The sequence below is a fragment of the Ylistrum balloti genome, unplaced genomic scaffold, assembly GCF_031769215.1.
Source record: "Ylistrum balloti isolate Yb309-2 unplaced genomic scaffold, AGI_CSIRO_Ybal_v1 Utg369964, whole genome shotgun sequence".
Classification (NCBI taxonomy): Eukaryota; Metazoa; Mollusca; class Bivalvia; order Pectinida; family Pectinidae; genus Ylistrum; species Ylistrum balloti.
The window spans coordinates 235,870-380,048 of record NW_026782060.1 but is presented as its reverse complement, the minus strand read 5'-3'; the positions used below and the strand labels follow the sequence as shown (position 1 = coordinate 380,048).

General features: G+C 34.4%; 12 protein-coding genes and 1 pseudogene across 14 annotated transcripts; 6 read left to right on the top strand and 7 right to left on the bottom strand.

The window, feature by feature from the left end:
* Positions 1–2,932: 2,932 nt before the first annotated feature.
* Positions 2,933–3,451, bottom strand: LOC132547622 (potassium voltage-gated channel protein Shaw-like). The gene has a single exon (XM_060211403.1). The coding sequence runs from the start codon at positions 3,449–3,451 to the stop codon at positions 2,933–2,935; it is 519 nt and encodes a 172-aa protein (XP_060067386.1).
* A 31,270-nt stretch (positions 3,452–34,721) lies between these two features.
* Positions 34,722–48,802, bottom strand: LOC132547601 (zinc finger CCHC domain-containing protein 8-like). Its single transcript, XM_060211383.1, has 15 exons — positions 48,466–48,802; positions 46,672–46,714; positions 46,031–46,093; positions 45,514–45,607; positions 45,078–45,158; positions 44,710–44,813; positions 43,791–43,859; positions 43,226–43,354; positions 42,626–42,700; positions 40,842–40,990; positions 40,586–40,648; positions 40,296–40,366; positions 39,848–39,925; positions 39,086–39,182; positions 34,722–38,442 (listed from the first exon to the last, which is right to left on the bottom strand). The coding sequence occupies exons 1-15, from the start codon at positions 48,800–48,802 to the stop codon at positions 37,691–37,693; spliced, it is 2,205 nt and encodes a 734-aa protein (XP_060067366.1). The 3' UTR covers positions 34,722–37,690.
* Positions 48,803–49,023: 221 nt separating this feature from the next.
* Positions 49,024–54,499, top strand: LOC132547612 (uncharacterized). The gene is made up of 4 exons (XM_060211396.1): positions 49,024–49,152; positions 51,294–51,420; positions 51,830–51,954; positions 52,811–54,499. The coding sequence occupies exons 1-4, from the start codon at positions 49,024–49,026 to the stop codon at positions 54,344–54,346; spliced, it is 1,917 nt and encodes a 638-aa protein (XP_060067379.1). The 3' UTR covers positions 54,347–54,499.
* A 1,077-nt stretch (positions 54,500–55,576) lies between these two features.
* On the bottom strand, positions 55,577–74,050 carry LOC132547587 (splicing factor, suppressor of white-apricot homolog). 3 transcript variants are annotated; one of them, XM_060211365.1, is made up of 16 exons: positions 73,866–74,050; positions 71,313–71,479; positions 70,575–70,688; positions 70,012–70,076; positions 68,972–69,200; positions 67,915–68,089; positions 67,240–67,479; positions 66,667–66,877; positions 66,188–66,329; positions 65,708–65,911; positions 63,907–64,098; positions 63,432–63,669; positions 62,339–62,569; positions 61,229–61,399; positions 60,640–60,787; positions 55,577–60,095 (listed from the first exon to the last, which is right to left on the bottom strand). In XM_060211365.1, the coding sequence occupies exons 1-16, from the start codon at positions 74,048–74,050 to the stop codon at positions 60,015–60,017; spliced, it is 2,793 nt and encodes a 930-aa protein (XP_060067348.1). In that variant the 3' UTR covers positions 55,577–60,014. The 3 variants fall into 3 exon arrangements, with proteins under 3 accessions (XP_060067348.1, XP_060067349.1, XP_060067350.1); XM_060211366.1 differs by having other exon boundaries at positions 73,420–73,930; XM_060211367.1 differs by having other exon boundaries at positions 73,829–73,930.
* Positions 74,051–74,343: 293 nt separating this feature from the next.
* LOC132547606 (transmembrane protein 199-like) lies at positions 74,344–80,261 on the top strand. Its single transcript, XM_060211390.1, has 6 exons — positions 74,344–74,515; positions 74,998–75,074; positions 76,453–76,542; positions 77,066–77,105; positions 78,890–79,014; positions 79,317–80,261. Exons 1-6 carry the CDS (start codon positions 74,344–74,346, stop codon positions 79,398–79,400), a joined length of 588 nt encoding a protein of 195 aa, XP_060067373.1. The 3' UTR covers positions 79,401–80,261.
* Positions 80,262–83,722: 3,461 nt separating this feature from the next.
* Positions 83,723–86,340, top strand: LOC132547621 (F-box only protein 39-like; annotated as a pseudogene).
* Positions 86,341–87,035: 695 nt separating this feature from the next.
* LOC132547614 (centromere protein V-like) lies at positions 87,036–89,904 on the top strand. The gene is made up of 5 exons (XM_060211398.1): positions 87,036–87,067; positions 88,372–88,479; positions 88,717–88,786; positions 89,407–89,521; positions 89,733–89,904. The coding sequence occupies exons 2-5, from the start codon at positions 88,385–88,387 to the stop codon at positions 89,870–89,872; spliced, it is 420 nt and encodes a 139-aa protein (XP_060067381.1). The 5' UTR covers positions 87,036–87,067; positions 88,372–88,384; the 3' UTR covers positions 89,873–89,904.
* Positions 89,905–96,044: 6,140 nt separating this feature from the next.
* LOC132547594 (Golgi SNAP receptor complex member 1-like) lies at positions 96,045–105,029 on the bottom strand. The gene is made up of 6 exons (XM_060211374.1): positions 104,935–105,029; positions 99,453–99,537; positions 98,854–99,053; positions 98,026–98,097; positions 97,609–97,721; positions 96,045–97,264 (listed from the first exon to the last, which is right to left on the bottom strand). Exons 2-6 carry the CDS (start codon positions 99,495–99,497, stop codon positions 97,140–97,142), a joined length of 555 nt encoding a protein of 184 aa, XP_060067357.1. The 5' UTR covers positions 99,498–99,537; positions 104,935–105,029; the 3' UTR covers positions 96,045–97,139.
* Positions 105,030–110,859: 5,830 nt separating this feature from the next.
* LOC132547620 (kelch repeat and BTB domain-containing protein 4-like) lies at positions 110,860–112,845 on the top strand. Its single transcript, XM_060211402.1, is given in 3 exon segments — positions 110,860–111,438; positions 111,683–111,719; positions 111,722–112,845. Coding segments are annotated over 3 exon segments (1,740 nt in total).
* Positions 112,846–113,083: 238 nt separating this feature from the next.
* LOC132547597 (putative universal stress protein SAUSA300_1656) lies at positions 113,084–122,037 on the bottom strand. The gene is made up of 5 exons (XM_060211377.1): positions 122,025–122,037; positions 117,420–117,623; positions 115,823–115,918; positions 114,480–114,577; positions 113,084–114,303 (listed from the first exon to the last, which is right to left on the bottom strand). Exons 2-5 carry the CDS (start codon positions 117,484–117,486, stop codon positions 114,076–114,078), a joined length of 489 nt encoding a protein of 162 aa, XP_060067360.1. The 5' UTR covers positions 117,487–117,623; positions 122,025–122,037; the 3' UTR covers positions 113,084–114,075.
* On the bottom strand, positions 119,613–124,848 carry LOC132547596 (uncharacterized). The gene is made up of 4 exons (XM_060211376.1): positions 124,513–124,848; positions 122,958–123,059; positions 120,911–121,020; positions 119,613–120,762 (listed from the first exon to the last, which is right to left on the bottom strand). The coding sequence occupies exons 1-4, from the start codon at positions 124,589–124,591 to the stop codon at positions 120,538–120,540; spliced, it is 516 nt and encodes a 171-aa protein (XP_060067359.1). The 5' UTR covers positions 124,592–124,848; the 3' UTR covers positions 119,613–120,537.
* A 1,815-nt stretch (positions 124,849–126,663) lies between these two features.
* LOC132547598 (uncharacterized) lies at positions 126,664–133,113 on the bottom strand. Its single transcript, XM_060211378.1, has 4 exons — positions 133,035–133,113; positions 129,353–129,448; positions 127,760–127,866; positions 126,664–126,858 (listed from the first exon to the last, which is right to left on the bottom strand). Exons 1-4 carry the CDS (start codon positions 133,111–133,113, stop codon positions 126,664–126,666), a joined length of 477 nt encoding a protein of 158 aa, XP_060067361.1.
* A 2,362-nt stretch (positions 133,114–135,475) lies between these two features.
* On the top strand, positions 135,476–141,102 carry LOC132547604 (uncharacterized). Its single transcript, XM_060211388.1, has 4 exons — positions 135,476–135,772; positions 137,688–137,902; positions 138,444–138,560; positions 138,971–141,102. Exons 1-4 carry the CDS (start codon positions 135,524–135,526, stop codon positions 139,089–139,091), a joined length of 702 nt encoding a protein of 233 aa, XP_060067371.1. The 5' UTR covers positions 135,476–135,523; the 3' UTR covers positions 139,092–141,102.
* Positions 141,103–144,179: the final 3,077 nt, after the last annotated feature.

Sequence of the window (144,179 nt, the reverse complement as noted above, 5' to 3'; positions counted from 1 at the left end):
AAACGAGTATATAGGAAAGCTTGCGCTTCCCAGTGTATTTGTCAAAGGAAATGGTAAAATAGTCCATATATAGGGCAATCCATACTCCGATACATGACAGGATTTCGGAAATGTTCAGAAAACTCAGAAAAAATTGTCTCCTTTTTGGACAAGAGGCTATTCTCAGAGCCAGTTCTAATGTAAGGATCAAATTCGTGACTGCGTTTGTAATGCCCAGCCACGCTTTAGGTCGACTACCCCTAATGATTGTAGGGACTGCTGTGTAGTTCTCCTGATCCGTTCCTGTCGAATTTACATATATAATGTTAAGTGGAAAAAGATCCCGGACGCTGACTTCACTCTCTAACAGAAAACTCATTAGTGACGCCAAAACTGTCACAATTATCATCACCTTCCACGCCTGATAAAAAAGGAATAATTGAATAATAACATATACGACTTAAGACTACATATGTTTAACAATTAGGACTGTTATTATATAAAGTATTAGCTCAAGTTGGTGTCTACGGCATATCGTGCAGCAAATATCATGATAAAGAAGCAGAAAGTTGTGGAAGGCCAATCAATAAGATGGATATTTCACAACATAAAGAGAGTTAGGGAGTAAACATGTTTGCATTGTGAATCGCAGGTTTAGAATAAAGCAAAATAACTGTCATATTCAACAGCATTGAGCATGATGTTTCTTGTTACGATCAATGTTGCACGATCAATAATTTCATATACCCGCTGCTTATTTCATCGTTCAGAGTTTCAATTGTTCACGCCTTCGTTCATTAAGGCAAAAAATCTATGACAGCGAAATTCTATAAAGTGTGTGTCAGATTTACAAATGCCAATGATCTAACGTACAAAACAGGGTCAAATTATTCAATGCCCGATTACTTTATCGAGTCAGTAACACAATTCAATTCAAAATTTTATACTCGACAAAAATTTTTAAGTCCTTCATGTTTACGTATGATATGCAATTTACTAATATGTGATATTCTTGTGTTTTAATTTTGCTGTCTTCATTTTGTCCTAATTCAAAATATTTTATTCTCGTTTATTTGACATCAGTTTAATCATGAATGTGAATAACCCAAACATCGATATGTTAAAATAAAAATTCTGTGAAGATATTCTGAAAATAGATGCCAGTCTATTTTAGTCTAGTTTATTTTTTACCTGTAAATCAAGCTATCAAGTAATCAGAAGTAATACAGTAAATGTACATATTTTTCAAAAGTGTGTAGTATGTTATTTGTGTAAGGCAGATAGGTAGTGTTTACTATGACTTAAGGTCATAGTGTGTTCGGCATCATTTATTCGGCTTTTATAAATCAATTCGAAACATACACCAAAAGGTATATAATTTCTCCTTGGTCTCTGTGGTCAACAATGCAAACAATATGGAAGGTTATATTTTGTTGTATCAATTTCTATTCACAAGTAAATTTCTAAAGTAATGTCTTGATAAACAGATCAATTATTTATTGGCCTTGGTATGAATGTCAATATCGACGGTGGACTCTCAATATTTTTAAGCATTATTTTGCATGAGCCATGATTTATAGGTTTGGAGGCAAACAGTAGAAAAAAGAAATCATCTGACCCTTTTATGGTCGTACGGAAATGTGCCATTCACACCGCAAAAATAATCTATGTTGAATAATATTCAGCGACACAAATAATGAGTACATCATTAGGGTATTTTATGTTTGTTCTCTCGGGTATTAGACAATGAAACAAATCGCATGATCGAACACATGACAATGAAACTATATAACAGACTTCTCGCACCAAAGGTAACAACAATTAACAGACATGTCTGGAAATTTAGAAATTTTGCTATTAAGAACTGTACGGTGATTAAAATCAAATATCAGAGAATTTGTCATTGTGCTAATGTGGCTATTGATTGAGTTCGGTGCGCAAAATGTATTTTGTCAACAGTCACCATGGCATGTATTTTGTACAATGAAAATCATATCGTGGATAGAAATCCTTTCTCTGCGTTAAGTTTTTCACCGTATTTTGTTAATGCTGTATTGCTTTCTATAAACATATTTGCATTATAGTTTATCCTAATGCCCTGAAATGCTTGAAATTATTTTTAATATTCTGAAATTGAAGTGGAGTAAACGTTGTCTCCTTGACAACCGACTAAGAATACCATTTCAGATCTCAAAAACATTTATATTTGTTTATAAATGGTTGAAGAAAAGACCTTGACTCACAACACTTACAAATAGTTAAAACCTAGGAAAATTGAAATAGGCATACATATGCTTCACTCGGGATACAGAGATATCAAAAATGAGCCGGTGAATCCCAAGTAATGAGGATATACATATTCAGAGTAGCCATTGTAACCATTATCCTTACGCATTGATAATGCTGGTGTTTCCAATAATATATGCTAAGATTTGCGAGTAACGCTATAGAATCACGCACGCGGCTTAGAATTCAAGCATTACATTTTAATCACATTTTGTGAAAATATCAAGGCTTTATGTGACGAGATCACGATAAGAATAAGATAAATGCTTGCGTTGTGTGTCCCTTAAGTTCGTTGTTTGTGTTGTTGCTATGGGATCAGACAGGCCATGAGTATACGAGAAATAATATAAAGAAAGATAAAATTGTAAAATTGAGGAAAGTGTAGTTTTGGTCATTTTTTTAAAACAATTCTGTCTTGTTACCATAACGTTTTTCCTGTGAATTTATATATACATGTAAACACTAGGAAAAATTGTATCTTTGGAAGGAAGAAAGCAATGCATGAACATAATAACGATGGATAGAATTCATTTTTAATTTCCTTATCGAGCAATCGAGTTTTCATACTAAACATTTGTATGGGATGATTGTTTTGTGTGTCTGTGCTGTTTGTTTTGTAATACTGAAGTTGAATAACTAAAATATGACAAATAGTAATGAAATAATATCAACTATGTAAAAGAAATACCTTTGCACCCCGAGAAAATGTCCAGTCATGAAGAAATCGCCACAACGCTGCCCGACAATCTCCACATGCAGATCTCTTGAGCCCTGATTGTGAACTTGTAGAATCCGTTTCAAGCGGAAGATAAGTGAGCAATTTGTCAAGCACGTCCATTTCATCGTCGACTTTATAAAAAGCTTTCCAGCAACATTGTTGAATACTATCTTGTGGCACTCCCCAGAAGGCGATCTCCTCTCGACTGCTCTGGGAGCAGACATTCTCTGGGAGATGAAGGTGACCTGTCTTGCAGTAGTCCAGTATCTCGTGAAAGATCCGTGGATTTCTATCAAAAAAATATTCATTGTTGTTTGGATCATAAGTGCCCCTCTTATCCTCCGCAATGGATACTGGTAGGCGACTTAAAGTTGACTTGGTTGTCGCGAATCTCGTTCCTCTCAAATTTATGTTAATGATTTCTTTCGTTTGGTCACAAGTCTTTTCTCCGACTAATTCTACTTCCATGGCTGGTCACTGATGGTACTTTGAAATAAATACCGCATCACTTTTCTGAAAAGTTATCACAAGACAGTATCGACATCATATATCAATTATAAATGTAACCGCTGTTGGTTGCGTTTGAATACAAAAGAGATGGAATCGATCAGTGTTCAGGCCTGTTATAATGTCGCTGGGTCCTCCGGTTTCTGGTATACATTTTATATATCACTCTATACATGGTAGAGGTAGCAAGCCACAGAGCTTGTCGCGACAGCCTTTACTTCATTACAGTATAATGAACAAGACAAACATTCGAAATTAGATACATTATATGCCATAAAGGGATTTAAACAGTATAATAGACCTGTTCCATCTTTCTGGGACCGCCGGCGCTATGCATGTATACACCAAACAAACATATCATGAAACAATATGATAGAGGAAAGGATTCATTAAACAATTTTCCAACTATGTACACTGTCATACCTCATTTCAAACTGAAGGGACGTCTTGGTTCTCTGTTTTGAGAACGTTCTTTTCAAAGAAAGATGGGAGAGGCAGTCGGTTCAATTATATATGTAAATGAACTATAGCGAAGCCAATTTCATAAACATTTTAAATGATAGGATTTCTGGTAGACATTATCTTTGTTGAGTTTGGCGGTAAGATCTTCTTAAAATCTATAAGAATAACTATGGTAACAAACTGTAATGCGCTTACAATTGGCTTGTTTTTAGTTTTCACTCGAGACTGAATTCATCGAAGATCTTATCAGAACAGGACATCAAGGCCTTGCAAAGTGCTTCTTTCAGATTATTAATATCATGTTCATCGTATATATCCACCGGAATTGGTTGTCATGGACAAGACAGATTCATGCACATCTGCCGCTTAACTCGATCTTTTCCTATAACTAAATCAACAACGACAGCTCTTGACCAAACTGTATGGGTCGATTTCAATTTCCTATTTTAAATTTTCCATTTCTTGAATGCAATACCTCTGCATCCCTAACGCATGATATGTACTGTTTAAATTTCTCGGTTAATTCGTTATTTGAGGTTTTTCTCTCAATATTACGATTGTCGAGCAAGATGTCGGCAACTGACTGAACACTTGACGCTACAGAGATTCGAGAGATACATGTTTTGATCGCAATGATGAGGAACAGATTTGGCCATCATTTAAATCATATTAGAATATGTCCCCTTACCTTGTGCGATATAAAGCTGGACATGTTTGATGCTCGATAGTATACCTGTTGAATTCCGTTGTTGTTTTAACTTGTTCTCATTTCAGAACGTGACATCAATTACTTGGATTGAACAATATTTACATGGCGGGTGTCGTCGATGAAGTAGAAGACATATTGTGCATGTAAATAAAGATACACTTAATGTTTTCTTTGTGTATACTTCCGTTTTATGTCATCTCTGTTTGACGATTATTGATTGGTTATTAGATATTTAATATTTTACATCCATTGGTGTGTTACATATACATTGTCATACAAATAGTCAACCAAGCGCGATAAAAAGCTAATCGATATACATGTGGGTTTAATATTCATAGTCATTTTCATGTTGAATTTCTAACGAAGTTGGAATAGAACTTATTCTTCATTTGTGTTTGGATCAACGGACAATAAATGCAATTTTTTTTTTTTGTTTTTTCGTGAAATTCCTGGTCATTGTCATGGCTACTGACAACAAATAGAGTTTTAGAAAGCACTTTCCACATAGACATTTAAGCACTCGTTTTATTATTATTATATAAGATCCTACACAGGTTGCCATTTGATACGTGAATATATCAAACGAGTCTAAGATTATTTTTTTTAATTTAGCAAATCGTTTGAAAGTCTGGAAAAGCAGATGAACTCGGTGAGGGTCTAGAAGAGGAGAGTAGAGTGTGTGAGGGAGGAGTTCATTGCCAAACTCGCCCATGGCTTCCAACAACACTCGGCCTGTGTATATTGGACTGGGCAGGTTTTTTTCCGTGAAGTTTCTCAGTAATAGTAATTGATTATTGCATCTGCTTAAGTAAGATAGCGTACAAATCTCTCTTAACAAAGATCGACCCTTCTGTTACGTCATTCTTTCCATAGCCCGGTCATATCCGGTTTTGTAGTCTACATTTCACCTTGGCGTTTTTGAGAGTAATTGCTAGTCACAAGACGAAGCCTAGGAATACGGATGGGAAATGTAAACGAAGTATATTTCATTAAATAAATTGAATAAGGGTAGAAACCACGATGATCGCTAGGCAGAGGTATAAACACGTCTATTGGCATTATTGACTGTCTACCACTTCTAGCATCATTGACGCAAAAGTTTCGGACGCATTAAGAATCATTTCTCGATAGCTACGCTATGTCGATGATTCGTCACCATACAAATAAATAAATTCAAATGTGTTCATACTATCAGATTATTTTTAATCTGATCGGTGAAACACCAGTATTTTTCTTTTAAAAAATATCCACAGATCCGATCTCAAATTCGCTCACCTGAAATGACCGACATGTGCACTTCCGTTTCTTATGACATCGCTTACTCATTCAGATGCTTGAGTCAGCTTACAGTAACCAAGAAGTACACATGTATTACATAAAATCATCATTTGAACATAAATGATACTTTGATGAAAACAAAAATAAAAACATGCTTATGATGCGAAAGTGGTGAATAACTGTGTTTTGTGTGCACCTTTTCTAAATGATTAGATTCAAATTGGTATTGTTTGGTCATTTTTGTTGTCAAATCAGCAATATTTCTTTTTTTATAACACTAACTTTTTAAATAAAGTTATTTTTCTATCTCGGTCTACTACTCGCTAGTTAAGTAAAATTTTAAAAAAATGAGTTGTCAAAAGTGATAATTCCAAAATTATCATTTTTTTTCAATAAAAGACGTCTATGCTTTGACTTCCGTAGCCAGAAAATTGCGCGAAGGCGTAGCTTATTATTCATGATCGATTTTAACACTAATGTCAGACGACAACAAAACACTGACATCCGAGGATAGATTGATCGGTTTGTTGGTAAAACTGTACGGAAATTTCCCCATAGATAACGAAGCATAGATAATACAGTATCAGATAAGATGGCAATCGGAGGCTTCTACATTTGGCACATGACAGATGATTGAAATTTTATTTTATCCTTTTTAGTGTTCGACTGGATCTCATTATTATTCAATTATTGTATTTGGGGAATAATTGTCCAAGGATTTATTACGTGCCGTCCGGTTTCTGAACTCGTCTACTCAACATCGAATTGTTCTTCAAACTGATTTTCCTTTTGTTATCAGCGAATGATATTGAAACTAGTCCAGGTCCACATGAATTGTGTATGGTTCACTTAATTGTCAGAAGTTTTAGAAATAAGATTGAGTCCATAGTGTACAAAGCTGATGAGTATGGCATATTTTTGTCTAAACGAATGACTAACAGAAACTCACTCAGACGATCATGATTCTGGAGAATCTTTATACGCTGAAGGGTAACATGAACCTTTTCGTTTAAACAGAACATTTACTTGGGATGGGATTCTTGTTTATTTTAATGACCCATGTAAGTTAAAAGTCACGAGTCTTCATGACCTTAAAAACAGAGGCGATGAAGTCATATTGTTTCGGAATGATTTCCGCAGATAATCATTAATCGTATGTACTATTTATAGTTTATAAACTATAATTAGAACTGGAATACTCCTCGAGTATTTATAGACACCAAACGTGATAGTCACAGGTGACGTCAATGTTGATTTGTAAACTATATCTCTTAAGCACATATTATCCGCACTAATAAATACTTACGGACTTGGAAATTTAATCAACGATCCCAAACGCTTTGGTCCTACCAGATCCAGCCTTCTGGATCCCATCCTTACAACTGATACTGCGTTTTGTAACGGAAGTGATGTCATTGGTACAGACAATATAATTGTTGACTATGAAGCATGTATCGCCTCAATTAAAATTAGCCGTTGACAACAAACCTGTCATCTGACTTCAATAACGTTAATAATTTAATATTGTAGTTCGATTGGGGAAATACGTTTGCAACCTGTGCTACTGTAGATAAAGCTTGTGATTTTTGTACTTTGGTCTTTTTAAGAATTCACCGAACAGTGTATGCCTTCAAAAGGAGTTACAATTCTGCCAAACGTTAAACCCTGGATGTCATCTGAATTTAGAAAGAATGTGAGACATAATTTATAAAAAACCAGTGGTAAACTTTGCGATATTGACAAATTTAAGTCACAACGCAATGAAGTTAATGATATGAAGAAACATGCTCGTTTTATGAAAATGTCATATGCTACGTCATAAGTTTTACAGTAGACTTATCAAAAGACATTCTAAATCCAATATCTTATGAAATTGAATTGGTAAAGGAAAATTTGTTAAACGACTTCTTGTGTTCCATATCAAACATTGATGATGCTTCTGTTTAGTTACCTGTAATTCAGAACTGGATTAAACAATATAAATTCCTTAAGCGTTAGCTCCAAAAGCTGAAAAGACCCTATTGTTTTTGTTATGGTTCTTTTCCCGAATTTGTGAGTTCGTAATCTTTTAAACGGCAATGGATATGCACGCAACCTATATACTAAACAAAAAAAGAAAGGTAACACTACTTTATTCTGTGATTAATTAATTAACCCCTTCATAAATCCTTACCAATCATGTACGAATAAAGTAATTGATCAATTCTGATAAAACTGCAGTCATGGTTCATTATAAAACTTTGCGTTCAGTTGATTTTATTTGACTGTAAAGGACGTTGGGGTCAATTTCAAAGGTAACACCATTAGTAACGGGTATGGCCACCGTTTGCGAAGTAAACAGCATTGCAGCGTCGTCGCATGGAACTCGTAAACCGGCGGATAATTCGAGGAGAGATGTTGTTCCTTTCAGCGATCAAGGCTTGGGCCAGCTCCTGCAAGTTTGACGGCTGATTTTGACGTTCTCGCACGCGTCGCCCAAGAACGTCCCAGACATGCTCAATCGGTGACAAATCAGGTTATTTAAATGGCCAATCTAACACCTGTACGTTATTCTGCTGCAAGAAAGTTCTGCTGACGCGACTGGTGTGCGCTGGTGCGTTATCCTGTTGAAAAATGGCGCCAACGCCATGGCGTCTTAAGAATGGCAGAACCAATGGTCTTAAAATTTCGTCCCGATATCGAATGCCGGTTAAATTGCCATTTAACACAACAAGCCTGGTACGAGTCCCCCCACAAATACCACCCCAAACCATTACACTTCCGCCGCCAAAGCGGTCCCGTTCTGCGACGCGGCAGTTCGCAAAACGCTTCCCTCGTCGCCTCCACACTCTGCGCCTTCCGTCACCGTGTTGCAGACAAAACCTGGTCTCATCTGAAAACAGAACATTGTTCCATTGTCGTAAGGCCCAACGACGGTGAACACGGGTCCAGTTACGCCGATTATTACAGTGACGTCGCAACAAATTGGGTCCAGTGTAGGGACGCCGCGCTTTCAATGGGTAGGCCCTCAACCTGTTGCGGACTGTTTGGGGAGACACACGACGCCCAAACAATGTCCTTGTGGTCTCTACTGCAGTTACGAATCGATTGCGCAAGTGTACCAATCGTATACGACGGTCATCCCTGGCGGTCGTTTTACGGGGTCGGCCGCTTCGAGGACGATCGGATGTTGACCCAGTTTGGTTTAATCGACTTACCAACTGGCAAATTGTCTTAACACTGCAACCAAAATGCCGTGCAACTCGACGGCGAGACTACCCAGCCTGGATCATGCCTACAGCCCTTTCTCTCTGTACTTGTGACAGCCGGGGCATAATGATAAAGTTGATAGATAGCAAGATTCGGTGATTTCTAAGTCCTAAGGATCTAAGGAACAGTTGTCAGTTTGCATGTTTATGAAATTCAAGCGAAGATATTGAGTATATAGTATATTATGGAAGAACATTTGAACTTAGTGCCGCATTTTTTAGTAGATCAAAAATCCAATATGGCCGCCATGACACAATTACTAGAAATTGTAAAAACTATTTGTCCTACAAATTTGCTACAATTATATTTTATGTAGAGGAAGGCCATATCTAACTTTTCGTTTTCATGCATGTTAATAGGTTTTATAAAAGTAGGAGTGCTTCATGGTTCTATTTCAGGAGGATCTTTATTCCTAGTTCATATCAATAATATATTTGATGTACTGCTTTCCATCTCGAAGTTTTTCGCACCAGATCTTCTTCGCTTGTCGTCTTCCTGTCATAAATTAGAAAGTACCCTCATCACAAATATTGATTCATTAAGTTATTGGGCAAACACTTGAGTAGTCGATTTCAATGCTAGTAAAACTAATGTTTTATTTGTAACTGACGCTGTAAATCTTGATGGGAGTTTTGAATTATATTTCAATGAATACCTCTTAATTTTAGTGACAGCCATATACATTTGGTAGTAGTTCTCAACGCAGAAGATAAATGGGGAGGTCACATAGCATCTATTCATACATCTGTCACGAAGAAAATCAATGTACCTAGGCGTCTGTAAAAAATATGTCACTTTGTTTTGCCGATTTCTGATTACAGTAATGAATTATGGGACGGATTTACAGTTACTGTATGCGAAATTTTAGATGAACGCCAACGTGAGACATCTCGCATCATCACCGGCCCCCCATCCTATGCTCCTAACGACTCTTTTTATTTCGAATCAGGATAGGAAAGACTATCTTAGAGAAGAAAAGAAGGAAACTTCAAATACTGTATAAAATGAAAAACGGCCTTTTCCCATATTTTCCTTAAGAAATGTTAACGATTACATCTTTCCAAATTTCAGACTTTCGTCTGCTTGTTAATCCTTTCTTCCTTCTACTCTTCGTTCTTGGATTAATCTCGATGTTGCTGTCAAGAACATACAGTTGATTTAGAAACTCTATATTGTGAAATTAAAATACTTCTCCAAGTTACTTTGGATATGATGAAGGCAAACTAAACATTTTAATTAAGTTGTAATTATACGTCGATTAATTATGATATATTTAGACTGAGGTGAACACACTCAAATCCAACTTAATATAACTGCCATATCATTGAAAAATAAAAAAAAAAAAAAATGAGATACACGCGCTCAAATCAGAATCAGTTTATAGCAACGAAAGTTAAGATATATCAAAATAAGGTATTTGCTAAAGCTTGAAACGGTCACAATAAGTAATGCTAATTGTAACATAATATCTCACGTCAGCGAAATTATGTTAGCAAATACAGTGGCAATACCTTAACAGCTTAGTTAGGGACATAAAAATCACCTCACTTTAACGAAATTCTGTTAACAAACACAATGTAGTAACACCAAACCAGCCTAGCGAGTTACATGAAAATTACCTCACTTTAACGAAATTCTATCCACATGCAGTGTGGTAACACCACAGCGGTCTAGTGACGTACACAAAAGTTACCTGACTTTAGCGAAATTCAGTTATTACACAGTGTGAAAGTTACCTGAGCGGTGCGTGCTAGGTCACCATCTTGAATATCGCGGAGTCGACATACTGTGTGCAACACTATGCCGCTTTCCCCGGAAGACATCGTCACGCAATACAATGATGCAACATTCGATACAGGACCACGTGCACTGTAGCCTAGAGAGTTGTTTGACTGATTTTCAATGTTTTTGGAACAACGCGTTCGCTAGATATTGCAAACAATATCAGCCTGTGTTTCTTCATCCCTTGAGTATATCATCATCAAACATTTACCATACTTAAATAGATAAGATTTCCCAGTCGTAACATAACAAGTAAGATATGTTCCATATTCTCGCACTGTGTTTACATCCTCGGGACAACCCTGTCCGATACAGATGTTAATTCTGATACAGAGGAAGCACTAATTACATTTTCACAAACAGAAACCTCAGAGGAAAGTAAAATTAAAGTTCAGTGGAACATCTTTCCTGCTTTCGTTCATGTCATAAACTCAAGAAACGGTATTATACTACGATAATAAATTTTTAAAAAAATGATAATCGTTGTCATATAAAACTTCCGGATCCGGGCACTTGCAGTGCTTGTCCCATGCTATACCATTCATCAAAGTAATAAGCGTTTTGATGACAAAGAGTATCCGTTCGTGATGAAAACAAAGTACAAGGATTCACGGATTTAAACAGGAATAACGTTATATTTTAGGATTGTTGTGAAAAGTAAGATCTCGACTAGCAGGGAGGATACAACTCAGCAATCCAAAGTAATTCTGTCAAAGATGAAAATTGAAAAGAAATTGATTCCAACATTGGTTTGATTATCCCCTTATCGTTGTCAATAATAGATACTGAAGTTCTGTTCTGGTGGTACCGACCGGATGTTCATGTGTGTTTCTTTTTTTTTCTTCTTGCATTATCAAATAAACGTCATATATCACAACATCAATATCAGTATGAATTGATAAAACGTCATTGTTAATACGAAAGGACAGTCTGGTTTCCCATCAGTGTAAAACAGGAAAACAGTCTGGTATCTCATCAGTGTGTCACGAAATCAATTTGTGATATTTTCACGGCACAGCATTTTTCAAAGGACTGTTCTTATCGACTAGCCAGTGCAGATCCATTGTAATATTACTATAGACTTATTTATTTTATTGATATTAATGTCTCGTTGTCATGACAACAGTGACATTCTTTATCGATATCCCGTTGATAAGTCAACCATGCAATGTCACTCACGTGCCAAGTTTACTTTAAGCAATACATATTTCTTTTCAATAATCAACAATACAACACATACATATGATACTTATGGGATGGGAAAACAAACTTCGAGCTTATGTTAATTCTGTGTCCTATTTCAGTTTCAACTGGTGAAGCCTCGTTATTGAGTGTTTACTGCCATTTGATATCCATCGTATTACTAGTCCCCTGTTGATTCTGTACACGGAGAGCTGATTCCCCTTAATCATCTGCTTTTGAAAAATATTCGAGACATTCTCAGAGATATTCCCAGAGACTGCGAAGACCGGGATCTAGCATAAGGACGTTGCTTATCCCTCATATCAAAACTAACTTTATCAATCTTTGTTGTCGTGGTGTACATCGTATCACAGTTGGAGATTCTTTTCCCTATATCCCTGCCACGCTATCGATGTGTATCAATATTGTCTAATGTTAAATTATTGACTATCAAAATTATGCTCTATTTACATGTGTTAGAAAAGGACTGGAAACAGTTATACATTGTATTTCAATGACTATAAGGTCACCTTTACCTTATAACACAGCCAGTAAAAGATTAGAGTGTGACGTTTCGATGGCTACAAGGTCACCTTCATCTTATAACACAGCCAGTAGAAGATAAAAGTGTGACGTTTCGATGGCTACAAGGTCACCTTCATCCTATGACACAGCTAGATGAAGTTTAAAATGTGACGTTTCGATGGCTACAAAGTCACCTTCATCTTATAACAGTCAATACCAGATTAGAGTGTGACGTACATAGTGTGCGAGATGGTAAGGAATGAAAAACTTTTTCGGCTGTTCTATATAATCCTGTGTCCAATAAAGGAGAAAATAGTGTGACGAGATGGTAAAATATCAAAAATATATATATAAGATGGTAACAGTGTGCTGTAGTTGATACGAATATGTTTCAATACTTGGTCATTAACACCAATCCGTCATGTGACCGATATTGTCATGAGGAATTTGCAGCTTCAAATACTTCTTCCAATGGTGTTGGCTAAACAAATACAGATGAACTCCTTTATTGAAAGTTGTAATAAAGGTTGTAGGGTAATTTAACGCCAACTGCTGTTGTTAACAAACTGGCCTTGCAGCAATCGCATTACATGTTAAATGACTATATAAAAATGTGACATGTCATTATGTCCTGAACATGATTGGTTACAGATCGTTATAACAATATGTCCAGGTTGAATTGAGACATGCCTAGTATTTCATGTCGCTTGTGATGTTGCCAATAACAAATAGGGTTTACTGTCTTATACCACGGACTACAAGTGTCTGTCTGACTGCAAAGAAAAACATTGAGAAAACATTAATAGTTCTGACACAATGTCAGGTTTACCTAAATATGGTCCTAAAAAACCATCTTGTTCAGAATGTAATCGAATGACAAGGCTAGGCTTTGAAGGTGGAAAGTGGTGTGTTTGGAAAGGGTAAATTCTTTTTTCAATATGTTATTATAGAATCCTAGACCCAATATCACTGTTATATTTAATACTAACATATTAAAGTGTAGTGAAGATCATAAAAGGATGGATCCAAAATTGATTCCTTGGCGACAGAATCCACATAATCTTTTGGGAAAAAAAATGCACCGTTTATAATGACTTGCTATACCTGATCTGCGAGAAAAAACGAGATGTAGTTTCGTCTGCTGTTCCGAACAGCACCTTGCTCATTGAGAAATATTTTGTGAAATCTACGATTATCAATTTTAAATGTTGCAGTAACAAGATGTTTTAACAAAATTCACTGAGGCGGAAACCACGCTGAAATATTATTTCTTATGCTACTGAACTATGTGTTCAGCACCTCGAGGTCACAGACGTGATTGCATCGAACATGATCCTTTGAAGATCAGGGTGGCATTAAGACAGCTTGAAACACAAATCAGATCTAAAAAGACCTTGCATGTATTCCCGTTTTAGGAGACAAGTAAAGGGAGACAACCCGCAAAAAACATATAGTTCAAGGGTAACGTGAAGTCGTAACTCAGCGCAGAAAACCTTCACAGTTCTCAAAAAATGGTAATAATTGTCTATTGTAGTAAGTGACCTTTACAGCCTTTTCCGTTGACCTTTAACCTCCTAACCCAATCCCACTCATTACATGTTCTAATAATAACCAATAAAACCCTGTTTCAATACAATCGGTCAACCTTATCATATGGAAGCAGCAAAGATATGATGATAAAAGACTATTTTTAGTTACAGTGACCTTCGTAGTTGACCTTTTGTTCCCAAACATTATTCCACTCTGTATTATTATCTAATAAGCTAAAAGTGAAAGTAAAAGGGGGAAAAGGGCAAGTGTAGCATTAATATGATGTAATAAAAGCCATATGACGTAACAAAATTCATGAGACGTAACATTCGTGTCGTTAAGCATGATTACGTACATGACATAACAAAAGAGGTCTAAATGTTTATAGTATATATTGCTAATGTTTCTTTAATGAGGCTGACTAAATATCTATCTTTTTAACACGACTGGGACACACAATATGGCAATATAATAGAGACCAGAAATATATCAAGGACAGATGTGACAATCTTCATGTAGTTTTATCACAAAAATACTTACTACACATTCTGATTCCTGTGTGTGCGCCGTAGTCATATTCTAGCGGTTTCCCTGATTAAAATTATAGCACCTCATTCAAATTAATGTTACGTGACCATGATAAGCAAACGAAAAGCTAGGCAATGAAAATCAAATCAAATTAATAAAAGAGAGCCGACGGAGAGAGAGAGAGAGAGAGAGAGAGAGAGAGAGAGAGAGAGAGAGAGAGAGAGAGAGAGAGAGAGAGAGAGAGAGAGAGAGAGAGAGAGAGCGAGAGAGAGAGGGGGGGAGAGAGAGGAGGATAAGACCAGATGTTATTGAAGAGTAAGCGTCTTCTTCTTAATCGACGATACCCACAGTGTTAACCGCGGTCAATCCAGGTAAATAATATCATGTTCTCAAATCAAAACAAGGTATACAACAACGGAACCAACAGGCGAACTAACGAGCATCAAATGTGTCCAGCCTCATAGCACACGAAGAAATAGAATATTTTTCAATGAGATCACTATAGCAACAATTAAACTTCCCTATAATTTTCATCAGCTTTCATCTTTTGAGCCCTTGTGTTACGAATTTGTCTATGAGTTGACAACACCTTGCATGTAAAATTGTGACAATGTAAAACAGGCCCCTACAATGATAAATCTATTGTATACAATTGCTGCGTCTGCAATAGCATTAAGAGATTTGTAAGATATTGCCCTTTGCATATGATCCAATTGTTTGAGAAAATTCACTGTCCTCGTCTTGTTACTATTCTCATACATTTTGGTGCACTCGTTGTTTTATTGATGTAGTCTCATTTTTAATATACACTGTCCTTAATCAAAGATATGATAAATGATTACGTTATTTTTAGTCAAACATTATCCAGATAAAGCTGATTACTTGGTTTTTCAATAGAGTGTAAATAGGAATAGATATGTATCTGTTTATGTTGGAAAATTAAACGTTTGCCTATTTTTGGTAATCAGATGACCTATGACCACCTGTAAATTGAAACATTAAATCCAACATTGGGTAGACAACAACAGAAGAAATTGATCAATAGGAACAATTTAATATGAAAAGGAATATCACTGTACTATTAACTGTCGTAGTCTGTGTTGCATTGTGGGTATCTATTAATAGTTTTGTTTCGTGCGCTTTTGCTCTAACCTTAATGAACCAATACCGTCCTATATGCTTTTGTATGTATGTATGCTGTTTTGTAATATTTTACATATGTTTACATTCACCTGTAAAAGCCTTTGGCGTGTGTTTATTGTTATATACGTATGTACCGATCCATAATAAAATTTACTTTACTTGGTTATACCCTCCAAGCTTCGGGTAGCCAAGTTAAAATGTTTCGAGTTACTTCCCTTCCCACACGCCTGAAAGAGAACAATTCTTCAACGTTTCAAAATTAATTAATTCCATATTTATTACTGCCAGTTACAGTTAAATAGAGCCTATGAAATTACAACTTCTGCATTGTCTTCAAGATCAGACAATCTTCAGAAATTGATATCGAATCAAATAAACACCTCGGAGTGTACGTTTTTGCCAGTATATCGCAGCACCCTCATTATATCATGATAACAATGCGCGCTTTGTGCAGTAAACATCATTCTCCTCAAATAAAAATGAGGAGTTTGCAAAGGAGTTGATGCAATAACAGATATCTCCATCTAATATATATACCCATCGTTATGGAAATGATTCGTGTAGTGGCAAAAGAAACCTCTACAAAACTTAGAATTATAATTACATCAATGGCAAAACTACCTTCTTTTGAGAAGTCCACAATCGACCTTTCTATTTTGAATAATTCTAAAATTAGCCAGTTATTCAAACAATGTCTGAAAGAAATAAAAAAAAAAAGTGGGTTTTTTTTCTAGAAACGAATTCACATCAAAATTCATATGCTACTATAATAAGTAAACAGATCATGTTTAGAGTATATTTTGAACGACATTAAAACCTTATAGGAACATAACAGTCATGGAATCAAGTGACCATTCTTCCAATTCCAAAATTTACAAAGGACTCCACTGTGTGTTTGTTTGGTAAAAGCCATCCTCGATACTCCGGAGGTTACGCTCACTATCACTTAACCACGTAAGTATCGAGGACGCTTGAAAGGTTTTCATCTCCCCGACAGATACTTATTTTAATGTACACAAGTTGATGCAACATTCTCGGAAGATATGATATTTGACTTTTCAGCGTGGTAATTAATTTGTCTGTCACTCTCTTTGGCTTTATAATACACACCATCTTTGTATTGCTTGACCCCGTTAAGAAGAGTCTGTGGACGACTTCATGATTTGTGATAAATAACGGAACATACACTTAATTAAATAGGAAGCGATTACACCCACTGAAAAAGCAGACCACAAACATGGATAGATTACATCATATTATCAATATCGGAAACCAAGCTCACGAACTTTGTCAAGAACAGAAAATAGCACGATGATTCATCTGTCACTCTTGACAGTATGCCAATACTGTCTGCTCACTAAATTAATATTAATATTTGATTCTAATCCGTCTCCGAACGCTTTCATAACGATAGTTCCATCATAAACAGACTGAGGAACCGATCTGGAGATGCTTGGATTCACATTTATCGAAAGGTTGTTCACGCAATTTCTATCTGTATCCTCCCCCGCCTCCCAAAATCGTAGCACAAAACTCCCTTTCAATTTGCACCTGAAATCAAATCCCGCTTTCGATCAAGTATTCAACTCTAACTAAGCTAACAAAGTTCAGATCTTATTCAAACATATATATATATATATGATAAGGTATACTTGTCATCAATCTTTTTCATCAAAAACTCAACAGTTGTCTCATAAGTGACGGAGCATTGTAGATCATGTCCTTACATAGAAAATATACATACCTTTTATTAAATAACAAATCCTAAAAATATATTCTTTTAGAATGAGTAGTTGTAAAAAGCTATTGAAATAAACTAATGAAGTATATATTGAGATGTTCAAGAGGGTATCGCAACAATCAGGTTACCTGGACCGTAACTACATCAGTATCTATTATTATAGAAGTCTTAACAATATTTAGAAACATCTCCTCCTTGTTCCTCTAATGTATTTCGTATGAACAATTAATTGCCATCTTAAAATAGAAGATGAATAAGCATACATAAATAGCTTACTTAATCACCGTATATTGTGTACACTGACAGCGAGCATCTCAAGGTCACACTGGTCCTATTAAACTGATCATTTAACGTAGTTTGTCGAAAGTATATTTAGTATCATTCTAAGTTATAGTACTCCATTTAACTTTATTTATCTCGCCTCGAATATTTAAAATGTAGTATATTCGTAATACCGTGCTTATCGGTATCTGGCACCTTGCCAATGGTCGTCTTTATTTCGTTTTTATTATAATGCGTCGTAAGTTTAAAAAAATAAAAGCACGAACCTTACCTCATTTAAGGTATTTTACTGTCGTCTTAATTGATATGACGAAGGGTGACGTCAAGGATATGGTTATGTAAAATGAAAACATGAGAAAGAGAAAAGCGAAGAAAGAATGAAAAAAAAAAGAGAAAAACAAACAAAAACATACAATTCGGGATTATCTCACCAGCCGTTCATTTGCATTTAATATCACTACACACTGATTTATCTAAATATGCTAATAACCAAATGCAAGGATCAATTGGCCTATCTTTTGATTGCAAAGCCAAAAGTCAATAGTTTTGACTTAACTCTGATTAAAATCCATAATACACCTGCAGAACGTATACACTACTACTACAGGTTTAGTATCTCTGTTATCGAATCTCCATTGTAAACACAGAAAGTAGTCGATCTGATAATACCGTCACAACAAACCCTTACTGTACTTTATAAATGAATAATGAGTAGTATGGCGTGAACAAGCAGTGAGCTATAAATAGTATCTAGGTTATGTCTGATATATTAAGTCACATGGCTTTGTTATGAAAATCCCAATCAGTTTGTTTATATACAACGGGCTGAGGAGTAAAGCTCATAAACACTACAGAGCATGTGAACGATCACCTCGTGTAATAGTGTATACGAGTATTACGTGCAATGGCTAAAGGCTACATGACATACTGCGATCCTATCACAACTAAACAGGTGGGAATGTTCCTCAGGCAGACAGGGGATGAACTGTACCTCGACACACTGAAAAGACGGCATCGATATGATCCAAATAACCTTAATCCACTCGTATTTACCAGGCATGGGATGAAAGCTGTACATATACTAACACAACTTTTGAAATACACAGGAGGTTAAAGGTATGTCTATATATGAACATGTCAACATAATAATAATTAAAAATTAGATTAAATAAAGCTAGGGTAAAATATTTACCGAAGAAATTAATATTTGTTTCATATATACCTTATTTCAACACTTTGTTGTTAATATCATCCTTTATATTTTTCTACGTGGAATAGAAACGTATCGCTATCATTTTCATTTTACTACTGGTATTTATGACATCTTTGATTCTTTCAGATTGCCATTGGTCCTACCAAACTACTGCAAAGTGATCTGTCTCTCAACTACTAAAGCATCCCAATGAATCATGTCATCGACATGACGACGCGAGTCATAAGATGTTAAAGGAAGCAGTCAAAAGGTGACTTACCGATACTTCCTTATCGACACTTTAGTCATTTGATATCAAGGTCAAGAGTCGCAAAAGCGCCAACCTTTCCACCTTATCAGAAAGACCAAGTTCCGTCTGTGGACATATTTGTGTATAGGACGGGAAAAGGTCTATTCACATGTCTGGAAGATGCTTGTTTAATCATTGAAGACGACTACGAATATCAAAGTGACACTGCCTCTGGTATACTGTGTATCATGTTGAACAGTCAGTGACTACTGTATATTAACTCGCTGATAAAAGCTGTACTACTGAACATCACAACTCAAATTGAAAATGAACTTTAAAGAAACATCAATGAAGAACAGATAGTGTCGCCATTCGTATGTTCAATACAGCGTAATAAAACAAAACGTGTCATGTAAATCGTGACTGTTGAATCAATACAATAGTCCAGAATATTATATTATTTCTTGATGAAAATAACGATTAAAATAGATAAATCGATCATACTATTTTGTTATATTGTTTTTTCTACATATGTTTATCGTTTGTACTATAACGATTGTCTGGAATATAGAATAGCAATAAAAACGCGCATTACTTGATGACCCATTCCACTCAGAATTGTCGTGCACCGCAGGACGACTGCAGTTAAATTGTACGATATGCCCTTATCTCCGACCATTATTAAGGAACTACGTAAACTCCACGTGAAGAGGATATCGATAACATTTAATGACAGTTTGTACAGATCATCTACAGATTTAAATATTCCAAGATACATTTAATTTAAAGCAAGAAGCCTAACGAGTCCAGAAATTTAAAATAGACGATGTGTCATCAGATATTTAACGACTGCTAATAAACCTAACACAGATGTAGACTAACACTGAGTGCTTATCTAAAGATACACTTAGAACAAGATAAAATTATAGATAAGAGAAAAATACTTTTAACGCGTACGTACATTTTCGTCTTTTGAATTTATCAAAGCTACTAACAAACTCCTTGCTAGGTCCTTGATTTCGTTTTAGTTAATCTATATCTATACTCTAAATATGAATGGAAAGGTACTATTCCTTTGTATGTCTTTTGTTCAGTCTCACAGTCACAGTCATACGAATAGTAGAATGGTTCGGAATATACATAGGTAAATGGTATTCTTTGGAACATATATTCAGTACTGCAAATAATGAGCTTAATTGATCGCTGGGATTTGTTCACTTCCTCATCTGATTTTCAAAGATTACTGATTAGGCTTTCAACATTACTGACTAGAAAAACGAATCAGCTGTTTCGTGTATTCTTTTCGATTGTATACCAACGTTTGTATTGAAACGTACTATTATATAGCTTGTCGTTTGTACAACCTTTTGATTTCCCTTTGATAAATGTTCATTTCCTGGTGCAATATCAGGACAAAGATGTTTTCAATGCTCGTTAGTATGCATGATTAGTTAGATGTTATACCTCGAATCCTCTATTTTAAAAACTTAGCATTGATTTGGTTGCCTTAAATATGTACGACGGATGTTATTTTACTAATAACCGTATCTGTAATATTTCTGTCATGTAGTCTTATTCTGTTATTGCCTGTATAGATATACTTCCACTGTGTCCAAGTATGGTTTAGTTAACACGTGAACATGGGTAATTGCATTCATCTATATCTTATTCCAATGCCACAGATATTTCATGCATTAATTGTTAAATGCTGCTTTTAAACTTTAATTTCATTAAAGCCTCATCTTTCATTATCAAATTAAATCTTGTCTGCGTATCATATTTCCTGTTCTTACACGTGATGCCGGAATGGCGTATTTAAAAAGACATTTAAAAAATACAGACGGGGGTTATCGAAATTTCATCAACAAAATGTTCACGTTTTCCCATCACTAACCCTTTAATTATAGAATTTACTGAGTGTATAGCCCTATGTTATAAACGTACAGTCATATTCACTTGGTCTCCATCGTGAAGTCTCGAACGTAAACAGTACAAAAATTGAATGGTTTATTTTTTTATTCCTCATCATCTTGAATCACAGTAGTTATAGAAGTTAGTTTGGGATAGTTTCCTCCTCATCATTCAAGTTTCAGATTTATTTCAACTTAAGACCATTGTCCTATCAGTATACAACGCATTGATATACACCCATGGTTAACTTTAAACATAAATGTCTTTTTCAGTTAATAACCTTTGATAAACGGGAAATGAACTTTTGAAAATAGAAATTTGTCTTCCACTTTACAATTCCCACGTTCTCTACGAATGTTAATATACCTTCCGTTATTTTACAGACAATGGTTATGTACAATTTCGAGTTTAACTAATACGCTGTTTCTGCGAGTTTGTGAGGTAAAATTGTAACGATTCGTTCATATCGACTGTACGAAAATATCCACACTTTTAAGTGAATTTTCTCTCCAATACGGCTCTTAAAACTTCTAATTTCTATGCATTGACAAAATTCATTGTTTTATCACATCATAAATCTATACTCAAGATTCAAGATTATGTATCAGTTCTCACCAGTTGAACCATATTTCGATTTCTCGTGCGAAATATTCGATAGCTTTGCATGACATTATTTCCAATCTCAATTCAGTATTGTTGAAGTAAAAGTCTTATTAGTTATGCAGATACACAGCAATAATATTAAAACATATATTTCAACTGGTGAACTCTAAGTAAATTGTCTTTCCAATACTGCTCTAAAAACAAAATTCGATGTTTTATCATAACATAAATCTATATACTTCAGTTCAAGATTGGTATCAGTTCTCACCAGTTAATTCATCGCTGTGATGAAAAAACATGAACGTAACAACGTAGGAATAGAAAAACAAATATCCAAAGATACAAAGATGACGTTATTGTGGAACTATCTTCTGTTGACTTCTTGTAACTGACAACCGTTCCTGCCAAATTAGAATCAGCTGGTTTGCAGTTGTCGGGCTGCCCCGTCAGTGCGTATAACATCCAATGAATGACGCGATACCGTGAAAGAAGAAAAGAAGTCTTAGAAAATGGCGAGACAATTTTTCAAAACTGTGTTCTTGAAGTTCCTTTGAAATAATTTATGATTTAAGAAACTTACAAAAATTGCATGTATTATAGGAGCAGTGAAATGTCCCGTCTAGATTTTGTCATTTCTTTCGATGAACTTCCTTTTCTAAATTTTATTGAATGATGCAATTCACTTTTATGATATTCGTACAATTCTCTGTCATGTCTGGAATTCATCAAGGCTACCAACAATCTCCTTACCAAGTCTTACTTTGAATATCGATGTCGCATTAATAGTGAACTAAAGAACAAGGACCCAATAACCTCTTCTACAGTGTTTGCTAACGTCAGTCTGTGATAATAGAATTATTAGGAACGGTTAACCATTAATATCTATGTAAAACACATATAACGATATAACACTTTAGTACGAATTTCCTTCCTTTGAATTAGCTGTCCTATCTAGTATTGCTTAGTACTATAGTTAACTTTGTTTATCAACGCTGGGGAAAAAATTTATTTATAGCCTTGGGTATTTACCGTTCTCTTTGCTTTGCAGAATTGTCACGTTAAAATTATAAATGATGTAATGAAAATAATATTCAGTATCCAAGCTTTAAACCCCTAAATAAAAATGTCAAACTTGTCTCATTACCGTGCTTTGTCTATTCCTGCAGTTGATGTCGAGATCTCAAATTATTTTTTTAAACGATATGAAATGTTTCGTGTATGTTTTACCACTACTAGCCCTTTTGTAATACGATATTACCCTGGAGTACGCTTTTATCCTTATATAAGTAAGGTCAATCACGTCTATGACCAGCACAATCTGGTTTAAATGTCCCTGATTTTTTATCCATACAACAGTCATGTTCACTTGGCCTCTACTATTTACTCTCTAACATAAACATTACAAAACGTCGTCATAATAACCCCGTCATAATAAAGTCTGATCTATTTTGAGCTAGTGATAAGGATATATATACGGGTAGTAAGGTGACAACAGCAATCATATGACATTATTGTGGAAAATTCCAATCAGGTTTTATAAAAACGCACTCAATGGATGAAAGCAGACACATCGGGTATCACTCTACGTGTATTACATACAATGGCAAAAGGCTACATAATGCATTGTGATCCTATCGTATCTAATCAAATGGGAAGGTTCCTCCAGCAGGCGGGAGACAAGATGTATTTTGATACACTTAAGAGACAAGTACATCCGGATGCCCCAAATCCTCACAAACTTCTATTGTTTGCCAAGCAAGGAATGAAACTTGTTCATGTCCTAGTCCAACTGCTTGAATACACTGGAGGTTAATAAGGTAGCTATATAGTTTGTTTAACATACGTTTGGCTAAATGCGTTTTAAAATGTGATTCATTCTCCAGCAGAAAGCTACAAATGTCAGTTAATCATTTATATATATGTGCGCTTGACTTTAAACGACATATCAGTATATATGTGTTACAATATTTTTTTTCTTTTCAGATGGTTGTCAAAATACCGGTCGCCATTTTATGTCTAGCATTTCAATGCTTAGTATCGTTGACGTGAACCACAAGACACCACAAACGAGATCGAAAAAGACACCAAAATCAGAAGAAAAAATAACACAAAAAAAACAAAGGACAGACACCAAAGAAGAAAGCAGAGTGTTTGGCATCAATTTCTTTCTAACCAGTGTTATCTTTTCACTATACCGGAGGAATGGGATTATTGTTACGCTGGAAATCAATCACTTTGTGTTTGTGAATGATCGATGGCCATCATTTCTGATGTGTATCAAAGAAACAATTTCAATAGACAGTGGTTGCCGTGTAGACCTGTACGTGCGCTTACAAATAACGGACACACACAAATTGAAAGCCAACACTATCAAGAACACGAAAATGTATTCCAATAGATCATGCTGTTTTTTAACATCGACACTGTCCCCTTGAAGAGACGCAAATAACTCGTCTATTATTTTGAAGCAAGGTATCTAATGCATTCTTGATAAACAGTACCGATATTTCAAATTAGAATAAAAATTTGTATTCTGTATAGGTTTATAATTTCTGAAATTGAAAAGAAATTAACATAAAACCAATTATAACTCTTACATCCCTTTACCACATTATCTTAATTTCCCAGACATGTTCTGCATTCCATGAAGAATTCTGAAATCCTTCCACCACATTTTCCCGTCGTTGTTCTGTAGTTACTGATGAATTTTATTATTATTATCATTATATTATGAGAAATGTTGAAATAGAACAAAATGTTGGAAACCAAGACAAAACTTCGATAATGCAGAAAACGCTTCCTCTTCAGGGACACCTGTTTTTATTTTCATTTTACTTTTTTTCATGGGTATCCGTGTAAATAGTTCTATTGCTCAGATTTTACTGAATTTGAGATAGGATTATGATTTAAACATATTTATATTTATATAGCGGTAGGATTGGGCACAAGGCTTACAACTAATATAAAGCCTTGTCCAAACATATGAATACACACACATTATATTTATATCTTCTTGTTGTTTTACAAGATATGGATGGGATCAATAAACGGAATTTACATGAAACTTTTTTGTTATCTATAAAACTATCTTAAGACACAATTTCTTGACACGCCTATTCGCCCAGTTATACTGTTCCGAGTATCTGACTCTTTGTATGCGTCTTTAATTGTATATAAGCCTGCTGACCTCATCGTGTATTGTTCAGCATGAGTAATGCAAAGGGAAATCACTCAGAAAATGATGCATACACTTAGAATATCGGATTGCTATGTATATATTAGAAATATTAAACTATGTTCCAACGAACAGAAATGTATCTTACAACTACCGATATGGAAATGATAAATTCATATTAAACTTATCAATAATATCATAATTAAAAATCATTATAAATAATTCAATGAGTATTGAAACAAACGATATTCTACTGGCAATCACACCGAAACATAAAACGACGCTGTTAATTGGACCACTAGGAAAGTAATATCTCAAATGATAAATACTGTTTAAAAAATTCATGTATTAGTGGAATAAATTGCACTCTTCAGAAATAAATTTGTTATTCATTTAGATTACGTTGTAAACTCCATCTTTATTGTCCTCCGACCAACTTAAAAATTAATTCATTCTTGTTAATTAAGTCATCACATGCAAAGTGAAAAAAAAAATGAATGAATAAAAATGTTATTCAAGGATTGAAATAAACACAGGCATAGTTATTTCTACCTGCTCGGGTTTAGAGTTTATCTCTATTATCATGATTGCTAAAGCAAAGTCCCTGTCCATTATCAACAACAAATCACCAGTATGCACATGACATACGATGAGATATATAGAATACAATCGTATATGCAGACGTACAGTGCATGGACACCTATGACACATCGGGTCTAGGCAATTGTTTCTTTGCTTTATGTTGTACACTACCGTAATCTGACTCAACAATCGGAGTAACGTCATGAATTGTTGGCTTTACTGCATCTGTTAAAACTTCCAAAATGCACGTGCGTTGATGTAAATTTACATGTAGATTCCCATAGTAAAATAATTTGTTCAAGTTTGTTTCTTCAATTCGTTAATCCAGAGCATAACTTTAAAGATATTTATAAGAAATTTCCATATTGGAATTAATTTATATTATCAATCTTTATACCCCTACCTTAATGAAGATAATCCTATAATCTATCACAACACCGATATAGTACAGGGTTGTCGACCAGGACAAGGCAACAGTCTGATTAGTGAATTATAAATATATACACATATGTGCTTCATATAAGACTGTTGTCATCATGAAATCAATATAGCCAAAACACAGGTAACAGATACATGGAGCCTTTAGATTGGGACTATGCTAAACAAGTTGGACTGGTATTTAGAGAAGCAGGGGACAAGATGTTTAACGAACAAAGTACGAAAATGGGTACTCACAAAAATTCTAAGGCTAGAGAAAATTTCCTCCGGCTCTGTCTGAAGGTGATGTGCGTTGTTGCCTTCATGAAGAACTGAACATACCATTGCCAGTTAATTAGGTAAGTAGCTACATTTAACAATACTAGAAACAATTTTAACATTGTTTAAGGCGGTAAAAGTAGTATTTTATCTTTTATACAATTATAATAGCACAATTAGTATTTAAATAAAAAAATAAAGCTCAGTTGAGCTGAATTCAAAATTATAGCAAGATCTTCATTTGTTAAGATCTTATACTAGTACAATACCCCATAATTTCAGTTAATTGACTGAAGAAACAATGAAAGAACATTTTTGTTCATCTTTGCGCCGAATGTTTGAGCATGTTACCCTTTGGTTCAATCTAGTTCATGTATGTATGTTCTGTTCATTGCAGATATTTTCTGGTGACCATGGGTGCCTGTCTCATTCACGAAACTTTTTCGGGGATCTAACCCATGCGACCTGACGTAATGATGTCCATTCTCCTCTTCAGAATCGTATATGCTGAATGTGAATCAAAATTTCCCTCGCCCTCAGATCAAATACGCGCCAAAGACAGACGAGGTTTGAGCGAAACATGTTGGATATTTTTGTGATTTTTACTAGGATAGGAATGTAACTGTATACACAACTGTACTAACAATAGAATAGGATGTGCCTACAAAGGCAGAAAAACTTGTTTTTCCCAAACAACATTCAATGAGAAATAAACAATGGTGTTAAAACAGCGACATTTCCACAATAAGGATATTATGCTGATTACTGTGTAAATAGTCCTACTTTGTACCAGTTACGATAAGAAATAAAAAGAACACATTCAATATACGTTTTTACTGTATTCATCTGTTGTAGAAATATAAACATTTTTCACATCTTTGTTGAACACACTTTGTTAAGTGGATTTAATGAAAAAATACGCCATCTATTATAAAGACAAACACAAAGGTGTCCAAAAGTATTCCGATTGATTTTTATATTCATCTCGCGCAGCACGTTGTACAATACAGTTTATCTATAATAACAACGAATTATATGATAAAACCCCACAAAAAATAGTCAATAATGTTACTAATTTTAAAAGCAAATAAAAACAAATATAAAAGTTCTTCTTTCTTCTTCCTGAATAACGTTAGCAATATTATATCAATTTGTTTCGAATCTAAATAATGCCACTTGATCAAGAGAGATTTAGTAAGGTAAGAAATGTCTGCCTCACTGACGATGTAGAATTTAGAAAGTGAATAACCTAATTTCTCTTTAGAAACTTAATCATAAAATTTGACTGAAGAAAAACAAGATAATCCAAAGCTTATTAAATAAGAATTTCCAATGAATTCATCATACAATTTCAATGTTTCACTTGTCTTACATCTAATTTGTCAAATAAGTTAACCTCATTTTGGAATTGAGAAAGCAATGCTTTACAAATACTTTAACTTAATTCTAATTATTTTAATGAACTACTCAAATAAGATATACATGTCAGGAAACCTTATCTAACTTTATTAATGAAATATTGCCAATATCCATGAGTAAAATGGGTGGGCGTATCCCAGTCTGGCTAGATCCCAAAACGACTAGCACTGATAATTATAATTGTTTATGAAGTAGTAAATACGTATGTAATAGGAATCGGGTTTATTATCTACGGTGTGAAGTGATGTGTTCTTTTTTTAACCAAAAGGAACCCTTGCGTGACGAGGATTGAATCACGATGCTGTTAGCGAGAAGTTGGAATATTCCATCTTCTGTATCAGTATATTTGATAACTAATTTTTTGTAAAAACATTACATAATATTACATATATTTCCACAGTGCTTCCTTGTACATATTGTTTGATACATAAAGATAGCAGAATGACTCATCTTATCTAATTCGTTTATAGGAGAATCCGTTGCTTGCCAATATTTAAATTTAGACAGAGAACGAGCTAGAACATTATAGAACAGGACAATATGCTGTTTTCATGTGGAAACTACTCAATTTACACATAAGGGTATGAAGTGTATGATGTAATTGATCCAACGATCACATGATTTAAATTCTGAAAAGTTTAAGGTCGTATAAGCTGTTTTATTATGACAGGTGAGGATAAATTTAGCCGGAGTGAAAAATTCACTGCGCAAACGACGTAGTGCATAATTATGTTCTGTGAGGTAAACTGATGATGATGAAGGTTTCTCGTCTCCTTGACTTTGTCCGTCGCCGGGCATTGTCAAGTCGACACAAGTGAATGTGTTTTTCCAAACCTTTACGTGTATAGGCCAGGCTTGTTATGGTCTAGTACTAGACCATTTACCCTGTGACAGATGCTGGAATAGGCTTTATGTGGGGTTTTTTTATCTATAAAAATCTGGTATGTGACCACAGGTACCCATGGGCTAAATAAACCGTGGTGATTACTTTAAACACATAAATACATTTCGCGCTGCACCGAACAAAGGATGTGCTCTGTTTGTAACCTGAGTTATACTTATTCTAAATACACAAAACCAGACTCTGATTGAAATTGAAATATGCCATTTATTAAAAATAACAAATGACGACAAAAATATGACAATTACAATTTCCATAAACAGTACAGTAATCAACTGTACTTAATGTTATCCAATCAGAGATATCCTAAAAATATACCCAGGACTACAAAGTTGGGAATCAAATTACGCCATCATATAGCCAAGCAATTCCACTAATGTTGGAATCACTTGCTAGCTATATCCCCAGATCTGGTGATTACTTTAAACATATAAATACATATAACTCACTGCTAAACAGACTAAAAATGCGAACATTTAAAATTCATTTTCGGTAGGAAATCGGAACATTTTCATATTTTGCCAATATCCATGAGTAAAATGGGTGGGCGTATCCCAGTCTGGCTAGATCCCAAAACGACTAGCACTGATAATTATAATTGTTTATGAAGTAGTAAATACATCTGTAATAGGAATCAGGTTTATTATCTACGGTGTGAAGTGATGTGTTCTTTTTTTAACCAAAAGGAACCCTTGCGTGACGAAGATTGAATCACCATGCTGTTAGCGAGTTAAAATATTCCATGTTCTGTAGACGTATATCAGATAACTAATTTTTTGTAAAAACAAACATTACATAATATTACATATATTTCCACAGTGTTATCTTGTACATATTGTTTGATCCATAAAAATAGCAGAATGACTTATCTTATTTAATTCGTTTATAGGAGAATCCGTTGCTTGCCAATATTTAAATTTAGACAGAGAACGAGCTAGAACATTATAGAACAGGACAATGTGCTGTTTTCATGTGGAAACTACTCAACTTACACATAAGGGTATGAAGTATTTGACATAATTAACAGTGACCTTCTGCCTATAATGTAAATACGCTTTATGCTATTTGCACGAATGCTCCAACGATCACAAGATTTAAATCCTGAAAAGTTTAAGGTCGTATAAGCTGTTTTATGATGACAGGTGAAGATAAATTTAGCCGGAGTGAAAAATTCACTGCGCAGACGACGTAATGCATAATTATGTTCTATGAGGTAAACTGATGATGAGGGTTTTTCGTTTTCTTGACTTTGTCCGTCGCCGGGCATTGTCAAACGACACGAGTGAACTTCCGCATATGTCTATATATGCTTATCCAAGCAGATCATCTAACGCTAAATAAAGGTTAGATAACTCTTTACTGGTTCGTCATAAGTGAATGTGTTTTTCCAAACCTTTACGTGTATAGGCCAGGCTTGTTATGGTCTAGTACTAGACCATTTACCCTGTGGTAGATGCTGGAATAGGCTTTATGTGGATTTTTGTTTATCTATAAAAATCTGGTATGTGACCACAGGAACCCATGGGCTAAATAAACCGTGATGATTACTTTCTACATGAAAATACATATACCTCACTACTAAATATGCTCAAATTGCGAACATTAAAAATTCATTTTCGGTAGGAAATCTGAACATTTTCATACATTTTCAGTTCCAATCAGGCATTTTATAAAAAAAAAACTTAATACTTACCAATTGCATTTGACTGTGAATATGAAATTTCATAAATCATAAAACTTTATTCCAATAACTGGTAGAAGTAATAATTGACACCATTTCCCGGTATATATAAATTGTTTCATTACAAGAAATATTAAGAATCACTAGACCTATTGTAAAACCACTTTCATTGAAAGATAAACTAAATGTTAATATTCTATTTTGTAACTCACCACTTAAAGCGATATCTATACTGAAGTGGTTACGATCAGTCGGGGATTGCACGGTCACACTTGATTCAACGCATACGAAGTTTACTTCACTCGACATCAAAGTATATTCTGATTCAGACTCTGTAAACAAGTCATCCCCAAATAAAAGGTCAATATATGTGTACAATGTAAGTCAGACCGTGCGAAACAACTAACAGCACCCCGAAAATCCCCCCTGAAACGTAACCCGATACATGGCACTTTTTTCTTACAAAAACTTCAATTTGGTAAAATAATTATGATAAAAAAATTGTTTTAGTAAATCCATAGACAGCTTTTCTTTATCGCCAAGAATTTCATCATGCAAGTCTGTGTACAGTTTACATAAGAAAAAATAAAGCATTGTTATTTGAATACCAGGGGTAACTTTTGAAACTGGAAACTCAACGGAAAGATAGGGGTGAAACATCGTCTACAGTATTTCGGTAAAATGAGAAACAGATGTACCCACGGGAATATCGAAATCTTTCTTTTCATTCCCCCTTTGTTCAAGCAGTTTGGCATACTTTGAAATTTTCGTTTAAAGGACCAGTAATGACTGGTCCAGTAGTTTTCTATAGAAACATTCCAGGACTGGATTATGTTGGTGATATATCTACTATGGTACAGGTACTGATAAAGTCATCATTGTTATATTACTTATACGTGAAATTAGAATCACGAAAAATAACAAACATTTCTTGTAAAATAAAAAGCTCACTGATTCTTTCTTAGTTCTACCCTAATAATGTTTAGTTTTTATATCATCAACGAAAACCCACGAGACCTTGCTCTCTCTTTTTAGTCCACTACAGGGCTGGCTGAAACTCATGTGTTTCCAACGATGTTATGAGATATGATAAACAGTGATATCTGATAGACAGTGACTCGCACAATAACCCGTAAACATGACTAAAAATATCTGCGGAACAAAATTTAAAATTAATGAAACAATCAAACGACTTTGCATTTTTTCATTCAAGAATTCATGGATTTTTGTAGCCAAATACTAACAAGTGCAATTTCGATTAAAATAAGAAATTACAGATACACATATAGTAAACATGTGGTGAGTAGCCACATTAATTAGAAATCGCGAAAATTTGACAAATTACTGATGGAAACACGAAATCCAGACACGTCAAATTTACAACCGCCATATCTCTTCAGCATTATCAATTTCGCGGAAACCAAGATTTTCTCAATTTTACGGTTACTCAAAAGATGCTTAAAACATAAACCTGTGAATTGTACAATTTATCATGTTGAGGTATTTTAAAAACACACGCAAATTTAAGTTACACAATATCGATAAACAGGTTTTTTTTCCATTCTGCACCAGAGAAAGTACAATATAAGGATACAATTAGCGAAATTATCATACCGGGTTTCCAAATTGTTACATGTGTGCTACGGTTATTTTCCACATATTGAAAACACGATTTAGAGTAAGTCGTGTGACCTTGTGGTATAATACATAATTACGTGACGTGAATCGTGACCATGAACCCGATATGTGGATATATTCGGTTACATACGAACTTTTCAATTCGTAAGTCCTTTATTGTGTTTTGTTTGATATCGCGGCCTGCGCCATGTCACTGGGTATATTAAAAATTTATCATATTGACAACCGTCAATGACATGCATAAGTCGATTTCTCAGTGAGTTTTTTTTTTCTTTTCTCTTTTTCGTCGGCCATGACCAAGTCAAAAATAAAACAACGAATACAGGGATAGACAGTCAGAGCCCCGCGGACTAATGAATTGTTTGTGATAGAAATACTTGTACAAAAGTGTAAACAGTTAGAACTCTAAATAGTTGGAATGGAATACATACATTAATAAACATCTAAGTCATCTACAATATTACGACTGTTATGACATTGTGCTGAAATGAAACTACACCCAGCGGAGCTTTCCATATATTTTAAGCCAATTTTCATGTCAAAACATAATTTTATCTCTAGCGCAGTGTGTTAGTATGTCAAGGGAAACAGGAAGGTGGCGTGTTCCGTCTATACTTGGAGCTTATGTAATAATGACCTACCTAGAGATTAAAGGAAATCTACTTTGCTTTTATTTATCATATGAACTACTGAGTCATATTTGTGCAATCGATTACTAAAAAAACGTATCAACATTGAACTTATCAGCGGTTGTCATTATCGATTCGGGGGTCCGACAACGCTGTATAAATATCCTCAGTTATATTTGTAATTAATATATTGTTTTATTTTACAAAGACCTATTAATGTATCGATCGTCGTATTGTTTAAAATCAATTACACAACATTGCGGTGTTGTCAAAATATATCTTACAGTTTTGTCGAGTCATTGGTGAGGTTAGCTATGTCACAGGTTGCTCATGTGTACCAGGAAGAGTTCGAGAATCCGACCTCTGCTTGACAGTACAGTAATCATTATTTCGTTATACTTATCCACGTAAACATTTACGAGAAAAAAAAACTCAAAACTTTTCCTGTTACTGGTAATGTAAAAATTTCCGACTTATCATATATTACGTCATTTTTTTTCTATGAAAGAATGTAACTTTTAGTAACTTAAATTAGTAAAAGAGCATCGTGTTGCAAGACAGGAATTTGCATAAAATCGCGTAAAAATAAATCTTAGCATCAAAATTAAATTTGCGTCTTATTTCAAAAAAGATTTAACTTAAATATTAATAGAATAAGGGTTATGTCAGTATATGAATATTAGAAGTATACCTTTGAAAAATTGTGGAGGGAATGCATTATGATATGCCATTAAGTGGGGTAAAAACGAAACTTTCATGCAGTTGAAACTCTTTTAGCCTCATATTTACGTTTTATTTGATGGAATTATCAGTTTAGGATTTTAATGTTAGAATATTGTTTCTTATGATTATCTGATGGTTATTAGAAATAATACAAGGCTGAAGTAGTACGGAAGGCTGAAGTAGTACGGAAAACAGTTTCATTTCATTACAAAAACAGTAACATTATATATTCGGATACGTTTAGTTTCGATTCTATCTTTGAAAATACGTGTTTCTAAAAAAACTTTTTATGTGTTGTTACTAATTATACGAAAATACCTGTATTTTGAAGAAAAGAATAAATCATTAATATGTTCTCAATCGAAAAGTGAACTTTGATACTTTCTGCTTTCTAGTTATGTAAACAATTCATGATTTTTCATTATTACTTACTATTTATTTGACATTACATAAATTTTTGTAGAATTATATCTTAATATCAATATAACATGCATATATATGAAATATGTGTTGCGGGTTGAATTGTCTTATACAAGAGCATTTGTTCTTCCCTAAAACATGGGCAACGACACTCTCGTATTGTCGTCAGATTTTATTCTCCACTTTTCATAACTTCATTTAATATGTCCGCATTTATGCATATAGTTTCGTTTCTTTAGTTTTCACAGTGCATTTTAATATCGTCCTAATTTACATTTTCATAAAAATTACATCTAGACCATTTAAATTTTTATAATTATTTAACGTGCATACTTTTCAAAAACAACATATCCCTCGAATTATCACACTCATTTTAATTATGTTACTAAGAGTTCACAAAAACACTTTCATAGCAAGTTAAAGCAATTGTCATTTCTTCATCATCCTTACAAAAACGTCATTATCGATTGTGTTTACACAGTTGGTGATATTACGGAAGTTGACGAAAAAGTCACGCGATAAATCACATCGGCGGTGTGAATGTCATTACTATTAATATATTGAAATATCCAGCTGTTTCTAATCATCTCACCGATAGAAACAAATTGTCACGTGATAAAACATACGTGTACTTTTAATACAAGGGTTGATACGACGAGCATGGTTTATCGGTAGGCAGTAAATCACACCACGCCCATGTCGACAAATATGTTTTCCGATTACACGGGGCTTCTACTTTCAGTTTCACTTTAAAATTTCTTAAGAATAATAAAAAATCAGGAATGTAAAATATGATACTCTTTATGAGTAAAGATGTTCAAGAGAAGTTCTAAATTATAGCATGTACTTACCGCCCAGGTGATTTGCTGGTATAGGTACATGTAAATATCAAATACATACTTGCTCTACACTTCATTAATACACAGTTTGATATCAAAAGTCGGAATGCAGTCAAATAAATAAATAAATAAATAAAAGCGTAAAAATCATTTCACTATTTTGTATCTTTTTAATTGTATCATTTTTGTGTTCTATATAAAAACAACATCACAATAGAGATATTCTACAATAGCAAATGTTATGTCATTCACTACATCAACGCTTTCACAGATCATGTTAACAATTTTGCCAATGAGTACATCACCTATCTTTATCTTTGAATACCTTATCATTAAAAACAAAGTAATCGTAAATTGAAGAGCAGCCAACATGATTCCGATTGAAAATTAGATTCATCCTTAACAATTGTTTCTTGTTTTCAACCAGACAGCGACAAAATAAGGTATGTTTCGAAGCCAATCTTTTTTAATAAAATAGAACCAACTTTTTTTTGCTGCACTAATATTCTAATTTTTAAATTTTATCTTCACAAAAGGACATCGTTAAAACATCCATGGCACAACAGGGGTATAAGTCTCACCTGTCAATATATATATTATGTAATTGTATTGATAGATGGGGCTAATATTTCAGTATTCACCCTCCCACATGTGTCAAGGAAGGCATCTCCCAGTCAATATCCCACTCTTGGTCGTGGGCTTTTTGGTAAAGGAAAGTGTGGTATTCTGAACTGAAAATGTCCCAACATTGGCTGTAATTTGAACATATTCTTGTGTAAATTACAATCAAATTTCTCTTTTACCAAATTATATTTATCAGTTTTTCCATTGAAGAGTAAAACAATATTCCTGAATACTAACAATTACACATGAAACTGACATCACAACATGAAAAATTTAATTATCTGGGTTGTCTATATTGGTACGTCATGACTTTTTACCGTCATTTCATTTTTGAAACCTAAAATACAAAAATGTGCCTTTTCTGGTGATGAGAATGAAGACCAATGCTTTAAAATAAGACAGTCTAACACCCACTCAGGAAATGTTTAAAATGTAACATCTATCATTGATTATAAGCTGCCATTAGTTTCAGAACATTGCATGAATAAAGTTAAAACACAAAATATGATAAAAGCTCAGCATTTTCAAAATTAATTTGTCTCTGTCAAAATTGCTGCTGTTGGTATTATTTTTTTTCTTATTTTTGTAATTTTACAAAAAAAATTGTAAGATTTAATGAAAGGTCATTCATAGGTAGTAAATATTGAAATTCTTTGGCCTCAAATTATCACCATTTAATACTGATCCCTTGAACATGTTACAGATTCTCAGATAACATAATTTGTAACTATCAGTACCCATATAACATTATAAAAAATACCATTTACTTCAACAAAACAATTGTGACATCACACTATTTTGTCTTACACTGACCTTAAACTCTGGACTCCTGAATGAATAGTCCAAATGACACAATATATTTACAGTCAATCACAATGACATTTAAATATTTCATTAATGTTAAATATATCCCTCTTTGAGACTGTCCATTCCCAAAAGACCTAACATTTGTTCCCACCTCCAAAAATATACTGAAAAAAATCTTTCTGATTTCATCCAGATTTGCAATTCTTTGATAAGGTATGTCTATCTGCACTACCAATTTGAATCAATTGAGGAGTTGATGAAAATTTTCAATGAGCATCTGATAAACCTTCACTTGAAAACATCACACCACATCATGGAACCAACACAGAAACTAGGTACATAATTGCAATCTTATTATCACACTTTCCTGCTGAAAGTGTTGCGCTAAATATAGATGCCCTAATATCAGTTTCTATCTGCTATTTATAAAGTCAGTATCATGGATATGCAAATTTATCATTCTGCAAATCTGTCATGAAGTGATAATGCACTAAAATATGAATGCACCAAATGAAGTATGTTTACAATAACTAATCATGGGAAAATTTCATGTTAATGTTTTCATCTGATCATTGCCTCTTTAAAACACCTTACTATTACTGTTACTATTACTGTTAGATGACCGATATTTAATTATGTTCTCCTCCGAGAAGCATGAAATTTTCCAGTGTTAAACTTTCATTCTGGTGATGAATTTTTAAAGCCTTGAATTTTAGAAAATGAGTTAATAGCAAAATAGCAATATGTTGCTGCACCTTGTCCAATACAGATGTCAGAATATGTGTTACAAGAAATAATTCATTTTCACTTAAGATTTTGAAATTTTTTCCTGAATAACAGACTAATGTTTTTTTTTCCGTCTTTCGTTGAAAGATAATAACGTATTACTTAATTAAATACCAGATTTTCATTTGATACAACAAGCTTAAACTGCATAGCAACCAAAAAATAACATTTTTGAAAAAATGAAAATTTTTACACTTACCATCTTCCAGTAGAGTATTTTAGAACTTAACTTCATTTTGTCCAAATTTCGGTCAACATCAGGAGAACATCCTTAATGATAAGTCTATAATTTTTGTATGATAATTCATGTGAAATGACACAGAGAGCCTATTTATCAACAAAACCAGTTTGACAGAGATAGTGGACTAGACACATAAAACCATGAAACTAGTTCAACCTGTCAGTAAAACCTAAATGATCCAGTAAAATATCCAAATATTATAACTACAGAACATGCTTCCACATAAAAATCAGTTAGTCTACAAAATCTGAGCTTTATCAGACTGAAACACCTGTTGTAGAGGAGGATCATTTTCTCCATCTAGTGAGTGACTTTTCTGAAGCAATGGATTATGGATTTGTATTCTCTACTGTATAAAGTTAAATTCCTTTGATACTAATTTCCTTAATTTTTTTCTCCTTTTATATCATTTGTCACTTCCAAGGGGATGACATAGAAATCATAAACAATAGGGATACATCTTGAAATATTTTAGAAGTTATTCTCTCATTAAATCACTCTTTCTATTTGATTGGTGATGATGACAGCTATCTATAGAGTCCGTGAAAAAGACTGGTATGGTATAGACCGAAATGTGTATGATTATCATCTGTATAATATATACCAATGTCTGTGATGGGGATGAGGAGTGTTTCATGGGTAAGGCTAGAAATATAGACATCACTAGATTGGTCAGGACTTCTTTTTCCGTAGGCTAACTTTAGTGCGTATTCTGTCAATAAGTCCACGCATTTTTTCAAAAGTACCAGTAGCTTCTGGGAGATTTTCATAAGGAATATGATCCATAATTCCTTCGCCGAATTTTTCTGCATCAGGCAGATCATTTGCCACACCCTGTCTCTTTTGTATGGGTGTACCGTAATCCCTAGATATGGATCCAGTGGCGGATTTAAAGGCAAAGTTAAGGTCAGATAAGCTACTACTAGGTCCAACCACTGGTGTACCTGGTAGTGAAGAAGTAGGGCTTCCTCTACCCAGTTCCCCAAATGAGGTTATTGAACCAGTGGAGCTCATTCCTGACATCTGGCTTTGTAACAGTTCCTGAGTGCTGGACCCAGACTCTACTGAGCTAACCTTTGAGAGTTGTTCTTTAGAAATGTTGGATTCCTCCACTACCTCATCATCTGGTCCACAGCTGTCCATCACCTGTAGCTTCCCTTCCTTATCACCATCAGCTTCACACAACTTCTCTTGCAGCAATTGATACTGTTGCTCCAGGTCCTCCAATGAAGGTGACTTCTCCCGTCCCTCAGACATCTGTCTTTCAGCTCCTTCTGGAGTTGGAGGCGGGGTTTCCTTGGGGATAGGGGGTTTGCCTGGTGGGGTATTGAGTGGCAGAGGTGGTTCACCAGGAACAGGCAATCTCTTCCGTTTTTTCGGGTCAGGTGTAACAAAGCAATCATTGTCAATCGACATGTTCTGAGCTGAAAAGGAAACAAGATAATTAGTCTTTGCTATCTGTTCAAAGAAGAATACAATTCTGAAATGATTCAGTGGAAATAACACATGTTAAAAAGTGTAGGGACAAGAATTTCTGAGTAGTGAAGAATGTGGAACAAATCTCCTTTACAGAAGACAATGTGATTCAAATACAAGACTTAAATCTGGACAGTTTAGTGACCATTTAATTATGCATGTCAATTAAACTGGATCAGAGCACGGGGAGGAAGCTAGGTTTGAAAGATGTTGAGAATGGGTTAACTTGTGGATGGGTTAACTTGTGGATGAGGTTGAGAACTGAGATCATGGGTGATGAAGATAGTGAAAGAATCTCCCTCTTATTCCATGTCTTTATATCAACAACAACAACATGTAATTTGCATTAACACTGATTAATTCTCACAGTATGCTGATCATTACAGCCACAACATACTGAGTGTACCTTAATATATATTAAATTACAAAATGAAGTAGGTGGATTGCAATCTTATAATTATTATGTTGTTTATTTTGTCTTCATGTTAACTAATTTTGTCTGAGGTGATTGATCAATGATTATAATTAGGATGTTTTTTATTTTGTCTGAGGTGATTGGTCTATGTATACAACATGTATAATATATTTTACCATCATCATTATCTGAAAGGTCCATCTCCTCCAAGCTAGCTTTCTCCCTTTTTCTCCTCTTCTTTCGAACTTCTTCTGCCTCTTCCATCTTCCTCTTCTGTTCACATACAACAGACACATTTCATATCTCTCCTATAGTTAAATGTTAATTTTTCTTCATCTTTTTGAGACTTTGTCTCCGTGGCTTTTACTCCAAAAATATTACTGATTCAACAAACTGATTAAATTTTTATTATTATTTCAATATATATATCAAAGACCTGTTAGGTAATCCCTTGATGAATATGATTATATAAAGATGATAATTACAAACTGGTAAATAGTTAACAATTTCTGGTACTTACAAGTAGTAATTGCTCTAGATTAAGATATGACTCAACATCAAATGAATAATTTAACAAAATGTATTTTACAATTCCAGGTACTTACAAACTTTGTATGTATATACTTCTGATGACTTGAAAAACGGTTTATTATAAGACATGAATCCAATTCCATGCAAATAAATAGCATTGTTTGATAAAATTGCAGAAGTTGTCAAATGTGATATTTGTCCCTTAACTTTGACTGATAACCTAATATAAGATGTAGAACTAGGAACCAGATATGCTGAGAGGTTAGCGAGACATGGCGTAGATTTTAAATAGGATGGAATACAGCACAAGATACATAGTGCATGGAAACACTATATCCCTTCTCTTTGTTTCCTCAATAAAAAGGTTAGGTAAACAGTTTGATCCCTGGATAGACAGGTATACATACCATGCCAGACAGTTGTGCAGTTAGAGTACTCTTCAGCTGGTGTTCCTGCAAGGGTGGTGCTCCCAGCTCCTCATATTCCTTCAAGACAAATCATCAACATTTTGCTTTATGATGTCATATCAAAATATCAACTGATCAGAAGATTTTACATTCTTTATCATGACTTCTGATCTTAACTCATGGACTATGACTTTAAGTCATGCAGAGAATCAAATTTAAGTAGTTTAAAAGTAACATCCCAGACAAAATACCTCTTCAGACTTCGAGTGTGAAGACAGTTTCACAATGAATTAATTAGCAGACTGTCCACTCTCTGTCTTGATTTATGGTTTTTCGTTTAATTAAATCGCCTATAAATATAAACTTATAAGACTTGATGAAAAATATTTAAAAGTCCCCTTCATTTTATGAGAGAGAATAAAATTTAAGAATGAAATTATTCACTTACATCTATGGTGTCCTGTGGTACAGGTACTGTAAATCCTGGATATGCTATAATCTTTTCTGGGTCTATCTGACCTGTAATATTCACCAAATGATGTCAAATAATAGTACATAAATCTAGGAATAACAAAACAGTGAAATGATTAAAAGACACCGGAGCTTGCGATGTTGAATTTTGATTTCCACCGATCAGTCTCTTCATTTCACGGACATAAATTCTTTAAGAGCAAGAAAACTTTTCATTAAAATTTCAACTTGGAAAGTAACTTGTAAGAAAAAATGTAAAGCTCTTACCACGATTAGGAACTGTGTCACTGACTTCACCATCCTCCATACTCTCCCCATTCACATCCACCTCTGCAGGAATAAAAATACTCATTAAAAATATTGTACCTTTTTTTAAGTTTTCCTTCGTAATTTTCTAATCTGGTTTAACTCTTCAAAATAGATCTATAAATCTACATTCTTGGTACAGTCTTGCTCTGTAGGATGTAACCATATTTCTATGTATTCTGATGTAATCAACCCCTACGAATGTATGAAGACTAACCATTTCCTTCGCCATCGAACAAAATTAGTCCCGAGCTTTGCACTTTGGCCTCTTCCAACCAGCCAGGTGGGTATCCTAAAACTCTCATCTTGTAAATATATGACGGCAAGTAACGAGATGTGATCCCTAGGGCTTTCATCAGCTCCTCACTGGAATGTAGAAAAAAGTAAATATCTTACCAGAAGGGGCATATGTACCTAGTTAATACAAAACCTTTTCAAGTCCAAGAGATGGCATAAACCTTTCAACTGATTTCTTAGTGTTTTCGCCGGCTTCATGATCAAGGGATCAATGAAAGATAATAATATGACTGTTGTAAAACATTCCAAAAGAAATAGAAGCTTTTTGTTTTCTTTCTGATGTCGATCCAGCAGTATAATATAGTAATCAGTTTTTAAATGACATGATGCATCTCTGTAAGACCAACAATAGTACCATTGTTCCTTACAATGAAACACTTTACATGAACATTTGAATGTCAGAATACCACATAAAAATCAGTCTAAATACATGATATTCCTCTTAGACTCAAAATTTTGAGAACCCATTTAATCTTGAAATATTGGAACACAAATTTTGTGTTACATATGTATATATATGTATGACTGTTCCCTACCCCACCACAACATGTGTATGACTGTTCCCTACCCCACCACAACATGTGTATGACTGTTCCCTACCCCACCACAACATGTGTATGACTGTTCCTTACCCCACCACAACATATGTGTGACTGTTCCTTACCCCACCACAACATATGTGTGACTGTTCCTTACCCCACCACAACATATTTGTGACTGTTCCTTACCCCACCACAACATATGTATGACTGTTCCCTACCCCACCACAACATGTGTGTGACTGTTCCTTACCCCACCATAACATATGTGTGACTGTTCCCTATCCCACCAAAACATATGTATGACTGTTCCCTACCCCACCACAACATATGTATGACTGTTCCTTGCCCCACCACAACATATATATGACTGTTCCCTACCCCACCACAACATGTATGACTGTTCCCTACCCCACCACAACATATGTGTGACTGTTCCTTACCCCACCACAACATATGTATGACTGTTCCTTACCCCACCACAACATATGTGTGACTGTTCCCTACCCCACCACAACATGTGTATGACTGTTCCCTACCCCACCACAACATATGTGTGACTGTTCCTTACCCCACCACAACATGTGTGTGACTGTTCCCTACCCCACCACAACATGACTGTTGACTGTTCCTTACCCCACCACAACATATGTGTGACTGTTCCCTATCCCACCAAAACATATGTATGACTGTTCCCTACCCCACCACAACATGTGTATGACTGTTCCTTACCCCACCACAACATATGTGTGACTGTTCCTTACCCCACCACAACATGTGTATGACTGTTCCTTACCCCACCACAACATATGTGTGACTGTTCCTTACCCAACCACAACATGTGTATGACTGTTCCTTACCCACCACAACACATGTGACTGTTCCCTACCCCACCAAAACATATGTGTGACTGTTCCTTACCCCACCACAACATATGTGTGACTGTTCCTTACCCCACCACAACATATGTGTGACTGTTCCCTACCCCACCACAACATATGTGTGACTGTTCCCTACCCAACCACAACATATGTGTGACTGTTCCTTACCCCATCACAACATGTGTGTGACTGTTCCTTACCCCAGAACACACAAAAAGAATACTATCCACAGCATGCAGAACTCTTACATATGTTACACAGACATGTCTGACACAACAAATTACCTTATAACACCAGGTACAAAAGTGTTGCTGTCACATTCAGACTGGAAAGATTTATCCAAGTGATATCTGGTAGACCTACAAAATGAAAACATTTTGAGTTAATTTTTCAATTAGAAAGTTGTATATTTTTACAAAATCTTATATTTAATACTCCTATACATAAGGATATTTTTACTAATGTTTACAAATGCTTTTTTCAGCTTTTCGTTTCCTATGTTAACCTGGAACACATAACTTCTTGATAAAATCCATATTTATTATAATGAGGTTATATTCAAGCTATAGCATCTAAAATTATTATGGATACTTGAACATATAAAGTGTAATCTATCAATCAGTGAGCAAACATTTTGTTACATTGAAAGAAGGAAATCCTCAATCACAGGGAGAACTTGTCACTTTAAATTACCAACTATGGTCTAAGCTCATTGCAAGATTTGTATACCAGTATATAAAGTATGTCCTGCAAATCCCAAGAAAAGGATATTTTCACTAACTGTTCATAGCTTTAGATAAGAAAGTAATCTAACATCTTTTAATTAGTGGATTGTGGTAGTAAGTAGCTTAAAAAACCATTTTTCATAAGTATATATGCATTACGCTGGCTTCTGTGCCGCACTGTCCTGACGAAATTTGTCTCTGTTCTGTCTAATTCGAGTGAAGTCTTTTGGCTCTGGACAATCAGCTATCATGTGTTCACCACAACAATTAAAACAAGTAGGCTTTTGTCTGAAAAGCAAACAGAACATTTTTCTGTCTTCAATTATGTAACTTTTTTTACAATACATTTCAAAAAAAAAAAACATTTCTGTAACTTCAAAAGTCTAAGAAATTGCGGGTCAGTATAATATAAAATTAATCCTACTAAACTAAACTCTTCTAAGTAGTTAGCACTCATTGGAATATACATAGTTTGACATGTGCAATATGCTTTCAAATGAATGCACTGTAGAGTGCTTTACAATTATGTACAAGTGATTCTCAAAATTGTGTATACATATTTGTAAACATGAGTATACACACAGGATATACATTTAACAAATTCTTTTAAAAACTTCCTTTTGAATTGAGAAATCCTCTCACACAACTCCAGTCCCTTTCACTATCTCCCCTGATTTTATGTATTTCAGGTACATCCTACATCAGGTACCTGTACAGTTCTCACCTTGGGGGTTTATCACCACTGTTCATCTCCTCTTCAATTGGGAGTGGGTCTGTATATACCTGTTCATATCTATCTGTATAGGAAACTCAAAATATCAACAGTTGTAAAACATTTTGATAGCCTGTTTTAGTCATGCCAAATCTATAACAGAAATGAGGGTTTGTTACACTCTAAGGTTTATCAATCCCATAAACAGCCAGGTACATTTTGAGGCAGTCTCCTTGTAGCAGCTGGTGGCTACCTTTCTGAATAATATACAGGCAGGAGGCTTAAAGCCACCTAACTGAACAAAATACAGGAGGTCTGTTGTGTGCCATTCAGACAGAACAATTAGGGATTAGTTTATTGTTCAAGTACACAATAAATCAGCAAAGACCAGAGAGTTTCTCTGCTTCTTGAGAAAAACCAACTGCCATAGGAACTGAGCATTGTCCCAAACATCTCATATCTTTCTCTTAGGTATTTAAGCCAGCGCTCTAACCTACTGAGATATTGATTCCCTTCTGAAGGCAATATACTTACTGATACTGAATCAATGTTAACAGTTTCTTTCAACATTACCCAGTGTATAAGATACATATATAAATATTAATTATAAAACCATATTTCAATTATCATCATCTCTTTCACATGAACCATCCTAAAATGTACAACCATAACTTAATTCACCATCAGCAACATATTGTTTGCAAAGCAAACCCTAGAATTACTAACATTTAATCCATTTGGCACCTATCAATACACTGTTTATGGAATAATATTTTTCTGACATGTACTGACTACAATATGTATACCATTTATTATTGCATATCTCTCCCCATCAAACTCAAAGTGTGGAGGAAGTTATGAATTGCAAATTTACATATAAATGGTTCTGAAAGCCTTAACACTAAAAAATTAAGCAGATAACAAAGGATACTTGGGTGCTTCCCAGCTGTCTGTGAGGGATGGATTATCAGAAACCAAAGGCCAGCCCAAGGAGTCAATCACAAAATCTCTGTGGAACTGACTGCTTCCAATGATCTTCATCGTTACAAAAAAAAAAGACAGAACATATTTTAGAAGTTGTCAACACCAATGTTAGAACAATACAGATCACAGTCGAAAAGTTGAAATCTTTATACACTTCACAAGTATTTCTATAGCGATTTAAGATATAAACCTTGAATAATATCTGCTCTTTGTCAAAAATTAAGGATTCAACAATAAAAAGACCACGTTATCAAACATCCTCATTTCCTCGCCAATTGTTTTTACTGGTAAATATGATAAACATAACTGTCATACCGCATGAGAAGTCCACATCTTCATGGTTCGTTGACTAGAAGTCAGCTTGCTGTTCAGGTCTACACAAGTCAGATTTGAGCTCTGAAACAATCATACACAGCATATGTTTATAAATTATTCAAAATTAAGCAAGTACACCAGTAAAATCTAGAGTTCACTTTGATTTGAACTTTTAATATAAAAAAAAATTGTATACAAAAAGGAATATTAAAGAAACTTCAATACACTTCCCATATGCTAGGCATGAAAATTCAAATTTGCACACTTTTCAGTTACTTCAATCATTTTCAAACCAAGAGTTCTGTCAAAATATCATTGATATATGAATACCTTTAATAATTTGAATCTAATACATTTTTTCTTAAAGCTTTATTTAATAAATAGATAATAAATTTCCTTCAAGAAATAACTGTATCTTTATACAAACAGAAACAACCTTGAGTTGTATGTCTGGCAGTCTCTCCTTCTTATTTTGCTCTTCACGTCTGATTAAATGCATTATGTATTGTTCAATTGAGGTACGATACTTCCTGTAAAATTCAAACAGAAATCATAACTCATAGTTCTGTTTTGAAAAGGAAAATTCAAAATATAGTCAATGTAATAATCCACGTTTGCTATTATTTTAAATGTTAAAACTGAAAACATCACTTATCACCAGGCATGGGTCTATCAATGGGGAAAAAAATGCATCATACACAGGCTCAAGAATTACCACGGTACTATCTGGTAAATGTATCTTAAGACTACCCCTTCCCCTCAACAACACAAAAATTAAAAATTACTTCAACTTAAATGCTTGTTAAATATACCCATTTGCACTAATTTATGAAACATGATAATTAAGCTTCCTCCTTCAAATCAGCCTTGTACTGTTCTATTACAAAAAAGAGCAGGATACATAAATGAACAGGCTTTTTCATTCAACACCGAACTGAGGCAGAATTCCTTACCTTGAGAAGTTGTTATTCTGGTATATGATCTGACAAGCTGGACTGTTGGTGTCACTTGTAAACCTGTTACAAAGTCAAAAATGCATACAGAATAACAAATGTCACCAAATATATATTTACTTATAGACTCCAAAAATTCATTGGTTTCAGAATAACCAGCAGTTGATTATATACTAATGACAGAAGAATAGAGAGTCAATCAAGGATATGAAAGCTTAACTTCTCCTTATCATTCACTTTTTGGACACTTATTTTTTATTTTTTATTCAACATCAAGGCAATTGAACGGTTATCAGCCATTGTTGAATGGTTATCATACTATCAGTCTAAACAACTAATTTTCTGTAACAACCAAGTTACAACTGTTGCTAATATCATTTCTCATGTTACAGACTACCTTTTCATTTGATGTCGATAAATGTATTACCATTTTTGCTGGTGATGTTGCAGGACAAAAAAAATATTTCCTTCACATTTCAAAAATAATAATTCCATCTACAGAACTCCATCTAAACACATACTTGTAATTACTGTTAAAGATGGGAGTAGAACTAGAAAATTGCAAAGGTGTAGACAAACTTGGACCTCACTATTCCCCTTCTTCAAAATGGTCAAAGCATAATAACTTTGAGTAAACTTACCGTGTAGAGTCAATAATCCTTGCATATCTCTCAAACTTATTTCCTGATTCTTGTTAAAGAAATATCAACAATAATTGACAAACGTTAATAAATAGTCAATAATGTTTCCACAGATCAGTCAGATCATAAGAAATGATCACAAAAAGACAAAACTGACAACATTCAACAACATATAAAAATATTATGATGCTCTTCATACAAGTTTTATTTCAAAGAATATTGGCAAGTTTTATTTTGATGTTACTCAATTAAATAGCTAAATAAAATTTGATGTTCAACACAGAATAATGTACAGACTTTCAAATTTCAATTTGATTGCTATATATGGTTTTAACAGGAATTTCAGCTATTGTTTTTTTTTTCTACAAAATTTTACAAGACCAATTAATTCAGCTAAAAGAGCAACTACCTGAATACAATCAGAAAGGACTTTCTGTGACATTATCTTACTTCGAGTGATATAATGTTAAAGGGATGATGTAGTCTGAATCATTCTCACATGCTATCAACTTTTCATATCCATCTAGAATCAATGAAGGCCACAACTACAGTCCTATAAAAAGTGAGGGGAAAAGCTGTGGCCAGCACCTGTATCAGCATTTAAATATATGGAACATCAGAATAATGCAAACTTTGAATAAAACATCTATCCTTTTCCCGACCCTTTCATTCACATCTTACGTATCATACTCTCCTTTGTTCCAACCAACAGCACTCTATTTGAAATAACCATCATAGGTTTTAATAGATCATGTGCATATCTCCATACAAAGATTTGCTATAAAAAAATCACACATTTCTGTTCAGTTTTTCTTCAAATCGAAGTGAATGGAGTCCCTGCAATCTACACAACTTATGGCTGGCAGTGGATGCAGTCCCATTATGATTATCTTTCATGGTCACACGAAACAGTTGTTGGTTATCTTACAAATTAAAATACAATCACTGTGATGGCAGTTTCTATTGCTATTAAATAAATGATCTTAATCTTTATGAAAACTAAACTTTGGAGGTGGTTGGGGGTGGGATTTCTTTATGCTCTAAGCTTGTTTTCCTATGGAAAGCCAGTACAAATGCTTTATACCAATTGCATGATGAGAGATGCTGAGTGCAAAATGTCAACTGTTTTCACCAAGAAGAAGTTTTATTGATGATAACGAAACTGGACAGGATACACAGAGTGCCCAAAGTTTGTGGATCTGCACACCTGTTAATAGTTTATTGTCATGTTTAACACCTATCATTGTTAGAATAGGTTGCATATAAGCCTAGAACAGTGACAGAACATTCAGCATCTCAAATTATTATGGCCTATTTCATAAAAAGGAATAGCATTTCACATAAAGACTTTACCATGATGCATTTTCCATATAGCATTTAGCACAATGCATTTGGAATAAAGATCTAATCATATAGTATGTCCTTAACAAAAAATATAATTTTACATAGTCAATATGACAATATAAGCCAACTAAACATTTATTACCCTTAATAAGACGTTAGGATATATTTTCTCTTGACTATAGCACATCATGAGACCTTTTACAAATTGCAATTGGATCAAACATTTTGAATGTAGATTTTCGCATTTGGCTTTTATGCAATTTCATATTTAACATGGAACAGTTTGCATAAAGCATTTACCATACCGTGCTGGCTTCGCATATATTCCTATTCCATGTGTAATATAGGCATGTGTACTATTGTACAGTATATTGATGAAATAATAATTAAACCTAAATTCGAAACAGATAATTGTGCATCTGTCTAGTAATATCTGCAGTTTTAGGATACGTTCATGTAACAGCTTAAAGTCAGTAGTCTTATCTAGGGGTTGACGATTTTTAGTACGTCTCCCCCCATTTACAATATCGCTGTCGTCTAGATCTACTTGAATTGATGCTCCTTCGTGTTCCTCTCCAGCATCATTGTTGTTTTCATTTTCACTTTCGCCGGAATCATCGTCAGATGACGATTCACTGTCCTCAGAATCGCCCATGCGAAAATGTATTTTACTTTTGTCTTCTACGCCTTCTTCATCAACCTTGTACAATATAAAGCTTCCTTTTGACTCGCGTTCTTTTTCGAATTCGTCAAAGAGTGAGGCATCGCCAAACATATCCTCCGCCATCTTCGAGCCGGATGTAGACAAAGGTAACATCGGAGTGACGTTAATAATGAAGACTGGTTGGTGTAAACAACTAAGGAAATTGGAAATATATATCTTATGAGTCCATTATCTCGTATTCGAACTTATTTTAACTTGTTTGCGAAGTTAGTGATTGCAAAAAAATAATTTATTTTTTTAACATTAAGAAAGCGGTCACGCAGTAAATCATGATTTGTTTAAACATGGCGGACATTAGACAACGGATAAATCCTAGTGTCAAGTTATCATCGATATGTCTCGGTGGTAGATCGATAAGGTTTCTCACGCTTCGAGATAAGGCATTCATCAAAGCTCCTAAATCCTTAAGTGAGGTATTTCGCTATAATGTTGCGTTATTACTAGCACTTAACTTGAAATACGGGACGTGTAAATCTTAACTTATCCTATAGGAGGCTTATAGCCATCTAAAAGTAATGCTACTGACATACTTTTTCTATCGTGTAACCTTCTAATATTATTGTTTTCTTGTGGCATACTTTTTTGTAATTTGTCGTTAGGGTACTGATTGAATCACAGTATTTGTTCGCTCGGTTTACTTACAGGCACTTATTTCAGGATAGTCAATAATCCGAGTTAAAATCCACAAATTCACTAAGAGTAAGACGTGATGTAGACAGTTGATTTTACTTGTACTGATGACAATCCAGATACGAGTTCCTATGGTTACTGTCCTATGAATAGTCTGGGTCATTTTGAGGCACTGGGTCTCCATGTAGTAGCTAGTGGCTACTATACTGAATAAGCAACAGAAGACCCGCCATATGCCGTCCAGAGCATTTAAGGTAAAGTGTCTTGCCCAAGGACACAACCTCATCAACATAGACAGATAGTAGCATCAAATAATCATGCACCTCCAGTCTTCACCTGAGGTCGATAGGCCTTCGCTCTAACCACAGGTACTTGTATCAGGAACGTAACTGTAGCATCTAGTCCATCTCTGTAAGATAGAAGTATGTTATTCAGTTCAAATATAGATCCAGCAAGAGGAACTATAAAGAGTCTGAGACTGGTCTCCAACGGGCAAGTTTCCTACCTTTTTGTTTGATGCGTAGTGGACTGGATTTTTGCCTATGATAATTACATTCAAGATACAGGTGCCTGTGCTCTAATTGAACTGAACTATCACAGCCCTAGTATCACAGGAAGCACATATTGTGTTAAACGTATTGCAATTTTACTAAAATATCAGGAATTGGGTGTTTTAAACTGCATGATATCTTAACCCCTACAAATTTCTTTCGAAACATTCATGTGATAAAAAAAACATACTAAAAGTCTTAAACAGTCAGGGTAAACTTAGCAATATAATTCTATATAATAATAGTTTGAAATACATGTTGCTAAAAAAGACTTCTTAAGAAAATACAACTTTAATCAATCACTATAAGATCATGGACATCTGATTTTTCATGAATAGAGTGTCCAATTTCTGAACCTAGGGTCAGAATCCTCACATGAATATTCTGCAATGATTAGATCATGAATCTACAAAATGTAAAAAATGATAACGAAAATGATAATGAAACTGACTGTTGTAGTACCATTTGATAGTGTTGTTTCAATTAATGACTTTTACCTACCAGTTAGTTTTTCTTCGATTGGATATGGTCATGGCTTAATATAAAGTATACTCACAAGAAAAAAAAACAAGATCTTTGACAGACCTGAAAACTGACCAATCAACAATTTTACAAATTCATTTTAAGATAAATCATTCTAAGCATTCCCTGATATTAAAAAAATCTCGCTTTACACTTCTTTACATGTTTTAATGCTTAATTTACCAGGGTATTGATTCTGATGATTCCTGTCAGTTTTTAGGTCACCTCAGACAAAGTCTCATTCTAATACCCTTCATCTGGCATTGTGCGTCCATAACAATTTAACACTTTCAACTTCTTCTCAAAATTCCCTGATCCAATTACAATGAAATTTTGCAGAAACCTTCTCTGGCCTAAGATGAACCAGAATAGTGAATTATACAGTCCCCAACCACCAGGTGCCTGAGGGGCGGGGCCAAAAGGGTTCAAATTGACTCGGGTTTTAAAAAATCTTTTTTCTCAAGACACAGATTTGATAGAATCAAATACTCTTCATGAATGGAAGCATCTTAAGGTGCTTTACCAAAATTATGGATTTCATGGCTCCAGGCCTCACATTTCCCTGTGGGGAGGGGGTAAATTTTACTATAGTTTATAAGTAAAGGTGCTTTAGTTACCAAAATGAGTCTCACATTTTTTCCTGGAGAGGAATGGTTTTTTTTTTTAATATTTTACTGTAATTTTCATAGAAAAATTCTATTGTTGAGCATAACGGTGAAAGTTTTGTCGGCAATTGACACTTGGATAAGTTTCTATAAGATGATGAAAAGTTAATTCAATTTGTATTGCTTTCTTTTTTAATGCGAAAAGTTTTTATCTTCAATATAAAATTGTATCCTTTTAACTTTCAGTCACATGGTATTCCATTGTTTTTGGCTAGTGATGTTTTGTGTGGTTGCTCCCAGTTGTCAAAAAACTTCACCAGGATCCATGCACGATATTCCAAAGATGGGATGGCAACAAAACTGTTATTGAAAGGTAAACGATGCATATCTAATTAAAGGTGGATGTTGCTAGCATAGTTTACTGTTTCAAATAATTTGAAAAACAAATAAATGACTATTAACATCAACAAGATTCATGTGTGTGGAAATATCGTTGCCCAACTGTTAATGATTAAGAACAGATGGATTATGTTATTTTTCTCTGGATGAATAACAAAATAATGAGCATCTAGTATAAAGAAACGATTCAATTTATTAGTACTTAATATCTTAATGCTTAAGAAAGAAAGAGATGAATGTTTTTTATTTGTTGTTGTTTTTATTTGTTTAAATGAAAGAATAAGCTTGACATATTAAATGATGTTTGGTTTCAGTAAGATTTAAAGTTGAAGGCAAAAGGCAGTTGATTTCAGTCAATCATTTTACATTTGTTTCATTTTTAGATTTCCGTGTACTTGGAGTAAGTCATAGTACCACTGTCTGGTTCTACAACATCCGTGGAGTGTTTCAGGTGGTGTTTGAATACCAAGAGAAAAAAGTGCAGAGAGATTGTTTATCAAAGCTTAAGGTGCTAATCTACATACTTACACACATTAAAGTTTAATAATACAGTTACCTTTATTGTGAACATTTGAAAATTATTTAACTATCTTTGTCTTAAGCTAGGTTATTACTGTGCTAACCCAACAACTTTCTCCATTACATGTGCCAATCCAGACATTCGAATTCCACATAAATCATTCATTTACTCCATTCCTATACTAGTAGATAATTAACATAACCTCATTCCTTAACTAATAGATAGTCTGATCACCCTCATTTCTAGTAGATAATCCAGTTACTCTCATTCAAATTAAATGATGCAGTCAGCCTCATTCCAAATAGATAATTACTTGAAGTTAACACTAATTTGACAAATGAAATGAACAGTATTTTGTCTTGATTAAATATAAAATGCAAATTAATGAAATTAGCAAATATTATTACATGAAATCAGTTATCACTTTGATTAATAGGTATTAGTCTAAAGAGAGCAGGTATTAATTAATAAACTTGAATTCAACAGTGAATGTTGTTCATCGAATGATATGTGTATATATAAATATGATAAAGTAATTACATTGTATCAGGTAATCATGGTTTTACCGTTAATTGAGAAGGTTTAAATCAAATCAACAACGCTGGTCGGCTTTAAAGTAAGAAAGCTGTATTTACCCCAATTCACATCCCTTCCTCTTCTCTAATATCTCACTACTCATACTTTACCCATTCTGTACCTCTCTTGTATCATCTGATAAAAAGCTGCAATATCTATTGAATAGAATAAAGTTGAATTTAGTTTTATTGATAGTATCTATATTGAATTAACAGTGCTCTTGTTGTTACTACTAACAGAGTAATTACCTTCCTTTTATATTTTTTAGGACATATGGCTTTGTAGGTATCATGATGATAATCTTCCAGAGAATCTTGGTGTAACCCTGGATTTTTCCAGTCCTGAAAGTGGTCCCACACCAATAGCACAGGAAAACCACAATCCGCATCACTTTGTGCTTAACAATGATAAACCAGATGAAGGACAGGAGTTGTTTCCCCTGAATGAAGAGGAGATTGTTATAGAACTGATTCAACAAAGCCAAACAGATTCCAAAAGTTCTGATTCCAGACATGAAAACACAATGTCAAATAATTCTACTGATTATTTCAATAATCTGAATGGTATTTCACTGCTGGATAATGATGTAAATGGCACACACACATCCAACAAAGGAGAAGAAATTGTCCCAACAGTGGTTAAGCAAGCTCTACTTGCAGCTGACAATGTTCAACCCCGTCAATCATCCCAAATGATTGATGACAATACTAAGGATTTGGGAGAACAAGATCTTAAAATTGAGGATGTCCATCTCTGTCACTCCTGTGGATCATTAAACTGTTCATCATTTCAATCAACACAGACAGATGATGGTGAAACATCTTGTGGATTATGTACTGCATCAAGGTTAGAAAAAAACTTTGTGCATAAGCCTCTCTGCTGCAATAAGGCAACACAGATAGACACAGTGCCCCGCAGTGTTACAAAGGTTTCTGTGGGTGTTCAAACTGACCAGTGTATCTCTCTAATTCATGACTGTCCAGAGATTAATTCCAAAGAGTCAATACAAAGAAATGCATCGCTACAGACTGAAATCACCATGGATACAATGGCTGTTCTTACTCCTAATTGTTTACATGCCTCAGCAGATAGAATAAAATGTCATAATTTCTCACAAACAAGCTCCAATAATAAACACCATGCAAAACAAAGTGCAAAAACAGTAGTGATAAATGAATGCATCAGTGTTCTGAAGACATTAATCAAATATCTTGCTCAAATGCAGTCTGTCCTTCAAAATCTTGAACTCTCACCAGTTCTGAAAAGGTTTCATACCATACTTCAGTTATTGATACGAGACATCTGTCTTGAAGAACATTTAGGCTTTCCATTCCAGTTGATACAAGAATATCTTGACATGTTGGTCACAGAGGGAAATACTGATACTGTTGATGACGAGTGGGGAAATTCCTCACAGAGAAACTTGTTTTTACATATTGTCTGCCATTGGCTTGGACAGGAATTCCACAAATTTGAGCCTTTAATTTCTCAAAGAGTTGAGGACTTTAAGCAAAAGCATATTAATTGTATAGACAATCTGCCTCCAGCTGAGAGGATCGTGGATCTGGTGTTCCCAAGTTTTATGAAGGAGCTTATAGTGAACTGGACCAGTAGAACTTCCTCAAGTCCATTTGGATGTATGGGAAGTGACCATGACTACAGCCCTCCTGTAAAGAGACTCTGTGTGAGTGATGATTCATCTCCAGCCTATCCTTTGGTGCAGCATATTCTGGAGTTTGCTAACCATGCCTTGGTGTCAGGAGTGGCTCATGTGGTCTATTCCAGACTCAGACATTCTGTGTAATGCTCAACTGCATTTCTGTGTACTTAAAAACTCTATACGAGAATATGAAACATCAGAAATTTTTGCTGTCTGTGAATGCCATGATATTTACCTCAAACTTCCAGTACAAATGGTGTACATGATATATTCATCATCAGTGTTAAAAGCCATTAAATTAACTCCCTAATCTATACTTGTTATTTAATTTGATTTGACATTTGTACAACATTGATTGTTTACGTTTCTTGTTGATGATGGTGGGCTATCCAGATGGCTTTGCATCCATGTCTGTCCATCCGTAAACAATTTTTATCGCCATTTCTTGAGAAGTCCCAGATGGATCTTTCTTGATTTGCATCTGTAGATTCCCCTTGTTCCTAATTGTGCCCATTTGATTTTGGGATCAACAACAAAAAAAACCAACATGGCTGACATGCAGCTATCTTGGATTTTTTCAATGAAAATTGTTATTGCTATTTCTTGAGAAATACTTAATAGATCTTTCTAAAATTTCGTATGTAGGTTCCCCCTTGGTTTCTAGTTGTCTTGTAATTTTGGAACTGATCAGAAAAACAAAATGGCCAAAAATCAGCCATCTTGGATTTTGACTTTTAAAAGCTTGTTATCACTATTTCTTAGCAAGTGCTGAATGTGCATTCTTCTTGGTCCCTAGTTGAGCCCCTCTGATTTTGGGTCTATAAAAAAAAACAAAATGGCTGATAGGCGGTCATCTTAGATTTTTACTTTTGAATGGTTATCAGTATTTCCGGACAACTACTCGAGATCTTTCTCAAATTTCATGTATGGGAGTATTCAAGTCCCAAGTGGTGCCTATTTAAGTTTGGAACTAATGAGAAAATTTTACCAAGTAAAGATTGTTATTGCTATTTCTGAAGAAGCAATAAATGGATACCTCAAATTTCATACTTATGTTCTCTTTGATCTCTCCTTGTGCTTGTTTGCTTTTGGGACTGATCAGAAGAAACAAAATGACTTCCAGGTGACGATTTTGGATTTGGCAGGTAAAGATTATTAGTTATTTCTGCAAATAATTGTTCAAATATCTTATTAGGAGCATAAAAAGAGAAGAGAATAGAAGGGATAAGATCCAACTTGAAAAGAGCATATAAAGATCAAACAATGGTGGGCGCCAAGATCCCTCTGGGATATCTTGTATTGAAGAAAACTGATTTGTTAACAATATTTTTTTGATATTCACCAAAGAGAAAATAACAAGTGGATTTTTTTTTTTTTTTATTATATAGCCTTATAAAGGTCAATATTCACAAAGCACCATTATAACATAATGCTAAAAATATGGGTTGCCCTAGATGGGGACTACAGATCCAAACACTTGATGCTCACACACGTTTAGCTGACTTCCATTCCAAATACAATTGTATGCCATAAGCTTCCCACAAGAACAATGGTGAAGATTCATCTCAATAACTTATTATATCCATCACACCTTTATATGCTCTCACTCAAAACACCTTTGGACATTTTGATAACCACCTGTACAAGAGACAAACACATGTACATAACCAACACACCAGTGATTAGATGTTTCAAAACATTGAACAATCAAAATGATCTTATTCCACAATAATAGATACTGATGGTATGATTCTCAAAAAATATTAGATTTTAACCAACCAGTATACTTTAAACATCAATTCTATAGTTTAATCCATATTGTTGTTTTAATTCAGTATACTACCATGTATACAATTAAATATTAGTCCAAACACTGACAACATCTAGATAATTGATACCCATGACGTAGTAGATAGCAGACATATAGTTACTGTCCATTATGAAAAATTTTACTAAATTTCCTACACTGCTTTACACAGCTGTGAAAACCTGAATTACATTTGACAATCCTTAATGACTATGTCAGTGAGAAAGCACTTGAGTTACTGACCCGAAGCAATAGAACATAATGAGTCAGTAAATATGATATACTGTAAATATACTTATTATGACATGATAATATTTCACACTTATTAAACACTTTTTTGCAAATAACCAAAATGATGAGTTCCTGCATTCACAATTATCGCTATATAAGCAACATACAGAACTGCATTTCGTGCAATCATATGTTAGTGCAATGATTTCAGTGTGGTAAGTGCTAAAGTAGGATTATCATGAAAATATGTATGTTTACAGTATTACAACACATTTATGACTGAAAACAATCATGACTAGCAAGGCAAATTACGAACAGACCAAGCAATACAAGGTATATGGAGCCTACACTCAACCTAAATTTCAGCAGATTTAAGTTCAACAACCAGACTTACAAAGTAACTAGCAAATTCAATTTCAACAACAAGAACTACAAAATGACTGGAAGATCGATGAATCTATTTCTTGTGTAAGGCCTTTGTAAAAATCTAAATATAGTAAGTGCCTGCAGCGTCCATATAAATATAGCTGGTGCCAGTATAAATATTGTACACCGGTGCCTATATTAGGGCACGAGTTACCCGTGTGAAAATTATATTGTGTGATCATGATAAATGTTTTTATAAACTCTCTCACTGACTAAATGTAATGTGCTAGCTTTTATTCCCCGTAACGAATCTACCAGCAAAGGTACTCATTATCATTTTTCTGTTTTACAGATTACTTCTGATAAATGATAGCACACACTGATCTGTTTCGAGGCCACTTTCTCACTTGAAAAATTATTCTGTTGTTTGCTGCAGTAAGTCTACAGCAATAAGTGTGCTGAACATCTGTAATAGCCTGTAGACACATAACAGAAAACATGAACATTACCCTGAATTACACAGACATCCATGAGAACAAAAAATATTTTTCTACAGATCGGTAAATCTTTAACTATACCAAACACATCCATAAACACATTTATCGTATATAGTGACTATATACACAAAGAACAGCATCTCCATCTTTTTTTGTCATTTTACATTCATCTTAAAATATAAACTCATTGTTACAATAACCAAGTTGTCAGGAGGTTTTAAGTGCCATTAGTTAAAGTTTAAAACTAACTTACATACCATTTGTAATTCCTTTAATGATGTGTTGCATTTGGCTTTAAGAGAGTTTTATTACAGATATGGGAAAACTAGTAAGAAAATATAATAGACCGAAAAGTGTGTTTTATAAGCTGTTTGTTCAAGAACAATCAGACTTGATAAGACCTTACAGACAGCAGGCCTGGACTAGTACAAGATTCAAGTAACAACCAGCGTCATATGTATGAACAGTCATTAATATACATACAACCAATGACCAATGACTAGAAAAGGTCTTCATTTGAACCACAGATCCATTTTATAAAAGGCAAACCTCAGCAATAGAATTACAGAACAATCTATATATAATCTTATTTCAAAACATTCTAAAGTTGTATGCAAAATTTCAAAGACGTCGATTTAGATGAAAATAACGGTACATGTACTAATATATAGATATATATGTGTGTGTGTATATATATATATTATTTATGCTGTAATAAAAACTACCACTGATCTTGAAAAATATGACAGCTCAAGTTTGTTTTATAGATCTTTACTACTGGAATGTATGTAAGTGAATGCTGTAAATAGACAGCACTCTACAGATGATGATAAACTTAATCTATTTCAAACTCTCAAAAGATGCAGAAGGGAGATATTAAAAAGGACAACATTTTAACCCAAACAAATTCTGAAAACTTCATTGCACATCAAATAAGGTGTTTTTAAGGATAAGAAGGCATAGTTGATAATCAAGGTGCCTTGACATTTAAGTACAATACAGTATCAATATTTCAGTGTATCTTGTACTGTCTGTTTCATGTATACAGTATCTAATGTGTGATATATGCAAACAGTCACTTTGAATGGAAATGACAATTATCTTGGCATTCCCAAAAAAGTACGCCATTATGCTGTTATTCTAAAGATATCTTATGTACAAACTAGATAAGAAATAAGTACATCAATGTGTTATGTATATGTTCTTCTATCTATATTAAGGTTTCTCAATTAACAAAGAAAATCATCTCCTATCTAATACTGTGAACATATATATTTCAGTGCTATCTTAATTTAGCATTTTTTCAGACTCTAGACATATTGTGAAGATAAGAATGTTTTAACTGCATTTTCTACAAAGTGTCTGAATTCATCATTGCACTTAGTTGTTCAAAATTGACACTGTGCTTAAATTTGATAGCAACAAAAATAAGTAGGTCTACAGTAAATAAATATCTCAAATTATGCTGTTACAGTGACTAAATAAGGGAAGCATGATTAGGAATGAACCAATACTGGGTAGTGCACTAGAATGACTAGTTGGTACATCCTGTGATGTAATCAAATTAATCATCAACAAACTAATATCTAAGCTGTTGTGTCAATACAGGTCACATCAAACCAATACCAGTGGATAATAACAGTTCACCCAAACGCCCAACATTGTATACATTTTAAAAAGACTGACCAATTGTCTGAAATTTCACTTATGTGCTTACACAGAAGCATCAGATATCAAAACCAGCTCCAATGGGCTATTTAGTCCGGAAAATAGAATAGATTCTAACTTCTAACTGACAGAAAGTAAATGATTATGTACTCTGTGCATTTCTATACGTATAACTTTGAATATGTTGAATATGATCAATGTTATTTAAGTAATTCCAAAGCCTTTATCTCACTTTGTAAGTGCATCTTAAATAAAAGATGTCATCTATATAATATCATTATGAAATGAAATATCTAGGTACCAATAACACAAACATCACATTCCTCTTCAGTGTACAATCTATTCAGGCTTTCTATCATGGAAAGTTTACAACCCTTTAATAGTGCTTAATTGGGTTGGAGCTTTTGTATTTACTTTGAAGTAAGTTTCTTAAATGAAAATATGATACCTTGTATTGTAAATGTCAGAATATATCGTATCACAGCATTCAGGATTTGAGAGATATTTCAGTGGTCTGTTTTGAATCAATCCTACAGTGGCACACTATGGGATTCCTATTGTGTATTCTTGATCATCAATGGCAGTAACATCTAACAATGTATTTTTGGAACATAAATTTTGGCTTTATTTAACATCACTGAAGTACTAACACTTGCAACAAATTTTTGGAAAATAAATCTTAGCTTTATCAAACACCAATGATGTATTTCTGGATCAAGTACTTCTGCTTAATCAAATACTAGCAATGTATCTTTGGATCATCAGTTCTTGTATGTGACATCATCAGTGATACATTTTTGGATCATCAAACCCTACTGAAGGTGACAAAATCTCTCATCAGTGTTTTTTTTTAGATAGATTCACCATGTATGCAACATCATCAGTGTATTTTTAGATCAAAGACTCCTACTGTATGTGACATCATCAGTGTATTTTTTTGATCATGGACTCCTACTTTATGTGACATCATCAGTGTATTTTTAGATCATAGACCCCTGCTGTATGCGACATCATCAGTGTATTTGTAGATCATGGATTACCGCTGTATGTGACATCATCAGTGTATTTTTAGATCATAGACCCCTGCTGTATGCGACATCATCAGTGTATTTTTAGATCATGGACTCCTGCTGTATGTGTCATCATCAGTGTATTTTTAGATCATGGACTCCTGCTGTATGTGTCATCATCAGTGTATTTTTAGATCATGGACTCCTGCTGTATGTGTCATATCACCAGCGTATTAATGGTCATCAAATCCTTCCTCCTGTAGAATGGCTTGTCGTGATGCCTTTATAATTGCTCGAACACGGTTCAACATGTACTGTAAACACAAGCAATATACTTAAGTAACCAGTGTGGCTTTACATCAACCTTAACTGCTATACTTGATACTGGAGACCAATATCTGGCAATGTTGATTGTATTTTCAAGAATTTCAATATTAAGGCTACAAGTACAACATATTTCAGTAGATTAGCAAAGAGGAACAATGAAATTAAACAACGAAGTAAAACATGAATGCTCTGCTTCAATGCATACAAATCTGATTATTCCAACTGATGAATTCCACCGTTGAATATTGAGTGATGGCCATCTTTATATAATACAGTGTAGAACTTGATATTATGACATATATTATGGGGGAAAATATGAGCCAAATCTGTTTGGAAATCCTGCCATAAAATGATGGCATAAGTTTTAAAATCCTATTTCATGGGCTCCAAATAAAACTTATAATTAAATCCCTTGTCTTTGTAGTCTATTGTACAAACCTGGAGTCTCAAACTGAGACAAACACCTTACATTAATAAATCAAAAAGCTCCCCAATATATTCAATTGAAGAAGATTAGTAAAACATGTTTACCTTAGACACTGCTTTTTCCTCAGACTTTGATTCACCCGGCAGACTACAGCTGTTACTGTCGGAGTCTGGGGGAAGTGGAGGTAGGGGAGGGAGAGGGGCCCTGGAGTCTGATGGTGGCTCTGGTGGTAGACAATCTGGCAGTGGTGGTCTGTAAATAGAGACACAACATATCTATTACTGTCTACTACTTACTTTACAGATAAAACAGACATCATTTTTATATACTAAGTGGCAGTCATGACAAACATAACAATGTATCAATTTAGTATATTTAAATGCTTCATAAAACTGTAATATTAAAATTTAGTTGCCTACTTATGATATTTTTTTACTACTATTTACGAAATTTACGAAAAAAAGAACTTATTCAAACAAGCCAAGATCATTATGACAGTTTTGTTGCCTACTAATGATATTTTTAATCCTATTTATGAAATTACCAAAAAAAAGGAATTATTCAAACAAGCCAAGATCGTTATGTCATTTTGACAGCATGTTTTTCTCCTTTGACCTGATTTAAAATCAAACATCAAAACTGCATACAAAAACATTTTATATTTTAATACAGCTAATGTTGAACAGTACTCACAAGTTAGAAAATTCTGTAAATGTGTATGGCTTAGCCTTGTCTATATTGTCAGTAACATCTGCAGCAGACTGGGACAGCTGTGGTTCCGGTTTGATGTTGATATCATAGCTTTGGACAGGACCAATCAGATCACCTGAGCTCCTACTGCTTGATGATTTATGATAAGGCGACCTGTTATTTATGAATATCCAAAGTCATTAAAAATGCATGTTTCCATGTTCAGGCTTAAAAACTAAACACCATATCTGAACTAATCGTTTATAAAATAGTTCTTTTAAAACAATCAGTAAATGAATACGATCAGGTTAATTTGCCAGTACTAGTATGCTTCAAACCGGTAACATGTCATTGAAATGTCACACCTAAATCTTTTACTGGTTGTGTTCTATTGACATTACCAACCTGAAGAAAAAACATTTGGAAATATTGAAGAAATGGTGTTTCGCTTTTGCTAGATTTGAGCTGTACATATACTGTACACAACATGCTGATATTAGCATAGTCAAATTTTCGCTTGAACAAAGAGAACTGTACATAAAATATGAACTATTAGAGTAGACGTGAATTAACACAGCAGGAAATCTGGAAATCCTAATTTACCAGAGCTCTATGTTCTCCAGGTAAGTCAATAGTGAAATGTATTAGGTTATTTAAAACCATATCAAATTGTTGCCGCTTTGAAATAAAAATACAGCCAATCCTGTGTATACAGGCACCAATTGCACTGATCTATTACAAAGAATATTTACATTAAAATATTGTTGTTGGTGTGGTGTTTGAGTAGTAAATTCCAGGGGACTGTTTTGTAAATTTTTAAATAAACATGCTGACCTTTGTCCTGTCATCTATTGGCTGTCTTACTAATGAAGGAGGGTGAAATAGCTTTTACTCTCGTTAGAATGTTTACACCTTTTCTATAAACAGAATAGTCTAATACTGGTGCGAAACTATTGTTATATCCACTGATGCAATCTATGTCACATTATTGCATACATATATACCAAATTTTGATTCTTAAATTTATGCTGTACATGAATAAGCACTGCACACATGGCATTTTTTTTTCATGAACATCTTCCGACACAATACTTAATAAAATGACTTATCTACCTTGAACGTGACCTCTTCTTTTTCTTTGACTTTCTGATATGTTTTGGTGACCTCCTACTGGATTTTGATGAACGTTTAGATGGTGATGGTGAACGTGACCTCTTCAGTGATTTTGACCTCCCAGGAGATAATGAAGGACTTGACCTGTATCTTGGTGACCTTGACCTATCTTTCCTACGCGGACTTTGTGGCCGTGGTATACTTCTGCGTGTTGGTGACTTTGATGATGATCTTTAAAATTAAAAAAATGTAAAATCAGCCTTTGAAAAATCAGTTCAAATTTTTAACTGGCGATACACTCAATTAACACAAACGCTTTAAATATCACCTTACACAACAAGATACTTTTCTAAAACAAATGAATTAGTTTTATCCTCCAATCACTCCGATATGCAATAGCTACAGGAGACTCAGTATTTTTACCCTCTACAGTGACTGTAATCCACAATCTATTGGATATACAGCAGATGCAGGAGACACAGAATCTTTACCTTCTAGTGACTAAAACCAAAAAACACTCAGATATATACAACAGCTACATTACATAAAGTCTTTTTACCCTTTATAGCAAGTTTAACCCTTTAGTAATCAGCAACATGCAGCAAAAACCCATTAACTTCACATTCCATCATTATTCAGACATACAACAGCTACAAGAGATCCACTGTCTTTACCCCTGACAGTAACTTTGCCAAAATTAAACATATACACCAGCCACATAAGATCCATTGACTTAAACTTTCACAGCAGTGTAGTTTGCAATTGCTCAGATAATGTATAGTTTTGAATTTTTGGGGCTAATATTTTGCAGTTGTCCTGGTTGGGGCTAGTTCACTGTGATTAAATTTTGTGCAATGCCACCTTAAAAACAGTGGTATGATGTATACAGGCAGATAATATGTACTTTCTGACAGTTGGGTTGATTTATAAAAACATTTGTAGGTTATTTAACATTTTGCACTATTTTTGATAGATTTGAGCATAGCGAATTAATGCCCCACAACTATTACCATTTATCCAGTAAACAGCAACTGCAATGCAACATTACACAAATATACAAAGGTCGTAATTACTGAACACACAGATTATTTACCTTCTACCTCTAACATAAGCACTAGGTGGAAGTGGGGAGCGTTTTCTTCTAGGTGACCTTGACCTTGATGATGGGCTTGTTGACTTGCGAGACCTTGAGGGCGGAGATGAGCCTCTGTCTCTAGACTTCTTTGACGACCTTGACGATCGGTCCGAGTAGTCACTGAGACGGTCTTCCTCCTGAGTTATGGGTGTATGTGAACGGCTGCCTATAGATGTGTCTGTGGACGCGGTCCCCCCTGTGATAAAACAACAATTTCCTCAATATGAAACAAAAGCCTTCAGAGAATGAATCTACAGCAGCCTACAAACTCATAATAGGTCGTATCAACTACCTGGCAACACAAACTTATCAGCAGTAACCAGTGCTTTAATTCATTATACATAACAAACAGCAGATATCCATTTAACTTAACAAGTATTTATCATAGATCATCTATTGAACTCAATTAAGTACTTGTTATTTTTCTGCTAACCTGACTCTTCCATATCACGCTGGTCATCTGGTGTTGAAGAGGAGGATGAGGCCGCTACATTAGTAGATTTGAGCATGTTGATAAACATGGCTGCCTTACGTTTCCTTTCAGCTTGCATCTGTTTCTCTTTGTTTGCCTGGACTAGCTTCTCACGTGCCGCAGCTGCCATTCGGTCCTTCAGACGTTCTTCAGCTAAAACATCATTTAAATCTTGAGTCTTCATTTTTTATTACAAGGTATATATATATCAGGACAAATCTAATTATCATTGTTTATAGTTTCAAGTGAGTCACCAGTAACAAATCTGTACCAAGTATATCTAGACATAATACCAATGCTGCATTACTGGAAAGGGTCCTTCACATTCTACCTAGATACCCGAAGGTACGAAGTGGATTGATTAATTAGGGTAAATTTAAATCAAGTAGAATCAATCTCAACAGGCAGGAGGCGGGTTCTTGAAGATTTTCCAGAAGAAGTCTGACAGAGTGGACAAACTTGTACATACTACCTAACAAGATCCCAGAGGGATCTTGGCGCCCACCATTGTTTGATCTTTATATGCTCTTGGAAAGTTGGATCTTTTCCCTTCTTTTCTCTTTTTTGCTCTTGATGATAAGTCATTTGAACATTCCTTTACAGAAATAGCAATAATAATCTTTACCTGCCAAATCTCAAATGGCCATCTGGAAGCCATTAAATTCTTCTGATCAATCCCAAAATCAAACAAGCACAAGGAGAGACAAAAGGGAATATACATATGAAATTTGAGAGATATCCATTCAATACTTCTAAAGAAATAGCAATAAAAATCTTTGGTAGGCAAAATCAAAGATGGCTGCCTGTCGGACATTTTGTTTTTCTGATCAGTCCTAAACTCAAACAGGCACAAGGGACAAAAGGAATATATATATGAAATTTGAGAAGGATTTACACAGTAATTCTCAAGAAATAGCAATAACATCTGCCAGGCATTTTTTCATTCTGATTAGACATAAATCAACTAGCAGAACTAGGGACGAAGGGGAACCTACATATGCAATTTGATACAGATCCATCCAGTATGTCTCAAGAAACAAAAATTGTTTATGGACGACAGACCACGGACACAGAGTGGTTTGAATAGACCACCGCCTGATGATGGTGTCTGATAGAAACTAAATGAACCTGCCTCCTGCTCATTGAGATTGATTCTACTAGATTTAAGCACACTTGCAACAATTTACACTATAATCACAAGAGATGGATTTTTTTTATTTACGATTATTTTCTCTAGCATCAACAGAAGATTTGTCTTGCGACTTACTACATGACATCAATGATGTTTTATTTTCACTGGTACCTAGACTTGATGATTCCTTTGTTATAAGATATAGCAGTAGTAAACTTCAACTGTCAAAATCTAAAATGGCTACAGGCAGCAGTCTAGAATATCAGCTCATACTTCAAATGTGGCATCCATTTCAGAACCCACAATGATTGTGTCCATGACATTTATTGCAGCAGAAATAAATCTCATTAAAAAATGTTATTGAAAAGACGAAAAGATAAAAGTACAAATGACTACACTAAAACTGAGCTTCTATTGTTCAAAAAATTGTTCAATATGTACCACTTTCTTAACTATGTCAAACCTGTCAATGCATAAATTCTTTTGAGCAAAATATATATTAATGACACAAACTTTTCAAATATTTTGATACAATTTCAATTCTGTTCAGTTCTCATGGAATTTATCAAAGCACCCTCTCTCCGTGGTTTTCAAAATATAACCAGTAGTGATCAAGAAGGAAAGACTCACCTTGTTTTCGTTCAAATTTCTCCATCAACTCTGCTCGATCCACTTTGTTCTCTGATCTCACGTACTCAGTACTCCGCGAGTGTTCTGACCTTGAATACTCTGACTTAGAACTATCTGGTCTTGTATTTTCCGTGACAATAAAATCTGAATCAACAGGTGTGGATGTCCCTGAGAGGTCAGATTTGTAAGGCTTATCCCGATCACCTGCACAAAAACATGTTGCCTTTGTAACTTAAAAACAAGTTCACATTCTAATACCTTATCCATTATTGTTGCAACTGACATTTACCCAAATGTAAACACCCATAGGAATCAAAACATGATTTTATATTCTTGAAAATGGGATTTCCTGAAGCCACCAAAATCTGTTTCCTATCCAAAGATAACTCAGAAAGAAATTTTTGCAATTCATCTTCAACAATACAATCAACATAGTTTACTGTTAATCTGATCTTTTAAAGACATTTAAGGGTTACATACCATCCTCATCACTGCTGTCATTGTCGAACACTTGGCGTTTTTCCAATGAAGTACTTTCTTGTTCCCGAGGCTTACCCTTGATGCTGAAGCTCACACCTTTAGGTCGTTCCTTTTCCAAGCGTTTTTTTTCCTTGGCAGTTTCCTGTCAAACATAGAAGAAAAATTAATGTACATTGTAAACACAATAAAAATGGCAAAACTTACCCTCTGCTTTAACAGATTTTCTCAACTGATGACCAACATATGACTGATGATTATTTTTTGGTAATAGTACTTATCATTGAATATAAAATTGAATTGCACTTTCTGTTTTCTATCTGACAAGACTATCTGATTCAATATACATTGATTTCATTATAAGTAAACTGTAATGTCAATCAATTGAACTTTATACCACTTAAAACTGGTGTGTATATATATAAGTGTATGTTGCACATATTAATCTTTAACACAGGTGTCAAAATCACTGCAATACTTACTGTGATATGAATATTCTTTTTGAAGTTGTAGTATGGAAAATGAACATGGTGGGATTCCAAAAATGCAAATCTGGGATCATTTTTACTTTTCACAACGATTTCAAATTCCACTCCATTTTTGGCAACATACATTGCCATTCTATCTATAACGGGTTGAAGGTCAGGTGGAGGCGGAACGATCTGTGGAGCACCAGGTATGCTAAAAGAATCCCTGTTAACACAATATAAAATACAACCCAGAGTGAATTTAAGAAGTCAGCTCAATCAGTGGGATATTTGTCATTAAGTTTTGACAATTTCCTTACCAAATCTTTTGTAACTGTATATTGTCAATAATGTTTCAAGCTATCATATTTATTATCAACAAGCTACTACATATATCAAGTTCAAGTTGTAATATTTCATCTAGCTTAATCTCAGAAGAAACTGAAACAAAATGGCAGGCATAGCGCTGACCTTGGGAAAATTTAAATCCAATGATTCTAATACTTGCTTGTCGATCAAAAACCAAATGACTATTTTTGACTCATTGTATGAGGAATCATTGATGCTATAGTTTGTATATGACATTACCTTGAGGAGCTGTCTTCACTGGCCGGACTGTCCCGGCTGAGGTAGAGGTTACCACCCACATCTGTCCCTGGGGGTGGGGGCTGCTGTGAGGACGGGAGAGTGACAGGTTCTAGCCCAGGAGGGAGGGGCAAACTTGAGTTGGCAGGTCCATATTCTGGTGCCGAGATATAGGGAGGCAGTGGGGGTGGTTGTATGGATGGCGTATCTTTACGAGGTTGCTGGTCTGCTCCAGTGCCACTGCTACAACAATCAGAACATCTTAAAACATCTACACATAACATGAACTTTAAAACAGACTTTGACAAAACTTACCTAAGATCACAACCATTTATTGCTTCAAATCAAAATTGGTCTCTCAAATCATTTTAAATGGCAAGTGTTTAGAGAACTTGATATTTATATACCTTGTGTGGAATTATGATATATACACGCACCATAAGTTTGATTTCATATGTTTGTTAGGTTTAATCTATTGTCCCATGAACAGCCATGGTCATTATAAGGAGAGGTCTCCTTGTTATTAACCTCACAGCTTCCTGAGAAACTTAAACTGCCACAGGTAGGGAGTGTCAGACTTAATCAACTTGAATATTCAGCTGAAGTTACATAGACCAAGGTTCTAACCGACTGAGCTATTGCAAACCTTCATAAGTTTGAACTCGAGTTTTAACTTACCTTGTCTTCTCATGCTGCTTGTTTGACTTTTTGAGTGACTTAATGAGTTGTCCATATGGAGTGTCATGGATGCTGACAGGTGGTAACTTGATAGGTTTCAGGTCAGGTGTGGGGGAGGCTCGCTGGATCATCAGACTGGGATGAAGGTAACCATCTGGGTGTTCTTCCTCATAGCCTGTAATACATCACAGCAGTTAATCACTGTTAATAATGCAACAAGATTACTTACTATCAATTCACAACCATCAAATTATTACACTCAACAGTCCAAGAATGAAAACAATCTTTTTATCACTTGCAAAGTTAAGCAGACTCATACACAATTGTTTGTATTCTTGCATTTCATGCAGAAGTCATTTTAACTTTTCATCTATATCAATTATCACAACAATGATTGTTTACAATAACATACTATTTTGAAACAAATATGCAAGAACAAGAAAACAATAATTTCCAAATAATTATTGATACAAAATATAAAGACCATACAATTATATATTGTAGTAAATCTGTACTACAAATTGTCCAAAGTGATGGAATATTTATGGAATTCTTAAGACAGAGTGATGCCGTATTAGTACTTATTTGTGTACCATATATTTCTGACAAATTTTTTAACAAGAGAAAAAGTATCAATCATTAAAAATTGACAATTATGAAGGACATTGAGACTATATCTCAGGTAGATGTATTCCCATATATCATCAGTGGAAACAATACTTACTAGCTGGACTTACAGCTTCATCATTGGAACTATATGTTTACAGAACAACACTTAATGTATACTGCATATCTCTATATCATTTCATTGATTAGTAGAGTCGAAATGTCTGTTTTAATTAATATCGAAATTTCAGACCTGAACTTTATTTTTTAAATTTTTTAAAGAGAATCTACATATATGCACAATTCATAAAAGATTTCAAAGGTTTCATAAAGACATGGTGTGAAAATTGTGTGAAAAGGTTTAGATATTACAAGAAGTGAGACACATCCTTTTCAGGAGGCGAGACTAAAATTTCACCAAGTAAGACTGAACATAAAGAAAATGACTTACTGCTATCATGGTCTTCCTGTATCTCCTCGGCTTTCGGCCGATACTTTCCCGACTTGATCATCTTCACCATGTGTTTATAATATGGGTTCAGTACGTTTTCAAAATGCATGAATTCAAACTGTGAATTATTGGACTGCTTTGTTTTGATGATGATTTCCATCTGAGCTCCGTGCTCTGCTATGAACTTAGCTGTCTTCTCTATGATAGCATTCTGTTTTTCTGTCTCAGGCTGTGGAATAAAACATAGATTTATGAGAGAAATGTTATGCTTTTAAAGTAGTCAACAAAATTAACCTTGACACTGCTACTAGGTAGTTTTTGTATTCCTTAATCATTGCACAATTTATTTATAGTGGGTACTCGGTATCCTTTTGGATCCACGGCTGTTCCCGGAAGGGATTTCCTGATTTTAATGTTTGCGGGACGTTGTGTCTCCACCCCCCCCAACCCCCAACCCCCCCATCCCCGTTGTTGAAAGGGTTTTTTATGTATAAATTCCTCCTAGACCAGATAGAAAACAGTTTATAATGTAATTAAACTAAAAACATACAATGAATAAAACATTCAATTTCCATTTGTGATGTTTTTTGTATTTAGATATTGTTGGTTAATGTCCTATTACCAGCTAGGGTCATTTAAAAAAACATGCCATGTCAGGTTAGTAGAAGATAATTGAAAGTTCCCATAGAAAATATATCAACCTGCAGCAAGTACCTGGCAACTGTTGAATTTAGACCTCAAACCCTTGACATCACCCTCCCCTCCCCTCCCCTCTCCCATCCCCGAGCAGGAAGGCTAGTGATAGACTCATCACCCTCCCCTCCCCTCCACCACCCCCTAGCAGGAAGGCTAGTGATAGACTGTCATATTTCTATTACAAAATCAGGAAGAAAAACATATCTATATTTTTCTATTCCGGAGTTTAAAATAGTTTCAGGAAATGCTATCAGACAGACTGTACAGATTTATGTAAAGAAAAGTAAATGGAGGTTTTCAATCGGAGATACCTTGTAAATCTAAAAGTTAAATGACATACTTACCACTACGACCTCAGGTGGAACATGTAACTCTGGGGCAACAACAAATGGTTTATCCTCCACTGCCTCTGTTCAATCAAATCACAAAAACATTGCTTTAGAAATTTTTAGTTTGAAATATTTTGAAACTAGAAACTGTGTATAACACATGAATTCCCCTGCTTCCTTGTATGGAAGTATAAGTGGAAAAGTTTTCTTGATATGACACTGAAATGGAACAAGACTCAATGAGACAAAGGGAGAGAAAGATATTAGGTTAACATTATATATCCCAATACACTGATGGGGAATGAAAATTATCTTTAACTTTTTTTACTTGTAGTGCCAGAATTTATCTGACCAAATGTCACTAGGTGCACATTAAAAAATATCCCTGTGTATTTAAAAAATTGATTCTGTACAAATGTCAACAATAGCTTATTCCATCTGCCTTGTTGTAGGATAAATACACTAGGAGTTGAATTTTGTAAAGGAGGTACATTTTCCTCATTAGAACCTTTCACAAAAATCCCCCTCCCCCCGAAACTACACATCAACATCTGGGTAATACATTTACTGATATTTACCTATTTTAACCTCTGGCTGCTGCTCAGCTGCCATCTGCTGAGCATAGTCATAGCTGAAGCTGACAGCATTATAGCCCTCAGAAAGAGACAGATAATAACGCTTCCACTCCTCCTCTGTAAACAACAACAAAGTGGCATTATACATAAGTTTATTACATTGATCTTTCAAGGTGGGAGCACAGCAATGTGCAATAAATCAATGAATTAAAAAAAAGAATTATTTGTGTTATTGTCCTGTCAGTCAAAACTATTGTATAATTCAATCAATCATATCAGATCTCTCATTCTAATTAGTTTCCTGTACTTTGTTACACAGATATAATAAAACCCTGTTAAAATCAGCATTTACAATCAGCAAAGTCACCTATTATTGACCAATCAGATTGTCCCTTTCTGCAATGTTTGGGAAAACGAAACAGTGCTATGAAGTTATTTATTGTTTGATGCAATATGAAAAAATATTGATTTAAAAAAAATATATATTCCAGTGTTAAAAATGTGAAGACAGTACAAAGAGGTTAAGGCTTTCTTATTCCATGCTAATGCATTTGTTTGGTGTCCATGTTTCAATGGATTGTTCCTTCAACTTTCTGCAAGTTATAGGACATTGTTAGGCCATACAAGACACAAAATTTTGCATCCATAAAATTACTTTTAAGATCTGGAGAGGCTTTTTTTTTTTTAGATTTCTAACTTTAAAATATACCAGTTTGTCACACTAGTGTATGGGACATTTACCTTCATACATGGTTTTCTCTGCCATATCTGTCCGCAGCTCCAGATAACGCTCTTCATCACACAACTTCTCCATTTGTTCTTCATCTTCTGTCAAAGTTTGATCTGTGTCCTTAACATTGTTGGCATCAAATGCTGAAAGGTCAAACAAGTGACCCCTTCCGTCATACCTGTCGGCAGATGAAAATGCAGTAAGGACATGCTCATGGTTCCAACTGTATCATTAAAAACCTAAATACACATTTTACACAGGAAGCTTGTGTGAAACCCAGAAATACTGGAGCAAGCATAACAGAAGACTACCGACATGCATGAAGCAGAAATGTTTTAAACTAGATAGGGACATGTGTGATTATTATAAGATAAAACTGCACATCAAAAGTATTCATCTGCATTTGTTTCACTTCAAAAACATGCAATGAACAGCTGGGTTTTTTTTGACAATAACCCACATTAATTCCTAGCTGCACTTTAAAACGCAAATAAATTTATGTAATTTTTCATTTGGTTTTTATTGAAGAAGTGAGAAAAAATGTGGTAACCTATCATGTAAGGCCTAAATGTAGTTAATTTATTCTGATATGAATTCAAAATATAAAATTCATTTAATTGATAGTAGAAAATCTACCATACTGGACTATTAATGTCATTTTAAATTTCTCAAAGTTACCACATATTTACTTGTCATCTTTGAATTTCTCTACAACACCATGAAATAACTAAAATATGTGAATATTTCTGATGTACAAAACCAGATTAATCACAGGAAAGGGAGAAATGCAGAAATATCACACAACATATGCATGACCTCAATGGAAAAAAACTGCACATAGCAAGACAATCACTTCACTATTGAAAATCAAATCATACTAACAATACACAGCGACAAACATGTGGTAATCTTGCCAAGAATGTCACGGAAGTCACTTTAAGTTTTGATTTGATAAATCGATATATTCTTTTAATATGTCTTTTTTTAAACTGAACCTTCAGCAATTGTTTTGAAATTTCAAAACAAATGGAATCCGGTAAACAACATCCATAAAATGTTTGTTTATTTCCAATATATGTAGCTTGCAAAACATCTTATTAAATCTAAAAGTGTTGTAAATTGTTTTTCATGAATACATGTAATTCATCAAAATAAGACCAACTGGTAATGAAATATCATGCTTGTAAGTTTTTAAGTAAAAAACAGCTGTGCAAAAACTTGTTGCATGAAATCATTATTCAAACTTAGAAATACATGATACATGTAGACATGAACAGACACTATATGTGTGTGTGCACACCCTACAGTACTCAGCAACAAAATTCTGCTGCAATATTGAAAACACACTCATCTTTGAAACACTTCCAAGAGCTTTGTCTCAACACTGTCTACACTATTTTCAGATACATGAAAGTCCTTTTTTTTTTTACATTTATCATTCAAAAAGATGTTTTGTTGACTTTTCTTTCTAATTTACTGTGACCACCAGCTGCAGCTTACATTGTTATCCATTCATGTCTTTATTAGTGGCTTTAATGTATATGCAATACTTAAGGCAATTATTATTATTGTGTGTAATGTTTATTATGCTTCATTAGAATTTATTTACTTACTTTGTTACTACAAAAGTATGCAAATTGTTTTTAAGTTTGAAAACTTGGTAAACTACACCAATATTTTTGTGTAGATGTTTGTGTGCTGAATTGATGTATTTTAATAGCAACATGGTATTTATCCTCTGATTTGGTTTATTTATATGCTTATGATTTGTTTTTTTTTCATTTTAATTTTCCATCATTAAATTATCAAGCTATGCTGTTAAACGTTCTCATTTTTTTAAATAATTAAAGACCTTTAAATGACATTCTGCAGAAAATTATTGAAATTCGATATAAAAACTGCAGCAATCAAAGTTATTTTCATTAAGTATTTGAAATCATTTTGTATACTATTTTATCAAAATAATAAATAAAGTGTTTCAAAAATAAAGGACATAAAAACATATTTTATGTATACACCTTGTCCAATAATAGTTTATGGTCTTCCATAATTGATGGGATTTCTTTGGTTTTGATTTATTCCATACTGATACCTGTCACCTGGAATACCAGTTCATACCGTTTGATATGACATTCTTGTTTCATCTCTCATCATCAATACAAGGAGGACACATCTGAAATAAAATTCCTGAAAACATTTGCACCACAGAGAATGCCAAAGTGCTGACATTCTCAATAAACATGACAGAACATGAAAGGTCTTAGTAAGTTGTTTGACTATCAGTGGAAGTGCGACGTCTTTTCATCATTCCCCATCAGTCTTAAACTCCAGTCAGTCATCTTTCCTTTTTTCCAAAGCAAGGGCAAGGTCATCAGAGAGGGGGTCATCGGCATTCATCTGAACACTGGCATACATATACGGTCATTGCCGATGCATACCAGAAAACACAATACTCCCTGTAAATCCGTGATACTGAAAACTAAGTGCAGATGTTAGTATAATACGCGAAATCGACTCAAATCGAAACCTTTTTTTGTGGCTCCCAAGTTGTATGGAGAACAGACCTGTCAATGAGAAGTCTGTCGTCGGACATCCATGGGATCAGATGTTTCTCTTGGTCCACAAAAACCGCCTTTTCGTCATCCCGGAACAGCTTACATGCATATCCGAATACAAACAATTCTTCTTGTTCTTTGTTTTGGCGGTTTTCCTCTTCATTCGCCTGTGCCCACCACTGCGCCGCAGCCATCTTTTTTTGTTTCTGGTCCGTTTTGGATGAGTCTATTAAAGACAGAGATGGAAGTCAACTAAACAGTTTTAGTAATTATTATAAATGTGATAACTTTAGGAATTTTTTCGGAATATTTTCAATGTGAAGATTATAAATACCGATAAAATATCATTATTCATAATACACATCCCTGTGAATACTAAAATCATTCGAAATAAATTCTGACCTTCCCCTTCTTGTTCTTTTGTAATAAACCTTCCCACACAGCTTCCTGTTGCTAATAATTATTTCCGGTTTGTCTAACATTAGAAATGGAGCCTGAAGTGTTGTTCACGGATTCTGTTTTACAATTCTTGAAAGATTCACTAAAATATGACGATGGAGTTCAGAGTGATGCCGAAGATCATGTGAACAACTTTAAAAACCGACATAGTATTCCGTTTAGAGTGATTAGAGACATACACAACAGAAACAAAATAGCAGGTGCTTGTTTCATCACATTATTATCATTATCACATGATGCTATGATATATTTGGTTCTTACTAATGTGCAATCCATTATACAAGATAAATATCAAATATGGTAAACCTCGTATCGATCATTATGATACCACTATTATAACACGGTCAAACGTTTTGTAACGTGGGTTAAAAACGTGACAGTCGAAGGGAAACAACTCATTGAAACTTTGCCATATAACATGAAATATTCGGGAATACCTGTAAAAAAGAATGGTTTCCAGTCTAGCAATTTAAATATATAACTTATATATATATAGCTTGTGCTTTGTACTTCAATATAAAAAAATCTTCCACAAAGTAATCTTATAATATTCAATGTAATTCCGTTCTGAGTTATATAAACAACCAAAATTCTTACTGCAATATGATGTGTTTTCCCATAACAAGACATTAGTATTTTACATACATTTAATTATTTAACAACAAATGAAATATATTTTCAGGTCACAAACAACGCTATCTTCATGAAATTTTACAAGACAGTGACATATGTCTTCCCTGTGTCAAACTTCCACCTCGTGTAAGTACATGTGTTGTGAATTTCTCTACAAAAAGTAGAGACTTGACCTCAAACCATTTAACATACTTCAGTTTCTAAGCACCCTTCAAGGAGAGTATTATGTTTCCAAACAAACAGATTTGATAGCTGAAATATCATGATTATTGATAAATTGAATTTCATACTTGATAGATAGCTTGTTATATACTAGCTTCCTGCCTGCTGGCCATCAAACATCCAACAATTCTGGTCATTAATGTCTTTATACAGTTATTTGTAGGTTGTTGGCCTTGATACATTTGACTAGACAGTATTCACTTCATGTCTTAATGATCATTTACAGCTTAATTCTTATGTGATGTTGAAGTTTTACAAAATGATGGTTACCATGGCACCTCAGTGAAGTAAATTAGCCATTGTTATCCAACCAATATTTCTTTAGATATGTGACCTTTAATATGGGTATGGTTACAAGTATACTTAGTGTCATCAGTATCCACTCAAACATGTTATGTCATCAGTATCCACTCAAACATGTAGTGTCATCAGTATCTACTCAAACATGTAGTGTCATCAGTATCCACTCAAACATGTAGTGTCATCAGTATCCACTCAAACATGTAGTGTCATCAGTGTCTTTTCAAACATGTAGTGTCATCAGTGTCCACTCAAACATGTAGTGTCATCAGTGTCTTTTCAAACATGTAGTGTCATCAGTGTCTTTTCAAACATGTAGTGTCATCAGTATCCACTCAACATGTAGTGTCTTTAGTATCCACTCAAACATGTATTGTCATCAGTATTCACCCAAACATGTAGTGTCATCAGTGTCCACCCAAACATGTAGTGTCATCAGTATCCACTCAACATGTAGTGTCATCAGTGTCTTTTCAAACATGTAGTGTCATCAGTGTCCTTTCAAACATGTAGTGTCATCAGTGTCTTTTCAAACATGTAGTGTCATCAGTGTCTTTTCAAACATGTAGTGTCATCAGTGTCTTTTCAAACATGTAGTGTCATCAATGTCTTTTCAAACATGTAGTGTCATCAGTATCCACTCAAACATGTAGTGTCATCAGTGTCTTTTCAAACATGTAGTGTCATCAGTGTCTTTTCAAACATGTAGTGTCATCAGTATCCACTCAAACATGTAGTGTCATCAGTGTCTTTTCAAACATGAAGTGTCATCAGTGTCTTTTCAAACATGTAGTGTCATCAGTATCCACTCAAACATGTAGTGTCATCAGTGTCTATTTTATATGAGTAATTGCTGCTTGATGGCTTGGTTTTAAACATTGGACGAAGCTGAATTACATTGGTGACCATTGTTTTCTGACTATTCTTTTACTTATATATACATGTACTTGTAGATATCTGTACTTAGTCTGATGTTTTACAGAATCCAGAGCTTGAAGCGAGAATACAGAGATTAAAAGCAGAACAAGAAAACAAGAGATACAAGGAAATGACAAGAAATGTAGACAAATCTGTAAGTATCATAAAACAGAAGAACAGGAAATATGATACATTAAAGTGATGGTTATGTTTGAAATTTTCTTTATGGCATGATTTTGTTCACTTAACACTGAAAATAAAGAATACTGACATACCATTTTTCATTTTCAAAATATTAGCATTTACAGGTTACATTGAATTAAATCTCAAGATTAGATCTTTCTTGTCTCTTTTGAAACTTATATTTTATTCAGTTGTTTGAAAGCACACACATGACAATATTTGGTAGTCTATAACACACTTTACTGTACACTCATTCTGAACATACCATACACAGAATACTCAGTCATCTTAACCGTTTCATACACAACATAAATCTGGTTTGAAGTATTCATATTAAACATTTCGTACACAACATAAATTTGGTTTGAAGTATTCATATTAAATATGTCACACACAACATAAATCTGGTTTGAAGTATTCATATTAAACATTTCGTACACAACGTAACCTTTAAAAAGTTAGGATTCATTTGTTTGACCCCTTTATTTTTCCAGCAAAAAGATGACATGGATAAAATGAACATTGGTTCTGAAGGTAAGATCTTTAAAAGAAAGAAATGCCAAAAAGGTGCAATGTAAAACATCACTTCATAATTATGATACTGGTTTTATGTTAAAATTATACTGGTTAATTACATTATCTAGAAAATGTGTAGAGCTCACGACAGAATAGACTTAATGGTTTGCAGCATAGATTGAAAATGCCTGCAGCTAAGGGAGATAACTTAAGTTTTATTACAAGAAATTATTTCCATTTTTTCATGGGTACATGTACATTGTGTGCCCATTTTGTGATGGATGAGTGTCACTTGTGGGGCAGGTAGACAATGTGTAGTGTACGGGGAGGCTGACGTACATGTTACATGTAGTTAGAAAACAAGCATGATTAGATGTTGCTTTTTGGTGTCAGACAATTTGTTGCCTAGTACTTTAAAATTTAATGGTTTTAAAAAGGGAAAGTTTTATGGAAGTTTAAGAACGCATCATTACATGATTTAGAGTATCTTACAGTAATTAAAAAGCTTACCTTAGACATCAAAAACCAATATACTCTCCCCATATATAACTTAGATAATACTGATAATACTTTAGATGGTTATGTACAGTTTACAATAAATAGTCAACTTTATTTGAAAACATTACTAATGGGAATTAGGGGGGGGGGGGAATTCACATTCTTCTTCCAGAAAAAAAGAGCAAGTTAAGAAAGAAATTTGTTGGGGAGAAAAATATAGTTATTAGAAGTACAGGTAAATGTAGACTTTGAAATATTGAAATATTAGATGAAAAAAGCAGGAATAAGAAAAGATTAGACAACACAAACTTAAGGGAAGTTTTATTAGATCAAGGGTAAAATCAGTTGATGAGGAAGAAAAGCCAACAAATTATTTTTGAAATCTTGAAAATAGAAATTTCCAATCCTAACTGACAAAGCACTTCCTCTTTATAGTTATTTGTCTGTTCTCCTTTCCTCTAACTTATTATGTTGTACTGTTATATGTATGTCCTCTATGTGATATACAGTGTAGTGTAATGGTCCTGTATGTGAATGTCATACTGTTTTCATAGTACTATAAGTAAAAATTGGTGCATCTGTGTAACTATGTAGTAAATAGAAGTGAGAATAAGTTTGTTACCATGTATATGTAAATCGTTGTTGTACCTAATTAATTAATGTTTTAAAAAGATATAGCAAATATTAAAAAAAAGAAACTTAAAAACAAACTGTAAAAATAAACAAACATTTGTAATGACAGTCATCTTTAATATCTTGTCTGAACTGAAATCTAATTAGGCTAAAGGATTTTAATGAACCTTCATATGAATATGGTAAATTAAATATTGCATACTTTATCTGATTTATAACATTTACAAATCCTAAAAGCTCGAGACAGTCTTTCTGACATGAATCAGGGAACTTTACACAATGTAAATGTACAAATGCTTACGATTTTTGAATTTCTGTTTCTTTAAAAAAAAAGAAGGGAAGCACATATACTCCTCCCTGTAATATGACACTAGATGTTATTGTTCAATACTTATATTTTGACAAAGGACGATTGCCATGATATAAATCATAGTATTTGTAATCCACAAATGGATGAGTTGTAAACACAACATAATTTAATCCTGAGTGGAAGTTGGTTTTTATTAAAATTTCTTTAAAATTTTGAATGGTCATCCATCAAATTCCTTTCAATTAATCTGATAAAATTTTATTTATGGTAAACGATTTGAAAAATGAAGTTGTTATTCTTGATTCTTTTGTTTTTGAATTTCATAGTCAATTGAATTTGTGCATTTTTGTTAACCTTCTAGTAAAAGCTATGAACTCCCAGATGTGGTCCGTGGTCAACTTTGTCGTGACTGTAGGAGGAGCATTTGCATTTGGATACAAAGCCACAGAAATAGCCCTTGGTGGATCAAAACATGCCATGATGGTGGTATGTTTTTCTTCAGAAAGTTTTAAAACCCTGTTCTTGTACAACTTCTCAGACTTTGGGTTTCTATGTGTTTAATTTATTGAAATATTTTCAAAAACAGAAATTCTGTTACTAATTCCAAAATAAGCATAAAAAGTTAAAAGGATTGGAAAAATATCCTCGATACCTATTTCTACATTTGACAATAAACTAGCTGCCTAAAGGTCTATGACTAAACTTTTGTCAAGCAATCTCTGAACTTTTAATCACTGTATAATGCAAATTACCATATACACTGTACTGTTATATATTTTTTATTTCAGCAAATGGTTATAGGACTTATCTTTGGTACAATAGTTTTTTTTGCTGACTTGTATTTCCTTGTGAAGGAACATTCCAAATACTGACAGCACCTTATCATCAACAAAAGAACACATTTAAAGGGATCAGCCAAGGACATCAGTAAAGGATCTATTAAGGACATCAGTACAGGATCTCTTAAGGACATTAGGACAGGATCTCTTAAGGCCGTCAGTAAAGGATCTCTTAAGGACGTCAGTACAGGATCTCTTAAGGATGTCAGTACAGGATCTCTTAAGGACATCAGTACAGGATCTCTTAAGGACGTCAGTACAGGATCTCTTAGGGACGTCAGTAAAGGATCTCTTAAGGACGGCAGTACAGGATCTCTTAAGGACGTCAGTACAGGATCTCTTAAGGACATCAGGACAGGATCTCTTAAGGATGTCAGTACAGGATCTCTTAAGGACGTCAGTACATGATCTCTTAAGGACGTTGGTACAGGATCTCCTAAGGACAGTACAGCGATTTCATGAAAATAACAGTATGAGGATCTCCTGAGGATGACAATGCAAGTGTATTCTTCAGATGTCACTACAGGAATGTCCTTAGTCAATACAGTGATTTCTTGAGGACGACAGAGGAGAGATCAGCTCAGGATGTCTGTAGAGGGATGTCTTCAGGATGACGACAGGGATTTTCTGAAGACATCCGTACAGAGTTCTCTTGCAAATGTCAGTACTTCTGAAGATGTCAATACAGAGATCTCTTGAGGATAAAAGTACAGAGTTGTCCTGATGATGCCTGGACAGCAATCTCCTTAAGACGTTGATATAATCCTTCTGAGCTTTTCAATACAGTGATGTCCTTTGGACTTCAACAGGCTTTTGTCCGTGCTACATATGTCAAATTATACATCTCTGTGTAGAATCCATCCTCAATCAAGGGCACTGCTCACTATCGTTCTCTGTACCCCAGGAACAAATAGAAGTTTTCACTTGAAACACCTTGTGTATAAGACAAGAAGAAAAGTTTGATCTCTTGATGTACATCAAACGAATATGACAGTCACATGACAGTACAATTGTAGGCTGTACTAGCTTTGAAGTTGGGTGTCACCCATTTGTAATCTTCAAAGAAGCTATTAACCTTTGATAGGTAATTTTTTCCTTCTAAAACCCACTTTAGACCAATCAGATTACTTTGCATGTTCCTTCAGTTTTGCCAGGAAATGTTCCAGGGATGGACAGAGCAAAAGTGATTGTTACCCCTTGAGTATCCAGGATGTATGGAATCATGATCAAATGTATATAAGATGATAATAAGTGTAATTAATTCTTTGTGGAACAATATGGGTAAATCAGCAATACACATTAGCAATTATGCTAGATAGAGAGAATATGAGAACGGAAGATGTAAGATAGAAAATGAGTTGGAGTGAAAGAGAAGAAGTGGAAAATGACAAAATGGAAAATGAGTAAGAATCAGATGTGAAAATGAAAACACAGTCTGATATAGAACAATATCAGTCAAAAAAGTAAAAGACAGCTAGTTAAAAAAAAGATATGTTTGAAGTAAACAGACCATCTATCATAACCTTTATAAATGTACTTCTCCTCTAGCCATGTTCTCTACAAGGGATGTCCTTCTCTGTAGACTAGGAAGACTAAAAACCTACTTATTATTATAAAGTCTTCCTCATTTATGTAAATGCCTTAAGAAATGTCAGTTTTCTGTAGACTTCAGGTCCTACTTTAAACATGCAACACACTCATCCCCACCCAACTCCCCTCCACACCTTTCCATTTACGTATAGTCACCCATCCCACACTTTTCATACCATTTTAGACAAGATCCTCCCTTTAAAGTTACCCCTCCTTTAGGTATGATCCCACATTACTGAATATCTTGCCTAAGCATTTTCACATCTTTGTGAATGCCCTCCTTCCACCTCTCTAAATGCCCTCCTTCCACCTCTGTGAATGCCCTCCTCCCTTCTAGGTCATTGGCTTTCATCTTGCTCTGTGAAAGCTCTCCTCCTGGTCTAGGTTACAGTCCTTTCCCGACCTTTGAAGCTGCCAATTTTCCTCTAGGTTCTCCTCTTTACTAGCCCAGTAAGTATGCACTCCATGAACCTTTGACAAGAAAAGATGCTAGGTTCTAGGCCTCATTCCACTTCAGTGGCTGTCCTCTCCCCTTTTCAGGTTACTTATAATTACTTTAATGATATAGCACCATCTAGATCGGAGGAGATGACAAGGTAGTGACCATGGCGTTGTTGACTGTTTTTAGATGTATACATATTTTGTAAAATGTTGTTAATTTATTTGATTTCTACAATGTTGTTAAATTTCATGTTTATTAATAAACCAATCATGCAATCACATTCATTTGGCTTTGTGTAAATATTTTTCACCAACAGGAACACTTAGATTCAGCAATTCGGCAATCGTTTATTGATTAATGAATGCTTTACTTACACTGTAAACCAAATAACTTCAAGGAATATTGGAAAAAACACCAAAGTGTATTTCATCCGAAACTACAAAACTGTATACTTGTTATTTTTTCGGAACTAGTATGTCGGGTATTGGGGGCGGTGTTCCCTGCTGGTGCCACCTGTTCACAGGGATGACATTAGCTTCAGCAATAAATATGAGCTAATCTTTATCAATGTCATCTGTGTTTACAAGCATGTAATATGTGCTTTCTTGTATTCACTTCATTTACTGACGGTAACGTAGTTATTGAGTATATAATTTCTCACTCTAATAAATGACCAAAATACAGCCAAATTGAATTCTTGCTGAAATTACCAAATTTACTGTACTTCTTTGAAATTATAACGACTTTCAGCTTGTGGTAACCCACAAGAATACTGTTTAAACTTATATTGTAATATTTTGACGATTAATTTTCCAAGACAAAAGAATTTTCGAACCCAACAAGACGTAGTTGAAGGTGCCAATTTTTATAGTGGCATTCACCTAAACCTTTTGAATCGTGTACTGGTGTTAAAGGGATTTTATCTAATCGTGACTAACACACCACCACTTTTACAAGAGTTTATGACATCTTCGGAGTTAAGTTTTAAAATGGTAAAAAAAAATGCTTCACTATTTTCACTGGTTTTCAAAAATACCACGTGCATTCACTTCGATGAATCGTTGTATATTGAATTTGAAAAAGGTTATTATTTAATACTTGTAAAAAAGAATTAAATTGGTACATCTGGATACCCAAAAATATCAACAGGACCTCGGGGATTTAAGCAACGTTACCACCATTGTTCAATCGGGTTTTGTAAAATAAGAATACAAACAGGACCCCGTGCCTTGGTGATTCCACATCCATGGTCATTCTGCGTGTCACGTTGCTTTTCGACAAACTTTGAAATGTCATTTTATATACACATTGATACTGGATCAACTTTAAAACGTCTCGTCAATTTATGTTGAAATTCAATAAAACGGCTATAGATTCAATTAGAGAAAGGTTATTCGTCTATCACTTCTCATATTCTATAATACAAAATTCAAAGCTAACTTTAAGCCCGAGCAATGTCGAGAAAACTCCGTCACACCGCATGTCTGCAAACCTGAAGGACGCATATCTACATTGTATATTTATATCTGTAACTGATACTTTCACGAAACGTACATCACGGATTTATATATATCTAAGCCCATGCGTACTTCGATCAGCATCTAATCGTTTGGAAATATTGGTCTACAACTAAACTCCACGAAACATTTATCTATACTATACATACTATACCTCCCTTGACACTGCCTAACTTTGTGTCTTTAGTCGAATGTTCACCCGTATCAGGAAGGCTTTGGGTTCAATTACAGAAGTACGATTTGCTATTATACGGTCATGGGTTGATCAACAGGCACCAATAAAAGAAAGAATATGTCTCTAAAGATCGAAAAAAAAAATTTTAAACAGAAAAAAACGGAACCTTTTGTTTTACATAAAAATTATTTTAATGTTAAACTTCATGTTTAAATTATGAATCAGGCGGTGTTAAATCAAGTTGGACGCTTTGAAATTATTAATTATTGCTGATGATTAACGTAAGATATTATACAATCACCGTTAAATATCTCTGAGGTTTATATAAAACCCGAAGACGTTGTAATTATGATGTTATATGACTACAATGCGTACGTTAAAAAGATGCAGCACATGTTGCAGCAATGTTATATCCATCTATTCGATGATGAAATATAAATCGTGAAAAATGTACATCTTAAAAATCACATTAATACAGAAAAACCATAACCTTATTCGTGATATCTATTGGGTTCCTTTTTGCTTCATGATTTATTTTAAGAATTTGTTGCGTTTTACATCCTATGAGTTTGCGCCATTTATTCCGTGAATTATGACGTTATTGCGTAACACGTCATAATACTCGGTTGTAATGGCGGCACCAGGTAAACAAGATGATCTCCGCCTCGAATATTTAGAAGAGGACGACGTCTTTATTAACAGCTGGAAAAACCTACCTGACGTTCTAGTAATACAAATATATGGCTACCTTAATGACGAGGCCAGACTACACATGGCATGTGTCTGCAGACGGTGGAGGGACCTGTTTTACACGCCGTCCTTATGGCGACGCAGACGGGTACATTTCACGGGGTTGAAGGCGGAAAACAGGGCGAAGCGTGAATGCCAGTACATCAGTACCATGGGCAAGCACCTAAAGACACTTAAACTTTCATTCGGAAAACCAACATTTAGATCGGTCAAGGTCATTGCGCTAGCAACTGAAACTTATCTAAAACATCTGATTTACGACTCAAAATTACGACTTACCAAGTTTGTGTTGCATCACATGGATATGGAACATTCTTGGCACTTCTGGATATCTCGAAATAAAGTTATAGGGACTTTATGTAGATTGTTCAGACGACTTCGGTATCTGGAAACCGTCAGTGTCGTTTCCTGTAGGCTGTCGTTACACGAAGGATGTCGTTTACTGGAATCGCTTGGTCGTGGATACGCTGGGAAGACGCTGAAAGTGTTATCTGCAGACGATTTGTTTCACACAAGTGTTTTGCCTATACGTCACACACGGTATGTAAGTACGTTGTCCAAATTTTCCGGTCTGACGCAGATCTACGTGAACTACGGATCAATCAATTCCGATATTTTGGACTTATTTGCCGAAAATCTAGGCAATATATTACAGAAAATAACGCTTTCAATAGAGAGGAATGTAAGTCATATTGTTATCCCGTCTGAGGTGTGGAAAAACTTTACCGAACATTGTCCATATGCTGTGGTCATTGCCTACATATACGTAACGGGACAACGCTATGACCCTACCGCACCGCTAGTAAAGGGAGTTCCAGTCAAAGAATTGTATGTCGTGTCGTGGGCGTTGATTGCGACGCATGATAACATGCAAGGACAGATTCCACTTCTGCTACGACACATCGGACGGACGTATTCAAATACTCTAGGTGGGTATGAATGAAGCGTTCAATGGATAGTACACATTTCAAACATTTTCATCTGATAATGAGGAGAAAGAGATATATTTTGTTAGAGACGACATGTGCTATTTGAAAGACGGTGCACAGTTCAATTACTTAAAGAAAAAAGAATGAAAATGAAACAAGGGTGTAAAACGGCTGTAATACAAAATTGCAAATGCCTGGGTACGTGTAAATCGAAAGAGGTTTTGGGGTAATTAGATTGAGTGTTCCGGAAAGCACAACCGGACTTTGCTTTTAGATAATATTAAGTAATGTTATGTCCATTCATATGCATCCGAGGAATCACCATGAAAACACCATGCACAAACACAATAATTATAGAGGATCAATCATATCGAGCTTGAAGGAAAACATCGAGAGATATATCCGGCCTTGCCAGTCGTCCAGCGTGATTTCGACTGAGAACGAGATAAGCAGGTCAAAACATGAACAGTGTCTACCCAGAGTTGTTGTTCGTTACAATGGGCTATTCGTATGTTAGAAATATAGTTTTAAGAAACGCGACAAGTTAGTTTTATTCAAATAATGAAATATATTTCATTGAGATATTTAATATTTTGATGAGATATTATAAAAGGTATGTACTGAAATAGACATATATTTAAAACAAAAGAAAGAAATATCATTTTAACGTAATCAAAATGTATTACATAATTTGGGGTAACACAATGATGATAGAAAGTATCACCTCTGTGTAATGTAGACAAAGTTGTTTTAAAGCGATAGTCTTTGAAATAAATTTATATGAAAAATTACTCACGGTGTTTGAAACGACAACAGGACAATTATACAGGAAATTTATTTTCCCAGAACACCTAACCCTTCAGCTGGACCAAAACCCAACAATAGACAGAGACTTGCTATAGGTATTGACCACGTGCCGGAAGATGAGACATATACATCTATGCTGTCACCTGGCTGTTCCAACTATCGACAAGATACGCCTGCTGTTGGTACAAAACATCATCCGTAAGTGTTGATTTGAATAAATGTAGCGTAGCATGAGTAATAATTTGTTGTCATTATTGTGAATTGTCCTGAATTACGGTGATGATAAGTAAGTGATTTCTACGGTCGTCGGAGATTCGTTCTGTGCGTTTTTTTTAGATTGCACGGTCAGAATCTTCAAATGAAGTGAACGTAATTATTTTTTACGATCTATACTTGACGAAAGTGAAGTCTAAAATGCGAAGTAGTATAAATGGAGATATCAGAAAAAGTAATTATGAAGAAAGAAAAGATCTGATTTCAGACTTCAGCACGTCCTACGAAAGCAATCAGCAGAGATTGCATTGTTACGACTAACCGTAGGGGATAGCATTAGTCTGTATGTCAACAATTTACTCCAAAATACTGTTGTTTTCGGAAGTAAACATTTATGTGCGACTGATTGATACCGACACATAAGTTTTTCACCTCCGTTTCAGATTTTCACTCTATGACATTGAACATACACGGACTGAACGAACAAGAATGGTATCAACTGCGACAGATCCAACGATCTCTTGTCGACGCTATCAATGGAAGGTGTTGACATCGTGTTAAACATGTGTTGTCATCGACGGAGCCTTGGTAACAAAACCAAAGTCCACATTCTTGTTTTATATGTATGGAAATAAATAACATTTGCATGCAGTGTTGTGTTTCAATTATTGTCTCTGGTCGTGCGAATGACACCCATGTTTAGGGTCAAAAGGGTTATCGATGTTAATTTCTAAAAGGTTAAAGTTCAATCGATCAACTTGTCTAACAGCTGTCCCGATACTAGTATTTTACCAGCGCCTTGTTTCACTTGGATCATACAACAAGCGATTACTACGTTGCGCATCAAACATTGTATCAAAATAAGTAAAGCTTATGGAATTATCAAGAATTATGAAACTTGGAATGAGAACTTTATACACACATATGTAGATTCATGAAAACGGGAAACGGCACTGTAGTCACAAATTACGATATACAATGTACTGGTATTTTTAGCTGTCTTTAAAAAAATCCGATGTCGCAAGGTTGGTCATGTCTCAATTACCGAAATTTAAAGGTTTGTTTTAGAGAAAAATGTATGTAAGTAATTATTATGTCTTGTAGCTATAAAGCGAGTGGTTATAATTACTGTTTACGTCAACAAAGCTGTGGAAGTGAGTTGGCATACATGATGTATTTCAATACTAATTTTTCCCTGTGGTCTCTTCTTCTGCCGAGAGTTATTTCCCTTACTTCAATCCTTGAGGCACGACCTAGTTTCTACTCCTGCGTGTCAGGTAAAAACTCTCGTGTTTACTAACACGTAGCCCAGCAAATTGTTTAGGATTGTATTCTGTTTTAGTGTTAGTTCAGCAATATCTATAGTTGAACACATGCCTACTACACGATACTGTATTGTCGATATCAGACATTGTTTAAGCTTATGGAGAAGACGTGCTATCTGACATTCTAAAGAATATCACGGCTTACTGGTTTTGTCAAGCTTGATAAAAATAACTCAGACTGTCGAGTGTCGCCTGGTACATGTAATCTAAAACACAAATAGTTGACATGGATGATCTACTCCGTATTTCACCCGAGATCATAATTTAGTAAATTCAGTGTGTGTAATACATGTAATTATTTAAGTGTAATCCAATACATTCAACTCGGTAATGTACGGAAGCGTATTCCGGCCACTTTGTGTTTTATTTTAACTCGAAATTTCGATCATTTCGAGTAAGTAATCCGAAATTTCGAGTTAGTAATGCAAAATTTTGAGCTATTAATCCGAAACTTTAAGTAAATTTCAGTGTGTGTAATACATGTTTCGCGTTGCTAATTTCGAATCAAAATCTCGCGTTGCTAAAATTTCAATTAAAAATTCGAAATTTCGAGATAAAATAAAACAAAACGTGGCCGGAATACGCTTCCGTAGTAATGCTATTTGCTCGAGATATTTACATAACTCATTTATCGATTCTTGAATAACTTCCTTGATTAGAAATACGCGATATCGTATCGGCTTTTGTCCCTTTATTAAGGCGAAATATTTATAATCCCTTTTACGAGTTGATAAATAGTATATAGTATACGGAAAAGTAGCACACTTACAATTGATGATACAGGACACGATATAAAGTTTTACAGAATTCGTCTGTAAATGTTTTATACATCTAAGAGATCAAATACACATTATCACAAATTTTGTACGATGTCCGAAAATTAACGACAATTATTTATTAAATACGAGTGTTTCCCATTGGTATTGCTTGACTGACACGACGGTTGTCACGAGCAAAACATTGCTATAAAAATTTGTACCACTGTGATTGGGTGCTGTTTTACTTCTTAATTCTGCGGAAGTGACCACACTAAAACGATTAGGGATATCAGTAATTTCATCAATCGGTGATAGCATTTATTCATTATGGTGGTGACTATATTCAGACATTTTGGGTGATATCGCCACAATAAATAGGTGATATCAATAAATTATTTGGAGATATCATTAATTCATTATGGTAACATCACTTGGAGAAGTGGTATAAAAAGTAACATGGCACCCAAACACTGTATCGTTGTGTATTATATAATATAGCCAGGTACCAAACATGTCGGACGATGTGAAACATACCGGCGGATGTCATTGTGGAGCCGTCAGATTTGAAGTAATGGCACCAAGGAAAATTCACGTATACGATTGCAAGTATGACTGAAAATATTTCTGGTTTATTATTATTATTATTGAATATGTATTAAAGCGCTCTTGAGAATTTTAATATCAAACAAACCCCTGAATTGTAATAATGATAAAAATTGACTCCGTATTGGTTTTTCCCTAGAGACTTGTAACTTGATATCTAAGATAAAAAATTGTTGAAGAATGATAAAAAAAATCAGCCAAGGGTATTTGTTACTTGGAGTTTTATTATCTCTTATCTAGCTGTTCCATCTGTGCTAAGAAACAGAACAAACATTTCATTGTTCCGGAGTCGAAATTTAAACTTCTCCAGGTAAGTTATTCTTTGTCTTACAGGTATGATATATCATATATTGTCCCATACATAGAATTATCTCACAAAAATGGTGCCTTGTCCACGGAGTCGATGTTCGGTCCTATACTACTGATGTTTGCCAGTTCATTTTTACAATACATTCTTTGCATATTTTGGCAAAGAAACGACAAATATCATAGCGATGGCTCCGAGTGATATTTGTAGGTATTTATAGGGTTAAGAAATCGTCCAATTATTGTCTGCCAACTCATGTATTCAGAGAAATTATAGCTAAGGAGAAATAGCTGTATTGAGGTTAAGGGTTTGGTATAGACGTCAAACACAATTTCGCTATCAAGTAGTTCACTTCTCTTGTAACTGAAATAAAAACATAATGATGTACAGCACCATAAAAAATTTGTATCATGTATGGAAAGTCCGGTTTTATTTTTGTCTTGGTCGCGGACAATACCAAGACAAAAATGAAATTGTCAGTAGTCTGAACCCTTCGGATTAGGTATGACTATATGCCCAACAAAGGTAAACGCCTATTTACCAAGAACATTGGCAATACATAATAGCTCGTTTTGGTATATATTTGTATATGTCAAATGTAAATTGTATTGTATTGTTTATAGGGTGCCGAGAGTATAACAACGTACACATTCAACACTCACAAAGCCAAACATATGTTTTGCAAAGTGTGCGGAGTCCAGAGCTTCTACAAACCCCGATCCAATCCGGACGGGTACGGTACGTCAATAACAAAAATCATGTCACACGGGTAACAAATCTAAATCTCGCGTATAGTAATATCTGGTAATCAGTCAGTGATGTATTTTGTCAGTGATGTATTTTGTCAGTAACACGATCACTATCGAACGACTTCAAAGTAAATATTGGACGGTTGTGTTGTTTACATATAGAATTATAAAATTGTGATATTGTTTTATCCATTAATCAGGAGTGTGTCCACACTGTATAGATGATGGTACAATAGAGGACATGGTCGTGGAGACGTTTGATGGTCAGAATTGGGAGTCGCATATCGGCACCACGGACATCAAGAAATGGTCGAAGGAGTCAAACGCATCGAACCAGTAGAATCAGTTCAGACACCATTATATCATACATTCATAGCCATATTGTACAAAGTTGTAATACAGATTTAAAGTTTTCCTAGTCCTCATGTCATTTTTTCAATACCAGTGGGATATGCACAGGTGCCCATATACTCGTATTAAGGAGTGTATTGACAGACGGCGCTGGTAATTGTTGCATATATATGTAATGTTGTAATTCTTGGACTTTTTACCTCTGTCGATTAGAAATGTAAATAAGCAGGTACATACACGAGCCATTTGTATCTTTAAAAGAAATATATCTATTTGAAAGTTCTTGTAGCTACATTTGAGCATGCCTAAAAACAACAAGATAATACCAACATGACAATGTAAACGACTTTCCAACCGTTTTTAGCTCACCTCGCGGGAAGGGCCAAGTAAGCTGATTGCATACCGCAGCGTCCGTCATTTTTCCCTCTATTAATCCCTCGGCTAGTTATGAAAGACTGAGTGGATATTGATCAACTTTAGTTAGAAGCATCCTTGGGGAGGTCGAACATATAAATGGTAAATCTCAGCCTTGAAGCTCGGGGCCAAAATGGGGGAATTAAAAAAAAACTTCTTCTCCCGTAGAAGTGACTGAATTTTGCCCAAATTTAGTATGAAACATTCTTTGGTAAAGGGAATCAGTTTTGTATTAACGGTGGGTCTTTGCCTCCTGGGACGGGAGGGACGATGCCCTTCCTATATCGATATGCGATAAAAAAAAATCATGTTCGTTCTTCTCCTGTTAAATGGTCCAAAGATCCGATCACTTTGGCAGAGACCACGGTCTGTCAAGGCTAGGAATTCTGAGCGGCCTAACGATATTCCCGGTAGATAGTGTTGTCCCAAATGAATGTGGCAGCAGTAAGTGATATTTCTCTTAATAAATCAAATAATGAACGTTGTAATCGTGTGATATCCCTCCGAAAGCAGTCATAGTCAGTCCCACCAAGGACGAAGTCCCGTGAAACGCTGATGGACACGCAATAAGTTCGAATGGTAGTAGCACTTAAGACTAGTTCAATATAATATTTTATCCTGCAACTGTCAGTGACATTGTCGGAATACACCTGCCACATGTATTTTTGAAGTGACGGATAACATCTGTAGTTTAGCACGTGCGGTAATTCGACAGAATTACTCTCTGAATTAACTTAAATATAACATTTAGAAATATGAATAGTTATTGAAATGAGTGATTTTACATGTTGCGATGAGCTAGTTGATTTATGAAAATTCATAAATTCGCTGTTACATCCGATGTTTGGAATTATGTTTCCACGCAGCGGAATTATTTTGGCGTTCGTCATCGGGCAAAAGTAAACGTAACGTCTTTGTCATGTAAACACAGATCAACGACAAAAAGTTTCAATAGTCTAATTTTCTATCAAGGTTGCAGGATAAATAGCAAATAAATATAAGCTGTATTTTGGCGAGGATGAAGAAAGACAAAAGTGGCGAGTGACGTGACCCTTGTCAAATTCGCAAACGAAAAGACCCAGAGCATTTTACAATTATCAACAAATTAAGGTTAATATAACAAGCATAAAAAACCAACATAACTCGCATCAACTGTAGATCATGTTTTATTAAATTTACGATCATTATATACCCATTTTTGTACATAATATTTACACTGCATAACATATTATATTCTTTTGTACAATATATATTTACATCTGTGATTTAAAAATCCTCCCTAGATTTCTAATCATTTCCAGACTCCATACATCTTTACATGTTTTGGGATGCACACACCTCCTTGTACCAGAACGTGCTCAAATCTCTTAGATAATTTACTTTCACACAAAATAACTATTATAACTCTCATACATTTAAATGTTTCAACACACTCGAAACTCTCCAACACACTTTTGTGGTAAATCATGACTCTCATGTCTTCTTGATCCAATCAAACACATCATTTATTTGTGTACAGAAAACGATATTGGAATATGATCAATAAATTTGAAAAATATTAAATTTTAATTATACAATACACTTACACGAAGATGTATCAGTGCTACTTCAAAGTTGATATACCTGTGATGCAAAATTTTATAATTTTAATAGGCTAGCACCATAATGCACTGACTTTAAGCTGTTTATTACATGCACGCATATTTTATTTTGAATGCAATACTTTAAAAAATTAAAACAAAAAGCTGTAACGTTTGGTACTTACTTTTGTTATTTAGTCCCAACAACAAGTTATAGTCAAAAATCATTATTTCGTAAACTTTGTTTCTCACAATGTTGTTATTTGCAATGTTAGCAATTCTTAATCCACAAATAAAAAGTAACAAAAAAAAATAAAATAAGCTTCTATAATAAATAAATAGATAAAGTAAAAGAGTTCTACACAAAATATTCTGTCTTAATAACACGAGACTGAATATTCTGTCTACATAACACAGAAGTTTTCCAATAATTTCTATAAAATCTAATGATTTAGAACATATACTTTTATTAAATGCACTTTTATTCAATAACATTAAAGCAATTCTATAAAGGTATAGAAACGATATGTTCAAAAATGATAAAATGTACATACCACAATACAAGACAGTCCAAAGGCAACGTGAACAAAAAGAAAACAGTTACAAAGAAATAGTCAAAAATGAGAAGAATGACATAATGACACCTCAAATATGAATGATGGTGAAATCAGACACACGATCCAATCATGAATTGAGCCAACAATTAGAACCAAATCGTGAACACTAAGTATTATGCAAGCAAGTTTTCTTGCTATTGAGGTTGGTGTTTGCTGGCTATACATTGTCCAGTGAACAGCCAGGCAATTTGGAAACGAGGCTTCCATGCAGTTGTTTGTGGCCATCTGGTTAAACGACCTGTGGGAAACCAGTGGCATGCTAACCACATCAAGAAGGGTTTACTGTTTTCACCAAGAACACTACCATGCCAGCACTAGATAGTTTGTAATTACAGATTCTTGACAAATACAAATTGCCCCGTGTGGTGATCAAAATATGAACTACAATTTATTCACTGAGTCACAATAACAAACCAAAGCGTGTTAACGGATACGTAGACAAATGAGACATTTTGGGGAAATACTCACCAATACTGGGCGATAGCGCTGTGAATCTAGATTCACTACAGTATAGATTGGCCACACATATTGTATATTTGAATGACAATAAATAAAATAAAAAAATAACATTGTTTCTTATTTACACAGGACAATGCTATAGAAGTCGCAGCCCTATTCTCCATTCCGATTCCATCAGGTATTTTATTTTGTATATGTATCCCTACCCCTGTGTATTTGAACATTCAGTAATACTGATTTAGATTTACATGCTATCATTTTTTCCTGGCACTTCACTAGGTCCCTGACATCCCCAAATAGTCCTAAAAAGACCAGACAGTCATTACAGATGAAACTAATTTGCATAAAAATATACAAGTTCCACCACAATCCCATTGAGTATTGCGATTTTACAAGCAATGAAGCAGCATTTAATGTCAAATGACAATCAATTATGATTTTTTTGTTTGTTTTGTAATCCAGAAACACTTCCTTACCCACAAGGTAATTACCATTAAATGATCAGAATTAATCACCTGTATAAACACTCGGGAGTTCTCCAATACAACACCAGGTAATGGAAGGATGGATGGGAGTTAACAAACACCTATTGTTATCCCCTATAGTATCAACTATGACGTCACTATAAACATTGTCCTTCAAACTCTTTAAGTGTTACAAATATTTAAGTTTATGTCCGTGTGAGGAATGTTACGAAGAAATTATAGATACAATCTATCATATTCAAAAGAAACCTCACAAATTAAAGTACGCCTTATCTGATGAAATCTCACAAATTGATAAATCTGACGAAATCTCACAAATTGATATATCCCTTATCTGACGCATTACTTCCTCGTATATGAGCATGAATCATTTTCGTTAAAGCATTTCATTATGTGTGTATTTTATTAAGAACGCCTTACCTATAACACTGTCTGTTTACCCCTTACAACAATTCATCATTATTCCATGGTCAATGCTTGTAAAATGTTTATCTACATTAATGCACTGCGTTTCGCTCCTCTTTCTCGCGAATGCACAAGTCAAATGAAACCTTTCACATCTACATGTACATACAAACTATTGTATTTTCTAATATACAAGAAATTTGACACAGAAAGTGTATGTTTACTTACTAAAGACTGCTTATCTAATTCTAGATAGCAGGATATCTTTGTTTACTTTGAGCTGACATTTAAAGACAACAATACACAAAGACACCGCGAGTCTGACAATGACATACAGCAAGTCTTTGTTAAAAGCTACTGAACCAAGCATACTGGGAAACAATCTACTACGGATATGTAGGTGAGTATATTGTTTTTTTTTCTTCAGCAACGAAATCAGACATTTCTTTTCCCAACATTCTAGGCAGCCTTTAGAAACTACATCAACAAATATTTCTCTGTTAAAACATCACATGAATCACATTCCTGTTTGATATTCATCTTTAAATTTACACAAAAAATGGCAGTCATACTTTTTAAAGGATATTTCAGCCAAAAGCACATTCAACACATTACCACGCCAATAGCATACAACTTTACCTACATCTGATGCCGAAACAGGAATGAAAACAACAGCACATATCATCCAATCATGCATCAAACTCACACATCATTTATTACATGTAGACCTTACAGTGGACACTTGTGGCTCTAAGTAACAAGTGCTAGAATACACCAAAGTTCCCTATTACTGCTTCTGACTTCCGAAATATTTCAAACATTAATTATGATAAAACAGTTCTACAGGCCCCGTCTTTACTTTAAAATTCAATCATATTTCCCCAATATAATCACGCTCATTTATCCCCAGTAATTTCCACCACTAGGTGATAATTTTTACGGGTAGTATAAAACTAATATGATATGGGTTTAATCAGTGTACAGAACATGAGTATATAATGACTAACTACTTTCCAATGAAGGTAAGCAAACCACAACAGATTTTCCTAAAACAAATATTCTCGGCCAAGGACTTTGACACAGACTTCTCATTATTTTCGAACAGTATGATTACCAGGTATATCACTGATGATGGTCTTGTCATGCAATCTGTGTCACATAACACCTTTTTAGGAAAGAATCTGATATGAAAACTAACTTAAAGGCAAAGAGGCTGAAACTTGAAACTTTGCTTCTGTCCTTGCTACTGCAGAAAAAAATCGTTAAAAATGTGATAACTATTTTATCTGTCATACATGTAAAATATCAATTCCAACAAAGTAACATCAAGCTGAAATTGAAAGTTTGTTTTAAAAAATTAAAATCTTTAAAGCACTATCTTGTGTTTGTCTTTATACAGGTAATGAACTATTTCTATCAAAAGAATATTAAAAGTTTGCATCTGGGACAGGTGCCCACAAAAAAGTACATTATGCTGATGTGCATCAGTTACTTTGTGTGATCACCACCTGTGTATCACATAATATTTATAACAGCAAATATACACAGATTTTACGATGAAAGACAAAGTTTAGTGCACAGCACATACTTTTGCTTTCTGCTCCTATCATTTGAAAGTCTTATATTGTTTAACTACACAGACTACTATATAGTGATAAAACATCTGTACTGCAAGTTATAAGTTATCAATACATCACACATCCCCATTATTTTACCATATATATTTACTACACAAGGATCAGACTCAACATCTAAGGCCTTGGTCCAACTACATCGTAGTTGGTTGAGTGTTGTGGAAAACCTCCCTTCATTTTTACATCTAAGCTGAATACTACAACTGATATTTACGTTTTACTCACTTTTCCTCCCAAGGTTAAAAAAAAAAAAAAAAAAAAAAGAATTTATCAATGTCATGGTAAAAAGAAAATGAATAAATGTTATTCTTCACTCAAATGGTTTTAAGTCACCGGAAATTTTCAAAAGATGTCCATTTTAAGAATTATTTAGAGACAGAACAATTTGTCAAATATATATGATTTAAATGAAATGATTCATATATACACCTGGTATCTTACATCTGTTTGAATAATGGAAACCATGCACACTGTTAACATGAAGATTTATATAAATTACTTATTAATTTTGAAAACATAATTCATTTCAATATAAAATCATAAATAAGGAAAAAAATAGAACTCTTCCTCCGATATTTACACCAACAACCATACAATATTCACATAGTACTATTGTACTGACAGAAACAGAAGACATCTCCAAATTGACTGTGAAACTTATCTCCCCACCCCTTGGCTGGGCTTTGTTCTGTACTGTAAACTAGTGGTTAGAAATGTATTAGGTATCGCACAGTTATACATATGATGTACTTAACATGTAAAAATACAAAAGTATGGTACTGTTATACGGCTAGATTACAATGTACAGAGATTTTACTTCTAACTAATACCTTGTTTAATGTGAAGAATTAACTCACTGTACCAGAGTCATATCTGCATAACCAAAAGATTCTTTTAAAAACACACACAAAAAAGGCCTAAAATTCATTTCATTAACATGCATTACATATTCACATATTCAGATAACATTTGAGGCTACAACTAAAAATAACTTTGATTGTTTAAACTTCTAGAACAAATTTTTACTATTCTAGGTAAAGCAATAAATACAAGGTTACTACAACACTTTTCCCGATTTCACCAGGTTGGTATAAAACCCATTTATGGTTGACATACAATATCAAGTGGGTAGGTGACTGCTGTTTGTGGAGTAGCTTTCACTTTTGTTGTCACAATTTGGAGATTTGGATTTTATTCATAATCGTTACTACTAACCGTATTCTCTAGTTCCGTGGGGCATAAAACTGGCTAGGATTTGTTAGTTTGTGAATAATGTATCAGTTGGTTTTTCTAGAGTTAGAATTTTTACTGTTTCACCAATGGTTTGAGAGGAAAAGGGGTGTATATAATAAAGAAATTATTACGTGGATTGTCATTATATTTCTTCATCTGATGAACAAGGTATCTAACATTTTCAAATCTATATCATTCTAGGAAACCGTGAAAAAAAGCCCTTCATCATTACATCCTTTTCAGTCTCCCAAACAATTACACATTCACAAATTGTCAGTAACGTAAATTTGCCATTAAAAGTTAATCCATGTGTCCTCTTCAAGTTCCTCACATCTGCTATCTCCTTGACTAATAACATGACCACATGGTCCACATGACCGAAACAGAAATATCTTCCATGGAACTTCAATTCACCATGGTAACAATCACTTAATGAAAAGCATACAGTAATAACACTATTGTACATGTAGCTATAACACTAGCTATGATTATAGTATCTCTTCTCTTACGTAGGTTTACTTTCTGCATCAACGAATTTATCAATGGAAAACGATCTGATTGTAGGTTAAGGCATCAATTATTACTCTGTCTGATGGAGTCTGATTACAGATATATCATGTACATGATTCTATAACCTTTAACACCTACAAAATATTTGTCGAATTTTATGTGTCCTGTTTATTTCATACATGAACAAAATTTTTTATTTACAGAAATTACATTACATACAACACCATTATCAACTGATAATTTCTATGAAGAACTTTATATAGCAAAAGAATCAATTATCTACAATGGTTTTAAGCACAAAACAAGATTTTTGAATATTAAAACGTTTCGTTCTTTCAATACCATGAATGCCATAAAAAATGTCTAGGTTTGCTTGTAAAAAGGATACTTGCTACTGAATTCATTCTTTGTGAAATACTTGACAACATTTTCTTCTGTGATTCCATATTGTCTTTTGTCATCATTGCTACACTGATTTGTTCATCTATCATCCTCTCTGAGCTGAAAAGTTAAAGAAATGATAAGTAGTATTACAATGTATTTCAGTTATTGTGATCTCGTTTATTTATTTATTCATTTATTTATTTTTTGTTCATCCATCATGATCTGAGCAAACGATGATAGACACGCTTCACTCCTTATATAAGTTTCAATACATAGTAATTTTATTTGAATAAATCATGGATATAAGTGGCTGTCTTAAGATTTAATATCATCATATTTTGTATAATTGAAACAGAAATATTTTCAAACCATGATACACAGAGAGAAAAAATATGGTACAGGAATCAAAACTTCTACTTACTTTCGTATGTGGTCATGCTCTTTGAGATATAATTCTGATCTTCTGTTCAAACCAGAGGAATTTTTATATGCACTGTAAATAGATGAAGATTTAACAATAAATGCTGGCAATGGATTCTGTAAGGATACTAGATTGAAGCAAAACCATTGTACTACATACTGAATAGATCTAAAATGATATACTTAAAATATATAAGAAGGCAAATAATTATTGGTAGTATGCTCTGTACACCTGTATAAAACATATTATCATCAACAATCAAACAGAGTTCACTTCTCAATCATTATGAACTTTATTTTACAACAATGGCCAAACATGCTATTATCTTGTAGCAATCACTAACTGACTAAGATTAAAGCAAGCAAGACCCCATGTACACATAGTCCAAATTACACTGATGTTTTAGTCACTTTTCATTTGCATCAGTCAGGATTAATGAACATTGACTCCAAACCAAATATGAAAAGGTTGATGGAATGTCAGAATAATTTGGACTAGATGCCATACTGTGGCAGGAAATAAACTGGGCTAGCCCTAGGGACCCACAGGGTCTGACAGTGACCCCTTTCCTTTCCACATGCCACTAGTCACCTAGATGAAAGGCAAGTATGTAACCATTGCCTCACCTAATCACACTGAATCATTAGACCGATGTTAAAAACTTTCAGCTGTTTAGAGCCAATGACTTTTCTTTGATACCTTGACCACACAATCATATTAAATGAGTATTTAACTAATTGTATCAGAAAAATACTAGTGTCCTATGAAATTTGGCAACAAGAACCATGATGATACTATTTCTCAGACCACCAGTTTTTAGAGAGTTACCTGATGTCCCTTTGTACAGATCCCATGAGGTCCTCACGTTCACGGATTGCTGTAATGTTGGCTTTGGTTTTCTGGAATTCATGTGTGTAGTCCTGCAGTATGTCTCTGTGTCGCTGTAGTGTATGTAATAGCGCTGCACTTGGTGAACTCATACTGATATTCTGTGTGTAATCTGCCATTCGGTCATTCACCTCTTGAAGCTTCACCATGAAATCATATATAAATTTTTTTAGAATTTCACAAAAACTGTATTTTCAACTAAGTCTTTAATTGATCGGAAGCTGTTATTTGAAACACCAATGACTATTGGTGAGATGAATACTAAAAATAGGCAAAAGTTATTATGTAGAAACTTATTTCTATCTTGTAATGCCATTCCTTAAACGCATCACATATGATGTGGAATAATACATTGTAAACACAAGCACATATATTTCAGCTATTATCTTATTTCACTTAAAGTGCTTTAAAGTTTTACAATCACAGCAATGTATATTAGTAGATATCAAATAATTATACAATATCAAATAAATAGTTAAAATGCCACTAGTTAGCAGTTATAGCAATATATAAAATATATAAAACTCTGTATATCTTACCTTAGATACCAGCTGTTCAATTTCCATTGCCATGGTTTCAAACATATGTTCACTACTTGTTTTATTGATTAGCGGTGCAGATTCACTGAAATGAAATAATAAATTATGATAAGATAAGTTAAGACAAGTATGATAAGTTTATTTCTGGTTCAGGACTTGTCTTAGTCCTCTATACCAGACTCATTACAATACAGTAGGAATACATGATAAAATACATATATCCGGTACTGGACTTGATATCTAATTCTGGATTGTTGCTTTATCATTAAAGAAAAGTTCTTGGTTTTTCCAGTGATCATCTTTTTTCTTGTAATATCAGAATTGATCAATGTATCAACAAATTGGGATTCAGTCAGCCATCTCTGAAGACCAACGATCTATTTCAAACCTAAGTGAGAACATTGTCGAGTCTTTTAAACAATGAGTTGGTTAATATTCTACCAGTTATTTACTGCCACCCTGATTGGCTTACACTGTTTATAGCTTAGTCTAGCTCTGTTCCCTGGTATTGGTTGACATTCCGTCTCCTGAATGAAATTTTGAATATCAGATGTATTTGATGAAACTGTTTCACAACTATTCCTTAATTTGTAATGAGGTTAGATAATAATGCTCTTTTAAACAATAGAGATGGGATAAAATATCTCTTGATACCAATCGCTGAAGTGAATTTTCTCACCGTAATTTGTTTCTACATTGTGAAAAACATCATATCAACCGAACATTTAAGGATTACGAGTCTGTAAGAACACATAAAAGGACAGCTAAAATGATATTTCCCGAAATATGAGATCTTAAATGACTTTTCATTCCATACAAGATTTAAATGAAATTAATCTTAGAAACTATTATTTTTGTAAGTCTTGGAAAATAAAAATTACAACTTCAGGACTAATTTTAAAATATATGTCTCGAAGAAAATGACAACAAATAACTTTTTATCACATGACAAGATTTAAAAGTCAAAATGAGGATGACAAAATCAAATGGAGGTGGCCATTTTATTGCATCTCTTTCAATTCATATCTTACGTCATTGTCCATATTACTAGTGTGACACCTTCAATAAGTTCATTCAGTACAATAGGGGAAACCTATTATAATTATGATTCAGAAATCTACAAAGCTTGATATCAAATCGACAAACCCGAAACATGCGCTGAATGCATACATCATTACATGCAGACAAGAACAAAAGCATAATATTGTTTGTATAAATGTCACAAAATCTTGAACAAACATGGCTTTTTTAATTCTTTGTATTCACATGCACCTGGAAAATTGCATAATTCATATAGAGAATATACTGATCGTTCCTAATATCACGACCTTATTGAAGTCGGATTGCTTTATCCTAGTTCCTCATCAAAGCAATATGCTTTTTAGTTATATTTACAGAGCACAGGGACTTGACACCAATTCCCAACCAACAATCCATATATATGAATTATAGTCAATACTATAATACTATGTAAAGATATGGTTAGGAATACGTGTCTAGTCCTTGTGTTACTGAATATGAAAACTATTTTTGGAGGTGTAATAAATGTACTTCCGACATTAAAATTGTCTGTGTATCAACCATCTATGGGATTTTTTAAACACAGAAATTATTCATGGTATTTTAATGAACATATTCATAAGTCAGAGATGTTAAATCTGGTTTTTCTGTCAGACAGATTTCACTAGGTATATTAAGTATATATTACATTATGTAAGGATTCTTAAAGGAAGGTGATTAATAGCTTGTTTACTATTTGCTATACCTGAGCAATGATACAGTGAATGATAAACAAATATTACGTACAGGTGTTTTTAATACATGTATGTCTTCAAAAGTTAAAAGGAAAGTGTATTTGATGTAGAATATTGTAACACCTTCGCAATATAAGTTACCACAATCAAGGCATCAATCTTTTTTACACCAGTTTATTATATACAAGAGGCCTCGCAGTCTTGATGGTCACCTGAGATAAGCAATATTGAATATCAATGTTAAAGGATAGTTATCAGGTATCATGAAACAGAAATTGTGACACTGAATATAGACAGTGTCAATACATGTATTCCATCAAAACTGTCATCCTATACTGATAATTCTTATAAATCGATTTTCAGTGGGAAATAACCAATGTTAAGCTCAAAAATGGAATTTGACCCTTTTTGGCCCCGCCCATCAGCCCCTTGGGGTCAATCAGGATTAAAATATGGGCGTACCAATAAGCTGTCATCCTTCGCTCATAATTCTAACCAAGTTTGAAATACTGTATTTCCAACGGAAATTAAACAAATTATGCTCAAAAATCTAGTTTTCCTATATGACTACAGTAAACTTTACCAACTTCCCACTGGGAAATGTGAGATCCTGGGGCCATGAAATTCACAATTTTGGTAAAGCACCATAAGTTGCTTCCATTCATGGAAGTATTTGAATCTACAATATCTGGGTATTGAGAAGAAGATTTTTGAAATAGGAGCCACATCTGACCTCTTTTGGCCCTGCCCAGCACACCCCAGGGGGATGGAAACTGTACAATTCATGCCAAGGAAGGTTTCTGCAAAATTTCAATGAAATCGAACCAGGGATTTTTGAGAAGAAGTAGAAAATGTTAAATTGTTTACGGATGCACTGCACACAACACCAGATGAAGGTGATTAGAATAGGTCACCATGAGACTCAGGTGACCTAAAAATCTCTAGACCATCAAGGTTATACGTGATTAACTTAGTGACAGCTTAAAACACCAATCTACATAGCTTTACCTCAGAAATCAAAGAGAAAAAAATAATCTATTTATATTGATATAATTAAAATCAACATTCATGAGAAATTCTCAAGAACATATTGTATGTTTGTATTAATATAAAAGGTGTTAAAATCAACTCTATGTCTATTTTAACAAATATTGTCAAACCAAAAGTAGGAAAATCCTTAACATGTCGTGATGCGAGATTGGCATTTACAATAAACATGTATACACCTTATTTAGACTACAAAGAGAGCCATTAAACGACTTAACACTTCCATCTAGCTCAGATACGACATCATAAAAGTGTGTAGCATGTGCAACATTGCATTTTACCTGTAAATTCCCCTAATACACATGTTCATTACAGTATGCAGAGTCACCCTGTACTTTTCTTGCGGCAGTCTTTCTGAACTTTGTATGACATTTGTTTCGTTTCTTATTGGGACCCACTCTTATAAATCTTTATTTTGATATCCCAGGAACATGTTTCTTTACAGGTACCACTCAGCTTAAAAATAAGTAGGGAGTGGAAATTTTCTAAGAAACTTTCTGAATCAAAATGATACGTATATTGGGGTTTTAAGGTACACCTAGATTTGGTATTATTTACATAAAGATAGTATATAAACACTGCCTTTATGAAGGTTCCATAAATCATATCAACACATTGGTTGGAATCAATTAAAATTTTCAAAATCATCATTTCAAAATTTCTGTAAGTTTACAAATGTTCAACTGAACTATCTGACAATTAAGTTCATTGATTATGAAAAAGAAAAACATGAGGCCTAAGGGGCCTGCATTGCTCATCTGACTAATGCAGCTATTCAGTCATTTAACAAAGAATTTCAAATACGACAAATAATTTCTGAAATAATTTCCCTAGTGGGTCCTGTCCTTGTGGTCAAACAGAAGTCAGATTCACCATTCCTAAAAATTGCTTCCAAGCCAAATCAAACAATATCTCTGTAGGGAAAGATTTTTAAGAACTCTCATTTCACTTATTGGGCCCCACATCTCTGGTGCCAGACCCCTGAATGATACTAAATGAGACTCCTTTCAATCAGGTATGCTTCAGCCAAAATCAGGAGTGGTTCTCCTACACCCAAGCATGCTTCAAACTAAACTGGAACTATATTCAGAAATTCATCTAGAAGGATTTTAAAGCATTTTCCGTACTTTTCTGCCTCTCTCACCCCTAGGTGACTGAAACCAACTTCTTAAACAGTTGATTACAATTCAGCATGTTTCAGACCAAAATGGGACAACATTCAAGCATTTATGCACTATATCAACATGAAATATATACTTTCGTCACATACAAATTTTGCCATTTGATGTCATAACTGGTTTCCACAATGTCTTATCTTTGTCACTGAATATCTCCAAGGACTAAATTATCATGTTTTCCTCAAAATACCCAAGTTCAATGTATGCTATGCAATCTACTGATGATATAAGCAAAAATCACACCCTGCCAAAAAGAAATTGGGTATTTTCTTTGTCCTTTCAACATTTCACATATATCTGTAACTGCTCTCAATTACATTACATTTTCTTTATCTTTTAACTTCCAACACCACATTTTGACACCAACATAAAACAAAACAGTAACTGACTGGAGGCAAGCAAAGATAATATTAAGGTCTGATGTTTCTTCACTGTATATGGAAAGACCATGAAGACATTCCCTGGTAACAGAAATCCTACCTCTGAGTCTGAGTTCCTTCACCAGGCACGCTTGTCAAATAACAAACAGAGTATTTAACCTACATTTATGTAATTACTAGTATGACACATCTTATATTTTACCTTGCATGCTTTTTTTCTGGTGTGTGTTTTCTCTATTATCTTATTCTTCCCTCAATGACTCATTAAAATTAATGTCAATCATTTTCTTACCTCTTATTGATTAAAGAAATAAACAAAATGAACTAATTCAATTATTTCAGGTTTAATACAAAGTTTAAGTGAAGTAAGAAAATCTAACATTAGTTTATATATCAGCCAAAAAACCACAAATCATTAATATAAAAAAAAATGTAAATCTATTGACTTTATATATATTCATTCTATTAGATCTAAACGTTGCTAATAGATATGTCATAAATTCAACCGTGATAAAAAATCCAAACACACACATTGGCATTGATTAAATATATCTTCTCAGTGACAAAGTACAACCTTATGACAACATTTCACATTTTTCAATAAAGACATTTAATTAACCATTAATAATAAAAAAATATTTTTCTTTTTTCTGGGGAGAAGCTGTACTTTCAGTTTTATGTCTGTTTCATGGATTTTATCAATTACAATGTATTTCGATGTGTTCAATTTAATAAGTCAAATGTTTTCTACTTGTTGACTTAAGATATAGTTAGTAGCTCTCTATCAGTTTCAAATAATCATAACAGATCATAGTACATACCACAACTGTGAGAAAATTAAAAAGCAAATCGTATACAAACTTCTTGCAAGAATAATGCATGTAAAATTAACAAAGTATTCTGTTTCCTTAAATGGACAAGTAATGACAGGAAACAATTTTAATTTGCTCAGTATGTACCCTTACAGGTTTATCTAACTAGTAGATAAAAATTCTAAATTAGATTTACTAAAATTGCTTCCAAAGTCAACTTTAAAACAGTGAGAGCATTCTCATTATGCACAATCTTACTCCATATATTACAGTATATAAATATAAAACGATATAGTGCTTAACAAAATTACCTTCCAAATTCTTTGTGAGAAGAGTAATTAGTCCCTAATTTGCTGAATGAAACTAATTTCAAATCAATTTCATTTTCCAATTGCCGAGCCTGCTTACGAAGATCTGCAATAAAAACATAAAAATGTACATGTAGAACAGGAACACAATGGGTAACAAATAACAATTTTTAGTTATTTGTTCATCTTTTTGAAAATCAATGAAGTTAAATCTTTGAGATGAATAGGTAATTATCTAACCTTTACAATATACACTATATGTATGACACTGTCTTATATGTATATTGTGTAGGCTGATGTCAGAAATAAACTACTGGAAATCAGTAGTCGGTTGTTGACGAGAAGAGATATTCTCAAACAATGAGATTTTTTTGGTCAAATATCCATTAATAACCAATTTGCTCAAATTATACAGAGATTTGTTATGGTGAACAAAAACATCTTATGTCTCCACTTCTGTGTAAATATGTATATTTGCTGCTTTAGTAGAAGGATGGGTATGCAAGAAATAAAACTTCTCTTCTCAATCATTAATTCAATTTGAAATTGAGTTATCGTTATTAGTTAATGTTTTTGTAGCTATCATATACAAGTGTTTATTGTACATACAATTACAGTATGCTTCTTCATCAGAATCAGGTAATAAATAGCACAATACTAAGAGACAGCAGAATATCAAATATCTATCACATTTTGTACATATTTGATGAACAGGTGTTTTGACATATCCTGTTTCAATAACCATGGATGTATCTACAGAAAATTGTATTTTTGCTGGAGTTCAACAAAGCTCCAAATTGGGTAATGCCTGGAATATATCTTTTGGCCTTTAACACTGAGATGAAGGTCATAGTGACTTAACAGCAGTGTACTGCACATCGGCATTAAGTGGTAAAGGCTTACACCAACTTTCAATAAGATTTCTTTAACAGTTTAAATGTTATCATTCAGACAAGCATTTATTGAAATATTCACACTTATTTGACCTTTGACTTTCAGGTCAAGGTCACAGTGGCCTAACAACAGTGCATTGCACATAGGCTTTAGGTGACAAAGGTGTAGAGCAACTTTCATGAAGATAAATTTAACTGTTTAAAAGTTATTGCCAAGACAGAAAATTATAAGAAGAACCAGAAGAAGAACCTGAACCAGAAGAACCAGTACTTAAACAATATGTCTCCTTCCCTTCAATTGATGGGGAATATAAAAGCTGGCCATTCCCATTTGATAATTAACAATGTATACATTTTCAACTTTCAGTTGAAATTAAATACCCAGTATCTCTAACACGACCAATGTATCAATTCATATCAATTTGTCAAAGGGAAAGAGAAAACTACATATACTTATTTAAACCAATTAATCAATCAATGCAATCAATGGTACATTCCATGTGTGTAATCAATCAATTTTATCCAGTCATCAGGACAACCAGGTATTGACTGATACTCATAAAATTTCTTATCTAATGATGTTTGTTTTATTTGGAAGCCTGTTGTAATGCCATTGTCTGTTTTAAAGAATCAATTTGCACTGATGATTTATATAGACGCAGTTCTGTATAAACTATAGAAGGTTCTTTGAAAGAACAGGGAAAACACATCCCTGACAAGTTTCCCGATAGGAATTGAACACGTCTCTGGCCTGACTATCTGTGGATCTCAGACCAGATTATCTGTGGATCTATCAACGAGAAGTGTACGTGTTTCATCCATATCTCATTGTTACACCAAATACCAACACCTCCTCCGTTCATATTGCATTATCCTAATCATGTTGATGGTACTCAAGAAATAGAATCTTATATTTGATCTCAGCTGGATGCTCGAGTAAAGATTTCACTCACATTCTATCATTTATTGTCAAGACATGTAGAATATAAACGTGACACTGTACATTCTCAAAGCAGTGTTTAGTTTTGTTTTCGTTATTTCTGCGTCAAATCTTGACGGTCAATGACATCAGTGAGGTGATAATTTGTTTTTATTTTGTTTAACGTTGAAAAAAACTACTAATTTATCGACATAAACAAACATCACGACATAAGAAACCTATGTAACCATTTATATCGCAATGGCGAGTCTTGATAATACTAAAAATCAAAATAAACTTTGTGACATAAGTGCGTACCTTCCCAAAAGTTCCCCATGTCGGCCATGTTAGTTCCACGGTGTCGGACTCTCGCGAGAACATTTCTGTAAAAATATCGTATTTAATTAGATACGATTTACCTCAGTGGTACATTTCTATCAAATTAATATTTGAAAATAATAATAGAAAGATAACATTTTCTTAGGAAATTATTTTTTTGTTATTATTTATAGGTGCATTCGATAGACGCTATATTCTAGCCATAACAGTTACCTCCCTTCTAGTTACCAAGTTATATAGTGTAAACATTACACCATCGTATGTCAATAACATTCTGATCATTTGTGTGTTCATGCTAGTTTTATTCGTTATAAATCGACGCAAAAGGCATTTGTGTGTACATATGCCTAGCCAGGATGATGTTATAAGTTTGATTTCACGTAAGTTAACATTATTCAATTAATTAACAATAATTCAGCGATTTCATAACATGCAGTACGCTGGCTTCGAACTACCTCTGTTACGGTACATATTCTTTGCTGGTTATAAACATTATTGGAAAGTTAAACATCAACTGATTCGAAACAAGAAATATCTAAAATAAGAGAGCGTATTATGTTGTACAGGTACACGTGGCATTTACTGACTTTGATCCTAATTGAAATGAATTTGAATAGCCCGAGATGAATTCCCTTTAGATTAGTCTCAAAATGTATACGAGATGTCTCCCTTAAATTGGTGGCAGAGACTAACAGATCGTCCAAGTCAATTATACATGTACTACCTACAAACGTGGATTCCTGTTTCATTGTTTTATATGACGGTGGTTGGAAACCCTCTGCTGTTGTTTCGCACAATATTGTTTTTGTTGTATACGCTCTCTTTAATGAAGTTTTTGAGTCTATAGTTTGAAGTTTTAAAGTACAAGTTTGATAGGTAGGCCTGTTTCAAGTACTGATTTGCGGGTAACCTGGCTCTGACCCCCAAGAACTTTGTAGAGATAGCCAGATAAGCCTGATATTCTACTGCCTGTTCTAAAGCGTTGTATTTCACTTCCCGTTTCACCGAAAGTATACTTGTAGTTATCTGTCACAAATCTCGCTTCAGTGCGTTGAATGCATTCCAGTCTGCTGTCAACACCGTTCTTGTATGGGAGCATCTCCATAACACTATCCTATGTAGTCTATCTAGGATATACTGTCACTATGGATACATGTATTTAGGCGGTGCGTGTTCCGTTTGAGATTGCCAGGTATAGAATTGACTTTATTCGCAAGGTTGTCGACATGAGGATCCCCTTTGAGTTCTTTTTTCTGTTTTTGTTTTTTGTTTTTGTTTTTGTTTTTTTAATATTATCACGCTCAGGTATATGTTCTGAATTATTGTAGGATTGTTATATCCAGTGTATAGAAACGACTGGTCTTTTCAACTTATGCTGAGGATGTAGTACTTTCTGCTGGGTGGTGAATATACTTATCAGTGATTTGTAGCTGTTTATCAACAAGGAATACGTGACTTCTGCGGGTTTATCACTTATTCGTCGTGTTCGTTTGTCTTTCAGAACAGATTGCTCCAATTCTGTCCTATTGCTTAGATTTAAAGCGCCAAAAGAGATTGGTGTTGCCCTGGTTTGTTTCTCTAGTCGATGCCTTCTCTTTAAGACTCTTGATAGGCTTGTTGATCAATGAAGGGAATTTTCGTGTTGGAGAACACGCGATATTCTCGCCATACTGTGAGCGATGGTTGCCCCTGAAGTGAGTCCAGACACCTTTGACGTTTGACATCCGAAGTCTTGATGATAAAGATGAAGGCTTCCTCGCAGTCCTTACTAAGTTGTTTCACGGACAGCTCGAGAAAACATCGACTTAATGTGGTTGGTAGTGAACACTAAGTCGAGCATGTTCTTTTTCTTGGCGGATGACTTCATGGACCTGGATTACATTGGTGGATGTTGTGTCGATCAGTGCATGTAGGACATTCCTGTCTTGTGCATTTGGACCAACAGTCTGACCACTCCAGAGTTTATCTGCACAGTGTAACAGCCTGTGTATGTAAAGAGATATCTAACTCGATGATGTCGACCATATTTCTAAGGTATATTAAAATTTACCGACGTGGACGTGTTCCTTTCAGCCCAGTCTGACATTTTAACCACATAGTCGAACAGTTTCAGACCATGTCTAATATCTGTTAGGAAGTAGTGTTATCCTTCTTGAGTGTAAAGTCTTAACACACGAGAGAGCTAATGTCATTTCCGAGGGCAATATGATGTGGTTTTGTGTATGAGATTTCCCAGGTTTTGTTTCACCAAGTCAAGACTCAAAACACACAATTCTGATTTTGTATAGAAACACTCCTACAGTTTAGAATGAGAATGGAAAGGCATTTTCTATCGTGTAGGTTGTAAACAGACTTACTTCGGAATTGAAACGAGTGCCATTTTATATGATACATGTGAAAAAAATCGAAATTTGTTGAGTACATGGAGTATGTGTATACCTTCTAGATCTTGACATTTTCCCGACCAACTTTGATTTTCCTCAGTCGCTTCATAGGCTTGTAGATTTAGGCAGTTGACAATTTGAGGGGTTCTAGAAGGACGAAATTGCTATATGATGCAGTTTACTTAAATATTTACTATCTAATTCTAAATTTTTATTTAAAGGTGCTTTAAACTTGCACGTGTATTGAATAACATTCAAATATTTATTATTGACTAGGCTTCGCAAGTGTGTTTTGTTTTCTCTATGCATGACTGCCTGTATTTAATAAACAAAAAACACATTTCGGATGCAAATATTTTATTATTGATGTGTATAACATTTTCCTTTAGCATAATGCATTATTTTATCTTGTAATAAAAAAGAAAACAGGAGAAAAATAAAGACAATTAATTGATAAATACCATATGTAACGTCATTTTAAAACAATCATACAAATTCTGGCCTCTGGGTACTGTCACATTAGAAATGAACGGGAACTTCATCAGTTACACGATAAAAGATGTTTACTGGCGTTGGTTTCGTTCCCAAAGTTATTTTAGACACGGCCACTACATGCTCCTTGCTGGTGTGTTTAAAAAACATGGCATCATAATTCAAATTCAAATTCCTTAAACCTAGGGCAAAATATGAACAAAAGAAAGATTGACACGGAGACTCCTGCAAAAAGTACAAGGAAAATAAGACCAGGTGTTTCGGAAGAGTGAGCGTCTTCTGCTTAATCGACGACACCAGCCATGTAAACAATGGTCAATTTAAGTAAGTAATGTCACGTTCTGAGATAAGAACAAGGTATACAAAGACGGAACCAACAGGTAAACTAACGAGCATCTAATACGTCCAGCTTCATGTCACACAATGAAATAGAATATTTCTCAATGAGATTACTATGGCGACCATAAATCTTCCCCTTAATATCATCAACTTGCATGCAAGTGTCCTTACATATATGTATGAGTCATAAATATTAAAATAAAGATAATATTAAGATATAGCGCGACGACTAGTGACACTAGTACAATAAATAATATTAGAGAATGGTAAGGTTTGACATTGACATCATCGTAGGTATAAGATAACAGACAGGTAACATATAAAATAATATGTTGAGGTTCAGATACGTGAAATACAAGTAAAAATCCTGACGCAATTTTTATAATCAACATCAATGCTTTCAATTATATACATGTAATTACCCCTAAAACTTAAGCTAACCATGCCGTTTCAAGGCCAGGTGCTTGTTTAGCTTATTTTGGAAATCAGATGGCTTTAAATCAATTCAATGTTTTGAATCCACAGGTTAGACTATGAAGAAGTGCATTTTGGAATACTAGCAATGGCTGAACATGTTATTAAGGAGCAATCGTCGAGATCTACCAGTGTCCGTAAACAAGATCAGGAAAACATCAAATCAGCATTGTTTAACGATGGAAGGGAAGAGTCTTCCATGGAGACTTCCGAGGATACTGAAGTTCCGGTATCCAATCTTCCAGAGATACCTATACGGGACATGCATCTCAACTTAGTAACGGAAAAGCAAATATCAGAGAAAACGTTTTTAAGTGCGGTACATAAAGGATTCAGCTGTCTGAGAGAGGATGACGCGCTATGTGACGTCACAATATTTGTTGAGGGAATGGAGTTCAAATGTCACAAAACGATTCTTGCAATCTTTTCGGAATATTTTCGGTCGATGTTTACCTCAGGAATGAAAGAGACTGACCAAAAAGAGATTTGGCTATCAGGTTTTAGAGGTACAACTATTCGGAAGATGATAATGTGTATTTACGAAGGCTTTAACGGATTCACCATCACCGACGCAAGAGAATTGCTAGAAGCTTCCGTTTTCTTCAGAATTGAATCTCTGAGACACATGTGTGAAATGATGCTTTCTTTAGCGTTAGACATTCTAAATGTAATTCCTCTCTGGAGAATTGCCAGACATTTCCCTGAGTATAATTCCCTTCGCAAAGCATGCGAAGAATACGTGTTGCATTCTTTCAGTTATCTAAATGAAGAAGATATAAGGGGCCTAGATAAAGAGGAACTGGTGTTTCTTATATCCAGCCCTAATCTCCATGTATCAAATGAAGACAAGGTTTATCAAGCTGCAAGGATATGGTTTGAGTATAACGGAGATATTCGTAAACAATATCTAGCTGAGATATTCCAACATATTAGACAGCCATTTTTATCAAAGAAGCTTTATTTTGACTTTAGAAATAACTTCCGTTTTTTCACAGAACATGCAATTCAACCTTTTGTTAAAGAAGCACTAAAATATGAAAGGCATCCAAGCACTCGTATGAACGAGATATCGGTCAGGACGACGCTTCGTCAGCACTACAGCTTCGAAAAGGTACTTTTAGTCATCGGATTCAAACAGACGTTCACATGTACAAATCCTAGTATGTGGGCTTGGCGCTTTGATTGTAAACAGTGGTACTCATTGATATCGTCCCCGTACAAACTAGGATATGATTTTGCCACTTGTCGTTATGGTGAAAGTGAAATTTACTTCAGTGGGGGCCAAGGCAGAAAGACTTTTCAGAAATTTGACGGATTGACCGATAAGATTTTGCCATGCACACAGATGAAGACGGCCCGAATGAGTCATTGTATGGTTTGTGTGAGCGACTCAATTTATGTTCTCGGTGGTAATGACTTCCAGTTTGATAGAGAAGACAGCATTCCAAAAGAAGAAGCACTGGAACGCGTTGAGACATGGAGACCAGGAGATAACACGTGGGGACAATGTGGCAACATCCTAACTCCGGTATTGTGTGCGGCGGCATGTGTTTCAGGAAGAATTATCTTCCTCTATGGCGGGTTTACAGACCAAGAGAAGAAGGAACCTTCAAACATGACACAGTTCTTTGACACAAAAACAAACACGGCAGGATACCTTTTAACACAGCTCCCGTTCAGGTATCAAAATTTGAATGCTGTGAATATTGGAAATGTGACCTATATTCTTGCAAAGAACTACATTTTTGTAAACAAAGACGAGTTAGAATATACAAAGATTAAATCAGTAAGGAACGAGGGTAGTTGCTATAGTGTTTTACAACCTTCTGCGTTGACAAACGACACGAAATATCTCTATATCATACAGGAATACTGCCCCCGATCGATACCATTCCAAATGGACAGAACGTGGGAATTGCAACGATTTAATATATCAAACAGACTGCTAGAGCGAGTTTCTGAGAAAATCCAATTTTTAAAATCATGTGAATCTACATATACATTAGTGGTGTCAAAGTCAATATTACAGGAAAAGTGCATTCTTTCACCCAATGCTAAAGGATTTTTGACCTGACATTAACGTTAACGTGCGATGCATGCGATATCGGCATAAAGACTGTTTTACAAATGAAAGGAATTTTATATTAGAAATCACAGTACAAAAACATTGGATCTGACATGAGTTTCTGTTGATTGAGAAAACAAGATTGTTTTCTTGTTATGTATTTTGGCGAGTCTAAAAACAAGATTGTTTTCTTGTTATGTATTTTGACAAGTCTAAAAACAAGATTGTTTTCTTGTTATGTATTTTGGCGAGTCTAAAAACAAAATTTCAAAGAGTTTCTATTTCTTATAAAATGGAAACGAATGTAAGATTAAGTTCATGATCCTTTTATGTAACTGCTGAAGTCATCTTCTCTCCATTATGTATGTTATCTGCAGAAAGAGTTAGGCATATGAAACTTCATTTGCTTGACGTAGAATACTTTCAGACTCACTATACTGAATACTTTATGTCCACATAATAAACATGGATAGTCTGGCAAATCAGATCTAGACTTTAAGTGTAATATATTTTTGTACTGCATGTCTATAATTGGCAACGTTCTGCAAACATTATAATGAATGAAAAAACAACATGTCAACATAATCATATTCCAAGCTCAAATTCAATAAAACTAAGGTGAAATACGAACAAAAATGTATTTTCACGGAGACCCCAGAAAAAGTGCAAGGATAAAGAGACTAGGTGTTCCGGAAGAGTAAGAGTCGTTTGAAGATATTAGTCATTCATATTCTAACAATGTCTAATTTGTATCCCGCAAAATGGTTGGACAATATGACTATGTCATGTACAGATTGTAGATTGCTCATTATCTTACCGTACGCAATTTGAATATTCTCTTATTCATTTCAATCTGTTCACTTTTCCTACAAGCTAACTATAAACATATTTCTTCATTCTGTAAAAATAATTCATAATTAAACTAACAACATTTGTTATATATATGTCCAAAGCGTTCCTTACTAAATTGTTCATCATATTTGCCATTTTTTGTAGTATAATTGATATTTCTGACCACACGGAATACTCTTGAACAGTTCCAATTGACATGTCAGATAATACAAGGCTCCATAGTTCATCTGTACAAATAATACTATTGACAATAGCATTCACTGTGGTATAAAATGTCATTTTTATTGTACGTTTTGAAACCCTTTAGCCAACATGAAAAGTGCCATTTTAGAGTACATGTATTTCCCGATGTAAGCACGTGACTGCTGTATAATGTTGACACATCCTTTATTTATGGTGTTCGTGACCATGATGTTCACGCGGATGGCGACACACTAATGTTGGAACCGTTGCATGATGAACGACATAGTCACTGACACTCCCCATCAATGTCCTGCGGACTTTTCCAATACCACGACATCCGGTAACAATCATTTGTGCGTTACACTCTTCCGCTGCCTGTATGATACCTCGACCGGGTTGTGCAGCGTGGATGCTTTGTACAGTTCCATCTACCTGTCAATGAGACAATAATGACATTTTTATCCGCAAATACTCACACGAACACAAGGAAAAATATCATTTTATTTCCTTGAGGTTACAAAGACACTAACTCCGCAAAATCAAATGACACTTTCTGGTGGACATAAGAAACAGTATGACCTATATTTGCAACTGTCAAAAGGACGTACTTCTGCATCTTTTAAGAGTTGTCCATATCCCTCCAATGTTTCTTTGAGTTTAGCTTTTTCTTCTTCCAGAATCTTATGAATGGTATCAGAATCATGAGCTGTAGAAAGAAAAGAGGAAAATATCGAAACAAATATGCAACAAATATATATGATAGGATGGTATGCATGCATGAATGCTGGCTTACTATCATCAATGTCACGATTTCTTTAAATGATGACAGTTTTGATGGTATCCATGTATTGACGCTTACTTACTATTATCAATGTCACAATTTCTTTTTCATGGCACTTGACAGCTTTTCACTCTTTAAACAATTATATTCAATATTGCTTATCTCGGGTAACCGTTAATGCCACCAGGCCTCATTTTTATTTTATAGAATTCCTAATCTTTTCCCGTGTGGGATTGTGTAATAGCCAAGAACAGAACGAGCCATAACATGCATGATCTAACGAGATAGACTACAGTGTTCTAAAGGTTGATTTATTTTTTTTAACATTTTGGAGAGGCTATCGTTACCAGCGTTTAGACGGTGTCATTCTAGTCAAGTAGCCCTGGACCTTGTCAGACCACACAGCCAGCAGGATGTCATGCCACCAAATTGCAAGCTCTAATATCTAAGTTTTGCGTAATTGTTTGGCGACACCTTTGTGTATCACTATTTGAATGATGATTCAGATTCAGAACCTAAACGTCAAAAACAAACATAATTCATGTTCTGTATAATGGTCGTCTTCTATCAAAACGTACTAGTTAGTGAAATATACCTTGTAGTCTTGTTAGCTATGGAAATTACTGTAGACCTGTATGAGCTATAACACGTGTCCGACATCTACTTCGCCCCACCGCAGTAACGTTATGGTTATTTGTTTACCAATATACTCAGCCTATTATTGCTACTCTGTTATAATAACTAATTTACTATATCTCCAAGGTAACGTCTCCTGACATCATAGGACTATTTCCATAACCGAGGATGGTTCCAATATATATTCTTATTGTAAATATCAAAGAAAACAAACACCTCAACACGCACGTTCATTATTTTATTTCTTGTTTTCTTCTATTTTTCGTCTAACACGTTATGTTTGAGTTAGTCAGAGTGTTATGCTATATTATAATTTTATGGCCATTATGAAATCTTTGTTTATTATGGCATTTCGGAGACTACTCTTTCGGATCGACTAATTAAATATTCGTACCTTCCGATACAAACTTTCCTATCATATTTTTCATTAATTGATATTAAATCTTTAACATTTGAAAAATGTTAGTGTATGGCTAATTAGAAAATTGGAAGCATTCCCACAAACATATAGGATATCGACATATACCGACTTACCTTTGTACCATTCAGTCTTGTGTAGGGACTCGGGCGAGCCTACCACATGAACCATCACTATGTTAAACTTTGGGCTATGGATCTGCTCCATGTAATCTATAGAGCAATGAAAACCACATGTCTTGTATAAATAGTAATGTTGTAAATACCATTGTCTCTAGTAAATGGTTTTCCGGAAAACTAGTGATTGATGTATTTCACTTCACATATAGTTCCAATTTGAAACAAAATTTTACAGATGGGTTCAATTTCCCTAATATCTCAGAAATGTTTATTCCCTGTGTTATATGTAGCATTTTTGAATGTCGAGTTGATGGTTCTAGAAAAATAAATCGTTTAAATATGTTTACAATATATCTAAAGCACTAGTTGAGACCAATAGTAGTTCCTCATCCTGATAGGCAATACTGTTGAGGTCCTCGAATATACAATGTGACTAAGGCATATCATTGAGATAAAAACATACATTATCATTGGAGTGATGATGCAAGATTTCTTATATCACCACTGCAATGACGATGTAAATGATGGTATGTTTTTTCCGGTTATGACATGACTCTCTTTCTTTTAACCAACGAGAGTGGTGTTTTCTAGTCATTGCATTCAAATAAATCGATTGTCCTGTTCGAACGCAGATTAAGCTAGGTTGAATAAGTTGATTTCCATCAAATATTCCCATGCAAAGGCGTCGTCGTTTTGTTAAGCGTAACATTAAAATATCTGAGAGCGCTCTAATCCTCATTCTCTTTTTTTTAATAACGCTTTATTTCATGTTTGGACCGGCTTTTTTTATTTGGGTTTCCATTAAAAATGTATCAAAAGAAAAAGTTGAAAGCTTTCCCGTTAAATGTGATATATATTTGCGCTCGCGAAAAAAAAACAGCCGTGGAATATATCTATGCTATTTAACAAGAACCCGTTTAAAATCCTCTGTATGATTAATTGCTATGACAGTCATATAAGCATTAAGTCGTTATAACGCAAAACATTTGACTATTGAAGATGAATATGTTAATTAGAACGCTTTCCTTACCAAAACACAAGCTAATTTTAGATATGAAATTATGTTGTTGACAGTGCATACACTTCAAGTAATGAACGTCTTATTTTATTTACAATGGCAGCAGGCATTTGTAAATGTATATAATTTTGTCAAAATATTCCCTTAATTTTGGTTATTTTCGGGACACAATAGTCAACAGAATCCATTGCAAATATTTCCCTTTTTTAAGAGTTACTTTCTTACTTAAGCCATATGTATTACAGCATGTTTTCACAGGTTCCGGCTAATGTTTACCAACGTACACGACAGGAAATTGAATATTTAGTAACACGTAACTGTACGACAATAACAGTGTCTGGATTTTCTAGAGGGTCCTTGTCTTTATTATGACGTACACCGTGATTTAGTAATCTATTTTGGCTGAGACATCGAGTTGTTTAGCACACCATCTACATTTTGTGTTAATGATACAGAAACTGGTCTTAACGTTTGACAGTCATGTGGCTATTACTGAATAAACAAAGTATAGCAAAGCATAAAAAAATCCCAGCTTTAGTGTTTCTAGTCCAAGCACAAGATAAATATCATACTCACAATTAAATGCAAATTTGGCATGTTCGCTTCCGTCCATGGCAATCAACACATTGACTGTATCCTCCATGTTGTAGGAAGTAAATGCGATATTTCTGGTGAATGCAGCACTGAGAGATGATGTATATTATACTGACTGTTGTTACTACACTACCACTCGGAAGGTAACTTTACCGCCGCGCTGTCGTCTGCTCCTATGGTATCTGACTAATTTGTAATAGGTATCAGACTCGGGTCGCATTTCAACACTTAAGGCAATATGTAGGTTACTAAATGTCATATACACAAGTGTATTGGTCCTATTACCACAGCGTTGATGTTAAAACTTTGAGACTTCAAAAGTCACACTCTCTAAATCACCTAGGGGCATCCGTAAACATGAACATATAATAATCTCTTTAAAATACCCTGAGATATATTTTTTCATTTATTTGTTTACTTTGTGGTTTGTTTTAGCTTATCGGTTTGACACCTGTCTCATCACAGTCTTAGGACTACGTTGAAGAAAACTTTATATCGGTTAAAAATCTGGACAAATGTACTAATGGTTTTCATCCCACCATAACTACTGTCTTTTCTATACGCACAATGTACATGAGAGCACATATAGACAGATATAGATAGCCATGCATGGATAAATGATAAAAATGAAAAAATTCCGTATGACTTTAACCTGAACAGTTCTTCAACGGATTCCTCTGTAGAACCTCTAAAAAGCGAAATATTCTCTATTTGCCTGTTTATTTATTTTGTTATTTATTCAGGTAAAAACGTGTTCGTTATTGCAATTTGTCTTGGCAATAGAATATGCTTTAACAATCAGGCTAATCATATTAAGACTAAGCCCATAGGTAATATACAGCTACATTCAAAGTCAAGGGCGTATAGTCGATAGGAAGGTCATCCACCATGTGTATTGTACTTTGGTTATGAGTCAAGACATTTAATCTCGAAGACATTCTTCAGACAGCTAGTCTTATTGTTTCTTCGTTTTTTTTTTTTATTTCGATCTGTCTTAACAGATTACATTAAAGTTTGTTTTCATTTATGTGCCCTCCTGTGCCCTTCTGCCCCTCGCAAATTTATCGGTAATGTTTCAAAACAACTCACAAATTTCATGTTTTTAATATATTGATTATGTCTTAGATATATAACAATTTTATTGATCATGTCCAAAACTGGAAATCACGGACATGCCAAACTTTTCTACTACAGCCGCTTAAATCGATATTTCCCTTAACGAAATTAATAAGGACTTTCCTGCGTCCGCCTGATAAGCCTGATGATACTGATTTCCTTATTATGGTATTTCCCTTTCTAAATATCGACCTATCTGCTTCCCCACATGCCGCAGTTGTTTCGATATTCAAGAGCTTCTTCTTAATATTACAGTGCGATGAAGATTACATAGACATTTATGGTTGTTATAAAGATCTCATAGGGAAATGTAATATGCAATATGAGGTTGAACGTGTGTGTCTGGTTGTTGATTTGCTGTATTCTTTGTTCTGATTTTGAAACGTGACTTTATGCATATCGACGGACATAGGTATACATAGCGGACGTCGTCAATGAAGCAGCAGATGCTTACCATCTCAGAACACCTGGTCTTATTCTCAATATATTTGTTCATTGATATACGTGTTAATTTGTCTTTTGTTCTGAACTTGCCCAAACGTTATCGAATTTTGGGTTTAATTAAAATTCAGGCCGTTCTATATAATAACTACGATCAGAACAGTAATTTACTGAGACGAGGACATTTATGTACAAAGTAATAGTTATCAAATAAAATATCTCTGATCCCGTACAATTTACTGCTTCAATGTACACTAAAATGTACATAAAAGGTGGTATTATATATCATGTTATTTCAATTACTTTGTATACATGTAAATGCATCTGATACGTACGTGTTTCATTGTTTCACTAAAATAGGAACGTGATGTTGGTTGCGCTCGATAACTTAGATTTGTATTTATACTTATTGTTCTAAAATATGCTTTGTCATGATGTATTAACGGACATAATTAATCAGTATACATGTACGTGACATAGCAGAAAGACATATCCATTTTATTTAACACATAAGGTTCGGCGTCAAACCATTCGATGTCTATATATGTATGATGTATTACCTCATAAATTCGATGGAACGTAAACCGTTAAGTTTAGAAATAATGAGAAAACTACAACTGAAAGTGGAAAAAACATTTATTATTACATTCATTATCGATGTATAGTTACTACATTTCATATTCATACATCAATCAAAGCAAACATATTTATTTAGTTTGTTACATTGTTTTATATCACCATGAAAACCTTCTAATACTAAGTCTTGGTCGATGCCATTTTGTAAACAAGACATTACCTCTGTGAACGTTGAATGTCAAGGAAACAATGTTACATTAAAGGCGTTTTGTTTGAATGTATTTACACTTGGTTAGAAATTGTTGACAATCAACTGTGTCCTAATCCAATAATAGTCATTGGTAGGACCAAGTGCTTTTCTTGGTGATTAAAAATTTCCATTTACTAATGAGAGTATGCTAATTTAAAAAAATTAAACAGGAAATTATCCTGCGGCAACTGGTACTTATGTACTAAATACATATCTGTATACGATAATTTACGAAGCAAATACATATTACGATAAGTGAAAACAGGTGACGGTAATTTTATGGACCGATATTATCTAATGAATCTCGTTTGTTTTTACCAAATTTGCCAGTACCACAGCTCTTATCTGTTAATCTTCTGGACGTTTTAAATCTATCTGATAGTTAAGATATGTCCCAAGCAAATCTGTATCTTTACTTTTGCAGGATAGGTGTTGTATTACTTCATCTAGATATCGACTGTTTCAAATATAACACGCACAAGTACAAATATACTAGTTCATGGGATGAAGGAAACATTTGCCTGTAAAGTATACATTAAAATTGAACACATATGACATTAGCATAACTTAAAACGATACACAAACACTTTGTTGGGTCGTAGATAAATGTGTCTGTATTATAAGAATACACAATACAATATATAACATTCTGTTAAATACACCAATTACATATTGCTATTTTACTCCTAGATACACTTCATTAACATCTTCCTGGGACTATTTTTTGCCATGTTTATGTTCATCGTCTGGATGTCGACATACCATTGTTGGTACTGCTGAATGATGCACAATATAATCACTGACGCTACCCATAAGTGTCCTGCGTACTTTTCCGAGCCCTCTGCATCCTGTTACTATCATATTTGCATGGCACTGTTCAGCGGCTTGAATAATGCCCGCACCGGGTTTTTCAGCGTGAACGCTTTTCACGGTTCCCTCTATCTGCATATTGAAAGTATAAAGTATATGTGTTTTATTTTTTTCTTGTATATAATATCAGCGGATCGATAAATGTTTGTTTTATTTTACACAGTAAGAAATATGTACAAAACTGTATTATATTATCCATTAGTAAAATAGTAAGACGTACCCCTGCCTGTTTCAGTAGCTCACCAAACACCTGCAGCTTTTCTCTGATCCTCTCCTTTTCTTCTTCTATCAGTTTCTTTAGGAGCATCGTGTCATATCCATGCGGAGATGCTGTACGGAAAGACGTCACATAATCAGTTGAATAATGACGTTATTAAGTTGTTCTCTAATGATTTAAAGGTCGATGACTGTACAATGGATACACAAGTGAATAATATCTACAAATATAGTAGTGCTAAATAATGAATGAAACTGCATCATAGAGCTATTTCGTTCTTATTAGACTCGTCATTGATCGACAGAAATATAAGAATTTAGATGGGTAAGTGCACTAGTACAAAAGACTCATATGTAATAGCACCTTTCAACAACAATTAGAATTAGATACAGCAGAGGCCAATTACTTAATAAACTGCATCATAAAGCTATTCTAGAACGATGTAGAAAGTCGAACTAAATAACATTTAACAACATCATAATTTAAACTCATTGCTGATGTTAAAGGTAAAAGAAATGAAAATTCATATTTCTTATAGTCAGACAATATGTGATATATAGAAAAATATTTGAATATAGAAAAAGACCATCAGCTACTTGCCGGACTCCGAATTCATTATGAACGATTTGTCAATGCTGATGTATATGCTATTTTCATCTTACGGACTAACAACACATACTAACTTAAGTTGATTTCTACGATTTTTAACGTTTAAACTATATATTATAACACCTGGAATTGATCATACTATAAACCAGAATTACGAAGATATTAATTTCATTATAACCTATAAAAGGTGTTATCTATCCAATGCATGAAATAGTCGTGATAATGTACAATATACATTACACTATTCACTTATTTACACAATGCATTGTAATTTAGTAATAAAAGAATACCACACAACAGGTAGTATTGATTCCGTTATGAAGACCACTCAAACGATAGAAAATGCTGGTTAACTTAGTTCGCTCTAACTTGCATACCACATTTTGATTGAAATAAAACTTCTTCGAATGGTCAGTAACAATGGAATTCGGTAGCAAGCATGACATAAGGTATAAATGAATTCTAAACCTCTTATTACTTCTATCACTGGGTTTGTACCGCCGGCTACCATTTGGTTTGTACCACTATTTACCGTTTGGTTTGTACCACTATTTACCGTTTGGTTTGTACCACTATTTACCGTTTGGTTTGTACCACTATTTACCGTTTGGTTTGTACCACTATTTACCGTTTGGTTTGTACCACTATTTACCATTTGGTTTGTACCACTATTTACCATTTGGTTTGTACCACTATTTACCATTTCGTTTGTACCACTATTTACCATTTGGTTTGTACCACTATTTACCATTTCGTTTGTACCACTATTTACCATTTGGTTTGTACCACTATTTACCATTTGGTTTGTACCACTGTTTACGATTTGGTTTGTACCACTATTTACCATTTGGTTTGTACCACTATTTACCATTTGGTTTGTACCACTATTTACCATTTGGTTTGTACCACTATTTACCATTTCGTTTGTACCGCCAGCTACCATTTGGTTTGTACCACTATTTAACGTTTGGTTTGTACCACTATTTAACGTTTGGTTTGTACCACTATTTACCATTTCGTTTGTACCGCCAGCTACCATTTGGTTTGTACCACTATTTAACGTTTGGTTTGTACCACTATTTACCATTTCGTTTGTACCGCCAGCTACCATTTGGTTTGTACCACTATTTAACGTTTGGTTTGTACCACTATTTACCGTTTGGTTTGTACCACTATTTACCAATTGGTTTGTACCACTATTTACCATTTGGTTTGTACCACTATTTAACGTTTGGTTTGTACCACTATTTAACGTTTGGTTTGTACCACTATTTACCATTTCGTTTGTACCGCCAGCTACCATTTGGTTTGTACCACTATTTAACGTTTGGTTTGTACCACTATTTACCGTTTGGTTTGTACCACTATTTACCATTTCGTTTGTTTACCATTTGCTTTGTACCACTCTCTATCACTGTGTTTGTACCACGACCTTACATACCATTTGGTTTGTACCACTCAGCGTTGTGAACTGCACTTTCCATGCTCATCACGTGTACCAAAATCACATGGAAATCATGTCGATGAACATTTTTCACGTACCCTGAAAATTAAGTCAGAAATAAAATAATTTTGATTGCCTACAGTTAATTTATTTACAAACACGTCTTGAGCAGCGGTCGTGTGGCTTGAATTTTCGTAAGTAAAATGAAAGCTAGACAAAGTAAGATCATTTTAAAAGCAGGGTATATCATTCTTTTAGTATCAATAATGTTAGTCGTCAATATATGATTTTATCACTTTATCCTCCTCGTGATCGCGTGACTGTTGGAAACTTTCATTAATATGCATGAATCGGAAGGCATTTTAGACTGGTTTCAGCATTTGAAGACTAGATGGTAAAATCTGCTGGTTAAGATTTTTGTCCCTCGACGCTCGTCGTAACTCTGCACGCCTCCTTTCTTTTCCTAGTTACTGTGGAACCGAAACAGAATAAGCGCACTACTTAATGCTCCTGAAATTCAGTATAAAAATAAATCCGTTTATGAGCGCCATTTTGGTTGTTCTACTTCTTCCCTTTTTAACATCTTTGAGAAGTAGGAAATATAACATATTCATAAATGTATCAAAATGTAAGAGACTGTTATAAAATTCATTATTGTGAAGAAAATGTGATGAGATTGCCATAGAATCTCATTTTATTTGCTTGCTTTATTTTACGACAGATGTTGTTTTGTTTATAATTTTAACAGTTCACAATATAGGCAATAGATAGTAGTGAATAAACGATGACGAACGTGGCTACAACACCTGTGTTTGCATATATTACCATGTTAGCTTAAGCCAATACAGCTTCACATCGGTAAATTAACAATGGCATTCCCTGCTATCACTGGATTCGATTTGATGATGATATCGATAATTATCCTGGACGGTAGTAGTCACCAAGGGACTATGTTGCTTTAGTTGGCTAAACTACCTGTATTGATGTCCAGGTATGGATATAAAGCAACAACAACATTAATCAATATGGCAACCTCTAGTGTATTCAGTCGTCTTTTTCACGCTTTACCTCGTGATTTAAGTCTTATAGGTCGACGTTGCTTGATAACATATTATTTAAAAGACTTATCATGAAGGTTTTAAAGCTTTGCAGATGTGCAGCATTTGGTTTTGCTTCTAGAAGAGCAACAGACAGCTTAACAGTGTCCATGCTATATGGCTTCTTTAAGAGTACACACTTCATCGCTTGTATAAGTGTACACGCTAAATATATTTTATGACAGTCTCTATAGTACATAGCTTCTACTCGGTCTCACACAAGTGAATAACAAGCATGTAAAGTATATATGTACAGCGGTTTTGCTTCACATTGATGCGGGGTCAGTGTAAGTCACCAGTTTATATCTGTACACAGAATTCAGTTTTTACAAAGCATTTATAATGAATATTATGCCATAGTTTTTCATTGCCTCTCCCAAGCAGCAAATTGTAAAACCCGGCCAAGTGTTATTGGATATCTGCAACTCTTATCCAGTAAAAAATGTCATACTCACAATCGAATGCAAACTTGGCGTATTCACTTCCGTCCATAGCCACAACGACATTGAAGCGTTCTGGTGAAGATTCGGCCATCTTAGGATAAACACTTGCTCCTCCGTCAGCGTGTTTTAAAACTGTGCGTACGTGTTATTTGAAGCAGACGCCTCTTCAGAAATACACAACGCCAATATAAACGTAAACAGTGTGGCACTGACCTGGTTTGAAGACAAACGCTTGAACTTTATTTAACACCCGCGTTTAACATCATTGCTTTAATACATCCCGTTAACAAGCTGAATGCTTTGTCCTTCTTGGTATAATGTGAGGGTATTTGACTCTCACTCTGTAATGCACCAGGGACAGATCGATGTGCTGTATTTTGATATTGCCCAGTTCTGTGCTGTATAGATTTTTGTTTCTGTGGGGATTTATAAATAGTAACTAACAGATATCACACTACAGATGGAGTGTATAGTGTCTCGGTATATAGGTGTATAGGTCTTTTGTTCGTCCGTTTAATCCATTAGATGGACTGGTCATTTGATAACTTAATATACTCGACTGGAGGAAGGCATAGCTGCCACATATATGCTCATCACTGTAAAATGTTAAATGAATTTATATCTACATATGTAAATTAGTTCTCGTCACCACATAAATATGTAAATATTCTGCTTTTAAATAAGAAAACATTTCTACAACTTATCCATCATTTCCAATACTCCGAAGGTCCGTTACTCCGACGATTATATCTAATAAAATAGTAAGACAGATCCAATGTTCCAAAAATGAAATGGTCTGGAAATTGTTTTAAATAATAATATTCATTATAAAGTTGTTGTAACTCCAAAATCCTTACAATGCAAAGACCAAGTACTTGTGTCATCATTGCCGTCGTCAACTAAACTTAAGTTCTAATAACTCAGTCAGTGATAGTATTTGTATATCTTAACTCCTTCCGAACAATATCGTCAAATACCTTGTAACTATTATAACAGTAAATTGTAAAATTTGCTTATATGTATTTGATATAAGAGCTGCACAAAGGTATACTGATTACATACATCATTCGTTTAACACGAATGGGCATATTTCAGAATGTTATTAATTGACAATATACTATACTCAAATTGCATTTAACCTTATGTCATATCACAGACATATCGAACGTCCTTTGTTATTTCGAAAACAATGCTAAGCATGTGTAAGTAACATATTGTAAAGAAATTCGACGATAATTATAAAGATCACATTGCAAGCGTGCAAAGGCGTGAAAACATATGGAAAGTACACCTGTATGCACTTTTATCGATTTATTCTGCATGTATGGTTTGGACTGCGGGCTGATATAGATCCCTCCATATCTGTTGTATTAGTTGATCACTGTTGTCTTGTTTGTGTTTCAGCATACGTAAGCATGTGCAGTATCTTGAGGCGTTCGGTATATTGCATTACTGCAAATCAGTTTTTAATTGTTTATAAGTTCTAGATTGTGTACTAGGTTGTCAGTCGATGGTTATTCACGATTTCCACCTCTAAGTCCGGTCAAATTAGATATATTCGTGTTATGACTAAAATTGAGTTATTCATACGACACCTCATGTCATGCAGTATTTCAACTGATACATGAGTTGAATTAAATATATCTATATATGCTGTTTTCTCAAACTGCCAAACTTTTCATATTGATTCCTTCTCATTAACAATAAAATCCCACAATGCACCTTGTTAAATAGTCACTTTATTAGTCATAAAATTGTACAAAAGACACACAAGTGAATAGCATTTTTTTATATAAATTTACAGTTGGATACAGTAAAGCCATCTTACAGCTGTTTCGTACTTTTAGGACTCGTTAGCGATCTACAGGCCTGAAGTTTGAAGCCTATGAGGCTATTGAGGAAAATCGAAAGTAATTGAAAGAAAATTTAGATGACGATGTGCACTAGCCCCATTGTTCAATACTTTTCATAATGTATGTACATCTGATGATTTTAGAACAACGTATATGTACATATACACAAAGCACATGTGTATATTCTGAACCGTGTAACTATTTCATAGACCGTGCTGATGTTACATTCCTTAAAAAATCTATACTTAAACATGTACAAGTTCCACAGAACACCAATTCTTGAAATAAATTACCTATTCAGCTCAAGGATTCAGTCTGGACATACAACCAATGTGACATTACTGTTGTGTAAAAGATCTTCAGTCGTGCTGCCCAGAACACCAACCTGGAAGATCCGAGCCCCCCTCGATCCAGATATTATACAATCGGCACCACAATTCTCTGCTACAGCCAGAATTCCTTTCGATGCACTTGCTGCTTGGATACATTGTACGGTTCCATCAACCTGGTATCAAAATGACTGTGGTTGATCATTCTTCATATATAATATAGAGTATCATTAATTATTATACAGGTGTTTGCAAAATATCATTGTTCCATGTTTCTTGTCCGGATATTATAGTGACTCCTATAACTATGTCAAACTGCAACTTACTGTGGAAAATGACTTTTAAATGGAGGTAGATAGCGTAACAAGAGACGGAGGTAATTGACGGATTTGATTATCCGGGAACATTTTCCAGTTAAAAATAGAAATTCAAATAAAACATAAAAGTATGTTACATTCAGAGCAGGATATCATCATATGTTGTAAATAACAAACAGAAAAACCAATGTTTGAATACGACACAGTGTTCAGGTGATGCATCTACTAATTGAATTTTAGGATATTGTAAGATTTAGGGCCATCATTACATATCAACAAGTAGGAAAGGTCCTCGCGTCCCAAAATAAAATAAACAACCTGATATTTAGTAGGATTTCATTTGATCCAAGGAAACCTTTTGGTAAAATGTATACAAAAGTTGTTAATTAAAAAAATCAGAATTTCGTTACCTAACTTAAGCAATTAAGTAGTACGTAAAGAGGAACTCACTTAACACCAAAGTCAGTTTCATTCAAATATACATCAGAAATATACATGTGTACTTATCGTTATAGAAAGTCAAATGCCATTAAAACAGTATTGTGTTAAACATAAATGTTAAATGTTAAGCAAAACAAAAAACAAAAACAAATACATTACATCTGGATTTCAAGACAAGGGAAGATATACTGAAAAAGACTTAAAAATACCGGTAAATTATTTAATAAAGTGATGTTACTTTGATAATAGTATATTATTGTTTACACAAACATTTTATTGTTATATATTGTGTGGACTCCATGGTATCTTTCAATCTCACCTTAGCTTCTTTCATCATGACCCTCAGATCCTCTAAATTTTGTTCCAGTGTTTGTCTTTGTTTCTCGACGTTGAAGCTCGAGACATCTAAGTCAGATGAACTCATCACTAGATAATGAAATGATAATACCATATAAATAGTAAACCTGAAGCCTGAATTAGTCAAAGAATAATAAATGGTGTTAAATATACGGAACAGATAAGAAAGCTTAGCAAACATATGCAGTGATTATCAACAATACAAATCAACACATTGTTATAATGTATAACAAAGTTCTGATATTTTTTCTAGGACAAACACTCTTAATTACTTAATCACCTTACAGTATAACGAATAACTCGCAAAAATCCTAAAATTTAACTTATTTGTTCTGGTGGGTTTTTTTTCTTTAAAGCTAGTTTTTAAAACGTACATATAATAAAAAAATTAAAGACATATCACTGCATTTCAATTTTCGCTATTGTTGTCAACACCTCTATACCAGTATATAAACATTTTCATCGATTATTTTTTGTCTTTTAGCGAAAAACAAGCATTATTGTTGTTATTTTCGAGGCAATCTTTCTTTCAATATATTTTAACGACATAGAACGGTGGTATCTTAAGATGATAAAAAGAAGTAAAACAATCAAACTTTCGTTTGCTTTTACGAGTTCAGAATAATATAGCATTGAAAATGTGAACATTTTGAAAAATGACTAAAATCATATATTGGACAATTATGTTCTGGTTATAAACTTTGTGGAAACACTCTGTATTTGTACAGAAATATAATTGGATATTTTATATAACTGAAAAAGGGGTTGCTGTGTTTTATTTATCTATTTATCTATCTATATTTATTATTTGTTTATTGTAATTATTTTTCCAATTTTTCCCCGAACACCATGATACAAGATAAAAAAACAAACAAACAAACAAAATTTAATAACTGGTCAAACAGTGCTAATTTCCAGTAAGATGCAACATTTCGAATTGGTGATTTGTGGTGATATTCAAGCATACTTTAATTGAAATTTGCCCACGACTTCCAGAGTTATACATTAGAGAACTAACAGAATAGCCACGGAAATAACGTTGAAATTGTAGGCACTAAAAACCGAATCATGATGTCAAATACGCGATCCTAAAATATAGCCTGCTAGTAAAAGTGACACAGAATGTCATATTTAGCACTCCATATTACCTTGTGTCAGCAAAACTACATAAAAAAACAAGGTAACACAAAGATATAGCATATTGTGCTAGTGGCCATTTATTGATGTTTATCTACAATTATGTGTCAAAATGGTTATTTTGAACCAAATTTATTATAACGCAATGTTGTGTCAATTTAATCTAATTTTAAAGAACAAATTAACTGTCGCAAACTTCTTTTTTTTGTTGTTTTTTGTTTTTGTTTCGGTATACAGAAATGTAAAAAAAACACTTTTGAATCAATAAAAATCTTCGTTTACCATACTAAAAATAGGGAATACAGATAATTAACACTGCAGTCATCATCTTGTATTAGTTGGATAAAAAGTGCTTCTTAAATGAGTGTCTGTAAAACAAAATAAGAAAATGTCTTGTCGACATGGTTCTTTGACTTACGTTCACGCCATTGTGCTGGTGTAAAGACATCCATGACGTGAACTACAGTCACCATGACCACGTTGTCTTCGGGTCGGCGCAGATTCTCCACATACCCTGTATGTAATATAATAAGGTTTAATGGTTACTGACCGGTGTGTAATTAACCATTTAATACATGTAAGTTATCTATTTAAGGATTAGACAATTAAAGGCCAGTGTACTTTTTTAAAATCTGTACATGATGGCATTGCACGTTCTTTTCCATTATTATCTTCAAGGATGACTGTACTATCTAAGCAATTACATATTATTTACATACAAAATCAAACGTCAGCTAAGTGGACATATGTAAGGAGTTGGAAAGGAATGGTATACAGAAAGCGTTCGTGATTAGTGTTTCGGGTCAGTGAATGACTCAGAAAGGATTGAAGTAAGGGTACCACAAAATCTCATTACGTCACAACCATTATACTAGCCACTTCACCCCCTGAGGATGGGACTTTAAATGGTGTTCAGTGTTAGGACTGCCCATATAATGAAGATATCTTAGACTTTTCGAAAAAAAAGTAGGCTCGATGTACGCCTGTCCAGAGGAACAGAGATAGAGATAGGTAATGTAATTTTATTAGTGTATTAAATGCACTTTAATGTTTTACTGACAGACTTCATAAATTGATTTGGCCTGGTCCATCCCATCCAGGATCTTTACATCGAGTTATTAAAATAGAACATTGTAGGACCAAAGGGAACATTGTAGGACCAAAGGGAACACTGTAGGACCACAGGGAGGGAATGTTGTAGGACCAAAGGGAATGTTGTAGGACCAAAGGGAATACTGTAGGACCAAAGGGAACATTGTAGGACCAAATGGAACGCTGTAGGACCAGAGGGAACATTGTAGGACCAAAAAGAACATTGTAAGACCAAATGGAACACTGTAAGACAAAATGGAACGTTGTATGACCAACGAGAACGCTGTAGGACCAAATAGAACGTTGTAGGACCAAAGGGAACGTTGTAGGACAACGGAAACATTGTAGGACCAAAGAGAACATTGTAGGACCAAAGAGAACATTGTAGGACCAAAGGGAACGTTGTAGGACAACGGGAACACTGTCGGACCAAAGAGAACATTGTAGGACCAAAGGGAACGTTGTAGAACAACGAGAACACTGTCGGACCAAAGAGAACATTGTAGGACCAAAAAGAACATTGTAGGACCAGGAATCATCTTCTAAAACGTTTCAGTACCGATACTTTGTATAGGCGGTTCCATCCAATCAGGAGATTCAAGACGCCCACTCACACGGCCAGAACGCTGATGTTTGTCGGTGATACACCGCTTATCAACAGGAACTAACTATAAAACATGGCACGATAAACATGGCCCCGTACTACTTCATTGAGGATAAGAATGCTACTACGGAAAAGAAAGATTATGTAGGATATTTTGCACTATGAATTATGTTATCTTCAATATCAAATTTAAGTAAGCGACTTACTGGGTAACAGGAAGTAACGATTCGTTTAAATAACAATTGCAATGTCTAGGACATCAGAAAAATAAACAATATGTCCAAAACAGCTTTTAGGACAAATATGTAGGTCACTGTAACCTCGTTATTTAATCATCTTGACAATGTCAATGTATCCTCGTTCCATGATCATCGTGACCATATCACTGAAGCCTCGTTCTATAGTCATCGTGACCATATCACTGTAGCCTCGTTCTATGATCATCGTGCCCATGTCACTGTAGCCTCGTCCAATAATCATCGTGACCATGTCACTGAAGCCTTGTTCTTGGATCACCGTGACCATGTCACTGAAGCCTCGTTCTATGATCATCGTGACCATATCACTGTAGCCTCGTTCTATGATCATCGTGCCCATGTCACTGTAGCCTCGTCCAATAATCATCGTGACCATGTCACTGAAGCCTTGTTCTTGGATCACCGTGACCATGTCACTGAAGCCTCGTTCTATGATCATCGTGACCATTTCCCTGCATCCTCGTTCTAGGATCATCGTGACCATGTCAATGTAGCCTCGTTCTAGGATCACCGTGACCATGTTACTGAAGCCTCGTTCTATGATCATCGTGACCATGTCACTGTAACCTCGTTCAATAATCACCGTGACCATGTCACTGAAGCCTCGTTCTATGATCATCGTGACCATGTCTGTGTAGCCTCGTTCTAGGATCATCGTGACCATGTCACTGTAGCCTCGTTCTAGGATCATCGTGACCATGTCACTGTAACCTTGTTCCATGAATATCGTGACCATGTCACTGTAGCCTCGTTCCATGGTCATCATGGCCAAATGTCAGAGTATGATGTATCAAAGCTACTCTTACACAAAGCTCTGTAAGCTTATAAGCGCACATAAATTGTTGAAATGTTCTCTTGTATACTAAAGAGGCAGTGCAAATATAGACGGTTCGGATAGTTGGAGTGAAAATACAAGTATTTGCAAATTTCCATGGGAAAAAATTATCATGTTTTGTGAATAAATGCCAAGCCGATGAATTACATGCATTGAACTAGGCTCGGGACATTGCACACATCTGTATTTCCTAGGAAAATCCATATCCCTGATGCAATTGGAAACTATCCTCTGCCGCCCCTATCGATCTGTAGGCAACAGACTGAATGAGGTCGTCACAATAACCATTGGTACAGTGCACACATTGTCCTAAATCAGTCTCATCAGTCACAATCCAAGTCTCCTCAACAAATCTCCAGCTTCATGTGTCTTTTGACGATCTAATCATGATGTATTCATTCAATTTATTGCGTGTATAGGATTTGGCTTGCAAGATCTGTCAGACCACAGATTTCCAGTAGTTCAATGAGCTTAAGATTTCCCAGCAGCCTTTACGATTTGTCCAATATATGTCTAGGTTTATGATGCGTTCACTTTCCATCAGTTTGGGTTAAAGAATTTAGAATTTCAATAATAACATGTGAATCAGAACTATCATGTTTCAATTCAGATTGAGTTTTATTTCCAACGGACTCTTATTTTCGCGATTTTTATTTGTAAATCATCCACAAAGAATATTATTGTGTATGGGTGATTCAATAATGTAACTCATCTTTGGAGTTTGTGATTTTTACCAAATTTTAAAGATTGTTTCAATTATTTTTTTAATGTTGTACGGTATAATATATTGTCAAAGAGGGCAATCAGATCCATAAATACAGTACTGTATGTTGTTAATATGAACTACGGTATAAATTGTTTGTGAGTTTTATATTATCCCTGTCGGGTATATGAGTGACACGCTGATTTCATATGGTTGGTAAGTTGTATACAGTAATTATATATCCGCTGTAAACTTCGTGGTTATTTATGGGGCTAGTTAAGGCCAACTCCCTCGCCCGCATAGGTCGACAGAGCGAAAGGAAGACAACGCGAGGCGACGAAACGAGATCAAAACGCGCAGGGAGCGAGATATCGTGATGGTCTCCCAATGGTTATTTCGTTCATCGTCGCGGACGGGAGGGCGAGATTGCGATATGTCCTTAAGCGCCCCGGACACTTGAACAGTTATTACAGGCAGACGCGTAACGATAGAAACTTTTTAACAACTACATTTACATGTCACGACTGACAGACAATAGAAAAAAATACAAATATTTCAAATTTCAAGTACACCAAGCAATTTACTGGCGTGTCATTGAAAAATACTTACATTTGAAAGCTTTTTCAGCGCTGGCACTGGAATCCATTGCTATGACGACTGATCGTCTATGTCCAGATTTTTCCTCCATCTTTACTGCTGGTTCGCGTGACTGGCTAGTACAGGGCAATATGCACGAGATCGGAGATTATCGTTCACCTGTGTATTTGTCAGTGGTACAATGTTCAGGCCGCTTTTTCTCCTGTCTATTCTACTCTCACAATACATCAATATTCTGCGATAAGCGTTCATTAACGTCCACTTGTGTTAAATGAATGTCCTGCAGAGGAGATGCAGTTTCTCATTATGAATCGATAGTTTCATGGAAAGAAAGTCGGTGTTTGACCTTTACGCTGTAAATACATTTCTCATTTGACATTGGAAAAGGTGGACTTTAATGCTCATAAATACCGATGCAAATTATTTACTGCAATGCACGCGTTAAAAGAAATTAGGTTGACAACAAACATTTTACGCTATCGATGACTCCCCAAATATGGAATTGAATGTTGACGCCACGGAATAATGTAATGTGCCCGATTATTGCCGGAATTCCAAATAAGTTGATGAACACAAATTGGTTAATAAAAACACGAGGTATTACAGGCCCGGCGGAAGCAATTTGACATGGGGGTGGGGCTGACATGCATAATTAAAGCAGGGTTTCTTCTTTTAATCTATAAGAAATGTACAATGTGGGAATTTCATTGTCCACGATATGATAACTTTCAAGAACAGAATATATTATCTCAGTGTATCACATTATGTGATGTAAATCTTAACGCGTTACTATACAGTGTTACTGGAACGTCCATTAAAATAAATATTGAAATTGTGGATCCTATATACAATAAACGTAAATTAAATATCTATTGATTTGTCTGTAAATAAAACAGGAACCATAGTAAAGTTATATGACGTTTTCTTCTTTTTATCTTCGTCAATTTTGGAACGAGTGGTTTTAACATTGAACAATTATGAGTAATTATATACTTAAGGTTGTAGTGTTTGTAAATATAGCAAGATATCCAATTAACAGTATTATTTGTGTATACTAATTATGAAATATTTCAGTTGTATTGCGAATGTGAAATGTAGAAAGTGACTATTTAAATCAATGGAAGTGTTACATTTATTTTTGAAATCTCTCATTAAATAAATTGTTTCAAGCCTATATTACACCATACATACATTACAAAATATCCCAAAACACACTGAGAATTCAACAGTAGGTTCTCATAGACATAATGTTCCATGTCGTTTTTTAAAATAAAACTTTATCTTATCTTTTAGTCAATCAAGTTTAGCTCCACAAGTTTTACAACTTATCGAAATTTTAAAGAATACTCATAAAACATATAGATAGTGCACAATAAACACTATGTATTACCACTATCAAGGTCAAAATAAGGACGTTTGTACAATATAATGGATTCAACGGTATAAGGCAGAAACAAAGTACAAAACAAAGAGGTAGATATACTAGGGTGGCTAGAGATAAAATTAATTTCAAAACAAAATAAAAATAATCATTTTTTATCATGAAGATGTGTTAAATTAACCTAAAAATGTCAAATTAAATCAACATACTGAACTATAACGCCATTATGACAGAAAATGCTGATTTCCGCTATAAATGTGAATTTTAAGTTAATGCACATCTTAACCCCATGCAGTTACTCAACTCAATGTTGCAAAGTATGCAAAGCGTACAATCACGTGTGTCGTAAGAGAGTTCTGATACACGGATTTTATCATGTAGTTATTGTACTAAATAGCAACTGTGAATGTCGGGATTCCTCTTATTATCCTTCAGTCGGCGTGTAAATGACATACTTGTATGTTAAAATAATTCCTGTCTTCATCTTCCTGTTCATCCAAGTATCAAAATAACCAGAATTTGATGTTTGCCACATCAATGATAGACTGAAAAAGTCCATCTTTTAAAATTATCACAATAAGTAAAAGAAGATCCACAAAATTCTGATTCTGTTTCGCATATTTCTTCCTTTCAACTTTCCATCATCTGAAAATCCACACCGTAGTCAATGTTATATTTCGATATTTTGGATTAACAATATTATATTTACTAAGATCTACTTACAATGGTTTCAAGGTCAAATGACGTCAAAAAGGTGTAATAATTATACAGATTACACTATAATTGGTTGTTAAATTGTGGTTTTGTCATTTTGTTCAAATGCCTTATATAATTTACATCGATCAATTACCTACAATTAAATACGGTTATACAGGTGTCATCCTGTTTCCCTTTGTCCAGACTGGGGCATTGGTGTTGTTATCCCCTAATTATACTAATTAATCTGTTGTTTGGCTGGTAATAATATCGCCCCGTGGTGGGTTTCCGCTCTATACAGCACCAATCAAACGCGCCCAAGATTCAAACCCACGTGACCACTCAGCTGATCACCGTAAATGGTGAGAGGTCACAAAGCTTGGCGGTTCATTTAAAACGGTCACAACACCACAACACTTGCATCATGTCTACAAATCTCAGAAAATCGTTCCGACTATCGTGGTTGCCAGGTAAAAAGTACAACGTTTTGGAAGGAAAAGAAAACATGTATTTCAATACACCTAAATACAAACGTGCTATTTCCGAAGGAGATATTCCAACACAGCGGCACGCAATCCATCCGATGAGAAACCGTGAAAACCAGAAGCCGAAGTTTGAAAGGAATTCTACCCTTACAAAGTCTGTTCGGGAAGCTGTCGGATCTTTGAAACAGGTAGATATTCTTTAGTGTTAGCGTGTATTTATCACAATTTTGTATAAATATTATGTATGTCGCCGAATTTGCCATTGCCCGCAATATTCTGGTTAAATCGATCATATTTCGAACATGCATTATTTTTATCTTATGTTTGTTTTTCAGTCATTCTGCAGCTGAAATTATTTAACGTTTGACCAGTGTGATATTAGATTTCAATTGAGTAACGACAGTTGTCATGAATATTTGATTTTTTGAAATTATAAGTCTTCAATTTACGTCCCTGGTTATAATTAGGGACGTCTTATACAGTTACATAATAATCTGCTTTACACGTCCCTGGTTAGACCTATAACGCTGAAAGCAGTCTTGCAGGTTTTCATGTTTGTGTATTTATTTGTTATGTCAGTGGTGTGTTTGTTTTACACGACAAAACATGCGTCCACTTGCTTTTTGATGTTGTGTAAACATGTCCACTGCTGATGTTTGCATAGCAGCTTATATTTTCTAAAACCAGAAAATGTCAGCTGACAGCTTGTGATCATAAGCAAAACAAGTATGGTGACTTTTGAAAGAATAACTGGTTTGGTCTAATCGACCAATGATATTTCTAGCTCTGCACATTTCAAATACTACTACTACTACTAATGATAATAATGAAAAAATGATAAATAAAAAATAGAAAAATAACAAAACAACTAAATGACAATGTACAAATTGAACTTCAGATCATGAGACAAGATAATTGCTTCTAGATTCCACAATAAATGTTTGTAATGTCAAGTCATAAGCTTATATTATCAGTCCCACAATCTAAATCCAGCTTAATGTCTACCGAGTTGTAGCTAAGAAACCCTGGAGTCATGCCAATTCTGATACAGTAAAAGCCTATGAGTCATCTTCATTGTATGCCCATACTACAGTACTTCCCGCTCAAATTCAAGTAGAATTGTTGACAACCAAATACCATAGTGTCACCATTATAAGTACATTTATGTATCAAATAAGAATGACAAATGCTATGGGTCACCTGTCACCAAGAATGGTGAAGTATGTTGCTAGTTTGAAAGATGTCATGTGATAGTCATGGGAGAGTACACATGAGATTCGTTTTACATTTGAAACTTTATATTGATAAATGATTTCAGATTTTTTAGAGGATTTTAGATTATCAGTACCCATGCCTGCAATATTTAAATTTTTGTGACTATACAGCTTTCTTCAGATACATTAGGGAATTACTCTGTGCGTGTACATACCGGGTATAAACAATTTGGTGTTAAAATTCAATATTTAAACAATTGTTTTAGAAATTCTGAATTGCAAAAATAAACAAAACATCAGAAGTGTCAGTAACATGAATGCAGTGATAATTGTTATAATAGAGCATATTGATGCTTTTTACAAAAATTATTTGAAACAAAAACAAACAAAATTGTATGTATGCACTGCAGCAGGCATTTGTCATGGCAAGTTCATATGTTTACAATGTGTAATATTCTACTGTAGAAGGTTAATTGAAGATTATTGATTTATTAATTTGCATTTGAATGAAAGTCATAACTTGTGTGTGCTAATCAATGTGTCTTGCTACTTCTAAATATTCATCTGTTCTCGAGATATTTAAAAAAAAAATTTAAGTAATACTATCTCACTGGTTCTACATGTTTTTTTACAAGAGGCATTCTGATATCCCGGAATTACTGCCCTTTGTTTCACTCTAGCTTGATAGCCAAAGGGGCCAAGAATGTATATGGGGTCAGTTTGGCCCTTTATTGCAATTGGCTATACTACATGTATTTGTATGTAAATGAAAATATGTGCGATATTTAGTATATTATGGTACTTGGTATGCCAGGGATGTATTCCTTTACCGTTTGACCAAAAGTAAGACATAATTCAATATAAAATTTTACATTTCATGTAATTTCAGAAATTCCGTGTATCCACAAAAAAGCTGAAAAGGTTAACAAATGAGACAAGAAGCCCGTCACCTACCAAAGGGGTTCGTCGCAGTAACCGCACTTCAGGAAGAACTCCACCCCGGCCAGGTCATCATGATGTGAAAATGTATTCCCCATTTTTGATTGACACACCAAACACAAAACGAACACCTACAAGGTTACGCACATCAATATCTACACGATGGTAAGTCTCAATTTATTAGAAATTATGTTTTCCATAACTGGTGGGTCATAGAGGCATTTGTGTACAAAATCAGATCAATTCTGAATGTAAGATGGGGGCATGAAAATAATTGGAAGATGCTGGAATTCTGTTAATATATTCTTCTTAAAATGCCTGTGAAGAATCTATTCTGATTGATGTATGAAATGTGGTGAAAAACTTCTATCTTCACATTACTTCTCATTTAGTTTTTTTTGAAAACTGAGTGAGAAGCATAAAGTTTGAGCAGAATTCCTGATACTAGACTGGTCAACTGCTGAATTGAAATTAATGTAAACTCATTTTATAGCAAGAACATTTTGAAATTCAGAGTTCAGCATAACAAGGGAAATTAATGTACAAAATTTAAGACTAAATTGCACAAAATGTGACAAGTAGATTACTTATTGTTTCTATTCTTTCTATCAGAAAATTTTTTCCAAAAAATTACATTAAATTCAGTTAGTATTAATAGCACATTGAAGTGTTGCAGTAATTAATCAGAACTTTTCTGTATCACCAGGACTGACAACATGGAGACCCCGACTCGTCTTCGAAAGGAGGTAGAGGCTCTCACCTCCAACATGCAAGCTCTAGCCACACTCACTCCTGGGGGCCTGCAGCAGAGACCCAAAACTAGGTAAGGATATTGTATCTTATCTTAAAATGTAGACTAATTTTCAAAACTATGTAGGACCAAAAACAAAAAAAATAATGTTCAAAACAGAAACAATTTTGGTATAGCTAGCATGAAAATAAATTGCAAAAATATTAAAAGAGAGATGTAAACTCTAGTATTAGGACAAACATTGGATTAACCAAAGTTCCGAGAGAATTCATAGATAGGTTTGCTTTAGATCGTTCCTTTTTACTAGTAAGTTAATTGCTTCTATGTACTGTATTTTGTACTTCCAACCAAACAGTTCACTGTAATGTCGTAGTACTAGAAGCTTGAGTCTGTCTCATTTTATGTGAGAGATTATTTTTTGTAATCCGTTGGATCGTCTCTATGAGTACCTGTACTAGATAGACCATTTTTCTATTTTCTAGACGATCCACAATTTCCCCACTGACCAATGGTAGTTTGAGGACGCGACCAACAGCTGAACGGAGTAGTGAAAGGTTGCAGACACGACAACAGAGGATAAAGACTTCAGCTCTAGTGTACTGATCAAAGATACAGACATTTCTGGTGCTTTTCTTGATGAATCTCTTAAATAGTGCCATTACATGTAAGAAAACAACTTACAAACTGAACATTTGCTCGGTCAAATGAAGTGGTGCTAGCTAGATACCATTGTTGTATTGCTTAGCTTTTTGTGTTGAAATCATCAGTTATGTGGCAGCTTAAGCTGTCCAGCTGTTAGTTATAACATAAGCTTAGAACTGTTGGAAGATCTTTAGGATAAAATCACTCTATACCAAAAAATACTTTGAAGTCGTTTAAGAAATTAATATGTAGTTTTAGTACATAATGTATGATGCATTTTGTGATAGATTAATGCTATTAAGGTAGCTATCCTGTTAGTGAATTGTTTTAGTCCCATCTGTTTTTTTTTTTTTTTTTTTTTTTTTAAATTTTTGACCTCAAAACACTTGCCAGTCTTTATTTGAAATTTGTTATGTACATGTACTACACATGTACCAGGTGCAATACATTAGCAGGTTAATACTAAATTTCTTTTGGCTGAATTCAAAATATTGTCTTCAGACTATTTTAAAAATTGATTTACTGTATAATTGTTTACTTGGCAGGGGTTATAATTCATACTTGTCCCAGTTGTGGCTAGTTCATTGAGATTAGATTTAATGCAACCCTGCATTTAGCAGTAAACGGGAACATTGTCACCCATGTGTTGTATACAGGCATTAGATTTTCTGACATTTTTTTCCACTATCAAAATACTTGCTGCTCCTTTTATTATGCATTAAGGTCATTGACCGCAAACATTAAGTGAAATCCCCCTGAACATCACGTTTTTTCATGACTATTTTTCTGACAGTTGGGATTTTTTTTTATTGCTCTTCATTAAAGCCACAACATATTTGTATGAAATGATTTTGTTTTGGTGAAATTTGCAATGTCAAAATTTCTTGTCTGTGTAAGATTTTAAAAATCCTTGCTGAGATAATAATTTTACTGTGTAGTAATTATTATATTTTGATACTTTTACTTTGTAACGAATAGTCATTCACTCCATGACATTGGTGTTTTCCAAGTTACCTTTGCCCAGTATTACATTATCTCTTTCTTTTGTTGTCGTCCTTCATCCTAAATTTTTATACTTTTTTTTGTAATGGACAGTCATTCAACCCATTACCTACGTGATTTTCTACCTACTTTTGCCCTGTACTTGTATCTCATTCTTTTGCTGTCTTTCCTTCACATTTTCTGTTTTGATTTTCATAAGTGATACCTGTATTTATTCACTAATACAACATACATCACTTGTATATTTTACCAGGTATAGGTGCCCATGCTTAGAAATAAGCCCATCTCGCTCTTTTCACATTTCCACAGTGTATAAATGCATTCATATTGTTGAAGCAGAGATAATATCATCATTATTCCCTCTTGCATGCATGTATTTTATTATCTATAAAACAATTTGGGCTATTCCTGTAAAAAGCATCTATCCCACCCAAGGACTCCAGATTTTACATGGGGTGCCACCCTTTGAGTTTAGTAGATAATTCATCTAGAAATAATTGGCTGGAAACCAAACCATGGATACAAGTGATTTATTTTGGAGTCCTAGGGTCAAATAGATATTTTACAGCTATAGTCCTCATGGTTACTCTGTATATTGTAGAATTAAATTTGTATTGTGTGGTTTTAATACTCATTCCTGGAGATATTTAATTTTTTTTAACATTTCTTACTTGCACATATAACTATAACTGAAAATAAATATTTACTAGTAGTAGTGTCGATATGCTGATATCAATATAGGTATGTAGAGGGGAGGAGAGGGGCACAGACGTATTCATGATCACAGTATATAATTATAGATATATATGTGGTCCCTTAAAATTAGGAAAACATAAAATTTTGGCGTTTTGAGCATAGGAGGTGTTTCTTAGTTGACTAAAGAAAATGCTTTTTAAAATCACACAATGCTCCAGAACGTTTTACTCTTGAAACAATATTCATTTAAAATAAAATTGCATGTCATTTTAAAGATATTTGTTGTGTTATATACTTACTTGTTTTATGATTATAAATATTATTCATTTATCATATACAACTTGTTGTCTAAGGTTATTTCAGTTAAAAATCTATCCTACCCCAGGTATCGTTTCAATAGGGTACCATAGAATCTAATTAATTATTTGCCAATTCTGCTGCGGAGGAATCGAAACATGGATGGAAGTGATTCATGTTGGAGTTTCAGGTCAAGTGGATGGCTGCTTTTCAGAAAAAAGTTTGATTTTGTTGTCGCCAAATTAAATAATTCAATGGTACCATTATATATTTGATTACCAGTACCATACAGAGTATTTCAAACAAGAGTAATGATATGGCAAATAAGTTTTGGACTACATGTACGTCTAATTAAACTCGTTCATTACATGTTGACACAGTGTTATATTTCAGTGGTAGTATTTTAGAAAACTAAATTAATTAATAAATTCATTGCTACCAGAGAACTAATCTTAACATCTTTGAAATTGTGAAACATTCTTGAAAAGTTGAAAACCAGTAGAAATATTGTATTCAACTGATCAAAAGACACTGAATAAGAAAGACTTATCTAGTGTTGCTATGATATTGGCAAAAGACATCCACACTGTTTAGACATTTACTCATAAGGTAACAATATTTGTTAAATGTATTTCAAAAGGCTGTACAATAAAGCCTAACTTTAACATAAGTGTTTGTCCTTTTTTCATTCCTAGGAAACTTTCAATTTTGAGTTGCAGGATCAATCACATTTTAGCCATCTATCATCAGTTGGTGTGCTGTTCCAATTGTTCATCTGTACATGTACATGTTCTTGTCATCGATATTTCGTAGAAGTGCAGAATGGATTATTCTAAAATTTTAGATTCTTTCTATTCCCTAGTTGTGCATTGTCAAGTTTGGGAAAGGTCAGAAAAAATGGCTAACAGATGGCCATTTTAGATTTTTACAATTGAAAGTTTAGCATTACTTTAGAAGATCTGAATATATCATACTTTATGTTGAACAAACAATGCAAGTTTATATTGGTCTCTAATTGAGCACTTTGTTAGGTCACCTGAGACAAAGTCTCATAGTGAACTATTATAATCACCTTCAACGGATGTCATGCATTCATAAACAATTAAACATTTTCAACTGCTTCTCAAAAACCCCTGATCCGATTTCAATAAAATTTTCCCTGGCCTAAGTTGAACCAGAATTGTGAATGATACAGTCCCCACCCCACAGGAGCCTGATGGGCAATGCGAAAAGTGTCAAATTGATTCAGATTTCAAAAATCTTCTCCTCAAGACCCTAATATGGTAAAATCAAATACTCTTCATGAATGGAAGCATCTTAAGGTTCTTTATCAAAATTGTGAATTTGATGGCCACTGGGTCCCACATTTCCCCATGGGGAGGGGGTAAAGTTTACTATAGATTAAATATGAAAACTTGATTTTTGAGCATAATTTGTTCAATTTTCATTGGAAATATTTCAAACTTGGTTAGAATTATTAGTGAAGGATGATGGTGTGATGGTATGCCCAGTTTAATCCTGGCTGACTTCCAGACACTGATGGGCGGGGCCAAAAGGGTCAAATTGACTTACATTTCAAAAATCTTCTCAACACTCAGATATGGTAGAATCTTAAATTCCAAACTATGTTGATTGTTATCTCCATTTCCAAAAAAAACAGGTATTGAATGGAACACTCATCAATTTCATTTGAATGTAAAATTCTCTAAATACCTAGCTATGCATTGTTTTGGGAATGGTTGGAAAAATAGAATTGAAAAGACTGCCATTTTGGATTTTGACAGTTTATCATTATATTGGAACATTTTCTCCAGGTCAAAAGAAAAGAAGTTCTTATAACACAACCAATAGAAGACTAGGGTGTGACGTTTTGATGACTACACAGTCACCTTCACCAGACAAATGACCAGTGTGGAGCGTACTAGCACTGTCCTATGTAGTGTACGAGATGGTACAGTATTGAACTTTTTCAGCTGCACTATAATCCTATATGTACACTAAGGTTGAAAATAGTGTGACGAGATGGTAAACAGATTATAGGCCCCAAAAATACACCAGATGATAACAATGTACTGAAGTCACTTCGGCCACACTTGGTCAGTTTCTGAAGTTTATCATTACTTCTGGAGAAGTTTTGAATCGATTTGATCTGGGTAAAGATCAGAAAAGGGAAAAAAAAAAAAAACTGATAGAGAACCAATCAAGGTCATACTGTGGTGCCGAGATTCCTCTGGGATCTCTCGTAATGATCAAACCACTTTGTTTTTAGCAATAATCCAAAGCCTGGCAATAAAACAACAAACATCAGTTGCATTCAAAGCAGACATGCCAAAAACTATATTGGTGCCCTTTAGTAAGTATTCTTTCCTGTTTAGTCTGTATTTACATCAAATGAATCAGGACAATGAGCTTAAAATCTTATCGCAAAATACATATAGTTCACTTGTGTCAGAAGGCCTGGTCCACCAGAAATCTGTTGACTAGTAAGCATCAAAGTGTTTTCTGAATGTAATTGGCAAATCTAGCACAAGCTGCTAGTCCATCACTGAATGTTTGTAGTCAATCATGTTATGAGCAAAATACATAACGTTTCAAATTTCATGGAAAATGATATTGGGCCATTCCCTTTCTTATGTGTATGTATATCAAAGACGATGCATGCTAGGTGACCTAATTTCATGTAGTGAAACGTCAAACAGTCATGTTTTGTTAACCAACTAAAATTGCCCTTTATCTGCCATTTTTTATCAAATTCTCATATTACCATTTCATGGTTTATCTTGAGCATTCTGAATTGCCTTCATTCACAAAAAGAATGATAGTGAATCAAAACCCCATCTCTTTTTATAGTTTTAGTGAAATGCTCTGGATATAATTTAAGTATGAAAAATAACAAAGGGCAATAACTCCTAGTTTATGCTAAAGAGAGTGATAGTTCTGGTGCACTGCACTCCTCTTTGTTGAGATCTATCTACCAATGAAGTTATATGTTGATACATCATACAGGTTTTTTGTGTGGTGCTCCAGACAAAATTATGACAGACGGACAAACGG

Excerpts from the sequence above, each read along its gene's own strand:
- LOC132547622 (XM_060211403.1), bottom strand. The coding sequence starts at position 3,451 with ATGGAAGTAGAATTAGTCGGAGAAAAGACTTGTGACCAAACGAAAGAA.
- LOC132547597 (XM_060211377.1), bottom strand. The coding sequence starts at position 117,486 with ATGGAGGATACAGTCAATGTGTTGATTGCCATGGACGGAAGCGAACAT. Across the intron at positions 115,919-117,419 it reads TGCCAAATTTGCATTTAATT|ATTACATGGAGCAGATCCAT; the intron begins GTGAGTATGATA and ends ATTGCTCTATAG. Across the intron at positions 114,304-114,479 it reads AACTCTTAAAAGATGCAGAA|GTAGATGGAACTGTACAAAG; the intron begins GTACGTCCTTTT and ends TCTCATTGACAG.
- LOC132547614 (XM_060211398.1), top strand. The coding sequence starts at position 88,385 with ATGTCGGACGATGTGAAACATACCGGCGGATGTCATTGTGGAGCCGTC. Across the intron at positions 88,480-88,716 it reads ATTCACGTATACGATTGCAA|CTGTTCCATCTGTGCTAAGA; the intron begins GTATGACTGAAA and ends TCTCTTATCTAG. Across the intron at positions 88,787-89,406 it reads CGAAATTTAAACTTCTCCAG|GGTGCCGAGAGTATAACAAC; the intron begins GTAAGTTATTCT and ends TATTGTTTATAG.
- LOC132547594 (XM_060211374.1), bottom strand. The coding sequence starts at position 99,497 with ATGTTTGAAACCATGGCAATGGAAATTGAACAGCTGGTATCTAAG. Across the intron at positions 98,098-98,853 it reads TCTGTACAAAGGGACATCAG|TGCATATAAAAATTCCTCTG; the intron begins GTAACTCTCTAA and ends ATCTATTTACAG. Across the intron at positions 97,265-97,608 it reads AAGAATGAATTCAGTAGCAA|ATCGTTTTCCATTGATAAAT; the intron begins GTATCCTTTTTA and ends ACCTACAATCAG.
- LOC132547601 (XM_060211383.1), bottom strand. The coding sequence starts at position 48,802 with ATGGCGGAGGATATGTTTGGCGATGCCTCACTCTTTGACGAATTCGAA. Across the intron at positions 44,814-45,077 it reads AGATGTGGACTTCTCATGCG|ATCATTGGAAGCAGTCAGTT; the intron begins GTATGACAGTTA and ends GTAACGATGAAG. Across the intron at positions 43,860-44,709 it reads GACAGCTGGGAAGCACCCAA|ATATGAACAGGTATATACAG; the intron begins GTATCCTTTGTT and ends CTATACAGATAG.
- LOC132547596 (XM_060211376.1), bottom strand. The coding sequence starts at position 124,591 with ATGGCCGAATCTTCACCAGAACGCTTCAATGTCGTTGTGGCTATGGAC. Across the intron at positions 121,021-122,957 it reads TGAGTGGTACAAACCAAATG|CATCTCCGCATGGATATGAC; the intron begins GTATGTAAGGTC and ends CTTTCCGTACAG. Across the intron at positions 120,763-120,910 it reads AGCTACTGAAACAGGCAGGG|ATAGAGGGAACCGTGAAAAG; the intron begins GTACGTCTTACT and ends TTCAATATGCAG.
- LOC132547604 (XM_060211388.1), top strand. The coding sequence starts at position 135,524 with ATGTCTACAAATCTCAGAAAATCGTTCCGACTATCGTGGTTGCCAGGT. Across the intron at positions 135,773-137,687 it reads CTGTCGGATCTTTGAAACAG|AAATTCCGTGTATCCACAAA; the intron begins GTAGATATTCTT and ends ATGTAATTTCAG. Across the intron at positions 138,561-138,970 it reads CAGCAGAGACCCAAAACTAG|ACGATCCACAATTTCCCCAC; the intron begins GTAAGGATATTG and ends TCTATTTTCTAG.
- LOC132547606 (XM_060211390.1), top strand. The coding sequence starts at position 74,344 with ATGGAGCCTGAAGTGTTGTTCACGGATTCTGTTTTACAATTCTTGAAA. Across the intron at positions 76,543-77,065 it reads CAAGAAATGTAGACAAATCT|CAAAAAGATGACATGGATAA; the intron begins GTAAGTATCATA and ends TTATTTTTCCAG. Across the intron at positions 79,015-79,316 it reads CAAAACATGCCATGATGGTG|CAAATGGTTATAGGACTTAT; the intron begins GTATGTTTTTCT and ends TTTTTATTTCAG.
- LOC132547587 (XM_060211365.1), bottom strand. The coding sequence starts at position 74,050 with ATGGCTGCGGCGCAGTGGTGGGCACAGGCGAATGAAGAGGAAAACCGC. Across the intron at positions 63,670-63,906 it reads GCGTGATATGGAAGAGTCAG|GGGGGACCGCGTCCACAGAC; the intron begins GTTAGCAGAAAA and ends GTTTTATCACAG. Across the intron at positions 60,096-60,639 it reads AGGAAAAAGCAGTGTCTAAG|TACATGTTGAACCGTGTTCG; the intron begins GTAAACATGTTT and ends TTGTGTTTACAG.
- LOC132547612 (XM_060211396.1), top strand. The coding sequence starts at position 49,024 with ATGGCGGACATTAGACAACGGATAAATCCTAGTGTCAAGTTATCATCG. Across the intron at positions 51,421-51,829 it reads AACAAAACTGTTATTGAAAG|ATTTCCGTGTACTTGGAGTA; the intron begins GTAAACGATGCA and ends TTTCATTTTTAG. Across the intron at positions 51,955-52,810 it reads ATTGTTTATCAAAGCTTAAG|GACATATGGCTTTGTAGGTA; the intron begins GTGCTAATCTAC and ends TATATTTTTTAG.
- LOC132547598 (XM_060211378.1), bottom strand. The coding sequence starts at position 133,113 with ATGGAGGAAAAATCTGGACATAGACGATCAGTCGTCATAGCAATGGAT. Across the intron at positions 129,449-133,034 it reads CGCTGAAAAAGCTTTCAAAT|GGTATGTGGAGAATCTGCGC; the intron begins GTAAGTATTTTT and ends TATTACATACAG. Across the intron at positions 126,859-127,759 it reads TCATGATGAAAGAAGCTAAG|GTTGATGGAACCGTACAATG; the intron begins GTGAGATTGAAA and ends TTTTGATACCAG.